The 144,179-nt window shown below is 43.4% G+C and overlaps 2 protein-coding genes across 12 annotated transcripts in view; both read right to left on the bottom strand.

Moving 5' to 3' along the window:
* Nucleotides 1-951, bottom strand: part of Itga9 (integrin subunit alpha 9) — a 301,616-nt gene extending 300,665 nt beyond the window's left edge. Inside the window, exon 1 of the mRNA XM_076577318.1 lies at nucleotides 526-951. Within this exon, the coding sequence (XP_076433433.1) occupies nucleotides 526-713 (188 nt within the window). The 5' untranslated portion in view covers nucleotides 714-951. The remainder of the gene's footprint in view (nucleotides 1-525) is intronic.
* Nucleotides 952-30,386: 29,435 nt separating this feature from the next.
* On the bottom strand, nucleotides 30,387-119,582 carry Golga4 (golgin A4). 11 transcript variants are annotated; one of them, XM_016005274.3, is made up of 26 exons: nucleotides 119,280-119,568; nucleotides 106,290-106,379; nucleotides 97,723-97,821; nucleotides 93,382-93,447; nucleotides 88,378-88,683; nucleotides 84,942-84,989; nucleotides 82,571-82,627; nucleotides 79,685-79,783; nucleotides 79,028-79,160; nucleotides 77,646-77,830; nucleotides 77,259-77,342; nucleotides 74,935-75,082; nucleotides 64,706-64,884; nucleotides 59,787-59,918; nucleotides 57,922-58,077; nucleotides 51,446-55,644; nucleotides 50,913-51,034; nucleotides 50,471-50,601; nucleotides 46,725-46,835; nucleotides 44,977-44,997; nucleotides 44,701-44,769; nucleotides 43,750-43,825; nucleotides 40,972-41,075; nucleotides 36,525-36,611; nucleotides 34,368-34,428; nucleotides 30,387-31,105 (listed from the first exon to the last, which is right to left on the bottom strand). In XM_016005274.3, exons 1-25 carry the CDS (start codon nucleotides 119,349-119,351, stop codon nucleotides 34,399-34,401), a joined length of 6,804 nt encoding a protein of 2,267 aa, XP_015860760.3. In that variant the 5' UTR covers nucleotides 119,352-119,568; the 3' UTR covers nucleotides 30,387-31,105; nucleotides 34,368-34,398. The 11 variants fall into 11 exon arrangements, with proteins under 11 accessions (XP_015860760.3, XP_015860761.3, XP_076433430.1 ...); XM_016005275.3 differs by having other exon boundaries at nucleotides 59,787-59,915; nucleotides 119,280-119,497; XM_076577315.1 differs by lacking the exon at nucleotides 97,723-97,821 and having other exon boundaries at nucleotides 119,280-119,582.
* Nucleotides 119,583-144,179: the final 24,597 nt, after the last annotated feature.

The raw sequence follows: 144,179 nt of genomic DNA, 5'->3' as shown, positions 1-144,179 counted from the left end.
GAGATGAGCTTCAGGCTGCCCACCAGCCACACAGTCTGTTCCTTGGGGGAGGGGGACTCCCTGCCTTCCTTCCATGCATCCCAGATTCTCTCAGGACTTTGTGGGGGGCCCGTGGGTACCTCTCTTGAAGATCCCCATGTCCCCAGGACCCACTCCCACCACATTCCCATGTTTCCTGCATGCAGATGCCCTAGGAGGGATATGAAGTGGTCCCCAAGAGCAGCCTGGCCTCCTGGGGGCTCTTTGGGGACCCAGGGCAGTTGGCCAGCTCGGGGGGGCCCCTCGAGGGCATACAGCACAAGGAACTTTGCTGTGTTGAGAGCGAAGCTGCACTTGATGGCCTCGGGAGGGCAGGAACCCCAGAGACTCCCCTGGCCTCCCGGAGCAGGCCAGGATGTCAGCGTGGCCGCCAGACATTTAAATCGGCCCCACGGGAGGCGGCGTGGAAGAGGCCGGAAAGGCAGCGGCCGACTTGGTGGACGGCGGGGGTGGCCGCCGGGGTCGAGGAGTCGCGGAGACACTCACCAGCGCGTGTTGTCGTGGAAGTGCTCCAGCACCGCGTAGCCGAAGAAGGAGCCCGCCGGGCCCTGGAAGCGCACCGGGCGCTGCGCGTCGAGGTTGTAGGCGCCGGCCGGGACCCCCGCGGCCACCAGCGCCAGCAGCAGCGCTCGGAGCCCCCCGGCGCCGGTCCACGCCGCAGCCCGGCCGCCCATCCCCAGCCGGCCGCCGCCCTGCGTCCTGCCCCACAGTCGGGGCTCCCGGGACACGCCGCTGCCCGGGACGCGAGCCGTGCGCTCCGAGTCGGAGCCCGGGACGAGGCGATGCGCTGCAATGTGAGCCGGAGCGAGGCCAGGGGCGGCCGCCAGCGCGCAGGGTCCTCTTGATCCCCGTGGAGAGGTCTGCGCGCTCGGAAGCAGCGGGTCCCAGCCCGGGCGGCGCTGAACTGCGAAGAGGCGCGCCCGCGGGGTGGGCGGCCCGGGAGGCCCGGGCGGGACAGGCCCGCAGCGCCCCCTGCTGGACGTGGCGCCACGAACCCCGGCTGGATCCGGTGCTGGACCCGGTGCTGGACCCCAGTGATCTCCATCCTCTCCAATGTCCCTGGCTCTGTGGGGGCCCAGCTGGCTGAGTCTCTCTCCCTTTGTGTTACCGTGTGAGCCTCACACGAAGCTCCAAAGCCACCCGAGCGAAGGATGGGTGAATATTCTGGTCCTGCCCATCTGGAAGCTCTTTTTCGGAGGCAAACACTCAAGCTCTTGAATCAGTTGGTGTTAGAGAATTAGTCACATGGAAGCAAGCAGCGCATCCTTCCAGGCTCCCTGACCTGACCAGTGTTTTTCAACTTGGCAGACACGAAATACAGCCAAATCTTGCAAATCAAATTATTTTCACGTTCAACAAGCACCCACCACACCGCAGCCCAGCCCCTGGCAAACTTTTTATCTCTGACTCTCTGAAGTTGACTAGGCCAAGTTTAATGTTACTACTGAACTGACTCTTTGCTCAAGTAAAATCTGACCACATTCCTGCCCCCCCCACTCCCATCCACCCCCCCCCATACCTCATCCCCGACCCCTGACTCCCTCTCTCCCTCCTCCTCTGCCAAAGTCTCATTCATGCTGAACACATGCTTGGTCTTTTTCTTTCTAATCAGGTTTGTCCTTATAACAACCTGTGTGTGTGTGTGTGTGTGTGTGTGTGTGTGTGTGTGTGTGTGTGTGTGTGTGTGTGTGTGTGTGTAGGGGAGGAAGCATGTTTTGGAATTATCTAGTCACCTGGTAGTCTAAACACATGGATCTGTACAGGTGAAACGCCTCTCCTAGCTGTCATCAGAAACAGGGTCACAAAGAGGCTACACTGCTGTCTTTGGAGATGGAGGGAGGGGTCTACGAGCCAAATTCAGGCAGCTTCAAAACACAGTGAAGTGTCTTCTCCCTGGAACACAGCCCCCCACTGGAACACAGCCCAGGGACGCCTTGGTGCCCCATAGACCAGTGACCTGCAGAATTGTTGACGATAGGTTTCATTGTCCTAAGCCACTGTATTCAGGTCATTTGTGTAGCTCTGATGCGTTAAGTGTTGTCTTAGTCAGGGCTACTGTTGCTGTGATAAACACCACGACCAAAAGCAACTCAGGGCAGGAAAGAGTCTATCCTGTAGAAGGAATCTTAAAAGTTCTTATTAATAAAATCAAACCTGTGAGCCAGGTATTGGGGTGAACTGGAAGATCAGAGAACAAGCCATAGCTAACCCCACCTGGTCAACTTCTCAGCTGGTCTTGTTTCCTCAGACTGGAAGCTTCTGTGTCCTCATCCCAATGGCTCTCAGCTGAACTGCTGCTCAAAAGCCTGAAGCTTAACCAGCCAAATGCTTAACCAGGCCCAAATGCTTAACCAGCCAAATGCTTAACCAGTCAAATGCTTCTCGTGTCTGGTTCTCACGCCTTATATACCTTTCTGCTTTCTACCACCACTCCCTAGGATTAAAGGCTGGCTTTCTGGGATTAAAGGCGTGAGTCACCATGCCTGGCTGTTTCCAATGTGGCCTTGAACTCACAGAGATCCCAGATGGATTTCTGCCTCTGGAAAGCTAGGATTAAAGGCGTGTGCTATCATTGCCTAACTAGTGGCTTTTCTGTTCTCTGACCCCAGATAAGTTTATTAAGGTACACAATATTTTGGGGAACACAGTGCCACCACACTATCCCAGCTTACAGGTTAGTCCATCAAAAGGCAGGGCATGAAGCCAAGCCGACAGCTGAGGGAGAAATCACTGAGAACTATGTTACTGGCTTCCTCTACCCCTGCTCAGCTAGCTTTATATATGACATACGTCACCTGTTCAGGAAATGGTACCACTCACAGTCTGAGCCCTCACACATTAATTAACAACCATCCCCACAGTCATGCCCACAGACAAATCTGATGAAGACATTACTCAACTGAGTTTTTTTTTTTTTCAGGTGATTTCAGTCTGTATCAAGTTGACAGTTAATGCTAACTAGTAAAGTGCCTTAAGTTTTATATAAAAGAGTGTGTGTGTGTGTGTGTGTGTGTGTGTGTGTGTGTGTGTGTGAGTGAGTGTGAGTGAGTGATGTGTGATGTGTGATGTGTGTACTCCTTAAGGAAAGACCCATAAATTTTTAACAAATTCTTAAGAGGTAAGGTAGCCTTTAAAAGGTTGGGAACTGGGAGCTGAAGAAATGGCTCAGAGGTTAGAAGCACTTCCTACTCTTGCAGGGGACCTGGGTTCAATTCTCCACACCTACATATTGGCTCACAAACAACTCTAGTCCCAGGAGATCCAACACCCTCTTCTGCTCTCCACAGGCACTGAATGTATGTTGTATACATACATATATGCAGGCAAACAATCACACACATAAAATAAAAGTAAATGGATCTTCAAAAGAGGTTAGAATCCATTGTCTAAAACACACAGATTACAATCTTTACAAACTAAACCTAAAAATGATACTGGTTAAAACTGTTCCCTTTCATTTCACAAAATAGGGCTCTTAAACGTGACCATACATCTGAATCCAGGGATAGCATTAAAAAAAAACACACCAGATTAGGGGCTGGAGAGATTGGCTCAGCCATTAGGAACATTTGCTGCTCTTGCAGAGGACCCAGATTCGCTTCCAAGACCCACACAGTGGCTCATAGCCATCTGTAATGCCAGTTCCAGGGAATCACTTAAAAACAAAATAAATACATAGCACAAGCAGTGAGTTGGGTTGGGGCCACTAAGGGTAAGGACCAAGAGTCAAGCTGTTAAGCAACTGGGGTTAGGAAGACATGTCTCCAGGAAAGAGATCCCCAGTTCTTCATTGTGGCCCTGACCATGTGACATTATGGCAGGAAGACCTTAGACTCTGAAGAAAAAAAGAAAAAAAAAAAAAAAAAAAACATGGGCTTAATTAACCAGGTCTGACCAGCTGTGGCAGCCTGGTAAGTCAATGCAACAAAGATACCAATAAACTGATAAGCCTTTGAAACATATTGATGAGCTGTTTGAGGTAGTTTAAAAATTATAAAAAGGGAATGGTTATTAGTTATTCATGTTGTCTGACATGTGTAGTCAGCAGTGAGCTCAATTTCCTCGCTGCCAGAATAAGCTTTCCTGTCTCTAGAATGGCTGAATAGAGGGCTGGCGTGTTCATGAATCTTCTCATTGCTGTGAAAAAGTATCCAACAAGAAGAAACTTACAGGAAGAAGGGTTCACTGCAGCTCAGTTTGTCAGAGCACAGCCCACCGTGGTGGGGAAGGCAGGGCTCAGCCAATGGCTGCAGGAGCTCACAGCTCAGACCCCTCCCATCTGGGCAGACCAGGATGCAGAGAAGAGGGGATATAATACCTCTCAGCTGGCTTTCCTCTTTCCCCCCTTTTAAGTTCAGACTGGGATCCCAGCCTATTGGTTGCTGCTGCCCACACTGGGCATGGATCTTCCACCTCGGTCAAACCTCCACAGAAGTAGACATGTCTGAAGGTTTGTCTCCTTGGTGGCTCTGTCTTCAATCAAGTTGCCAATGACAACAAATGCACACAGGGTAAGCATTCTTCTTCAAACCTGCCCACATAGGAGACAGAGTTGCTTCCTGGCACTGTGTCTTTTTAGAAACTGCACCTCTTGTCCAATTTTCTAAAGAGATGACAACCCAATGTCCCTCTTCCTTTGTACCCACAGATTAGTGTAACTCGCAGCTCTCATCACAGAAGCATCTTTTTGCAATAGATGGTGATGAGACTCCCAGGTCAAGGTGCAAAGAACAAGAAACACTGTGGTGCTCAGCCCTATATGGGGCATCCATTTCACGCTTCCTTTCTCCCCTAGGCTCAGGGATCATTTCGGAAAGAAGGGCGGGAAGACTGTAGGAGCCAGAAGGAGTGGAGAGCTGCTGCAAAATGGTGTTTGCTGGACCGAAAGAGCAGCAGCTCACAGGATCTCACCGTGGCTATGATGCCATGCACAAGACCTGGGCAAGATCAAGTCAGACAAACTCTCAGCACAGATAGGGGAGGGGCTCACAGCTCCCACCCCTCGCTGAAGAGCTACTGGCAATTGATGGCCACTGGGGAAGGGAGTCCATTTTCTTCAGAGTTGTGACCCCACATGGGATGCTCAAGCTCTAGTGAATGTCCATGCGTGGCAGCACAAAGTGAACCCAGTGGGATTAAAAAGAAGTATATAATCTGAGAGGGAAGGTCGTGCACATGCACCTGGGGGGGCGGGAGGAGCTGCTGGCTCACACTTGGCTGTATTTTTAACTAAAGAATTGTGTGTAGGCCTTCTGCTTCTGTGCTGGGATTAGCCCAGGGCCTTTGCACATGCTAAGCACATATTCATCTGTGAGTCACATCCCTGTGGTCTTAGAAACTGTCAATCTGGCTAATCTCTTTTCCTTTAATAGTACATCTCACTGGACGGGTCTTGCTCTATAGCCCGGGGTGGCCTTAAATGCTCACTTCTCCTCCTGCTGCCTCCAGGCTGCGATTTCACAGTTGTCCCCATGCCCAGCTCCTAGTCATATTCTGCTTCCTTCAGGTCTTTAGATGTCCCAACTTTAATTATCCAGGGTGTGAAGGTTGCAAGTGTGCTCCTCCAGCTGCAGCCTCTGCATACTGTCTCTCCGTGGCTCGTTGCCTTGTGTGTGTTGTACACTTGGGCTGCAATGTCATGTTCCTTGGGATTTTTGTCTTTGTTCAGAACATATTTTTTCATAGACAAATTGCGCCTCTTTCTGGCAGTCACCTGGGAACTGCTGATCTGCCTTTGCTGTGACCTAATGTCTGGCTTAGCTAGGGGACTGGTGACAGACAATAAATACACAGATAGGTAAGTACTAGGTGACCATAGCTAGGTAGACAGACAATAGATAAGAGGTGATGGATGACAGGCAGACAGATATTGGCGATAAATAAACAGATGTAACATCACACAGGCTGTTTTTGTGTTCCTGAAGGCTGCCTTCCATTGTATTCATTTACATCCTCCAAGAGTCACAACCCCACCAGGAAAGACAGTCTGGTGTTTATTACAGCACAAAAATCAAACTAGAATAATGTTGGATGTCTCTTTCAATGGAGCAGGCTATCCCAGTTCACCTGTTAAGAAGTGGAGCTTGACCTGGGGCCACCGGTCTGGCGATACCCCAGGCTTGGGTCCCTGGCTTTGCCTCTTCTCCCTGGCATGTGTGAGGCCCACTTAGATCCAGATACACCCAAGACCGAGGTTGACTTCATCACCCATTTCTCCTCTGTGTTAGAATGTTTCATTATTTTTGGCTTCTGAGTATTTACTTTCTTACCAGCCAAGCCATCTCTTGCTCAGTTTTATATTTAATTCAACAATTTGAAGTGTTTTGTGGGGGGAAAAAAACCAGCTCTAGACATCTGGGTATTTATCCAGCTAAAACGCCAAAAAGAAAAATTCACTAATTTTAAGTCATTGAATAATTTAATCGTGTGTTAACCCCATTGCTTATGAGGAAGTTCACTTTATCTCAAATCCTATTTGTGTGTGTGTGTGTGTGTGTGTGTGTGTGTGTGTGTGTGTGTGTGTGTAGGCCAGAGAACAACCTTGGGTGTCGTTCCTCAGGCTCTGTCACCTTATTTTTTGAGACAGTTTCTCACTGGCTTGGAACTGTCTGTGTGGGCTAGGCTGCCTGGCCAATGAGTCTCAGGGGCCCTCCTGCCTCCATCTCCCAGCTCCTATTTCAAATCCATAAAGAGGAGTCAGCGTACATGTGGGACTCTGGAACATGAAGCTGGATCAGACTATCTTCATAAACACTCTAGACCTCCCCCAAACAATCTCTAACAGTTCTAGTCCACCCACAAAAGCAGGCTCGCCAGGTAGGTTCATCCTGCTCGTGGGGCCCAGACAAGTATTCTATGTGGTTTGCCGAAGAACCCAACGATTAGACTGTTCAGACACACACTGTAGTACATAGCGCAGCCACTTGCTGTTGGGATCGGCACCTTCAATAAGTGTGTTATCCATGGATAGCACACAACCTTACATACCTACAAGCAGATAGCTGTAGCATACACGAGTAAAACTCAAGTTCCTCAAACGACACACTCAGATCTTACATGTGCAAACTGCATCTATAAGCACAGCTCATAAAGAGAAAGCCAGAATTTACTGTGTTGGCAATGTGTGATGGTTTGAATGGGATGTCCCCCATAGTTGCAGGCATTTGAGATTCTGTTGGTGGCACTGTTTTGGGTAGGTAGGTTTAGGAGGTGTGGCCTTGATGGAGGACATGTCACAGGGACAGCCTCTGAGCAGCATTCCAGGTTTGCTCTCTGGTTCTTGATTTGGTTCAAGATGTGAGCCCTCAGCTTCCTACTTCTGCCTCTGCTTCACCATCATGGACCATTATCCCTCTGGGACCAACTAAACCCTGTCTTTCTATAAATTGCCTTGGTTATAGTATTTTATTACAGTGATAGAAAAGAGACAATGATTATAGTTGAGACTGTCTATCATCTATCTGTCTGTCCGTCCATCCATCCATCCATCCATCCATCCATCCATCCATTAATCCTTTGTATTGTTTGAATTGTCTGCAGATAGCTTACCATGGATGTAGAAAATGGTATCTCCATAAAGCTCAAGTCACCAGTCAAAATGGAAGTCTGTCATAAAGAGAAAGCCAAACCTGATATGGTAATGTACACCTTCAAATCCCAGCTGCTGAGGCAGGAGGATCATTGTAAGTTTGAGGCCATCCTGCTCTACATAAGGAATTCCAGGCCAGTTAGGGCTACACGGTAAAATTCCATCTCGAACCCAAGATGAATGAGAAGGAGGAAGAGGGGGCAGAGTGAAGAAGGGAGAGAAGCATTGGAATCAGTTCACACAAAGCCACCTGCTCTCCAACTGAGAAGAAAACCTGGCCTTCGCTGGACAGCAGGAGCAGGTAGAGCTAAGAGCAGCCACCATTGCAAGTCTCTTGGCCAGCCCTGCCCTACGACCTGGCCTCTATGGAGGGGCTAATTTTACCCGCAGAGCCGAGGAAGAGGCCAGCCAACACCATGTGGAAGAAGGAAAATGCTCAGTATCCAGATGGCTCCTTGTGTTTCCAAAAGGAGAGAAAAAGAGAAAGGTCATCTAGATCATTCACGGGGCAACACCTCCCTAAGTGACTGGCAGGTGGCTAAACGCACTTCTGGAAGCCAAGTCTTCAAACATCTCCTGACTTTTTTTTTTTAAATACACAAGACAAATGATACTTCCACGGTTTTTGAAGCCTGGTAAGTTCAAGAGGAAGGTAAACCCTGTCGCCAAATCTTCGACTTGAATAGCAGGCAGAGACTGAAGTGAATACTTTCCCACTGAGGTATTCAAAAGCCAAAGTCCAACTGTTACCATTGGGTGTAACTTTTCCGATCTGTTTCCAGGCTCAGAGATCCACATTTAGTGAAACTGCTTTTAGTGACAAACATTGATATTAGAATAGATTCACACACCTTCTTAAGTGATAGGTTTAAAAAGCATTCCTCGCTTTCGTTTAAATAATAAAACCACCTATCACTTGTCAAAATACAGAGACATAAAAACAATGTCTTTTTTTACTTTACAATAGTGTAAAAGTGTTCCCTTACAAATGGTAGGCTTTTCCACTTGCAAGAGAGCATTCACTACCTCATGCAAGAAATCCAGCATCTTGTTGTAGAAGAGGCTCGTGCTGGACAGTTCTGCCCGACTGCAAACTGATTTATGTGTTCTGGGTGTCTACAGTGGGCGAGGAGGAGCCCTCATGTTCAGAACACCAAATGTGTCAAATGCCCTTTCCACTATCGGAGTTCTCAGCTTTCAGTGGGTTCATTGGGATGTAACCACTTTGAAACTTGGAGAATATATAACTTTCAAGACAGTTTAGGATATTGAGTAAGAATGATCCCATGACGGGTCAGGCACATTTGCCAGCTCAGGCTGCCCCGACAAAACACCACACAGCACCCAGCTGAGACTGCAGAAGGAGAAGTTTTCCCCTGTAGAAGCTCCGAGCCTGAGAGTGAGGTGTCGACAGGACTGGCAGCTGCCAGGGCTGCAGAGGGTTGCGGCTACCGCCTGGTGTGTCCTCACGTGGCCTCTTCCTTGGATTTACATTGACAAAGGAGAGGAGGAGGGAGGGGAGACTGAGGTAGCTGCTGAGTGACCATGCATAACTAGCATGTGTAAGACCCTGAGTTCAGTCCCCAGCATCATAAGGAAAAAGATGAGAAAGGAGAGGCCCATGAGTGCACTCTGGCATGTCTTCTCACAAAGGCACTAACCCTACCAGGTCAGGGCCCCACCTACATGACTTCAGCCACTTTCTTACCCCAGATCCAGCCACACAGGCAGTTAAGGCTTCAACAATGTGTGTGTGTGTGTGTGTGTGTGTGTGTGTGTGTGTGTGTGTGTGTGTGTGTTAAAGAAACACACATACTCGGTTGATAGCATCATCATGTGACCCTGAGAACACAGGCTCTAGAGGACTCCGTCTCCCCATTTGTAAACAGGGCATCACGTTCATTAGGTAGCCATCAGGACTAAATTAAATAAGCCATGTAAAGCATGTCACATGTCACAGAGTGGTGTGTGGACAGCAACTGACAAGTCTGGGTCTCTCTGCCCTGGTGACGAGCACGTGGGCTAATGGTTAGAGCCTCATGACAGGCTTTTGCAGCTGTCTCAGTCGGGCTGCATGGGAGCTGAGGGGACAGTCCTAATGCCCCTGTTGTGGGAATGGCTCCGAGGCCGAGGGACCGAGGCAGATACTGCCTGAGAGACTTGAGGCCTGAAGCAAAGTCCTGATCTATCATTGACTGCCAGGCCCGGGGCTTCTCACGACACCTTACTTAGGCCTTTGCAGAAAGATAACACTAACGGCCCCCTCAGTTATGAGGGGTGCTAAACAGAACAGACATCCAAACCAGAGTCACTCGGAAGAAGAGCTGAGGTCACACGGAGGGGGTTCTGGTCTGGTTTTTGTTGCTGTGGTAACACCATGACCAAAAACCAACATGGGGAGGAAAGGGTGTTGGGGGGTCACAGGTTACAGTCCACCGGCTGAGGAAGTCAAGGAGGCAGGGACTAAGCAGAGACCACAGAGAAGAGCTGCTTATTGGCTGGCTTGTGCCTTTGTTATACCGCCCAGGCCCATCTACCCAGAGAGGGCCTTGCCCACAGTGGTCTGGACCCTCCTACATCAAGTTGCCAATTCCTCCACTGAGGCTCTCTTCCCAGGTGAGTCAACTTGACAGGTGACGATAACGATAACAGAAGGTATATAATGAAAGACATTTATAGGACTGGAGGGATGGCTCAGTGGGCAGTGCTTGCTGGGAAAGCATGAAGACTGAGTTCAGATCTCCAGCACCTACAAAAAGCTGGGTGTGGTGGTGCGTGCCTGTAACCCCTGTGTTGGCGAGGCAGAAACGGGAGGATCCGTGGGGCCTGCGGGGCAGTCTAGGTCAACTGGTACACTCGAGGTTCAGGGAGACCCTATCTCAAAAGCTAAGGTGGAGAATGACAAAGGAAAACAACTGATGTTGTTACCTCTGGTCTCTAAGTGCACATGTGTGCAAACCCCGTAGGTGCACATGCACACACACACACACACACACACACACACACACACACACACACACGCACAGACAACTATTTCAAGCGTGAACAACTGACGCTGTGACTACTTGTCCAAGCTGCTGAGCATTTTGGCCTCACGTTGCCAAGAGCTTCCTGAAAAACGGCCCACACAGGCCTGACACACAAGGCCCATGCTGCCCTCCCTCTGACTATTATCTTATCTAAATGACTTTCCTGATTGTGACATGTTGAGATTTTTATTTTTCAAATATGCTTAACTTGGAGTTAATTTAGAATTAAAAACATTTTTTGGAAAGTACCTAGACAGCCCAATTCACTTTATTTTTCTGTCTGTGTCTGTAAGTATCAGCTCCTCCCACGCCATGACAAGTCACTGGGCTCCAGTGCATGGTTGTGATCATCTCCTTGAACCAGTTAAAAGGGGCAAGCATCAAAGCTGCAAACCAGGGCAGGGATGTAGCTCAGTGGTAGAGTGCTTGCTTAGTGTGTTCAGGGTCCTAGGTTTGGTAACACACACACACACAACACACACACACACACACACACACACACACACACACACACATACACACACACAAATAGGAGGGTATAAATTGCAAATTTCACACCAGTCCATGGAATGTATATTTTGCACACTCGGACTTTCAAAAGCTGTGTATGTGCTATCCTTGTCTCCAGCTTTTTCGTGTTGTAGGAATGAGCATCAGCTACAGCCTTCCCTCCCCCAACAAGTCTCAGGATAAATGAGACAAGATGAAGTTTGAGCCATAGTCATGTTGGAAAACTAGAAACAGTTTCCTTAGAAATATAAAACCTTAAGATGCCCTGGCATATGACAGGCAGTAGAATCTAGTTTTTAAGGGACCCCTGGACTGAAGCACACACATGAAGGACTCTTGTTTGGAAGCAGAAGATACGGGAAGTATCAGGAAAGAGAACCTATTGGTACCAGGAACTGGGCCCTGTGTGGCCCTGCGTGGCTAGTAGAAGAGCTGAGTTGCCGGAGGAGACACTCTCAGATCAACACTCTGTCCGCTGCCACTCGGACCAGGTCCTGTGCACCAAGATGGTTCCTCACCTAAGGAACACCAAGAAATACAAGTCATGGAAATGTAACTTCCACACAAGAGAGATCTTACCTGATAAAAAGCTTACTTCTGAGGAAATGGAGCTAACAGACTGAGCGGATCTGACTAGTTAGTATTCTCAGAAAGACACGAGATTCCTACACTCCAACATGAAGAATGAATGGTCCTTAGCTTAAAGATTAAACAATTGATAATTGGGGAAAAATCAACATACGGGCTAAGCAGTAGAATGGCCTGCCAAAGGAGTACATTTGTGTGACAGTATCGAGACAGGAGTGCCCAATACTCTTCTCACTGCTGTGGCGAAGCCCCCGACAGAAGCAGTTTAAGCACAGAAGGGCTTATTTAGCTCACAGTTTGAGAGTATCGAGGCAGGGAAGGCATGAAGGCAGAACTTGTAGCAACTGGTCACATTAACCCCCCACCCCCTGGTCAGGAAACAGATAAATACTGCACTCTGCTTCCTCCTTACCCCATCGGGGACCCATGGAGTAGTGCTACCCATATTTAGGATGGGTCTTTGCACCCCAATCGGGAAAGTCCCTCAAAGACAGGGCTGGGAGATTGTCCCCCAGATGACTCCAGAGCCTGCCACATTGACAATATTAACCACCACACCAAAGAAAACTCCAGAATGTAACTAAGATTTTTAAAGTGTGCAATAGAATTTATGAAATGTAGAGTACAAATAGGACTTAACCAGAATCAGAAGTTTTACTCTTTAGACAGAAATGAAAATATAAACCAGACCCAGAGAAAATCTTAGCAAAACATTTTCTAACAAAAGGCTTCTATCCAAAGTATGGGGAAACCCCTAGACTCAACAACTACTAAAGTAACTCATTGGATGCTACAGTTTGGCTCTGAAGTGTCCTTCCAATCTCACAAAAAGGTTCATGGCTCATGCGCGGAAAGACCAGAGTCATGAGTAACGTCCGGATAGATCGTTAACATGGTGGGAAAACGGGAGAAAGCAGGAGGCTGGCTAGGCCACATGCGAGGAGGTCAGAGGAGACCTCGGTGGGGTCAGCTCTCTCCTTCTGCCTTGCAGAGTCCAGGGGTCCAAGTCAGGTTGCCAGTATTGTGCAGCCAGTGCCTTTACCCCACGGGGCTACCTCCCTAGCCCCGGACTATGTGCAGTTTATTACATATAAACTAAGCTCAATCCAGCTGTTGCTGTGTGCTGTGCGACCTCTCTCCCTGCGGCTCATCTGATACCCCAGTCTGAAGAACTGTGGCTGACAGGATGTGACAGGCCAGCACCTGGCCCAGGCTCTGCCTCACACTGGCTGTGCTCGCCTCTTCAATGTGGTCTTTCAGCACCCTGGCCTTTTGTTCTTGTTTTGTCTTTAAAAGTGAGCTGCAGTCAGAATTAAATGGCAATACCTGTGGCAGAATATGGTGGGTTCTCATAAAGTTTAGTCTACTGGCCTTGTAGAAATGAAAGCATTCATATTTGCAGACTCCACAATGGCACTGCCTTTCTTTTTAGCTGAGGAAGCCAGCCACAGTCATCCCGAGTCCAGAGGGAAAGGCTGTTGAAATGCCGAGGGGCCGGCTGTCCCATGTGCTCCGCATTAGCCTGCCCGCCTCTGTTTGTTATTCTTTGTGTTCTAGGCTTCCAGAAGTTGTGTGAAAAGTTCGGACACATAATAACCTCTTGATGACACATTCCAACTCAGGCCCTTCTGCAAGGCTTGAGTCCAGCTGCCACAGTCTTCACAGGGAAGGCACCGGGGGTCTTTGCCGAAAACGCTTGTGTGTAAGCTCGATAGAGATGTCTGACCGCAACACCTGAGGACAGAGCTGGGAGGAATTACGGCAGCAGTCCACATCACAGTGGGGGATAGAATTTTTAAAAAGTCACACAAGGGGCTAGAGAGAGGGGCCAGCAGTTTGGAGTGGCTACTATTCTATAAAGGACCAGAGTTCAAATCCCAGAACACACATTGGCCAGCTCCAATGCCTGTAGCTCCGACTCCAAGAGATCCATGCTTGCTCTGGCCTCCATGAGCACCCACACTTACACCCTCCCAACATACACGTTTAATTATAACCATTTTTAAGTCACATAACTGAAAAATCATTGCACCATATTAATCATATTGGTTACTCAGAGCATCACCATTGCTGAGAGCTATCCTATTTACACCTTACAACAAGCTTATAGGTCAAGGACTTACAAGAAAATCCACATCTAAATGACTTGCAACATGAAAGAATTGTATTGCCTCTAATGGTCGAAAGTCCAGATTTAATTCTAGTGTCTAGTGAATCCTGCTCAGATGTCCCTGAATACCTAGTACATATTCTAGAACTGAGAGTGTTGCTCCTTGGCCTTTTGGGTAAGGTCCAGTGTAGAACCAAAGGTAAAGCTACAGAATTTCACATTCGGTGTGGAAAGAAGAGAGAGCGCCTGCCAGGCGGTGGTGGCGCACGCCTTTAATCCCAGCACTTGGGAGGCAGAGCCAGGTGGATCTTTGTGAGTTCGAGGCCAGCCTGGGCTACAGAGTGAGTTCCTAAAAAGGCACAAAGTTACACAGAGAAACCTTGTCGCAAAAAAGAAGAGAGACATCCTGACTGACATGGGAGCCACCATGGAGGGAGCAGGGGTGACAGGATAGTTGGGGGTTTGGGCTTGGAAGCGCCCCACTTGAGACTCTGGTTTGATCTCTATCCCGGTGGAGATGTTAGACGCACAGTTGCGTTTGTGAGTGTGGAGACTTGGGCTTGGGTAGGCTAGACACTCAGTCATAGAACTCATGTGCATACAGGTGGTGCATAGTGTCACGAGACAGGATGAGATCATGTGGTGAAGAGGAAGAGATCTTAAGATCCTGCAGTAGTCAATGATCAAGGAAAAGAGTGCGAGCCATCCTTCAGGGAAGGCAGGGGCCAGGCATCCTAGAAGCTGTCTAGTCATTATTTTCCTTACTATTGCGGCCTGTTGTGGGGTATTTGTACACTGTATGGAAATGAATTGCTGTGATTGGTGTAACAAAAAACAGAACAGCCGTTAGCTAGGCAGGAGGTGTAAGTGGGGCTTCAGGGCAGAGAGAAAACTCTGGGAAGAAGAAAGCAAAGTCAACAGCCAGATGGAGAGGGAGCAGGACAGGCAGTATAGTAAAGGTAACTGAGCCACGTAAAAGAACACGCATTAAAAGATATGGGTTAATTTAAGTTATAAGAACTAGTTAGGAACAGGCCTACGTTAAAGTCAAGCTTTCATAATTAATAATAAGTCTTCATGTTGTTTTATGCAAGCTGGTGGTCCAAAGAAAAATCCAGACACCTAGCAAAAGCAACTTAAAGGAAGGAGGGTTTCTCTTGGCTCAGGGTTTGAGGATACAATCCATCATGGTGGGGAAGGCACGTAGGTATGCATGTGGGGCAGCTGGTCACATTATCTGCCCTCAGGAAACAGAGATGAATGCTGGTGCTCGGCTACCACATTCAAAGTGGACCTTCCCTCCCAGTCATCCTCTCTGGAAATGTCCACACAGACACCCTCAGAGGGGAGTCTCTCAGGTGGTTACAAATCCAGTCTCCTTGACAGTGATGATGAAACATCACACCAGACGAGGGGAGAGTTTTTCCAGGAGAAAGGCCATTGTGGAGAATCAGTAGATGACAGAGAATGCCCACTGGCCTTGGCATTGATTTTTCCAAGAGGGGAGACAGAAAAGAGGATAGTTACTAACTAGAGGGGTCGGAAGGGGTGGAGAGCCCCTGTGTGGCAGTGGAGCAAAGACATTTGCTTAGGGATCATCTTTAAAGAGCAGTGGGGAAGCTGACCTTTTGCTTTCTGCAGGGGAACACAGAGAGAAGAGACAGCCAGCCCTGTAAGACAGAAGCAATGAATGGCATCATATTCACACGCTGATGGCAATGACCTGGGAAAGAAGGAAAATACAGGACAAGCAGGTCTTACCTTCTGTTTATAAAGATGAGGATGCTGGGGGATGACTGAGTCTGTAATGCACTTGATGCTCTGAGTTTGATCCCCAGAACCCACATAAAAAAAGCCAGGCACAGTGGTGTGCATTTTCAATCCCAGCACCGAGGAAGAGCAGACAAGTGAAACCCTGGAACTTGCTGGCCAGCCAGCCTAGCTGGATCAGCAAGATCCAGGCTAGTGAGAGACCCTGTCTGCACCCTTGTGAACACACACACACACACACACACACACACACACACACACACACACACACGAAATAAAGACAAGGCAGGCAGTCAGCAGATGTTAGGGTGGTGTTGGCAAAGCTCACAATGGAGGACATGACTCCCACTCCTGGACCCAGTAGTCTCTGAATGAGGACAGCAGGGCTCTGGCTTTGCCCATAAATGGCCACAGACTTGTGAGTGGCTTCTAGCACTGCCACCAGAGACAGGCTGCCACAGAGGGACAATAAAAGTGAAATACCTCCATTGATCAGCATGTAGGATTAGATATGAACAGCTGGAGCCTTGCCAGTGAGCTACAACCAATACAGCTGACTGGAGAGAATCAGGCGGACCCTAAGCAAAATCACGACTCTGAGAGCTTCCAGGGAGCCTATCTGAGCGACTGCACGGGTCAGACAGGCAGTCTGGCTCACAGAAGCCACAAATGCCATAAAGCAGAGCAATGGGTCACAATTTCCACACCAGAAGGCAGGAGTGGGAGCAGAAAGGTCTCACTTTGATGGCCCCTAGTTGAGTGGTGTGTACATTGCATCGCCAGTGTGACCCACACTCCTTGCGGCTGCAAGCTTCCCCAGCCTTTGATTCTGGAGCAGCCTTCAAACTTGCTGTTTAACAGAAGGTAGAAGTGATACAGTGAGGGATCCCAACCTAGGCCTAAAGATGCTGTATACCCTCAATTTGTACCCTCAGACCGCTATTGGGTTGCCATGGCAACAAATTTTGGCTGTCCTGGATTAGGATCCAATTCCTACCTTCTCTGATTATCACCATCTAGCTTCTGGCCCATTTCTGGACCTCTCTGATGACCCAGGCTTCTTACACACAGATCAGAAAAAGCTAAAGGAAATGAGACATGAGAAGCACCTGGTGTAAAGTGGCCAGGGCCACACTTAATATGCTTCAGTGGCCATTTTATCAGCTGTTTTCAAGGCAAGAACTCTTTCTCTCGGCATACTTGAGTGTTCCCCACATCCACTGTCTACAATTGAGAAATTCCTAAGCTAAGATTCCAACAGTTAGGGTGTTACATTATCACAGGACCCAAGGTCCTGGTGTTTTCTGACCCTTGAGCATTTTCTTGTTGAAGCTCCATCCTTGTCATTATCAAGTAAAATCCAGCTGAAACTTTTTGTAAAGATTAAATTAGGCTAAAGGGGAGTTTTGCGTCCTCAGGAGGTTTCCACAGGTCTGTGAGTCAAGGCTGACCGGAGGAAGCATGCCTTTCTTTCTCTTTCCGTGGAGAGCAGCGCCCTCTGTGGGTGCCCTGCTGCAATTGCATGGCTGCCCCTGGAAACAGGAACACAAATTTGTTTAGGAAAGTGGAAGGAAGAACAGGAGGAACCAGGAAAGGAAGGGAGGACAGAAGGAAAGGGGAGATTGAGGAAGAGGCAGGGGAAGGAGGAGGAGAAGGGGAGAGGAGACAAGAAGAGAGAAGTGTAGCTGGAGAGTTTTCTCTCTGGGTCCCACCAAGCCCCGGCAGTCTGACAGCCCACTTATAAAATAAACACACGGACGCTTATATAATTTACAAACTGTATGGCCGTGGCAGGCTTCTTGCTAACTGTTCTTATAGCTTAAATTAATCCATTTCCATAAATCTATACCTTGCCACATGGCCCGTGGCTTACTGACATCTTCACATGCTGCTTGTCATGGCGGCAGCTGGCAGTGTCTCCCTCCGCCTTCCTGTTCTCAATTCGGAGATCTCTGTTAGTCCTGCCTATACTTCCTGCCTGGCCACTGGCCAATCAGTGTTTTATTTATTGGCCAATCAGACCATCCCACAGCAGAAAAGGGAGGGGAGAAACTAGGATTGGAGGAGAAACAAAGAGGGGAAGAGGGGAGAGAAGGGTAGGATACAGGAGGAGGAGAAGGAAGGAGAGACACTGAGGGAGGCGGCAGGAGGACAGTCTGTACATCCAAAAGAAAATCCCCTCGTGAATTCAGAGGCTGACCTCCTCCACTCCTCAGTGTGAAGGGTGAGCACTGGGCCATCTTGGAAGCCTCTGAGCTAGCACAGAAGGGGCTGTGTGTGTGACGTTTCAGGGGCCCCACTGTGTGAGCAGGAAGTGTCCACTGCCACTCCGCTTTCAGGATCTCTGCTGTCCACTCGCTCATTTTCTTACCAGCTGCCCAGGGGGCTCGGGTTCTTTGGCCTTGGTTGGTAGTCTTGCTGCCATGCTTTGGCCTTGGCACCATCTCAAGGAACCAACTTCCAGCTGACAGTTGGTTCTTCTTGATCTTTTCCGAAATGTTCTTCAGCTCTCCTTTTCTATCTGACTTTTGAATCTGGAACATTGTCAGCCCATGTCTCTGTAAACCCCCTCCTAGGTTCTGCTGAGCTCCAGTGTCTCCTCCACCCACCCCTGACTGCGTCATGGTGCACACCTGTCAATCACAGCTACTCTGGAGGTTGAGGCTGAAGGCAAGTTCAAGTTTGGCAGCTTAGTGACTGTCTCAAAATTAAGTAGGAGAGGGAAGGACTGTGAAGGAGCTCAGTGGCTATGCTTGCCCCGCATGAAGCCTTGGGTCCAGTCTCAGCACAACAAAACAAAGCTCATACATGCATCATCCCATGGCTCTTGTGTCTGGAGTTGTAACGGCTCTCACTGCACAAAGCTGATGTCGACACTGTGCAAACCTTCTGGAAGACATTCTTCTCACCTCCTGGACAGAGTGCCGGCCTCTGCCTTGATCTTCTTGGCCCTTTCAAAGGTTGGGACTGGACTCATCTTTGATGGTGGACTGGTGATTTGAAGGAGGCAGAGGATGAAGGGTGTTGACATCCTGGAGTCCCCATACTCTGGCAACATCTCCAAGGATGTAGAGGGTGCTCAGGCTGTACAAGATAGTGTTTTGTTTTAAGATTGAAAATGATCTCTTCTTGAGTGTGATAGGAATCAAGACTGGTTCATGTGATCTGGGTGGTGGCCCACAAGCAGACTCATATGGTCCGTGAAGAATCTACCTAGCCAAACTCAAGGCTTCAGCAGTGGGGAGGACAGAGGTGCTGTCCCTATTCTCCATGGCTCCTTGGTTTGGAAAATCAATTAGCTTTATTCATTGGTTGCATTATTATGTATAGGCCACGGATTGGGTGAGTCCCCAAAGATCCAGGGATGTGTGGGAGGAATCTTGTGGAGGGAGATAAATAAACCAGCTTAACAGAAAAGATTTGGTGGTGCTCTTCCCTTTCTATGTGTGGGGTGTTTGGAGGAGCATAGATGCCCGTTCTTCCATAGCATGTGCTAGAATTCTGGTGTGACTCCATGCTGGCCTGGCTTCCCCCGGTTTCAACCACACTGGCAGTTACATGTGTTTGTTTACAGCCTCTTGCCACCATTTTGGTAATTCAAGCTTTTAGAAATATATACTTTTTTTCTAGACATTTTAGTTTTGAGGAATATAAAATTTGCATCACCCTCTGGATTCCTTGGTCTCTGGTCCTCCATTCTTCCTTAAGCATATTAATTTGCATCTTCTTTCCTTTTTGGTTTGACTAATGCTTTGTCAACCTCATTAATCTTTCCCAAAAACCAAGTATTATTTCCTTCTTTGTATCATTCCTGTCTCTATGTCATCTATTTCTTCCTTGCTTTTTCATTCTGTTCCTTCTCAGTTAATCCAGCCTTTACCTTGCTTTTGGTTTTCAAAGGTTAAGAGGCCATCCTTGGATTATTCATTTGTGCTCTCTCTCAAGTGTTTTCTGCTGTTGTTTTGAATTCCTGGTCTTGCTATGTAGCCTCAAATGGCCTGAAACTGAAACTGTGTCCCAGGCTGGTCGTTTTTTGTCTTTAATATAATTCCTGTATTGATTCTTTGGGAATTTTTCTGTTTTTTTTTTTTTTTTTTTTTTTTTTTTTTTTTTTTTTTTCCTGGAACTCGAACTCACAGAGGGTGCCTGCCTTTGCCTCCCGAGTGGTAGGATTAAAGGTGTGTGCCACCACCAGCTGGCTAATTCTTTGGGAATTTCACGTCACGCACCCTAATTCCACTCACCTCCCAGTCTCCCATATTTTCCCCTCACCCCTGCAGTGCCCCCCAAAAGAGAATTAAAAAAAAAAACAAAGCAAGCAAACAAACAAAAATGAGAACAAAATAAAACAACAACAACAACAAAACCCTCTTCACTTCTCCGTCCTTCCTGCCTCTCCAACACCTCTTCATTCGTCCTGGTGGCATTGGGAGTGGTGTGTCACACAGTAGATCCTTTGGTCCAATCATTGCAATGAGTCACTGGTCTGATTCAAGGCCTTTGGCTTCTGGTACACCATCATCACTGGATCCTCACTGGAACTCCTCTGGGATATCGTGCAGCCACCCCGAGTCATGGAGTCCTGCTGGTATCATTCCACAGGACCAGTCCCTTCATGAGCTCCAGCAGGCCCTAGATGGGACAGATGTTAGAATAGGCCAACCCAAGGCCAGGCTGTGGGCCTGGGTGGTAGCTGAGCTGGTCAGACCAGGCCACTGGGGCCACCCCCCTCAGGTGAGGGGGCAGAGCCAGCTCCCCTATGCCAATGCCATCAGGGTCAGTTCTTCCTCTCCAGTGGTGAGGGGTGGGGCCATCTATCCTGAGTGCAGGGACCAGCTCTCTTGCTGCAGTGTCCTGTGAGAGGCAGGGCCAGCTTTCCCAGGCCAGCAAAGGGTGGCTCAGCATGGCCCTCTGATTTCATCACAAATGACTCCTATGGCCTCTTGAGGTGACACAGGCCACAGACATCAACACAGACCCAGGCTGCAACTGGACCATGGACCCAGACATGGCCCTCAGCAGCAGCCTGGGCCCAGATGACATCCTGGCTCTGGGTGGAAGCACTGGCCACTCAGATCAGGATGGCTCTGGCAGCGGCATGGCCTCCAGACACCATTAAAGCCACAGGTTGCCGCCTCAACCCCTGGCTTCCATGTGACCTTTGGTGGCAACAGGGGCCTTGGAAATCAACATATACTTCAGCCACAGTAGGACCACAGACCCAGACATGGTCCTCGGCAGCAGCCAGGTCTGGATGTCACCAGTGCCACAGGCCACAGTGCAGGCCACTCAGATCAACACAGCCCCAGCAGCAGCATGGCCCTCTGACACCAACATGGCCCCAGATCTCCAGCATCCACATGGCCTTCAATGCTAAAAGGAGATTCAGACATCAACGCAGATCTTGGCTGCAGGAGGGCTGAAGCCAGCAGGAGCCTGGAGGAGCTCAGAATGTGGGAGCTGGTAAAAAACTAACTGCACCTCCAGCCAGGACATGGAGTCACTTTCAGTCTGCCGTTCTCGTGTACTTAAAAAAAATCTGAGGTTAACAGAAATCTTTTGTTCCCAGGGTGCACACCTTCTCCGTCCTCTTCCATGCTGTTGGGTGGGCCTCCCAAGATCTGCCCTGGGGCTAAAACCTGATCAAGGTCTGGCTCCAAGAATGGAATGTCACTGCCTATGATTGATAAGCTACCGTGGCTATAAGTTTAACCAACAGTTTCTTGTTTATGGTACAGTGCTGATGCAAATTTAGAGTTATTCTTGTTATGGTATATGCATGTATTTCTGTTCTTGTTTAAAATATTGCAACTTTACAATATATTCTGGATTACTAAAGAAAATCACAAAGAAAAAAGACTTTGGTAAGAGTTTCTGTTTTTGTTTTTTTTTAAAAAAGCGAAATTTGTCTAGAATAAATGTCTAAAGGATCAAAGAAACGGACTGAGGGTACATAAAAGGTTATAAAAGGTCAAAAATATAATATAAACTGTTTGTTATGATTTCTTATACCTGCAAATACTAAATTTAATTCTGGTTGGTTTTCATCTTAAAAATGGCTAATGATTCTGCAAACTGCTTATATATGTATATGTACAGGTATGTGACTTAAAAATGTAAACAAGCTTTAACTGTACTTATGTATATATATAACTTGGATCCAACTCTATGTATATGTGCAAGTAATTATCATTTTAAAAAAACATGCTTTAAACAGCAACCACGTGGCTTCCTCCATCTTGGCTGGTGACCTCATGGGCAGCCATGTGGCTGGCAGCCATCTTTTACTAAGGTTATAAAGATCTACTTGGGTTAACACATAAGTACTTACGTCTTTATCAAGTGTTTAACAACAAGTTTCTAAAAAAATTTAAATAGATAACAACATATGTTTAATAAATAAGATATTTGATAAATATTAAAGCTGCACCTAAATGCTTTTTTACACAGGAATATACCTTGCTCTGGCAGCTAAACTTTGTAATTTATGCCATGTTTTCTCCCCCTTAAAATAAATAAATAAATATATATACATATATATATATTATTGCTGATATTACAAAAGATATTTGAGAGATCTTAATCTTTTAAAAAGTTTTTATAATTAAAAACCAATGACTTAAAAATGTTTAAAAATGTTGTCTAGCCTCCTTGTATTTGCTAAGTTTGTTAAGCTCAAGTTATTTAGATAAAATGATACATATATATGTTTTATATTGATATTTTATTTTGGTTTCTTTACTGAACCCATATTTGATGATAGAAGAGCTTCAACTTAAAAGCAGTTTTATAGACTATTAAAGAACATAAATAGTCAGTCATAAATAATCAAGTTTTTTAAACTATAATCAGGGTAAGTAAATACTGATATAATATTATAGGGATATGTTTACTTATTTACTCAATCCCTTCCATGTTTTCAGGGTTGAACTTGAAACAAGTAACTAGAATGAAAGTTTGTCTATTCAGATACACTTGAACAGCCCTCATACTTCAGAGATCTGCAGAATATGGCATTTAAATGTTGATCTAAAAGCTTATTATATCAGACAGGCTTCCAGATCCTAGCAGTGACCCAAGGTCTCCAAAGAAGATTACATACAAGGCACCACAACGTCTCTGCCTAGATCATGGCTACACTGACCACAGGGCAAGATGCCTCAATGCCTGGCTTACAGAAGGAGGTGGCGCATTTTTGGGAGCTGCTGATGGCTCAGGGACTCTCAGCCTCTGCCCTAAGAGGTCTAAAGGTAAAAGAGAACAGTCCTGGAGATGCTCTGTCAGTGGTATCTCCTCCCACCCCAGCTTCACCCTAGTCTCCTCCTCTACACAATGGGGAGCTGGAGCCCTCCTTCTCCTCCAGTGCTGAGCCCCAGATTGGGCCTGAGGAGGCCACAGAGAGGCTACAGGAGATGGAAAAGATTATTGCCAAGATAAATGAGACTTGGGAAAAAAAGCCTCCTAAGACAAAAGCCCTCAGAATGGAGAAAGAAACATTGCTGGCTAAGATGGGCGTGGCTGTCCGAGAGGATGGTGGTACTGTAAAAGACTCCCCACCTGGTAAATCTAAATGAGGACCCCTTGATTTCTGAGTGTCTTCCCTACCACATCAAAGATAATGTCACCAGGGTTGGCCAGGTAGATATGGACATCAAGTTGACTGGACAGTTCATCTGGGAGCAACACTGTCTCTTCCGAAGCATCCCCCAGCCTGATGGAGAAATGATGGTCACATTAGAGTCTGGTGAAGGAGCTGATGGGAAGCTTGTGATGGAGCCGCTGGTGCTGAAGGCAGGAAACAGGATTGTAATGGGCCGGATGGTGAAAGAAGATTGATGCTGGTGCCTCCAACGCTCTGGAGACCTGGGTAGGGATGGGTCCCTGTAATTTATAGGATTGGAAGCTTCTTGGTCTGCACTCAGATATTATCCTCTGATTTCTGATAGTACTGATGGCTAGGCTAGCTCTAACTTTGTCAGTGTGGCAGCATCAGACAACCAAATCCTTCTGCAAGGATATAGCTAGCTTGTTAGCTCACTTTTAGGATAAAAAAAAAAACTTCTAAGCTTCTAAGATGTCTCCCTGGAACACAGCAGTCTCTATAGGAAACTCTTGCCTTTAAGAAAACAGGATACACGTGCTTTGCCTCTTCCTCCCACTAAGTACAACTCCACTCTCCAGTGTTATAGATTAAACAAGTTACTTCTTTAAAGGAGAAGCTGCCCCATCTGGAAGAGGGGCAGACAGATGCCTTTCCGCTGTAACAAGGCAGACAACTTCAAAACCTGTATGCACATATGCACTTGTGTGTGGTACCAACAGAGGCCAGAAGGGGGTGTTGGATGCCTGGAGCGGGAGTTACAGGTAGCTATGAGCTGCCTTATATGAATGCTGGGAACCAAACTCCAATCCTCTCCAAAAGTGGCAAGTGTGCTTAGCCGCTGAGCCATCTCTCCAGCCCCACCAACTAACTGGAAAATGATTCAGGCTGCTTATTTTGTTAACCTTCTAAACGTCCATGTACAAGGAAACCCATTATTCTGAATGCTTACATAAAAGTTAAAACTTTAAATGCCTATATTGCTTACTAAGTATTATCATTAAGTGTTCAAGATTGAACATTTCTAAAAAACAAAAACCCAACTAACGATGTTCTAAATTAAGGTGGGGACACTGCACAAAAGCAATGTGGCTCAAAGCCAGAAGGTGTGCTATTCCTCCCCTGTTGTCCTCGCCTGCCACCACCATGGTATATGCTTCAGATGTGCGTAAATCACCTCCAGCCCTTCAAAGCTGGAGGCCACTTTGGTAAGGCCACTTTGTCTGGATCAGGGTCACCCTCCCCAGACTCCTGCACCCAGGCAGCAAGCAATAGGGTGCACATAGTTCCAGCAAACAAGTCATAGGGTGAGGTCTAAAAAGGCAGTGACTCAGAATGTCCACTTAAGAATCAGCTTTGGAATGCTAGGGGCCTGTGCTAGACAAATGTGGCACAAAGAGATTTGAAGTGTACCCACTTTGGCAGCATAGGCTACTGGGGTAGACTGGTTATCCTGAACTGTTTTCTCCAATAGTCCAAGTAAGTTCATCATGGTATACTTAATGCAAGTACGAAAATAACCCACTCGACAGCTGAGACGGTTACACAGCAGCACAGCCTCTGAATGAAATGCCCCAGAGTAAAGACAGTTTGAACTAAGTTTAATGACTTTCAATAGATTTACAAATGGCTTTACACACACACACACACACACACACACACACACACACACACACACACACACACACAGTCTATTCTTCCATCTTTCTAATCACATATTAGGGAAATATTCCTATGAATCAACATACTAATGACTTCCTGGTAGGGCATTCTAGAGGACAGTGGGTCTTGCTATACTGCCATGCTTAGCCTTGTGCTGGTACAGCCTCCTGAGTAGCTGGGTCACAGCCATGCATCACTGCAGCTGGCTTTTCAAATATCCTGAATTTCCAAAGTAGAAATACAGTTTACCATGACCCTCAATTTCTTTAGACATTAGAAATGTTTGTGGAGCAGCCTACTGCCCACCTTGCTGCAGAGGATGAACGAACTGGAGCCATGCCTCTTTCTGGTCCTGTAGCAGGAAGAGACACGCTCGCTTTTACAGACAGGCTGATTTTAAAGTCCAAAGGTTTTTGAAAGGGGAATGACAAAACACAAAAATAAAGCAAAACAACACAAACAAACAAACAAAAACACCAGAGTGTTTGCCTAGCATTCATGAAGGGCTGGGTTTATTCCCAGCACCACATGAAAAGAGGCTATGGAGCCCGCAAGATGGCTCCGGGGTGAAGGTGCTGGCTGTGCAAGCCTGTCGACCGGAGTCCGTCTCCGGGACATCAAAGTGGATGGAGGGTAATGACTCCACAAAGTTGTGCTGTGATCTCTGTACATGAGCCATGGCATGCATCCTGACTCATTATCATGATGCATGAACACACATAAAGTAACATTAAAAAAACTGTCTTTAAAAGACTAACATATACACATCATAAAATAAAAACTAATGTTCTCATCCTGTAATTTTGAAAGGCTGAATTCAATTTCTAACAGTAACCAATAACAAGGTCACTCTCTACCAAGATTCACATGCACCTACATAAAAAAAAAATAACCACAAATTATTGCAAGTAAAAGTTGTGACGAAGTATCAACTGAATGGCTTCTAACACCTTTCAACATTAAACGCTAATTTCTTGGAAGCAGATGTTTTTGCATATCACAATCACAATCTCTTGGGGACAGCTGGGCTTGAGCTGGATCTGGAATGAACCCTGAGGTGACAGCTTATTCTTTGTGGTCTACAGCTGACCTGCAGCCATTATACACTTTTGTAAGACAAAGTATCCCAGCTTATACCACCTGTGGTGTCAACATGTCCTGTAACTACCACTGAGAAAAGTCTGGCATCCCCCAACTTCTAATCAGAAACAGTTGTTGAAAGTTCTCACCTGGAACCAAGGTGCTGGCATGAAGCACAACCAAATGCTCAGCTTCCCACTGGATGAAGCAAGCTGAGACCATGCTACTGGGAGTCACTGAAGAATGCAAGCAACCTCTGCAGTTTAACTGTTATTCCTTTCCATGATTAAAGCCCAGCTTGACTGCTTTCTGGGGAGCTGGGAAACTATATCCTAGAACCAATACCTGCTTAAAAGAATATTTTGCCGGGCGGTGGTGGTGCACACCTTTAATCCCAGTACTTGGGAGGCAGAGCCAGGTGGATCTCTGTGAGTTTGAGGCCAGCCTGGTCTACAGAGCGAGATCCAGGAAAGGCACCAAAACTACACAGAGAAACCCTGTCTGGGAAAAAACCAAACCAAACCAAACCAAACAAACAAACAAAGAATTTTTTAGGATTTATTTTTTGTGTATGAATGTTTTGTCTGCATGTATGTATGTGCATCATATGTATACCTGGTATCCATGGAGGTCAGAAGAGGGTGTCAGATCCCCTGGAACTAGTTACAGATGGTTGAGAGCCACTAAGTGGGAGCTGGGAACTGAACCCATGTCCTCTGCAAGAGTAGAAAATACTCTTTAACTGCTGAGCTAGCTCTCCACCTCCTGATACCTGCTTTGAAAATTTTACAAAGTATTTGCAAGACATGACAACACAGGTGCACCCATGAGCTCACAAAGCCTGGGCTACAAGCACAAGACTTGCCCAAGATTAAGCCTGTGGGGAGATATTTGACGGCACTGTGACACTCCAAGATTGTTAATAAAGTTAACCTTGAATCAGGGGTGGAGTCAACAACTAACTGACCAGAATTAGCCAGAGATTTTGAAGAACACATATGATACAATAGAGAGCCACGGGAAAGAGTAGGGAGGGGCTTAGAAAGATTTGCTGGGCCTTCTGATCTGGGAAGCATGGAGAGGGTCAGCTGGTGGTTCTCCACTGCTTTCTTGATCTATCAAGGTTTTATGCTAATATCTGTCTCCTGAGTTTTTATTGATAATAGAACAATTTAGATAAACACTTCACAAGCCAGCCAAGAGCCCAGCCCGGATTGGGGAGGGGTGCATGAAGTTCAACCTCGAACTGGGGTGCTGCTACTGGCAGTTGATGGCTGGGAAAGGAATGTGGGTCCTGAGAGGCTGGCTTCCCATGTTCCAGAAGATGGTCCCATATCCATGCACATGCAAGCAGCACTAAATGGACTCAGTGGGTACTAAATTTAGTAATTTAAAAAAGAGGAGCACATGATGCTGGGGGGAAAGGGGAAGAGAATGGGGAGGTAAAACATCCAAATGCATTTATGCAATATGAACATTAAATATTTAATAAAAAATAAAGTTTTATTGAATCACACTATGTTCACTCATTTAAGAATTATCTGTGAGGCTGGAGGGATGGCTCAGAGGTTAAGAGCACTGGCTACTCTTCCAGAGGTCCTGAGTTCAATTCTCAGCAACCACGTGGTGGCTCACAACCATCTGTAATGAGATCTGGTGCCCTCTTCTGACGTGCAGACATACATGCAAATATAAATAAATAAATCTTAAAAAAAAATTATCTGTGGTTGCTTCTGACTACAAGGAAAGAGTTATGAAGTTACAATACAAAAGTACATGTGCAGGAGGATGTGGGAGTATACACCAGGTGACAACTAGCATTTAACAGGTCGACCCACCGGATGGGGAGCCCCACCTGGCAAGGCCATGGAGTCACTGACTGTAAATGACCAGTTGTTTCTGTCTGTAACTTTCTCATGGGCTACCACTTACCTCCCTACAAAGAACAGCTGTGGGGGTCTTTCCACAGTCCATTGGTAGTGTGTTTTACATCTATGGGCAGACATACTGATGTGGATGGTCAGGAAGATGATTTCTGCTTAAGCTCTATAATCCTAATACTTCTAGAATATTTTTCTTTACTGACACAGGAAAGTAACAGTATTCTTAGTCACAAAGACAGCTAATTTTAGATTTCAGAACAAATTTAAAATAGACTAGCTGCCCCGCAGAGAATACACAAACATAAGTTCCAGATGTTTATTGCTGAATCAAGGTCAGAACTGAAGCAACTCTGGCAGACATAACCCCTGCAGTAATTCTCTTTCTGCGCATACCCCAACCACTCAAGGTTCAGCCAACTACTGTTATTGTTAGGTCCTGAATTTCAATGTCATTCTCTGTCTGGGAAAGAGCTGCGTGCATGGCCAAGCATTATCCACTGGCCGGTCAGCATGACCTTCCTAGCCTGAGAAAAACTGTATGACTTACCATGGGTCAGACCCTGAAAATGTAACAGAATTTGGCTGTGAGAGGAGAAGGAGGAGAGAGTGTGTGAGTGTGTGTGCAGAGGGAGCTAAGGAGGGAGGATGAGTAGCTAGACAGGAGAGAGAGCAAGAGAGATTTTCAGAAAGAGATTCTGAGATGTTTGTCTGTATAAATACCTGGGCAGAGGTGAAAGTGTGTGTGTGTGTGTGTGTGTGTGTGTGTGTGTGTGTGTGTGTGTGTGCGCGCTGAGAGAAAAAGATGTGTACAGAGAGCTGGGTAGAAGACAAGTAGGTTTGTAGAAGAGAGAGCTTCTGTAACTATATAGAAAAGAGATGTAGGGGAGAGATGTGTGTGTAGAGGAGAATGAGTGAGTGAGTAAAGAGTGAGTGAATGATCTGGTAGTGTGTAAAGGAATGTAGCAGGGTAGAGAGAAGAAACATGTATAGAAGAGATGTGGAGCCATATAAAAAAGATATAACTGTGTATAGAAATCTATGGCTGTGCAGGAAGAGATATGGTTGTGTGGAGAGAGAGCTATGTAATGAACCAGCTGTGGCTGGGTGGAGAACTGTAACTGTGGAGACGAGGGAAATGAAGCTGCATAGAAAAGAGATGTAACTGCAAAAGAGGTGTGTGGCTGTGTGGAGACTGTATGGAGAATGTAACAGTGTGGAATGTAACTATGTGGAGACAGAGAGATTTACAAAAGGGATTTTTTTCTAGATGAAGTAAAAGAGAAAGTTACCATCAGAAAGCCTATGTGTTTCCTTATTCTCCCCCTCAGATAGAGAAAAGTCTAGCCCTCAGATAGATAAGAACTTTTCCTAAGCCCTCGCTGCACTCATGGATTTTTTTGCATACCCTGGGTAGCTGGAGGCTGGCCCTCCAACTACTGATACACACAGCCTCTGGGACCAAATATGCTCACTATCTGGCCCTTTTATAGAAAATTTTTGGCAGCTGATGTTAGACCTGAAGTTAACCTGTAAGCCCCACCTGCCCAAAGACTAGGTAACATCCTAGAATTATGGGAGTTGGAGTTCTTAGAAAATAACGACAAAGCCTCATGGGAAATTACAATGGCCTATGGGTTTTGCTCATATAAGCCCTGCCTACACATATCTCGAGGCCACATAACTAGAAAGTTTCCAGATGGTGGTCCTGACCAAATCCCATCTTGGTCAATATTTAATATTTTAATAAAAGCTCGCTTAAATTCAGCCAAAATGATGGAACTGTTTTTTTCTGGCGAATCTCAGGATTAACACCGACCCCTGCTCTTTTATATTGGGCATCTCCATGAATGGGTCACAGAGAAATGACAAGCTGCACTGACTACACAGAAGAGGCTATCACTTCTACCCTGGAAAGAGGCATCAAAAAGATAAGTCATATTACTTATTACAGAGCCTTCAGTGGGACACAATTGTGCCAATTAAATAAGCGGCGGTGGCGGGGGGGTTGGTGGGTGGTGGGGTGGTTTCCTGTCTTCTCTCTAAAGAACACTGAGCAGACAGCTGTAGGGTGTGGGTGGCCCCATTCCCTCCTCCACAGAGCTTGCACCCTTCATCCTAGTGCAAGAACCCCCAGCAAAGCTACAAACGGGCTGCATAACCGAGGTTCAACATTAGGCAGACGCTCTACAGACCTAAGAGTCTGACTGACCACTGTGTCCCCAGAACATGAAGGGTATAGGAATCCTTCTTAGCAGTTCCCACGGCTTGGTGTCCAGAATCTTCTCTCTCGTTACACTTAAGAAGAATCAGTGACCTCCAGAGTCTGCAGAGCCTCCTGTAACACACCAGAGGGGGTGTCCACGTCTCCTTTCTCATTGCCCATGTTAATGCCAGACACACACACAAACCTTTCTCCTAACGTTCCCTGATGAGCTCTCCCGATAGTATCTCTACATTCACTTCAGCTGAAACATGGATGTTTAACTAGCTTGAAGTGATTTCAACCTCAGAAGAAGCACGAGAAATATTATATAGGAAATAAACTTTATTTATCTGATCCTCTGAGATAATATGGCCAACAGTCACAAATCTGCATTCAATAGGATTATGTATTGACTATTTACAATTTACAGTAGTATTTTTTCCTCTGAAAAATAATATAAGTATAAAAGCTAGGTAAACATGAGGTGCTGCCATTTAGGACTTATCATAGCTTAAAGAATTAGGTTTTAGCAAATATCCAAAAATCAATATGGGAAACAGTCAGTTAAATTCTCTAATTTATCAGAAAAAAATCCACTAAATTTCACCTCAAAATATATTGCACAAGTCTTCTGAAGAAAGAGAAATCACCCTAAAATAAATAAGGAAGACAGGCAGTTCTTTAAAAAGAGAGGAAAGAACAGAAGAAAGAGACACCGAGTGGCCAGGCCAGTCAGAAGAGCCTCTAAACCACCGAAAACTTCCACGAGAAAACTGATGAAAAAGAACAAAATCATCACCATTCTCCACCAAGAACATCTGCTTCAAGAGCAGTGCATCTGTGGGCCAGGGTAAGACCCGTCTCCATGACAACACATCTGCTTCAAGAGCAGTGCATTTGTGGGCCAGGTAAGACCCGTCTTCATGATAAAATGGCCACAACGACAGGCCTTTCTCCAAAAACAGGAGGCACGGACAGTTGCCAGGCAGCAGTTGCCCAACATCACTCTCCCCATTTCTTCAAGATGAAGTTCGGAGCCATGACTGAAAAACAGAAAGGAAATTGACGTGAAATAAGAAACACAAACAAACAAGCTTTTATAGCCAACTTTTTTGTGAGAATTATTTTGTTTTTTCAAAGTAAAATAAATTAATACTTTAGGGATGACATTAAAAAAGTAAAAACATTTCAAATATTGATTTCTAATGGAATTTTCTAGAAACTGCTGTTAAGAGTAATTTATACTGATTGAGCCATCCCAGCGAACAGTATTTAGGTGTAGACTTTGAAGCTGAGACCCTGACCATGAATCCAGTGCTACTGAGCCCTGAGGAAAGCCACCCAGAGCACCGCCTGCACTGGGTGGAGAGCCCCAGAGACAGAGCTCTTCAAACTGTGCTTCAGGGTAGAAGGTGGTCCCACTTTCCCTACATCCTGCAATTCTCTCAGCATGATATGCATGGCAGAAAGAAAAGACACATGGCATTGTGGTGCAAAAGCTTCACCTAAAGATCAAAACTTAAAAAATGCTGAGACACAAACCCAGAGTCTTCCTAAGAGTCTCCTGGATTAAAAATGCTACATGCTAGGACTCAGATTGAGTTTGCTGTTTAAAACATTAGAGAAATAAATTTCCAAGTAAGGTTAAGTAGAAGAGACAAAGTGTCATTCACATTCAGTGGAGGGAAATGTTAAGGTGTCCTGAGTGTCTATTTATATGCTACCTCAACTGCTGGCCCGAGAACCTAAGGAAGAGATGTAAAAGCCTGCTAAGGTTACTCCTTTTCAGTTATTACTTTGAAACCTTGGCACAAACACCTCTCAGAAACAAAATTCAATTCAACAAAGTGGCACAACAGAATGTCATGAAAGCAAAAAGACCAAGACCTCCAGTTTAAAAGAGACTCAGAAAACACAGCTACTTGATGCAATGGATGCTCTGTGGAGCCTGGGGTCTTAACCATTTATGAGAGCTCATTCAAAAAATGGAAAAATTGAATGTTATACATAATATCAATAATATTAGTATTATCTTAGAATTAAATTTATTGAGTGTGATAATCTTACTGTGTAATCTTAAAAATACCTCTGCTCATTTGTATCTGCACTGTCAAACGTTTGTAAGCATGATGTTTACAGTAAACTGCCAATGTTACAAAAGGGAGAAATAAATATATGGAGGGAAACCGAGAGTGAGAACTGGGAGAAAATTTCACAAAATGTTCGAAACTGGAAAGTAATGGCAGACTTGGGCATTCACTCAATTATTTTTGCAAAGCTTAGGTCTGAAATGTTTCAACCCAAAAGCTGACTGGACAATCAATCAGTTAGCAGAAATGCTGAGACAGGCATTTCCAGGGTGAGAGAGCAGCTATCTGCAGCACCCTGTGAGTGCCACACTACTACGTGACTTACCAGGTAGATCTCACACTCACTGTTTTTTACTAAAAGCTCCCAGCATGGATTTTAGTCTCTGAAGTAACAAGTTACTTTCAAATGTCCATGAGATTGTCTGTAATCTGGTCTCCTCGTCCCGCTTTCCTCAGTGTCTGGTGAATGCTGAAGCCATCTTTGCCCTCAACAGGAGCCACAGGTCATGCTCGCTGAGACTTCCACTTGAGAGGTTTTAGAAGACTCCCTTTGAAAACTGTCTCCCCAAGACTGTATGGCTAGATCTACTCTATTTAAATCTAATCTCTGACATCAGAATAGAGGCCACTCAGCAAAATAAAGGTCATTCCAGCCAGGCCTCATGGCATATGCCTGTAATCCCATCATTAGGGAGGCTGAGGCAGGAAGATCCCAGCCTAGGTTACACAGAGAAACCCTGTCTAAAAACCAAAACCCAAACAGAGGTCATTACTGGTCAATGCCTGACCTGCCTACTGCCAGGAGACAGGCAGGACAGTCTTGACTCGCTTCCCTGCCTATCCCACTCCCAGCAGCACTAACCCTTGCTTCCGCAGCCTCACTTAGGGTAAAGGGCTGTCAAAGGGACTTTTGGAGGACGGGTGGGGATACTGTGGGAAGGCCAAGACCTGCCATTCTGAACAGAAGTGCCTCTGCCCCATTATATTTCTGTCTGCCTCTGAAGGTGATTCCATAAGCCGTCCCCCAGGCTTATTACAGCCACCTAATAATACCGTGTTCTGCACTGCCAGCCACTGTAATGGAGACAGGAATGAGACAGCTCTGAATAACCATGCAAGCAAATTAAATGATAAGAAATGAAAATCAAAAGGAAACTCAATGCAGGCAGTTAAAAAAACAAACAACAACAACAACCCTTTAAAAAACAGTGGGGCTAGAGACATTCTCCACAGTTTAAAAGCACTAGCTGCTCTTATAGAGGACCCAGGTTTGGGTTTCAATATCCACACTGCATTCACAACCACCATGTAACTACAATTCCAGGGAATCAAATGCCCTCTTCTGGCCTCTGTGGTACACATGCATGTAGACAAACATACAGACACATACAATAAAAATAAATAAATATTTTTAAATGAAATAAACATTTTTAAAACCTTCTTTAAAAGATATGTCTCAGCCTTTATAGCCTTCATCCTTCTACATCTGTTCATGACTGAAACAAACCATCATCAAGTATACTCAGGTCTTAGTCACTGTGATTCAATTTATTTGTGAAAATTATGGCCAAGTTTGGGGTATATGTGTACCTGAAATGTTTAAGGCAATATTAAATGAAGCGAATGACATGCATACTGTGTAAGGCTGAGAATCTTTAAACGCAGAAAATAGTAAATCATGGGAAACATTTTAGATATTATGTTTCATTGTAATAAAATGTTCTTCAGAAGCAGCCATTATTTGATTAAACTAGGCTGCCTAGGAGCATCTAACAGAACACATGTGCTATCTTACATCAAGCTGTGTGATCCTAGGTGCAATAAAACTGTTTATTTTAATCAACTTTATTAGTTTTCATTTTTTTTTTTCAAACTATTATTCCAATTAGGCTTTGTAGTAATTTAGGTTCTGGATGTGTGAAATACATCTCTCCATTTGAATCTGAAACACAGTACACACTATATTTCATCATTTCACATCCAGAAATTATTTTTCACTCCTTTATCATAATCTGTAGTAATTTTAAATGCCATTCTTGGTGGCTGTTAGTCTATATGTATCAATCTATTTAACAGAATCAACAGAAAGCAATTACATTAACCCAATGTCATAATCATGTTCATTAAAAAGAAAATAATCCCAGCAAAATGGTTAATCGCATGCAATACCCGTGATTTCAGTCCCAAAGATACAGACATGTGACTCTCCACTCACCACACGCTCACTAAGCACAGACTCAGGGTTATCAGAAGATGCCACTGCGAGGTGAAGGAAACTACAAAGCCAAGAGGAAAAGCTTATTGGGTTAGTTTTCAGACCAACAGTACATAGTTATATAGGTATACGGAGTGGATGGAATTACAGACAGTACTAAACGTTTTTTCAAACTGAGGGTCATCAGGCAAAGCATAGGACTATGCAATACTTCCCCCATCCTAAGTTTTTACTTTCAATTTCATTTAAAAGTTTAAATGCTGAAGATGCACTTCATGAGAAGGGTGTATTTAACTGCCAGGTAAATGAGAGGGAATTATGAAGTGATTTACAGTATAAATTAAAATTTGATTTACATAATTTCAGTTCACCCCCACAAACTTTTGGAAGTCTCCCACTTTGTGGCCCACAATGGCCTTGAACTTGAGACTCTTCTGCTTCATCCTCCTTAATGCTGGGGTTCTCGGCAGGTTCCCCCACTTGCCACACTATTAACAGAGATGATCTTGGCATGGATCAAACAGTCTGGATGTTGAAGATTATGAAAGATTTTCTACGTAATTTTTCTGAATTGTTTGCAACATTTTAAAAAGTGATCTGATAGAGTCTTAGTCTAACAATATCAGTTAAAACTACTCTCTCAGTTAAACACACATTTACATATGCATTATTTTTCTTTATGTGTCATTCTTATTTGAATTTGTTTTCCAACTCCACCTGGCATGCATGGAAAACTTCACCTAAAATGCTATAAAGATGGTTTATTAACTTAGGAGATTTAAAAGGTTCTGACTCAAATGGAAGGGAGTGAGACCAACAATACTAGAATGATCAAGGTCAAGGACTGATCCAGAATAAACATAAGGCTGAGGATGGGGCTCAGTGGTGCAGGGCTCCAGCATGCATGGGGCTCTAGGTGTGAGTCTCTACAAAGCACAGAACAAGCAGGCAACATGGAGGATGAGTGTGGGCCAAGCACAAGCGAGTGATTAAGGAAGACAACAAACCCTCCCAAACAAGGAAAGGAAATACTCTGCTAATGCAGTCATTAGGGGAATAGACACAGAGATTTACGTCTTTGGTGTCTGGAGTACTTCAGTGAGAAAAATGTGCTTTTAGGAAAACCTAAAAAGAGGCTTCTTTATAACAAAAGAATTTCTTGGTTCCAATTTCAACCAACTACATTATACTTTATTAATAAAATTCCTTTAAAGATAGAAATAATCATCCTGAGTCACTCTATAAATATCAACAATCTCTTTAGACTTACCAAAAAAAAAAAAAAAAAAGAGGGCAAATGAATTTGATTAATTTTCAACTTATATATTAAGATCTCTCCCACTTCAGACCCATAAATTACTTCATATTCCTACTCATTTTTATCATTTGAATGATCTATGGGGCCTATTTTCATTCATATGTGATTGGATGGAAGTTACCACTTACCCCTAAAATTAAAAGATTCCAAATTCTTCAAAGCTCCCAATTTCCTATATTCTCTAACAACTAAAGTAGTAGGTAGCTGCAGACTGAATTTATTCAGCAAGTGAAGTGTGAAGAGATGTGAGGCTTTGTTTAAAGCCTGGGCAGGTCAGTCTCAGGGGCAAAGGAAAATTAACACAAGAACCAGCTTCCGCTTCATCCCTTTCTAGAATGAATACTGCTTTACTCAAGGACAAAGAATCTAATGTTTTCTCTTAGATATGCTTAACTAACTATTTTTTAGTCTGTCTTCAGAGTTTTTTGGTTTTGGTATTGCTCACTATCTACCTTTATCTCTTGAGCCATCTTGGTCCAAAAGATGATTAAACTCTTTAGAATCGATGCACATGAAAATACTTTAAAATAGAAGAAAGAACACTGTGCTGACTGTGAAGCAAAAGGACAAACTCTTCTCCATCCTTCCCATCAGCACTCAAGCTCTGGGAACTCCACATCGTACATGTGACATCAGATGTCCATGCTACTGAGAAAGACCACTCTCTCCCTTGAGTGTCCCCATTACATCTGGCTTAAACTTTCTTCATGTCCATTCACCGCCACTTTTTAAGTTGTAGTACAAAAGACATTCAAAACATTTAAATTTCTTTTATACAAATGAGGCAGAATATAAACTGCAAGAAAGCTGCCTCCCTATACCTTCCTTCTGGAACTTACCATCAGCCGGGCATCTTCTCTTTCCAAAATTTTCTGAGCCTGATCATCAGGGAATTTCAAGACAGTGGTTATAACTTTCGCCATGGTCTAGAAGTGATAGGAAAGAGGACATTAGTAGACACAAGGCAATGAAGTCTCACACCGTCTGACATGTTCTGTTGAGGGATTCTTTAGTGCTCTCAATGGAAGCCACGAACAAAGAAGTATGATGTGAAGGTTATCAGTCAAGGAAGTACTAGCATTTCAACTCAAGAGGGTCCCTTACGAGGTCTGCGTTTGAATTACTTTGATGCATTTCCAATAGCATGAAGCTGTACAAGGATCTAGCTCTTAGTCCTTTGTCTCATTAAGATGAAACTTCATTACAAATTCATCTGAAAAAGCCTCATATTTGCAGTAACCTACAGTGATGCATTGCCAAACATATGCTCTAAATAACAAAGATTAGAAGCCCCCACCCAGGGTTCAGCTCTAACTAAATCACATCATATATCTCATAAACATGGGCTACTGCATGGACATGAACATGCTTAGTAGTTACTTTTCAAGACATGCAGCACATTGGCCTAATAGGAAATACATATTAAAGGAACACAATGTTTTGTTTGGTAGAACACATGATGAATCAAAACATTACACATGGAGGTTTGCAAAACAAGTTCATAAACTGTGCAGATCAGAATAAATATACCGTAAGTCAGACTGTCACCCAAAAGCTCCTGGAAAATTCTCCTCAAAGGCTGAAACTCCCTACTGTGTATCAAGATGAGATGTCGTGAAGAAGACAGAGAGGAAAGAAGATGTCACTTATGACATAAGAAGGATAAGGAGATCAGCGTTTACATCAAGTCAGGTGGTACACTCTCCTGGGGATTCCTACAGTGCATGGTAGAGCATCCCAGAAAAGGGAACTAGTGCTCGTGGCTACGTGTGCTTTGTGAATAGGCTGTGTGTATGGAGGCTGCAAGGGGTTCTGGGGAAAGTTGTGAGAAAAAAATCAGCATACTATTATCAACCCAAACTTCTGGAACTTTATTCATATCACTAGAAAACATTCAATAATTAACAGAAAGGAAAGAAACTAACATTTTAAAACTATTACCTGTAGAGCCGGGGCAAGACATTCTGTATTCCCAATAAGTGATTCCTAATAGCTCACTTTACCTAACAGATCAACCGACAGTGTTTCTGGCTGCAAACCCCACACAATGACTTTACTTTCAGACAGCTTTCTTGTTTTTGCCTTTGCCATTCTAATAGCTTTAAAAACATCTAAAATGCTATTTAAAACAGTCACATTCTTGGAGGATTCCAAAGGCATTTGACAACACCTCTCACTTAATACTAGACAGGACACAAACTAGTGTGCTAAACTTGAGTATAGAGGTCAAGTGTATGTGTCATGAACTGGCTAAAAGAAGTAACAAGTAGTAACTATTTCAATGTTTTCTTTTTGTTAACAGAGAAGCAACTTCCTGTGTCCCATTTATAAAGATTATTTTCCTCAGGTACCAAAAATCTAAAATTCTAAAATTCACAGTTATATGGAACATTTCCTTAATTTCAGTATCACACAAGCTACCAAAGTACAATTCACTCTGAAACCACACATTGCATATGGAAACATGTTTATAAAGATATAACTGTGATCTGTGACTAGTTGTCTCTTCACACTCTAGGCAACACTAAATGGAAAATCCACCCCTAAATTCATCAATGACCCAGAATCTATAGCCAGCACTCAATAAAGCCGCCACTTGCTAAAAAAACTTTTATGGAGAAGCCCAGGTACTTGCTACACCTTTGAAAAAAACCCACATCCTCAGGCCCTGAGAAGTAAGGAAAAGTTCAAATAAGCCACCTGATTTATAAGCAAGCTCTTCAGCTGTTTCCTCAGGGAATGCCTCTTCAATGAAGCTTACAGAGCAAAGAGGAAGGCCGACAAGATTTCAGTATCACAACAGTAGAGGATCAAAACCCGTGAGGAGAAAGCAGTGCGAGTAGCTCCATCCTACAAGACTGTGTGTACTATACGAGTGTTCTTCAGGCACCTGCCTCCTAAAAAATGCTGTAGTCAAAGAAGGTGAAGAGAATGGTAGGTTGATACACCACCCAGTCCTCCATAGGCTGGCTCAGTCTAAAATATAACCTGCTCTCCAATTTGAGTTCTTGGTTAATATATAGAAACTAAGCAAATCAGCCAAAGATGTTTCTAAAACCAGCTTCATTCTTGTTGGTAATGTTCGGGGCCATCTCCTCTGTGATAATCACACATAAAATTTTGAAAATATTTCAGACCATCTAGCCTTCAAAGACTGTCTGGTCCTAGTTGGGAACAATTGCACCTCACAGATACAGTGTTCAGCGGGACCAGACAACTTGCAACTCAAGGAACTCACACATCATTTTCTTGGGCCTTCTCTCTGAGCTGCTGTCCATCCTGATTGAGTGCTGAGCTTCCTGATCAAAACCTAACCCTCCTCCTGTTTAAAGCCTGGTATACCTGGAAGCCACACAAGGGAAGCTCTTACTGTCCTTAACTGCATTCCGCTCCACAGTGTGGTTAACTGAGAACTAAGCACTGTTCAATTCCAGAGTCAGGAATGGTGTCAGCTTCCACATCCACGTATGAATAAATGAACAGGAGATTAACACTACCAGCTTCAACGTTTTCATGTGAAATGTGATGGAAGAATTATAGGCTGTTCATCGTCATTCATCAGAAAATCACAACAAATGCAGACAAGGGTGGATGAAGACTGTGAGCCTCTGAGGCTGCTGGAGAGAGCTCTCCACTGCCTTCCACACTGTAACCTCAAGTGAGCCGCACGTTCAGAAAGCACAAGATGACATCTGGCTTGGGCTCTGTCACTTTTCCAAGGTTTAAACTTAGAAACAACATTTCACAAACACTGCAATCCCCAGGAGCTACAGGCGGCGGTAGCCAGTGTGGTAGATGAAGGAAGGCTGAAGTCTGTTAGCCACAGCACTTGCCCTGCAACTGTAGTGTGCCAAGTGTCTAGAGTCCTGCGAGGAGTCTCAAAGCTCAGGCTCCTACCTACTGCTCATGCACGTAATGTTAACCATCTCCCAAGCTGCCGTGCTCAGGCTGCTGCTCTAGCTCCATAAGAGTGCAGTAAGGGGAAAGCAGTTGTTCATCAGTGTCACTTTGAGATAAGAGAAAAACTAGTGAAAGTCCTGAAGGATAAAGGACCCCGGACCACCACGAACTAATGCACCCCTCTCTGTGACACGTGCTCAAGACCACATTACTTTAACAGAACTCTTATTTGGAAGGACTTGGTAGCCAGACCTTGTGGTACATGCCTATAATCCCAGCTCCTGGAAGGCAAAGCAGGTCACACAGCAAGACCACGCTTCAAAAACCCAAAGCCAGAACCAAGCAACAAAATTAAATCTGCTTGATATAAACAAAACATAATTTCTCCAGACACTAAGGACTCAAATGACCTCTGGCTCCTGGCACTTCTCTGCATCTCCAATCTACAAACCTGCGGTGCTGTTTAAGGTCCTTGTCTATGCCCTTGCTCTGTTTTGGTTCCCTGTATGTTTTCCAGATCACTGTCTGAACTGGCCTAGCATCTCTATGACTCAGCACATAGCCACACAGCAAAATATTGACTGTTTCCAAGGACAAAAAGTTCATTATGCCATCTCAGTCATGACACAGACAATGTAAATCCCATGAAGAGTCTACAAGTGTCAAAAACAGAAACTGACTACAACAAAAACTTTTATTGATAAAAAAGCTCATGAAATTCCCTAACAACATTCAATTCCATTCAAGATATATTTACCAAATGTCGAACATAAGGTTTTAAACAAACAACAAACAAACGGTAGAGGACACAAATAAGGTAAGACTCTATACCAAGGGTCTTAGGTAGGAGCTACATTCTAGAAAACAAATTGACTTACTGTTCCTACTTGCAGAGGGTGGTAGTTTAAACATGATCAATATCCCACCCATGCAGAAATGACTTATAACAGACTAAACTGTCTCTGATGTTCCTTAGCTGTCGCTGTCATGGTGACTCACAGTGCTATCTACAGGGCAGTAAAACCCCCTTAAAATGGAATCGTTCTCCTACTTTTAAGATATGAAGTCTCTCTCTCTCTCTCTCTGTCTCTGTCTCTGTCTCTCTCTCTCTGTCTCTCTCTCTCTCTCTCTCTCTCTGTCTCTCTCTCTCTCTCTCTCTTTCACACACACACACAAAAACTAGCCACTTTTAAAAAATAACTCATTGTATATGAAATTTTCATTGTAGTAGTATTTAGTAACATCCAATAGTATTTTTTAAGTTGGTATTTAATAAACAGAACAAGACTGCCAGTCAGTTCGTTTTTATGAATGCTGTCTGCGTGTAACAATCTAATGAGTGTGTTAAAAGGAGTCTCACACCAAGTCACCAGGCAGGATCCATACCTTGGTCTCACGACCCATCATATATTCAAACAACACTTTTCTCAAATATTCAAACTCAGTAGGTTCTCCAAAGAGTGAGACATCAGTGTGGTACAAATTGCCACCTGTCAAGAAAGATAAAATCAAAATTACAAAAGCAAAGCCAGGTAACATGTCACTCAGAAAACAGACACATTAGGACACAAGAAGGGAATAGAAAGAGACATTGTTTCCTATCACTGTACTACGCTTTCCACACATTCACACTGTGGACATTCCCAGCCGCTTGATAAAGTAAAAATAAGAACCGTCACAAAATTTTTATTTCCTGTATCCTTCTCTTAAGATCACATGGCCAGTGTAAAAGCTCCTTAATACTGGCATCTCTGCTAAACAGCATGTGGACAGCGGCAGATATCCCAGCAACTAACATCACCATCTTCATTTGAGCAACCACTCAGTATCTCAAACATGTTTAGTTTCTTTTTAAGCACTCCAATACCAGTTCAAATCCAATTTTAAAAAAGTTTTGAAACATAAGATAAATAACAAACCTGAAAGTTTTGCAAAGTATCAGTGTCATCGCGATTTTCAAATATTTTTATGTGAGCTGTGTGCAGTGGCACAAGACTGAAACCCCAGCCACTTGGGGGCTTAGGAGACTATCAGTATATGAAGGGAGAAAGCGGAGACGGGGCTAAGAAAGAGTAGTAATAAATAGTAATGTATAAATAATAATTTATTATTGCTCTTTCTTAGGGATATGATAAATGTATATTATATGCATACATGGAAATGTCCTGAGAGCTCATTAATTTGCATAATTAAATATGCTAATAAAAATAAAATAAGGCAAATACAATAAACAGAAAATTTAGCATCTTATAAAAAAAGAAAATGACAACCTAACTTTAGTAAGACATTCCACAAAGGAAGAAATGCACACAGCTAGAACAAAGGAGGAACAAATAATATGATCTAATCATGCTCAACCTATTAAGGGGTAACATAGTAACCTATGTTACTAAGAACAGAAACAAAATTAAAATCCCGACAACATTATATCAAGTGTAAATCAGCTAAGCACTGAAGGACTATGATACACATTAGCAGGAGAGAGGCCACAGTGGGCCAAAAAATTTCACATCCTGTGATGTGTCAATTCTATTCTTAGTTGTGTATCCTATAGAAAATCTTTCACATGTAGACTATAGGAAACATGTACAAATATGTACCAAACTAATGGAATAAAATCTACAACCAAGATGACTCTCAAACTTACACTAAACAAAAGAAACAGATCATGTAAATTCCCCAGCTAAGCAAATCTAAACAAAATGTCACTGGAAACTTCACACATGGATGTTAAATGTGAGGGCAGAAGAATGAGTAACAGTGTCAGAAGGGTTCAGCATCATGAAGGTGCTGACTATATTATTACAGAAGTACCACAGGAGCTTACATGGAACAGGAAATGTTTTATTTCTCCCTATAGGATGGGGATCACTCAAATCTTAAAAGCAGCAGCATGGAGAAGATCAGTGAGCACAGTCCATCAGACTTTTTGGATTCTTTTAATCATTTAAATGTGCTGATATATGCAATGTGTACAAAACAATGTCTGACACTAGAATTTAGTATTATGTATGTAAGATATGCAGCTACGTGACACTACAGGAAACAAAGCAAGCCAGACGCAGAATGACAAGTAATGTAGGATCTGACTCACATATGAAATCTACATAAGCAAGATTCAAAGAACAGAGTGAGATGGTAGTTACCATTGGCCAAGAGGTCAGGTGAAGTGGAGGTTCATTGTTCAAAGGAGACAAAATTTCAGTGTCAGAGTAGAAACACGTTCAAGACAGCTGTTGTACTGGGGTGATGATATATTATACTACCGGAAACCAGCAGGACTAGATTTCGAGTGTTCTCACCGTGTACTGGTTTGAATGAAAATGCCCCGCACAGGATTATACATTTGAAGGTTTGGTTCCTAGTTGGTGGAACCATTTTGGGAAAAAGTAGGAGGCGTGGCCTTGCTGGAGGTGGTGTGTCACCGGGAAGAGAGCTTTGACGGTTCAAAAACCATGCCAAGTTCAGTGTGTCTCTCTGCCTGCTGTCTGTGGATAAGAATCTAATTTCTCCACATGAACTATGAACCAAAGGCTGAGGGGCTCCCAGCAGGATCAGGCCCTCTGAATAGGTGAGACAGTTGATTGGCTTGATCAGTTTGGGAGGCATCTAGGCAGTGGGACCAAGTCCTGTGCTCATTCCATGAGTTGGCTGTTTGAAACCAGGAGCTTATGCAGGGACACTTGGCTTAGTCTGGGAGGAAGGGACTGGACCTGCCTGGACTGAGTCTACCAAGTTGATCACAGTCCTCGGGGGAGGACTTGTCCTGGAGGAGGTGGGAATGGAGGGTGGGCAGGGGGTAAGGGGAGGGTGTGGGAGGGGGGAGAATAGGGGAACCCATGGCTGATATGTAGAACTGAATGGTATTGTAAAATAAAAAATATATATCACAAAAAAAAAAAAAAGAATCTAATTTCTCAGCTGCTGCTCCAGCACCAAGCCTGCCTGTCTGCCTGCTCCCATGCTCCCAGACATGATGGTCATGGACACTAACCCTCTAAAACTGGAAGCAAGGTCCCAATTAAACATTATATTTAATGAGCTGCTTTGCTCACAGTGCTCTGCACAGCAGAGCAGTAACTAAGACACATCACAGCCAAAGGTGAAGCAAGTGAGGTAATGGGTGGCAGAGGCACACGGGCGGCATGGCGGAAGTCAGCTCACCTTTGTACGGTGTCCCCACAGCTGTTGCACACACAGTCTTCTCATGTCTTTTCAAACGGTCTTCTAAATGATGGATCTAAAAATAATAGTCAAACCATACCATACAATTAATATGAACATCCCATGTAAGGAAAAGAACAGCTATACAAGAAGAAGTACTAGATTCTCTTTAATGCTGAAGGAACGTTACATGCAGATAAAATGGAAAAAAAACGTTTCTTTGGCAGAAACTAAAAGCATACTCAATGAAAGAAAAATACATAAATTGAATTTTATTAAAATAAAAACCTTTTTATATTGAAAAATTACATAAAAAAATGTGAAGACAAATTACAAAATGGGAAGAAATATTTGCAAATCACATACCTGATAAGGACTTTGCATCCAGAATACATAGTAAGCCCTTACACCTCAGAGAACACAACCCCAGAACAACCACAGGACATTAGAAAATACTACACCACTCCAAAGAAGAAAGAGACACAAGGGGCCAAAAAGTTGAGGAAAAGATGGTTGATACCATTAATCATTAGAAAAATGTAAACTAACACCACAGTGAAACACTTCCTACCTTCTCAGGTGGCTATAATAACAATCTTGTTGATAAGGATGTGAAAATGGAGTCCTTATAAACCACTGATGTGCACAGAGCAGAAGCTATGGCAAGCGGAGTGGCAGTTTCTCAAGAAGTTTTAACACAGAAAGCAACTCCACCCCTTCCTACCTAGAAGAACGGCAAATGTTCAAGCAAAAAGTGCTACACAAGTTCAGGCGTGGGTACTCCGTTAGTCCCAGCACTCAGGCAGGAGGATCTCTGCACCAGTTTGGTCTACAGAGTAGGTTCTAGGACAGCTAGGGTTACACACAAAGCAACTAGGAAAGCAGGAAGTCATGTGTTCCCTAGTGGCCGAGACCCAAGCACTCATCACCAGAAGCTGCGCTCGTCCGTACCTGCTCTCTCAGCTCCTGCTCCTTTAACGTGGCCTCGCTGATCAGAGTGGTCTTCTGGGCTAGCTGTGTCTGAAAGAACAGACGCCACACTGGAGTGAGTGTGCTTCATCAATCCAGGACATGTTTCTGTGCTGCTTGCAAAAAAACTTCCTTTACAGAAACAGGATCTTTATGTTTTAACTTGTTAAAAAAGGAGGGAGTCAGATGGGGTGGAGGGGGGGGGGCGTTCCTAAAATGTACTAACTTGAGTAAACTTCAATGAAGAATTGATCTTACCTGTAGCTCCATAATTGTTACCTGGAGATGGAAAAGAAACACAAAAACAAATAATATTGTAAACAATAAAACCAACAAGTAGAAGAAACAATAAAACAGCACTATGAAATGACAACATAGTACAAAGCCAGCTTTCCCATCTTAAGAGAGTGAGCAGGTTTGAAATAAAGCAATTTCAAACCTTTCTTTTTTAACCTGGTCTATTTTTGTTATAGTAATGCCCACATGCACACATCCATAAACAGAGGAGAGGGCTGAAAGGCTGTGACAGCTCTTGGATTCTTTATCCTTCAGGGTTAAGGGACACAAGACTATGTTCATGTACCACTCAGGTCAGAGCTTTCAAAGTCCTTTAGGACATTTCTAAGCACAATCCTCAAGGCTCATGCTGGGCTCTGATTACAAATTGTTGATCATGAAGCTCAGCACAGGTACACCTGACTGAGGACCATCTAGAGTCCAGAAGGAATACTGCATCAGTGTGATGCCAGTTATTTGGGATGGCCACAGCCATGATCACACGCTAAATAGACAGAACGGTATTAATGGCTGTCCTTGAAGAGAAGGACCTTTCTGCTTGCTCAGTGTTCATACAGCTGTATCTAGTAAGAAGTGATGCTCGGCAAAGCCTTTTTATAAAGGCTTCATCTCAGAATTCCGGTAAGGAGACCCTTGTAACTGCTGTTATCAGTAACTGATAATCTGTACGAAATCTTCTCAAAGGTAGAGTCACAGACGGTGTCTGTCCATCTTCCCAAGAGCCCCATGACAATGCTGTGAAAAAAAAGAACATCCTAGAGAAGGGATAACTGTCAGAAATGTTTCAGTGTCAGGCTTCTCAATCTGGGACCCACATGCTTTGTGGGTAACTGCTGGAGTATACAGCAGGACAAGCAGCCAAGGAACATCAATTTTAATTAAAGACTGGGATTATTTAAAAAAAAAAAAAAAAAAAAAAAACAAAGACACAGGCCACTTCTGTCACATCAGTCCTCTCATTGGATCTGTATCTATCTGGTCCAGTAGCCAAGGAAACATGAACCAGCAGAGACTGACTGAAAAACCATCATGTTCCCACACTACAGCTAAGGAAGGACACATTATAAAGAAGACAGATAGAATACGTGCAAAGGCAGGTGACTGCGCTGGGGGGGGGGTGGGGGGGGGAACGATCTTCAGCAGTGTAACCACTGAGCGGTCACCCACACTTCAACAGGCAGCTTCATACCCACACCCATGCCCATGTCCAAGGTTAAACTCAGGGGGTCACAAAACAAAACCAAATGACATGAAGTGGGAGGGGACTTGTGGGGGGGGGAGGGCTTGTGAGAGCAGGAAGGGCTAAGGGGACAGGGAGGGGTGAGAGTGACGGAAATATACGACATGCACGTATGCGATTGTCAGAGAGTAAATAAAAACAGAAAAAAACAAAAAAGCAGACATTTTTAAAAAGGCTCAGTGTGCTCTGCTCTAGTCTGTGGAAAGCCCAGGAAGCTCTGACAGACAGGAAATTCGGGCTTTGAGTCTGGGAGCCTGGATTTAAATTCCACTACAACAGTTAACATGAGAGCTGGACATTCTGTTAAGCTCTTTGGGTTTCAGTTGTACTGACTGAAAAAATAAAAAAGCCAGCATCCTTAAAGGGCTCCTCAGGATTAAATGAGGTGAATGCATGCCAACAGGTGAGCCAGATTGTGGAAATGGTGGTGTTTTCAAGAACTACAAGAAGAAACTCAAAGTCCTCTCACATTGTCCTCCGCGCGCTCCTGCTGGTCTAGCCTGTGCTCGTATCTCTTCTGTAGCTCCTCAAGCTGAGTCTGTAGGTCATTTACTTTTGCAGTCATTTCTTCTTCACGGGCCTTTAGAATGAAAACAGCAGTGTGGTAATGACATTACAACCATGCTGAGGAGGAGCAGTGTAGAACACTCACCAAGTCGGTGAGACACGCCACCGCAGAGCTGGCTTTCCTGTCTCTGCTCTCCTAGCCACCTTTCTGAGCCAGGTTAATCCCATCCCAGTGCTGCTCGCTCTCCCAGGATGCCATGGCTCCTGTGACCATGCCCCCTGCCCATCACCTAAGGTCATCAGCTGCTGCTGTCCTCTCACCCTGGGTTGATCAGGTCTCCAGCTGTAAGGTTCGGGTCTTTCTACAGTGGTGTCTCAGGTGTCAGGAGATAAAGCGATATTCATACACACTGACAAGTGACTGAGCACAGGCAGCGGGGAATGCTTTGGTCTCAGTTTCTTCACCAACTATGGAGGAGCTGTGTAACTCAGGAGTTGGTCTTTATCTACTAGCACCACACATTTCACTCGTCTCCACGTCAAGTCAGCAGTTAAGTGACATATAATACAAATAGTCTGTCTAACCTGCTGGCGACCAGTGCAACTTCCATTTTCCCAAAACATTGCATAAACAACATCAACAAAAAATAGACAAGGCTGAACAAGAAAAAAAACTTATAGCGGTTTTCATCCCCATGGTCCTTCTCAGAAACGATGCCACACAAATCACTTTCTGTTCTGTTCCGAGGGCACTCGGCTCTCCTCCGCCATAAATCTTGCAAGAGCTTTGTGCTAAAGAACATTTAGAGCTAGAATATCAATCTGGCTCGAGTATGAAGATGAGTGTGGGCTGAGTGAGACGTGAGAGGAAAACCACCACCAACAGGTGTCACTTACGAGACACCGACTGTCAGAAACATGAGGAACGCCGTTCTCAACAACAGCCAGATGGTTGGGCACAGAGGACCCACAAGTCTGATTTTAAATGCTTTCTTGTAAAGAAGGCTAATGGGGAACAAAACAGCACAACCCTGTTCAGGGTTGGCCAGTGCTCAGCCGTCTCCTCACCGAGGCACGTGCTGACCTAGCCCCGTCTCCAACACCATCAACCTGGAACTGGGCTCTTACTGCCTTGGTCATGGCTGTCTTGAGTCTACCATCGAACATCCCTATGGTTACCGCGTCAGAGTGGCTCAGAGTCCACAGCTACCTCCTCAGGCACACTTGGACATTCAGCTATGTCTCACACAGCCTCTGATAGCTGCAAACTCCTAACTAAGCTAAGGCAAGCCTTCTAAGAATTGGAGAAGAATCCCTAATGAATCATCGCTAACTTAAAAATTAGTTCTGGATCTGGGGGACAACTCAGTGGTAGGGTGGCTGCCAACAAGGTACCAGGTCCTGCATAAATCCCTAGTTCATCAAAAGGGGGGGGGGAGAGAAAGAAAGAAAAGAAAAGGGAGGAGAGAGGGATGAGTGGAGAGCTTTAGTTTTCTTGATTCTATTCTTTAAAAAACAACAAACAAGAATGAAAGTGAATCTCACTATACACCATTCTCAAATATACACGTGAATGCATTTGATTCAAGTTTCTCTAAAATCTCATTGAAAGCTTTGTAAAGAGGCAGCACAGAGAGGTTGGGGAGTGACTCACTGGTAATCACCTGCTACACAATCAGGAAGACTCAGGCTCAGACTCCAGCACCCACGTAAAAGGCCGGTTTGGTGGCCCAAGGCTATACCTCCAGTGCTGGTGGGAAGACAGACCCTGGTGGTCAGTTCACCACATGAACTCCAGGTTCAGTGTGCCACAGAAAGCAAAATGGAGAGCAACTGAAGAAGAGCCCTGACCCTGGCAGCCCCACTGTCTTAGGCGCTGTTCTATTGCATGAGGAGTCACCACGACCACGGCGACTCTTAGAAGCATTTAACAGGGACCTTGCCTACAGCTTCAGAAGGCTAGTCCGTTATCATCATGGCGGAAGTATGGCAACATACATGGCACTAAAACTGTAGCTGAGAGCCACGTCCTGATCTGCTAGGCTGGAGAGATTAAGTGGGACTTCAGGGCAGAGAGAGAAACTCAGGGGGAGTTGGATGTACAAAATGGAGGAGAGGTAAAGAACCATGTGGCAGAACAGAGATGAATAGAAACAGGTTAATTTAAGTTATAAGAGCTAGCTGGAAACAAGCCTAAGCTAAAGCCAAGCTTTCATAATTAATAATAAGTTTTGGGGGCTGGCAGTCCACAAAAAAGTCTGACAATAATGACCAATACATCCACATACAGAGAAGGAATCAGAAAAAAGAGCTTACCCTCTCCCTGAAGCTCTCAGGCTTGATTATTCACACTAAATAGCTGTTACCTTCTTAAAGTCCCTTCCTTGGGAAGACAGCTTTATTTATGAAATATGTGAAGGTAATGATTAATCTCTACTCCAGAACTCAAGATATATTATTACTCAAATAATTAGCTACATAAGGTTGCCTTCCCTTTTGCATAAAAACAAAACAGCAAAAGCACAGTAACAAATACCAGAAGATAAAACTAAACTAGGTACTTTAGGCATACTAGGTACACTGCATACTCAAACATTCAATAAGGAGTCAACAAGTGACTGTATTTATGTATCTTGAGACAAGGTTTCATACAGCCTAGGCTGGCCTTGGACTTGTTATATAGCCAGAGATGGCCTTGAGCTCCTGATCCTCCTAACTCAGCTTCTCAAGTGCTCCGATTATAGGCATGTAGCACCAACACCTCAATAGATATTTTTTAAATGTATTTATTATTTATCTGTATGTGCCTACATGAGATTAGATATACCATGTGCATGCAACTGCCCATGAACTTATGTGTACCATGAATGTGCAGTGCCCACAGAGGAGAGAAGAGGGCACTGGATCCTCTGGAACTGGAGTTAGAGTTAGTTGTGAGCCACTATGTAGGTACTGAGAATAGAACCTGGATCCTCTGCAAGAGTAGTAAGAGCTCTTAACTGCTGAGCAATCTCTCCAGTCCCCTGGCTGTATTCTTAAAAACTTATCATAAATATATTCTGAAAGTACAGGAAAATTTGCAATTATTTTTAAATTTTCCTAATGAGAGTTAAAGCTTACAAATTACACAAACTTGGCACTCCATATTCCATAATTTCATTCAATTCAATTGCATCTAAAATAATGATTATTACAATCTGTTCCTAGCTCACACATGTACTGCTGACACAGTTCGCTGAAGTTATGGCTCTTCTGGAACAACAAATGTTTCTTGGCATAGGATGAAGGAAGCTTGGAGTAGCCTTACAGAGAATAATTGACTTCTTTTATATCTGAAAACATTCTTGGGTCCAAAGTTATTACTAGTATTTATGATTTATTTTAGTCTGCTAATGCAATGCCATTAGAGGAAGAGGCACCCACTAAATGTAAAACACTTAGCTGATAAATTCCCCTTCTCCACACACACCTCCACCCTGGACCGTCAAAACTCTGAAAATGAGTGGAGAAGGAATGAGGTGGGCTGGCTGTCCTGGGAGACCCCAGCCAAGCTGAGCAGACTGCTCTAGCTCCCAGACTTCATCCGAGCACAAAGCCTCATTTTAGTCTAGTTTCTGTCAAAGGAAAAAAAAAACGTCTCCACAGCTGAAGAACATCAGTTCTACCATAAAACACAGACTATTTCAAAAGAAAATGAAAATAAGGTACGTCAAGGATCTCCTCGTATCTCCTGGCTGTTCTTTTCAGATCATCGTCTTTCTCTGCGATCTTTCTATGCAACTGGTGCGTCTCTTCTTGGTGGCTTTCCAGAAGCTCAGCTTCCACCTCCTGGGCCTTATCTAATGAAGGACAAGGGACACATAAGAAAACATGCTTGTGACTATCTATATGCCAGCAGCAGTAGGAATTCTCATTTCAAATGAATGTTCATGAAATTCAGCAGAACAGGCATGGTGACGTGCGAGGCAGGTTAGAGAACTTTCTAGAGGTCTAGAGGTCCTGGAAGAGTACTTTCTTGATCAAGGGCCATTTTCCATTTTCCCTTTAGTTAATGACATACAGCACCTACTACAAGGGCAAAAAGAGACTAGGCTTGGACCATGGCCTCAGCCAAGGGTGGTTTCCCTGCCGGGTTGAAAGCTGTACTCACGAATCGTCTCCTGGATGGTCCTTTCCAGTTCCTGCTCCTTCTGTGCCAGCTGGGTGTTAAACTCCCTCATCAGCTGCTTCAGTATGGAAGTATGCTTCAACTCAAGATCTTCTTGCTCCTGTCTGAGTAACAAGAGTGGACAGCGATGACGGCTGTCTCCACAGAGCAAGTTACAAAGAGGTCTCACAGTCTGCACAATATGCTCTCGCTGTTATGGAGGCCATTCTGAGTGTGCATGTGTCCAGGTGGAGAAAACTAGAGATACAGAGACTCTGATGCCTTCAGTGACTACCTCTGGGGCCTGGGGAATGGTTCTTTCCCACCTGAAACTTCTCCACTACACATGCATGGCAGTCATAGGGGCTACTACTAAAGACAACCAACGATGAGATCATTGCTCAAGACATGCACCTAGCAGCTGGGATCCCGCCTGTAAGAAAAGGTGTCTCCCCTAAATGAATATGAACCAACAACCACACACACACACACACACACACACACACACACACACACGACGTGGGAACGACACTTACTTGAGCTTCTCCTCCGCTTCCTGCACACACTCTTGTTTCAGGATGTGCAGCTCCTGCTGATGTTCCTTTCTTAGCACCCGCAGATCTTTCTGCAGCCTCGCCACCTCCCTGCTCAGCTTCTGCTTCTCCCGCTCCACCCCTGCTAACTTTGACTCCAGGGCATTGTGCTGAGTGTCCATGTTATTCCCCAATTCTGGCTGGATCACGTGTAATTTGGAATTTTCCTCAGAACTGTCTTCCAAAATTTCCACGGATTGATTCTTCCCATCCATTCCTTGCTGTGAAGCTTGCGAACTCTCGTCTTTTAAGGTCAGCTTTTCCATTTCCAGTCTATGTGAGTCCCTCTCTCTTACTAAGTCTGACTCCAGCTCCTTTATCTTCTGCTCCAGAGTCTGGCAGGTCAGCTCCTTTTCCTGGAGGGCTTTCTGGACACTGTCGAGCACACCTGCCCAGTTCTGTTTCACCCCCGTGTCGTTTTTACCAGTCTCCTCTCCCATGGGCTGGGACACAAGGAAGGAACAGTTCATCTTCTTCTCTTCCAGTTCATCTTGGAGACACCCTATCAAAACCTGGTCATCGAGCTGTTTGGCCTGGGTGTGGTCTAGCTTCACTTCAGATGGAGAGAACACCGACTCACCTTTTCCCTGCTCCAGCCGGTGCAGCAGCTTTTCTTTCTCAACTAATCTTCTCTGTAGTGCGGAAAGTCTTTCTTCACATGCCTTGCGAGTGCAGCCCTGGGAATCTGCTGCTTCTTGTTCGGAAGACACTGCCACATTTTGTATGGATCTGGACACAACTGGCATTTCTGATTGTGGAGAACTTTCTAGGTTTTTAAGTTTTTCTTCTAGAATGTGAATTTGCTTTTCTCTGTCTTGTAATTTTGCATTCAGTTCACTCAGGTGGCTTTCTGTATCTTTTTCATACTGCTGTTTTTTCTCTTCCATCTGAGACAGTAACTGCTTCCTGATGGCAGCGATCTTCTGCTCTGCCTTCCTCTTCAGCTCCACTTTCGAGGCACTTTCTAACTCAAGCTTGTCTTCTAAAGCTTTTAACTCACCGTCTCTGCTCTTCACACTTGAATTCACATGTTCTAGTTCCTTCTTCATAATTCCCAGTTCAGCTTCCAGGGAAGACACTTGCTTTCCTAGTCTCAGGACATTTTCCTCAGCCTCCCTAACCCTGTTGTCTTTCTCCTCTCCCAGCTCTTCAAAGTGCTGAAGTTTCTGAACCAGCTCATTCCGCTCAGTGTCCTTCTGTTGGTTGTAATTCTGAAGTGTTTCATTTAGGGACTCGATTTCTTTTTTCCTCTGAGTAACACAGTCCTCCAGCTCAGCAACCCTTGCAGTCTGCACCTTTAGCTCGCTCTCTAAGTCACACTCCTTCTTCTCCATCTTGTTCTTCCTGTCTTCCATCTCACCCTTTAAACATTCAAACCTTTTCTGCTGCTGATCAAGGTCTTCCTTCAGTAAATGGATCTGCTCATCCTTTTCACCGGCTTCTTTGGCTCTGACGTCAAGCTGTGTCTGCAAGTCTTTAATGGTGCTTTGGTACTGTGCAAATCTGGGCTGTGCTTTTTTCTTCAACTCGGAGAACTTGTTGGACCAATGCTCTACCTGCTCAAGAGCAGACTTCTTCTCTTGACTCAGGGCATCGACTTTCGAGGAAAGGTCTTGCAGCTGACTCTGCAGCTCCCTCTGCTGTTCCTCGTGCTGCTTGTTCAGTGACGCCACGGCGGCCGCTTTGTCACCCAGGCTGACGCTGTTCTCAAGTTGAGCATTCAGATCACTTAGCTGTTTGCTAAGGCTGTCAATCTCAGACGTTTTCTCGGAAAGCTCTCCTCTCAGCAGTGTGACGGCATTGATGTTCTCTGATAACTCTTTCTTCAACTGTGTGATGCAAGACTCCTTCTCTGAGGCCGCCTGCTGCTGCTGGCCTCCTTCCTTCTGTAAGGCTTCCTTTTCTGTGACGAGACCTTCGATATCGGCCTTCATGGCCTTAATCTGATTTTCCTTTTCTTCCAGCTGATGGGTCAGCTGTTGAACAGAGTTCTTTAGTGTGTGCTGCTCCTCTGTCAGCTGTGTAAGCTGTGCTTCTAATTCAGAAACTCGGCCCCTTTTCCTGAGCAGAGCCTCCCTAACTGTGGCCGTGTGCTGCTGACAATGAGAAAGCCTAGAGAGAACGGCGTCCACTCTGTCTCCACTGACGCGGAGGAGCTCACTTGTTTTGGCTTCTAACAAGGCTTTGGTTTCCTCGCAGCGAATGTCTAGCTGAGATGCTAGCTCCCCAAGCAGGGTTTTGAGCTTCAAGCCTTTGTCCTCTAGGCTCTTCCTACTGCTTTCCTGCAGAGCCCTACAGCTCCGGAGCTCCTCCTCTGCAGCCTGCACCTTGCCCGTAAGCTCGGAAACCCTGAGCTTCCCCTTCTCGGCCAGCATTTTCAGCTCAGCTAGCTCCTCCTGAAGAGAAACCTTCTCATTCAGAGAACGACTGAGATCAACTTCCAGCTTTTCCACTTGGGATTTCAACTGAGTCTCACTGTGTGAAAGTGAAATGATGTGAGCAGACTTCTGCTCTAACTCTTCCTGCAGACTGGCTAGCGCCGTGTCCTGCTTGCTAAGCGCTTCCTTCAGCCCCACCACTTCCTTGTTCAGCTCCTCTCTTTCAGACTCCAACGTGAGGATCTTCTGCCTCAGCTCTGCCAGCTCTTGTTCCTTCCCCTCCATCCGGCTCGCGTGCTTGGCCCCAAGTTCGTCAGCTTGCTGGCGGAGTCTCTTTTCCCAGGACTCTGTGACATCATCAAGTTTGCGCTGGTGCGCTTCAGTCAGGCTCTCTATCTGCTGCCTTTGGTTCGCCTCCAGTCTGGCGACTGTGTCACTGACCCCGGCTGAGTTGGCCTGTGCCATCTCCAGGATCTGGGCATTGAACTGGCTCTCTTTCTGACTGAGCTCTAGGACGGTATTCTCAAGCTCTTTTTTAAGTTTGGCTTCCTGATCCAACAGCTGCTTCTTTGCTTCTTGCATTTCTTTTGCTTTCTGCTTAATTTTTTCCATCCTTTTTTCCTGATTTTTAAATTTGGTTTCATATTCCTCACGCAAAATACTAATACTCTCCTCTTTAGAAGACAGTTTCTGTTGGAGGATTTCGATTTCTTTGGTCTGTTCTTCTCTCATTTGTAAAATGACGTTTTCCTTTTCCATCAGGATTTGTCTTGTCTGCTCCTTCTCCATGTCACTGTCCTTGAGCTGTGACTCGTGGAGCTGGGCTAACGACCTGCCTTTCTCCTCCAGCACACGCTTCTGTTCCTCAAGCTGATGTACCTGGGCTCTCTGAGTGTCTAATTCCACACATGCATGCTTTTTTTGTGTTTCCATTTCAGCTACCTGCTTGGTAAGAAGGTTCTTCTCTGTTTCCAGATCCAACATCTTCTGCTGCATGTGGGCCAGCTGTTCCTCATATGCACCCGTCTGCTCATGAGTGGCGCTCTGCTGTGAGTGGAGGAGATCCAGCTTAGCCAAGGCTTGCTGGAGTTCCCCGGCAGACTTTTGAAGAAGAGCTTCGAGATTTTCTATTTGATCCTGCTGCTCCTTCAGGTGCCCATCTCTCTCCTTCAGGAGAAGGCCCAACTGACTGAGTTCATCTTTTAAGGCCTTCTCAGTCCTCTGGACAGTTCTTTCTTGTTCCTTATTGATGCTGTCGACTTCACGCTGGTGGTGATGTCTCTGCTCCTCCAGCTCCGCCTCTAAGGCCTGCTTCATTTTATCCGCATCAGCCCTCAGGACAGAAAGCTCCTCCTCGAGCTGCTCACGGGCTTTCAGTGCTTCTGACAGCTCTGAGGACAGGGACTCCAGTTCTGTCTGCTTCACATCCAGCTTCTCTAGGGTCTTCTCATTCATGTCTCGTATGTGGGCCTGGAAAAGCCTCTCCTTCTCCTGCAGTAACGCTTCTTTTTCTTGCTCGTATTTCTCTCTGAGCTCCTGCACTGCAGCCTGATGCTGCTGCCCCAGGCCCTGGAGTCTCTCTGTGCACAGGCTGTCCTGCTGCTGTTGGAGGCGCTCCAGCTCTGTCCTGTGCTTCTCAGCCATGGCCGTGAGTTCTTTACTGTGCTTATTCTTCTCAGCCTCCAATGCAGCAGCTAAACACTCGGACTGATTTTTTTTTTCTTGTAAGCTCTTTTCCAAAGAGGTTTCCAACTCAAGAATTCTCTGTTAATGAAAATGGATGTATTTTTACTAATGTACATACTTGTTTATTAGCAAAGGCACACAGATTACTCGGGCCTACCTAAAGGCTGCAATTTGGACACTTCACATACCAGACCAAACATAAGAAAAGGCAGACAATACACTGTGCTCAGTCACTAATGGGACCACAAACGTAAACTCAGTTCTGTATTTGTTCTACTTACTTGGGTAACTATTTCAACTATCTCTATTTTCAAAAAATATTCTAATGGGAAAGCTAAAAAGAAAATAAATTACAAAACAAATAATAATGGCACACTCCATGCTTTTAGGTTACAGTAGTATTTTATTACTTTCATAATTTCATTTTGGAGGAAAAAGTATCTCATTTCTACCCCCAAAGGCATACACTTAAAATCTTTTTAAACTTTTGGTGTGTGTGTGTGTGTGTTTGTGTGTGTGTGTGTGTGTGTGTGTGTGTGTGTGAGAGAGAGAGAGAGAGAGAGAGAGAGAGAGAGAGAGAGAGAGAGAGAGAAGGAGATGGAGGCAAGCCCTAGCTGTGGATGCCAGAGGAGATCTTTGGGAACTGGTCCTCTCTCCACTGTGAGTTTAGGGTCGGACTCAGACTCTGGGCTGTGCAGCAAGCACTCTGCCCTGAGCCACCTCACTAGCCTGACATGGATTTTTTCAAAGATGCTTCTTAAAGATATTTTACCAAAGGTTATTGTTATCTCACAGAATATTAACCTTCACTCTGAACGTCAGAGCTAGAGAAGTCCTAAGAAACTGACAAGTCCAATCTCTCAGTGGCTGGCAAAGCAAGTGAGGGGCGATGCATTTCAAAGGGGCGGGTGTTCAGTGGTGCTTACCCAACAGCTGCACATCTGAGGTATGGGTAAAGGAAGACAAAGAAGGGCTGCCAACTGTGGAAGAGTATGGCTGACTGACTGTTTAAAGAGTGGAAGACCCAAATATCAGCAGCATGTTTTTACTACAGGCAGCACATCTCTAATACTGATAAGGAAAAGGGCCAGAGAGCCTTAAAACGATGCACACTGAAACATGGAATCAAACACATCAGCCCAGCACCACATTTAATATGCAAAAATGGGTAATTTAAAAAAGTAGGGCCTAGTGTAATAAACTATGACAAAAGCAGAGCATGGATTCTGTTTAGGACACAATATATGAGGAAGTTGGGCAGTAGGAGGGTGCAGAACATAGGCTGCCTACAAGGGGAGGCCATTTCCTAGCGATCAAGGGTGGACAGCAGCAGAATGGAGACACTGCAGCGTCTGTGTGCTGAGGGCAGAGTGAAAGGCTGCCAGAGCACCGGGAGCTGGCAAAGAGAGCCCTAAGCCAAGAGTACTCCCATGAACACTTCTCACTCAAGAGGAAGAGCATGCGCACATAAACCCAACCCCATGAGCCAGAAGCTTATCAGAGCCTATGCTGACTGGAGACAACAGTCTCCACAGACACACACCCCCTCAGCTCCGGGGACAGTCTCCACAGACACACACATGTCCAGCTCGGGGGACAGTCTCCACACACACACATCCTCAGCTCCGGGGACAGTCTCCACAGACACCCCCTCAGCTCTGGGGACAGTCTCCACACACACACATCCTCAGCTCCGGGGACAGACTCCACACACACATCCTCAGCTCTGGGGACAGTCTCCACACACACACATCCTCAGCTCTGGGGACAGTCTCCACACACACATCCTCAGCTCCGGGGACAGTCTCCACAGACACACACACCCCCTCAGCTCTGGGGACAGTCTCCACAGACACACACATGTCCAGCTCCGGGGACAGTCTCCACAGACACATCCTCAGCTCCGGGGACAGTCTCCACAGATACACACCCCCTCAGCTCCGGGGACAGTCTCCACACACACATCCTCAGCTCCGGGGACAGTCTCCACACACACATCCTCAACTCCAGGGACAGTCTCCACAGACACATCCTCAGCTCCGGGGACAGTCTCCACACACACACCCATGTCCAGCTCTGGGGACAGTCTCCACACACACATCCTCAGCTCCGGGGACAGTCTCCACACACACACCTCCTCAGCTCCGGGGACAGTCTCCACAGACACACACATGTCCAGCTCCGGGGACGGTCTCCACAGACACACACATCCTCAGCTCCGGGGACAGTCTCCACACACACACATCCTCAGCTCCGGGGACAGTCTCCACAGACACACACATGTCCAGCTCGGGGGACAGTCTCCACAGACACGCACTTCCCCAGCTCTGGAGCCCACACAGCCCGTGAACTTACAGTCCGGTAAACCTCTGCCTCTCGCCCAAGTTCCTGGAGTTTGTTCTCACTCTCTGAAAGAATTGCTTTCTTCTGAAGCTCTAACTCCTCTAGAGCCAAGGATTCTTGCTGCTCTTTTTCTTGGGTAAGCTTCAAGTATTCTGATCGACTCTTTTCCTGTGCCAAAAACAATGAATACCATCTTAGTCCCACTAAGTCTTGGGCATTCCCAAAGCACTTCAGTAGAATCCCTGCACCCAGCCCTGTGAGGGGAGCAGCAACCTCGCAAATGCGAAGCCAGACTCGAGGCTTTCCAGGGTAGTTAGCTCGGACAACCTTCTGTTTCTAGTTCAATAAAGAGCCACAGCAAAGGTTAAGAGCACTTGTAACATTAAATGAGCACACTGAACAGTAATTTCGTGATTGCACTCCACCTTTAAGTGTGCTTATCTATACTGCTACTTAGAGAGTGAGTGTCCACTCAGTATTTACACATGGCTATACCATGGTAATAGACAGGTTTCTACAAAATGAATTCATACTACGGAATGAACCAACAAGATAGAATTATCCACAACCTCCATTTCAGTATTTTTCAGGATAGTTGATAGAGGAAATGTCAGTCTGTTGATTTAAGAAGGGGTTAAACCTCTGTGTGTGATCACATTTGTATGTCTTTCCACCTCTACTTGAAATAGAGCTGAGCATGTCAGTTCCTAGACGACAGTACTGATGCCAGTGCAAGACCCAAAACAGGTCCTTTTAGCACTGTTCCAGGCTTCATTTCTGTCCCATTCTGTTCGTTCATTTCCATGCCCCTATTTTTACTTCATGCTGTCCTGATACACTTTAAATGTTCTTATAAGCTACCTTAATTTCTCTCTGGAGCAAAATCTTTTCTTTTCTTTTTTTGGGTTTTAGATATAGGGTTTCTCTGTGTAGCCTTGGCTGTCCTAGAACTCACTCTGTAGAGCAGGCTGGTCTTGAACTCTGAGATCTGCCTTCCTCTGCCTCCCTAGTGCTGGGATTAATGGTATGCACCACCACATGTGGGTGCAATTTCAACCACACTATTCTCCTAGTCTTGCATAGGTATACTCTAAATCCAAATGCCTATTTCCCCTCCGGAGATTAGAAAATTTGTTGTCTAAGCAAGAATCAATGCTGCTGGAAATGCTGAGAAACTCGGACACTCGGAGTCAAGAAGACAGTGGAAAGAAGGGAGGGAAAGAAAGAGGGAGAGAGAGAGAGGGAGGGAGGGAGGGAGGGAGGGAGGGAGGGAGGGAGGGGACTACAACTCCAGACAGCACTTCCCATCCTGTACTGAACATGTTTAAAAATCACACACTATTTTATAGATGGTGATTTCATGCATTTTCTGGATAATTTCATATCAAAACAAACTACATTTTAGCACTGGCACTTTTTATGGTGGTTCATATAAAAGGTTTTCACAACTGAGGAAAATTACTTTTTATTTTAAATTTTTAAATCACATTTTTAGCAAAACTTTGAATCTTTGCTTTTCTGACTATTATTTTATTCATCCAGTAGTTATTTTTATTTTTTTTATTTAACTCTACTTTTTAAACATCATATGAATTCAAAGTTTTGCTCTTTAAACTTCATTCAGAATAACCTTTGGGAGCCCATCGGTACAGCCAGTGTGCTGGGCTTTGAGACAACTGATCATCTTTTCCTTTCCTCCTAATCACCAGGGATGAAAGCTGGGCACGTCAGACATGTGACTTCATGCACTAAACGCTAAGCCAACAAGCCCTTTTGGCTTGCCTAATCCTCTCAGACACTGAGGTCGAGGCTGTGGAAACCCACTTCACCTGCGTGGCGGCAGCTCTGAGGTGTACCTCTGACTAAACAGCACTTACAAGAGCTATTTTCATCTGCTCATGCAGCTCTCTTTCTCGGCTCTGAAGCTTCCTGGCCAGTTCCTGCTCTTTGCTGGTCAGCTCCTCTGCATGCAACTTCTGAAGTTCAGCAAGTTGTTCTTCTGAGGTCTTCTGAAAACAAGCCAAAAGGTAAGTGCAAACACCCAGGAAAAGCCACGTAACTCCACAACTTTCCTGAAACTAATCCCGCCAGTAACTTGTTAGAAGGAAACATGAGAACCTACTCCAAAGTCAGAGTAGTGAAAAGAAGCCCACTGGAGGCTGAGGGCTGCACTCTGGGGCTGCAGCACTGCCTGTCAGGGTAGAGCAGAGGGCAGGGAGGAGGACAGGAGACAAGAACGCTGCACTCAGAAGAGATGCTTCACTGTGCTCAGGCTGCACCTAGCTTTCTAGGAAGCCATTATTTATAAAGAGTTACTGGCTTTGTTCTTTCTTGGAAAGGAAAACTCAACTTTATAAAAATATCAAGTTTCCTTATATAAATCTAAAAAGTTAATGTAATCAAACACCCAAAGAATGAGGGAGGATGCTCAGGAGACAAAAATGTACGTCAGAACAGCCAGCGATGCCCCATCAGCACTACCGGGAGCAACGGCGGCGGTGGTGAAGGGAGGCCGCCAGGCAGACAGCGGCTCCTCAGGCACAGCGACTATCTCGGTGCAGCAGTGCACAGCGCCTGGAGCCACAGGCAGCACCCAGCACTCACAACAGAAAAAGAGAAAAAGACAGGTGCTCAACATCTTACACATTACGTAATAGAGATAAGAGCAGGTCGGAGGCACATACGTGGTTAGAGTCTGATGGCAGTCCCCCGGGGCACATTATTACATACATGGTTTAGAAGCTGCTAGCAGCGCCCTGGGAAAAACTAAGTTGGATTTCAACCTTATTCCTCATACCAAATAAATTTCAGTCAGAATAAAGATGCCACCATAAATGAAATGTATCCAAATGTCAAAAGAAAACAACAGAATTGAAAAAAACAAACAAACCAAAAAACACGAAGTATGATGACCCACATCTGTAACCCCAGCATCTGGGAGGCTGAGGCAGGATAGACAGGGGCTATCCTGGGCTACATGGTGAATCCTGCCTCAAAACCCAAAACAAAAACACACAAGGGACAAAAAACAAAACAAAAAAACAAACAAACAAAACAAAACAAAAACCCCAAAAAACCAGTGGTCTCAAAATTGGGCATGTGTGTGTTCTGGTTTTTATCATGACTGGACTGAACCCAGGGCTCTGCATGTGCCAGGCATGTGCTCTGCCACTGACCTAAAACACCCGGTCCACATGGGTTTTAAAACAGAACTGAAAGCCACTGAGATGGCTCAGCAATTTACAGCACTTGCAGCCAAACTTATAATCTTAGCTGGAGTCCTGGTGTCCTTGTAGTGTGAGAGAACCAGTTCCTTCAAGATGTCCTCTAGCCTACACACACAAATGAATGAATGAATGAATGAATGAACGAATGAATGAATGAATGAACGAGCGTAATTAAAATTAAAAAGAACAAAATCGAGGAGGCAGTTTAAGAATAAAACTAGTAATCTTAAATACCAAGAAAAGAAAACTTTCTATTCAATGGAAAAAGAGTATTTGAATAAGTTCCTTATGTCCAAAGGGCTAGCTCCCACTATCAGCAAAGAGCTTCTACAAACAAATAATAAAAAGACAACAGATCTCAGAGGAGAAAGGAAGCAGACAGTTTTTGTGAATGAGGGAACTTCCAATACCTAGCTGGAAACATCTAAACTGTTTGTCATAAGGCTTGTAGAAGGCAGACCAATAATTAAAAATACACATAATGTTCTTCTGGACAAAGGGTAGATTCACTTTAAAGGAGCCACCATAAAGAGATATACAAGAGGGGCTGGAGAGATGGCTCAGAGGCTAAGAGCACTGGCTGCTCTTCCAGGGGTCCTGAGTTCAATTTCCAGCAACCACATGGTGGCTCACAACCATCTGTAATGAGATCTGGTGCCCTCTTCTGGTCATACATGCTGTATACAAAATAAATAAATCAATCTTGAGAGAAAGAGAAAGAGAAAGAGAAAGAGAGAGAGAGACAGAGAGAGAGAGAGAGAGAGAGAGAGAGAGAGAGACAGAGAGAGAGACAGAGAGAGAGAGACAGAGAGAGAGACAGAGAGACAGAGAGAGACAGAGACAGAGACAGAGACAGAGACAAGAGAGCCAGTCCATATAATCAATCAGCAACAGCAAACCCTGGGAATCTAACACCCATCAGGGGGAGACTGACTCAAGTATGAGAACTTTATATGACGGGATCTTGAGCAGCCTTTAAAATAAATGGCACCATGATCAGCTATCAATATAGACAGTTCTGACCCTAAAGGGCACGAGGCAACAGCGAGAAACCAAATGTAGGGACCTTCTCTGTAAGCATATTTAAAAAGAAAACTTGTTCTTTCTGGAAAAACTGAAAGGCAGATACCCAGTGTTATGTGCTGGAGAGCAAGCCCAGGGCTTTGTGTATGCTGGGCAAGTACTCACCATCAGGGCTGCATCTCCAGCCCTCATTGTATACTTCTTATCTTTTAATTGCAGCTATGTGTTATTAATGTGCATGCAAATGTGTTTATATACATGTGGAGGTCCATGTCCAGTGTCTTCCTCAACTGCTCTACACCTTATTGACACAACTGAACTATCTGGCCGCTCTGCCACAGGGACCCCGTATCTCTGCTGTCCAGCCTCAGGATTGCAGGCATGCACAGCTGCACTTGGCTTTCTCCTTGGGTGCTGGGATCCAAACAAAGGGCTCATATCTGCCCAACAAAAACTTTACTGAGCCATCTCCCCAGCCTCATCTTTTGACTTCTGTCATATAGTCATGTCATTATCTTCAAAGTAATTCATAAAATATTACTGTTGTTAGATTCCATACTAATATTAACACTTATCACATCACATGACCACTTAAAAATGAAAATATATTGGAATTCCTCTAAGAATCTCACACTGGGCCAGACAGAGGGTTTACTGTCTCTGGGAAAGAGTTTTGCATTAAGACAGACTGTCCAGCAGGAGAAACTGGGACCGAGACGAAGACAGTCAATGCTGGACAGGACTGCATGAGCAGCTCTGGCTCTCCCTAAGCCTACATCCCCAGATGGAAGAGGGGTCACCGAACCTCTTGGTCTCTCATCCCAATGAGGCAACATTAAATAAAATAACTCCCCTTTTTGCTTTTCCCTACTAAAGAAAAAAAATTAAAATACAGTCAGACAGTTTGGGCCAAGGCCTTGTATATCCAGTAATAGATCATAATTAATTGATACTTTTTGAGATGTTTTTATAGTCCCACAGAAGAGAGTAAATGTGTAAAAATTATTTAATTTTTCCATGCTCTATATCCAGGTCATTGTAAAATACCTGTTGTAGCTCTTCAGTTTTAAATCCAAGCCTCGTGATTCAGAAATGCAATTTTTTGATTTATCATTTTAGTGGCCATAATCAAACACCAAGAATGGAAATAAGGAATCAATAAATGAATGGTATAAAATGGAGAAATAATGAAGGCAAGTCTGAAATGAAGAAAAGGGAGATGGGACAGGGAACAGGCACTGTATTTACATGTTTAGTTGGCTGGAAAAACTGGAAACCTATGGGATTTTCAAAATTACTCTTTCTTTTGCTTGTTGTGTGATGCTTACATGTAAGTGTGGAGTGTGGCTGCCCACATGCACACATGTGGAGGCCAGAGGAGGACATTGGGAGAATTCCTCTCTCATTCTATAACTTACTGCCTTGGAGACAAGGCCTCTCATTGAGTCAGAAACTTGAAGTCTGCAGTTCACAACTATGCTGGCCCGCCACCTCTCAGAATCTACCAATCTACAGCCATGCCCAGTTTCCACCTGCGAGCTGGTGATTCAGACTCAGGCCCTCATGCCTGGAGAGCAAGCACTCTCACCTAGTGATCAGTTCAGCCTGACTCCTTCTTCTTAAAGGCAACTTTATAAACTGGGTGGTAGTAGCGCACACCTTTAATCCCAACACTCACTTGGGAGGCAGAGGCAGGTGGATCTCTGTGAATTCAAGGCCAGCCTGGTCTCCAAAGCGAGTTCCAGGACAGCCAGAGCTACTTAGAGAAATCCTAAAAAGAAAAAAAAAAAAAAAAGAAAACAACAAACCCCCACAACTGTTGGGCCTGAAAGATGGCTCAGGGGTAAAAGGCACCTGCCCCTAAGTTTCCTGACCGGAACTCAATCTGTAGAGCCCACATGGTAGAAGGAGAGAACCAACTCTCTCAATTTGTACTGACCTCCACACACATGCTGTGGGACTTATTCACACACACACACAAATGCAATGACTTTTTAAGTTCTAAAAAGACAACTTTTTATAAAGATTACTCATTTTGAAAATATCTGTATTTTTAAGAGTAATGAGAACATTGATGACTATCTTTTCAGGGGCTGGGATTATAACTCAGTGATAAACAATATGTGAAGCCAAAGGTTCAATCCCCACCAGTGCATAAAAACCCAATAAACCAGTAATTACCCGTTAATACATTTAAATACCCAACCTTAGTCTTATACTCCCAAGTTCCGTTCAATTCACACATATTAGCTGAGCATCTTTCTGACTGAGTTCTGAGGATATGCACTGAAGCAGTTAAGCAATCCACCTTCACGGAGCCTCAGATCAGGGAGCCAATAAGGAACACTGCAGATGGAGAGAGGCAGTGCTCTGAGGACCCAGAGACCTGTCTAAATAGGAACCTCTCTCTACCAAAGTGCTCTCTCACTGCATCCTGACCATCACTGAATAAACGCTCAGGGTCTAAACTACAAACTGACTCTTTCTTACAGTCAAAGACTTGGGGATAAGCATCGGACAGAGCCATTCTGACCAGGCATCCTTACTTTCATCATGCTGACAGCCTCCTGCCTCACCCGACTCAGTTCGTGCTGAAGACGGAGGCGCTCCTCCTCGCTTGCTCTCTCAACAGCCTTTATCTGTTCGTCCATCTCTGCCTTCATTCTTCTCTGTGCTTCTTCCGATTTTTGGGCTGTACTCAAGGCTTTTTCGAGTTCCTCGAAAGCTATAATAAAAACAGCAGGAAACAAGTATCTCAAGAAATATTACCACTGACCTCAGGTGTTTCACAATCAACTTACAGGATCTAAGAGCAGCTGTAGCAGGACAGGCTAGAAGATGCAGCACTGGTCTAAGTCAAGAGATACTTCTGAGCTGTTCAACAAAGCTTTAACCAAGTGTCCCGTCACTAAAATCGATGTTTGTTGTTGAGTTCTGGATTAGAATGGTACGGCTGCTTATGTGAGCCTAAGCTCAGACTCTGAAAATATATTAAATCACTAACATTTCCCTGCTCTCCCCACCAAGCATGCTATGGCTAACAAATTCAAGAAACAGGTCAGATCACTATTCTGTACTATGAATTTTAATTGCTTCCATTTGCTCTACAGTTCTTAGTTTCTCTATCATCAACAGTTGGGTAATGTCAATGTGTACTCACTAGGACTCTTTCTCTTTTTTGTTTTTTGAGTCAGGGTCTCACTATGTAGCCCGGCTGGATTCGAACTGCAATCCTCCTGCTTCCTCTTCCTGAGTGCTGGGGTTACAGGCAAGTGCCACTATGCCTGGCTCACTAGGACATTTTTAAGAATGGAAAAATAGTTCTTTGGCAAATCTTATTCTCAGACTTTTTAACCATAATAAAAAAAGAGCAGGGGTTTGGTTTCTTTTTAAAAACATTTACTGGGTAAATCGTATACTTAAACAATGTACTTTTGAAATGAAACTTACTACATGCCTGAGTTCCAAATTAGGGCTGTTTTCAGCTGATTAGAAAGAAAACTACCTAATTCAATGGTATATAGAAAGGCTCTACTAACAGCTCATAGGGAAGATAAGTTCAGGCCATGTAGACTTATAAGGCTCTAAGGGTGCAAAATCACTCATCCAGCATCCAACCAAGTCATACAATGGGTACAACAGCTGGGTGATAGGTACCAAAGTGTATGCATGTGTGCATACCTGTGGATATATATGTGTGTGAATGTATATGCACGTGTGTGTATATATGTGCAGATCCATGTACACATTATAAACAAACACCCTGTGAAAATCCCATTGCTATGGTCCTAGATTGTTTCTTTTAGCCCTTACAGAAGTCCTGAGACTTCCCACTACACACTCAGTGGTCAAGATTCAATCCCATCAAAAAACAGTCCACAGGAGACAGTTCACCAACATATGTAATGTATCTTGTACAACTAAGTTGTTTAAGAAATATGGGGGCTTCAATTTAAAGTATCATAGTAAAAAGAAGGCCTTTTACTGACCCCAGGTTGGTTTCAGACAACAGTTTAGGCAAAGGAATACCTGAGCACAAACACCTATTCTAAAGCAATTTAATAGTAAATAGCATTATGTACAGAAGGCGTATGGCTGAATTCAACAGCACTGAAAAGTTAATCTTTCTGACAACTAACAAGTCTTTGATATAAAATGCAAGTCTACTCAATTTATTCATCTTGCATACTTAAAGTATAAAACTGAGGCTCAATAAGTTCTGTATTTCAAAGGAATAAGACATTGGCTGAAATCATTTTTCAAGAGTCTTAGTCTAATTATAAATTTGTCTGGAAACACCAGGATAATTCTTAAGACACGAGAATGCTGAGAAGTAAACTATTTAAGAAAAACAGTATCTTTGCTTTATTAGCTGTGTTTTCACTGTTAATTCTAGCATCAGGCACATAGCAAGTTAGCTATTGCTACTCCCAAATCATTAGTTCCCTCTCTTAAAACTCAGCCTGCGCATGGGAGATTCTTTCAGAGCTCACCTGGTAGTTTGTACTGAAGATGACGGCTGGGGGAAGAGGGTGGAACAGGAATGGCTGCAGAAGTCACCAGCACATTTCCGCTACTGCTCCTCATGAAACCATCCACATCAATCTTCTAGTCTACATCACAGACTCTCTTAAGCTAACTCTGAGAACCTAAAGATGCTCTGACACTCACTCAGAATTTAGATGAAATGATGACAGGAGAATAGACTGATTCCATGATTCTTCACTTAAATTTACTCTCCTGTTACATCAGAGAACAAAATGATTTCACAACTAGAAATAATGTTTTGTAATCTTCTAATCTAATATCCTCAGTCCAGTGCAGTAATGGCGGAAGCCCAATCTTCCCATGAGATGGTAAATCAACTTTAACACATGGACTCCATGGGAGAACTTTAAAAAGGGAGAAATAACCCTTGCTTTGCAGGATTTTGAAATCTTAAGGTGCCGATACTGACCAAGCTCAGTTGAGTAGAAATCTCTCTCCTAACCAGGATTTCTGAACCAGTTACCCATAGGAGGCTTCCAGGTCTTGGCACAACCGACTGTGCCATGTGCTGACAGACACAAAACTCCCTGCCTGCTATCTCCTCCCTGCTTTAAAGAAATACTAAGCATTCTTTCCAAAACATTAAAATAAATTTCAAATCTCCACATATAATAAACAGATAAGACATATTCAAACCTACCATGGATTCTACACTATACCACAATGAAAACCACTTTTTCACAGGAACTCTGCTTCCAACAGTGGAGCCCATTTCAATGTTTAAACAGGAGGTAATGGGAGTTTACTGAGGAACCAGACCTGTGGGAGCCTGCACACACCAAACATAGTAAAGCGGTAGCCATATCCTACAATAATGTAGAAGTAAGTTCCCAATGCTTTCCTAAGTGAAAGTAGGCTAGAATTTCAATGAAAGTCTACACAAGTATGTTCTGATGCCTATGTCATTTATTTTTAGCTACAACAAAGGATAAGCGAGTGAGACAAAAAGCGTGCATGAGCCACGGCTGACGAGTCATCTTCACTAACATGCAGGAGTGTAGAAAACCACAGTCAAGGCACACAGGGCGGGAAGGCGAAGCACACACAGCTGCGGTATTGGAAACACACACTGTGTTCTTCCAAAACAAAATCCAATGTACCTCAGGCAATTTTTATTTTAAAAAAGAAAGCAAAAAAATAACACTGAATATACTTTCAAAACTTACTAGGCAAAAATGTAACCAACTAAATATGGCTGCACAATCCTCTCTGAGCTGAATGAGAGGCAGGGCTGTGATGTTATTGCAAACTCTTCACTTTCCACTTCAGATAAGATTTATCCTGTCTATGAGATTATAAAAATGGATACCTATGTACTACAGGAGTTATGTGAGCAGGACTGGCTACCTACAGTTCAATAATCTCATCACTTACTCATCAAATTCTGACTAAATGTTTACCACATGCCAACTGTATGTTAGGGAGCAACACAGAAAATACCTTCACAAAGACAGCTGACCAAGTAGACGAAGGAAATAAAAACAAACACCCAAAGAAACCACTGTTTTCAACAGCCCACAGCCTTTCCTTCTCCTCCCTGGAGCATCCTAATCCATCACTAAAGCAAATGGCAGAGTTCTGGAGCTCCAGAGTGTCACTGTTTTGCTCCCATCCTAGAGAGCACTCCGTAGACAGCTCAAAGGACCAGTTCTCTCACACTTCAGGAAGTAAACAAAGATGACGACCTCTAGATTAACTGTTGACCCTAAGACACTGGCTAACGATATCAAAATGAGTAAGCTGGCCTCTCTGTCTTTATTCCTGGGGAGGAAAAAACTACAGAGTGAACAGGATGCAAATCAGTACTGAAAGCACCAAGACTTCTATCACCCCCACCCAATCAACAGCCCTATGTACAGACAGCACAGCACACCCAGAGCAGCAGTGGCCAGTGGCAAGACCTTTGGAGGACCTAGGAGGCGCTCTCCTTTTCAGATAGCTGTCTGTCTGTATGAAGCGGGCTTCTTAATGCATTACCTCTCAACAGACTGACTGCAGACTAGAAGAGGCACAGAAATCCAGCTGTGTTCCATTATGCCAGTAACACAATACATAAACACACACTAGATTGTATTTTATAAAGTAGTTATATTTCATAAAAAATCTGAGAACAAGAGATAGGCATATATTTTTATTTTAAAAATAAGTGAAAACCTTAAATTTTTTTTCAGTTTAAGTTACTAGCATTACCAACAGGAGTACAGCATCCCTGGAACTGCCCTGATTTTGAAGTGTATAAAGAGGTCCCTTTCTGGAATTAAAAAGCTTGAAGACTGCTATGGTTTATGTAAAAGAAACTATGAAAATATAGACTACCACCACCCAGTGGCAGAAGCAAGTAGTGCTTCTTGTTCTAATCACTGTGCCTGACTTTCAACCACCTGCAGATCTATCCAATGTGTCATGTTTTTAACACTACCTCAAAACGTCTCTAATCCTGAGAAATATCACGCCAAAGCAAAGCTAAGTAAATTAACTGATTAGCCACAAATTTGTTCTTCCAGATGTTGAGGCTTTCCAGCAATAATGATTGTGTCTGGGACATAAATAAAAACCTATGAATAAATAAACCCATTAAAACAATAAGTCCTGTTAACAGATACTCATTTAATTATAAATATAAATAACTTTAAACATAGCATAAAGTTTACTTTAATTCATATTTTTATATTTATTTATTTATTTATTTTTGCCTGAGAAACATCGGATTTTCTTTTAAAGGCTCATTCTAAGTACCCATGATAAGAAAAAACAGAAAGAAAGCCAGCCTTACCCCAGTCCTGTTCATACAAGGCTTGGGAAAGGCACCGGATTCACTTATTGGCATGTGTGGATGCACAAAAATAAGATGTTCAGTGAGATTTGAGACTCGAGACTCAAGGAAACTTTTACCTAAGCATCAACAGCTAACACAGCACTTATAAACAGTGGTTAGGGTTGGTTGCATATGCATAAAACTGACACATTAAAGACACAGGTATTTCGAAGGCTCCCCAGACTTCAAATGTACATTTTCTACTTCTGTCTGGCTTATCAGGCTGCACTATACAAAAGGAAACACATGACAGTAACAAAGCAAAGAATGTTATGACTTAACCCAAGTTTTTACATGCAGCCAATCATTTAAAACACATAAATTCAGCAAAGATGGGGCGTGACAAAAAGGCTTATGAAAGTTAGTGCACTCTGAGAAACTTCCTAGTCCATTCGAAATATTTTACACATTTGCATGATTGTAGGAGGGAGGGAGAAAGAGGGAGGGAGGGAGGGAGGGAGGGAGGGAGGGAGGGAGGGAGGGAGGGAGGGAGAGTTTCTGCATATACATGTAGAAGCCAGAGATCAATCTCAGGTTTTGTTCCTCAGAAGCCGTTCACCTTGCTTCTTGGAAACAGGGTCTCTAACAGGAGCCAGGGGCCCATCAAGCAGGTCGAAGTGGTTGGCAAACAAGCCCCAGAGAGTGGCCTGTCTCCACCTCCCAGCACTGGGATTAACAAGTGCATACCACCAGGTCAGCCTGTCTCCACCTCCCAGCACTGGGATTAACAAGTGCATACCACCTGGTCAGCTGCTTCTCCGGGTGCTCGAGATCTGAACTCCTCACCACTCTGGTGTGGCAAGCACACCACCATCTGAGATCTGAACTCCTCACCACTCTAGTGCGGCAAGCACACCACCATCTGAGATCTGAACTCCTCACCACTCTAGTGCGGCAAGCACACCACCATCTGAGCCATCTTATTTCCTTTCACTTGGGAAGAGAGTTAATGCTAGGATTTATGGTTTTTTTTTTTTTTTTTGCAATAGCTACATTTGAATCACCTAACAGTAACTAACAAAAAAAGACAAGCTTCATTGGTAAAAAATTCATGAGAGAAGAAAAATCATCAAAGATACAAATTAATCCTGTATTATAGTTGAGTGACAGTATTTTCAAGAGCAAAAGTTTAACAAGCTACTAGTTATCAACAGAGGAATAGTAACCAAGGAAATGATGTACATGCACTATGATGCAAACCATTCAAACATGTTAACTATATATACAAGGATTCCCAATATTGTGCTAAATGATGGCATAAAACTTACAAAGTTAAATGTGCAATACTATTATAATATAAAACTATGGATTATATAAAGAGTTAAATAAAGTATACTCAATGATATACTTTTATTTTCAATACTTTTACTCTTCCTATATATAGTTCATTAATAACTAGCCATTCACTCCATCTCTTACCTTATTACACACACACACACACACACACACACACACACACACACACACACACACACACACACCTCTCAGGATTCAGTGTTAAGCTGGTCACATTAACTTTCTACATTGATAAGGATATACTTTCCAAGACAATTCTCAATATTTCCTAGCATCTAAATACGGTGGCATGTCTAAAGCTAAATAATTACATTTCTCCACACTTTCAATCAGGTTACTGGATGCTAACTCATCTTGGCGTCCTCTTAGGTGACATCTAGAAAGGTATGCAATCACAGTTGTTGCACAGTGCTCACAGCACCACAGGTGTATTGATTTTGAATAAAGCAAGAGTGCTGTAGTGTGAGACCTCAGCACTGCACCCAGCCTTCCCAGGAGACATTGAAGTGCTAGACGTAAACTGTAGTGTCCTGGTGGAAGCACATCGTTACACTCATGGCTTAGTAATTTTACACATGTATATGTGCTGTGTGTGCACTCATGTATTTGGGCACACACATGTATGTGGGTGTATGTAAACGTTTGTATTGAATCCTGAAGATGGCATCAAATGTTCCTCAATTCCCATCCACTTTCTTTACTGAGGCAGGGTCTTACACTGAGTCTGGGGTTTGCTAACTGCAGTTAGTCCAGCTAGCCAGCTTACCCCTGGGATCTCATCTCTGTCTCTTGTACACTGGGATATGAGTGCCTAGCTTCTGCTTTGATTCTGGGGGATCTGAACTGCATTTCTCAGGTTTCTGTGGCAAGTGCTTTTATTCACTCAGTGTGTCCCTGGCTCATGCTTTAGTATTTGAAACAGAATTATTCTTTCTAAATCAGAGACCAACCTGGACTCTGCTCTCGAACATGTGGCAGCACTCGTTTGTATAAAAGCATGTAAGAAGCAGTGTGATGAACTGGGCCCAAGAAAAGCAACTGAGACCATTCTTTAGTCAGTGCTGATACCCAGAAAGAAAGAGTCAACAGAGCCAGTTGCCTATCCACAGTCACACATCCACAAGTACTATCACAGTTAAACTCCTTACACTGGAAAATGCATCAGGATAGTTTCTTTTCTTTGGTAACAATTTTAGGTGGACACATCTGATTCTAAAATACCAACAGCCAGCTGCAATGATGTTACTGTTTCCTTTATGTGTCCAGGGACTTCTTACTCAAAAGACAGAAGACAGAGATGTTTAACAGAGCAAATGAAGTCTACAAAGGCTGGATGGTGTTCATTTGTTTCTCATGGAAGCTCTTCTTACTGGACACTGGCTGTTTCCTGTGGCTAGCACTCATCTAGAGCTTTCTTCTGACTGGTATCTATGCTTTACGCTGGGAACTAAGGACCAGTTTTGTTCAGACAGCGCTTCTCAACTAAGGCCATGGGCTGAGGTGCAGGTCGTGGACAGAACTAGTTCTCATGATAGATTTGTGGAATCAGACTACTTACAGATGTCTACCACAGCACTCAATAGTTAGGATTACAAACAAACATGTAAACTATGTTGTCTAGATGCTTTCCAAAATTAATGGACCCATAAATAATTTAAACCTCTATTCTCTTCTTCAGTATTTGTTAATTTGCACTCTTCTGATATTGACATGAACAGAAAGGTTTTCAGCCTACCGATGGTAACATATTTACAAAAGCATAGTTCTGGGAGTGAGGCTGCTGCTCAGTGGCAGGATACACATCTGGCTTGCATGAAATTCTAAGATCAATCTCTAGCACCCCCAAAAGTAGGAACCCCTGAAACTGGATTAGACAGTTGTAAGATGCCCAACATGGGTTCTGGAAACAAAACTCAGGTCTCTGCAGGAGCAGTACACACTCTTCACCATTGAGTCACCTCTCCTACCTACATCTAAAGAGAAAATACATCTGTCAGTCGTGCTTTAGAGAAACAAGGAAGGAAAACTGTACCATTAAGATCTGACTGAAAGTTTTCAGGGGAATTTTGATATTCATTAATTGGCTGCTTATTTATTTACCCATTTACACTTCTTAACTTAATATTCACCACAAAGTGCAACTCATTAAGAAAACTTCAATTCCTGACCATCATTTCTTCTGGACTAGCTCTGTGGTTAATACCAAGATCTAGGGCAGGAAGGCCTGACGGCAGGAGCTGGGATATATACACTATGTGCTGTGCATGGGCTCCTACACACTGGGGCTGCAGAGAGGCCTCTCCCTGTTCACTGAAGGCAAACCTGTCTGCGGTATCTTACAACACTTGTGTTTTAGGAGCTTATACTCTTCAAGGAGCTATTACCCCCGACAGAGAATTTTCTTAGGTTTAATGAGAACAAGTTCATCAACTAAAATCTCCAAATCATGCCATAAAACAACACAAAGAAGACAGAGATGCATTTACAAGTACAGATGGTATTAACCAACTATTTCTCCCATGTGGCTCCATTTCCCTTGTTGGTACCTTACAATGTGTTTTCTAAGACCATTTCTCAAAAGTGTGTCCTAGAAATCAAATCCTCATCAAATTCAAAGACCTTTATAAAACTTCATCCACCACCCTCACTTCATGAAACATCTATTGTACTCTCCTAAAACCTAACTACTCACAGTTCTTGTGACATCCTGGAGTAACTTCTTTCTTCTCATTTATTTCTATCAGTCAAACTCAAGACCTCTCAACATATACTCTGAAGCCACAGTGCTTGAGTTAAAACCCTGACTACACATTTACTTTCTGTGCATAAATGGAGACAAATTAGTCTTAGGTTTTCCTATTTGTAAAGTGAGAACAATAGTCTTGTTTGACAGACTATAAGGATTAAATGTAGGTATAAGTAAAACAGCGGAGCCTTGCTATCAAACATAACTCCTGCCGTAGTAGCGCTAACACGCACCTTGTACTACACGTAACCACTACTGTAGAAATGTAAACAAACACCAGCAGCAATGAAGACTGAAGTGGCTTTGAGCCTCACCACAAAAGCTATTGTAACCTGTACAGTCCCTCCACAGATTTAACCACAGGCTGCGACCTGAGGCGAATGACCCTTAAAAGATGCTCCAACTTCTTACCTCCACATGCTTACTCCACAAGTCAATTCCACTGGGAAATCTCTTAAACAAACATTCTAATAACCAAGCCCCAATTTCCTAATTGAGAACCCCTTACTGTTCCGCATTCTCTTTAGACTGAAATGTTTGACCATCTGAGATCCTAACTTCTCTTCTGCTCCTCTCCCCTTCCCTCCTCCCCCGAGCCACCACCCTAGGCAGCCAAAGTGTTCTCTTCCTCAGACCTGAACTTCCTACTCTGCTCTAACTTCACTTCCTTCCCGCATACAACGTGAGCTCCCATCAAACTGTGTTCACCTGTACTGCTTCCTCTTGTCCTATACAGAGGTTCAAATGCAGCTACTCACCTTGAAGATCCCAACAGCCAGCTCCTTCAAATTTCGACTTTGTTTCCCACTTCAGCAGACATGGTTTCCAGCCGATGCCCACGCACTCCTCTGCCTACTCACAATCGTGGAGTGACTGACACGTATGCGGCCCGCCTCTCTGTAGTTCCACTCGGCTCACTAACTGAGGCCTGTCTTGACCTGCTCACTCTCTTCTCCTTTCTTAGCACGACTCAGTACTACATGTGATGAATTCTACTCTGGCCTGTATTCTATTCAGCTAATATGTTTAATACTGAACTGCTTGTTGGAACCAGTGGAAGCAGATACATACTGTATGCTTTCTGTTTTTACCTTGTACCACCTATAAAGAAGCAGTTATTTTAAATAAGCCCCATGCTGTGATGACTGGTAAGTTCCTTAAGCCTGAATTTTAATACTCTAAGGTAACAAGTCAACAAACACTTTCTGTAATGGATAGACACTAATATTTCATTAGGCCTTCTCTAACAAGCACTTTACTGTCTTATAAGGAGTCACTACACTTAAGCATCTATGTCAACAATTAACTCATCTGTTAAAATACTTTGCGACTTTGTGAGATGATATAAAATATAAGCCCTGTGTTCTTACCAGCTCTTTCAGACTTTTCTTTCTGTTCCTGCAATTCCTCTCCTTGGGTAGTCATTTGTTTGATACGACTACGAAGCTGAGCAATTTCTTCTTCTTTCAGTTCCAGGGTCTCATGCATCTGCCGCTTTGTCTCTGTTATTACCATTCCCTGAACAGAAGTGCAGATTCTAAAGCATTTGTATAACACAACATAACCTAACATTTGCATCACCACCACACAGCAGAGCTCAAATGATGTGAGAGGCAGAACAAGCATTTCTTACTAAGGACAGTGGAAGAATCTTCCCAGCAGCTCACAAACTCAAGTCTGTGTTTTCACTCTGTGCCTTAGCAGACCAGGTGTTTCAATATGGAAATATTTAACAGTAAGCTTAGTCCCTTAAGCACCACATTTCAGTTCAAGATTTATTTTACAATCTTGCTACAGATGTGGTAATTCCCATCTTAATAAATAGTAATAAACAAAAATGTGACTTGGGGACAGAATAAACCACAGTTAACATCTGTGGTTTCACACACAAATAACCGCAGACACTATGTTTTTGCGGAATATTACTTTAACTAGGCAAAGATGTGTAACATTTGTTTATGCTGCATTTGTTTAATGATGTAAGGATGTGTTGCATCTGTTTCACCTTGCCTGCCTAAGGCACCTGACGGTCTAATAAAGAGTTGAACAGCCAATAGCTAGGCAAGAGAGGGACAGGCCAGTCTGGCAGGCAGAAAATAAATAGGAGAGAAGACGAGAACAAGGAAGAAAGAGAGGGACACGCCTGAGGTCAGAAACCAGGCAGCCGCCAGGCAGACACTGGAGGAAGCAGGAAAGTAAGACATACAGAAAGAAAGGTAAAAAGCCCTGAGGCAAAAGGTAGATAAAGAGAAACAGGTTCATTTAAGTTAAAAAAGCTAGCCAGAAATAAACCTAAGCTAGGCCGAGCATTCATAACTGATACAAAGTCTCTGTGTCATTATATGGAAGCTGGTTGGTGGCCTAAAAGAAAAAGCCTGGTACACTATTAGGGTTGCTGCTGCCACAGCTGGGTAGAGCAAGGCTAGAGCCCCGCTGTGCCCAGCTATGCCTAGTTCTCTTTTCTCCCGTGACTCCCTCCCATCACTACCCCTGACTACTGCAAGGAAGGCCCCACCTTCCTTCCACATTGCTCGAGATTTGTCTTCCCTCTGTGGAGAATCTCTACAGAAATAAAGATCAATGTGTGGGAAGAATCAAATCATCATGTATAAAAGCAGTCATCTGGGACAAACAAAAAATCTGGGTAGTTCAGCTAGTCTCCTGAAAAGGTACTCAGACCTTACCTGCAGGGCCTACTGACCCTACTGTGGAGTATGACTCTTCCAGATGGCCAATGTTAACGTTAATAACCGAGGAAGTAAAGCATAGTCAAGAAAACTGAAAATGAAGTAGTGGGCCTTCATTGTCTCCAAAACTCACATCACAAAGAAAAGAAAACAACAGAGAGAAAGGACAACTAAACCTATAGATTAAAAGAAATCTTAAGAATCTTATCAATTACAATAAAAGTTTACTTGATTTGTAAAAAGAAAAATGTATGAGATAATAAGAAAATAACTAGATAGCAGATGGTATCATGAACTACTGTTAAATTGATAGATATGATCATTAAGTGGTTGTACTTTTGTTTCAAAGCTAGGTTAAAATACTCTAGTTATGAACCAGCATATTAAACAAAATGATGGACGGAGTGAAATGAACAGGGAGATGTTTTACAAAAGAGCCGGAGAAGCTGGGATGAAGCAGGGCAGAGCTGTTCATTCGCCTGTGGGTCTCCCAGCTGTCTGTGCAAGGTGCCAGCTGCTGCTCTAACTACAAGGTACCTACCGTGAGCTCAGCCCTTCCTCACTCCTCCAGCAACCTACGCACCCTGGAGCCCACATGTACAAAGTTTTATGCTAATATACATATTATCACGTCTTTACTTTTCAGGCAACTCATCCAAATGATCAATCTACTTCTGTAATGTGAATGAAAATATTGAAACCATTTGTATTCAGCATATCTTAACTTTAAATAATTTTTCTCTGAAAAATAGGTATGTATTGCAAACAGATTTCCTTTGTAACCATTACTGTTGTCTCTAAGACAGAATGCTAATTGGTATTAAGAAATCAGAGAATCAGCCTTAATGCTAAAACTACATAAATCTAGAAATTAAAAATAGTTTTCATGGAAGCCGCTACAAAAATTTTGAAAAGCAGGTGTATATATAAATGCTTCTAACAACTGCTCTCTAAGCGAATTTGGGGGCCCCTGACAAGCCTCAGTATCATAAATTTGGGAGTTTTACCTTATCTTGTTCAAGCTGTTCAATTAAGTTCTTTGCATCACGCAATTGAGTGATAAGTTTAGTCTTCTCAGCCATATGAAGCTCCTAAAAAAGTTTTAGAAATTCATTTCCACCTCTAATAAAGTTTTGCCTCATTTGAGAACTCTATGCAGCTTATCTAGTCTAGATAAACCTTACAGTGTAATGGGAGAAGTACACAGGAAATCTCCAATGTATGGTAAGTGCTTTAAGACCCAGGGCACTTGGGTGCTCAGACAAGGACACCCTCTCCACCCTGTCTATGGGTGGGAGGGTGAAGGCGGCTCCCCAGAGGAGGCACAGGCCACGCTGGAGCCTGTGGATCTGGTTTTATGCACTGAAACAAGACAGAACTCAGTGGTCTCTCACCTTGACCTTTTCTAGCTCCTGCAGCCTTTCATCCAATTGCTCCTGCAGTGCCTCCTTTTCACTGATCAGTAGTGTGCACTGCTCCTTATGGGACCGAATTGTTTCCTTACAACGCTGAAGCAGATTTTCCTGACGTTTCACTCTTTGCTGAAGCATTTCCAGTGTTTTAGCGGAAGCTCCACCTCCTACAAATGGTAAAGCAGCATGAACAGGGGCAGTTGGTAAATACACAAGTGAGCAGGCCAGTGAGATGCTCAATGGGTGAAGGTGCTTGCTACCAAGCTTGAGTTCAATCCCCCGGAAGACCCACATGGTGGAGAGAACCCTCTGACTGCCACATGCACGTCATGGCACATGAAAACTTAGACACTAAATAAATAAAAGAATGAAATAAAAACAAAAATTTAGGGAATACAAGAGAACTCTGGCAACAGTTCAGCTTTTTAGAGGAGAGGTGGGCAGGGATTCTGGGAGCTGTGTTTAGCCTTCTGCAAGCTAAACACACTCTACCACTGAGCTACAGGCCCAGTCCCTGCAATGTTCTCTTCTACCCAAACCTAACTACATTCTGAGACAAATCAAGAAGGGACAGACACCCCAGTAAGCCAAGTAGACCTCTTCAGACTCAACTCTCAGGTTACTGTGTGCTATTTACATGGAGATGCCACGTATAAACTCCATCAGTGGTCCAACCTCACTCTGGAGTGGCACAGATGCTGGCATTCACTGGAGCTCGCCTACTTACGAGGCTCATTCCTAAGCTCCCACTAGTTCCCATCCCGAAAGCACTCCTAAGTCTTCTTTCCAGCCACACTCTAGTCTCTTCCTGGAAGGAGTTCTGGTTACTACAGGCTTTACCTCCTACATTTAGGAGTGTGTCTTCACACCCAGAGGAGCTACAGTCTCTTTATAGTTCACAGCTCAGGGGACTGGCTGCTTGGCAACTTACTTTCTCTGAGTGGACCAAAGTCTGCTGTGAGTCTCTTTGTAAGAGAAAAAAGCCCTAAGGCAGGTGTGGAGATGCAAATGTGTACGCCAGGACTCTGGTGGCTACAGCAGAAAAAAAAAATCACAACCTGATTGATCTGGGTTCCATGAGACCCTGTCTCAAGAAACTAAAATAGTGTAACATAATTTATGTACTTCAATTATTTAAAAATGTGGTCTTCTTAAAGTTTATGCAATTTTCAAGTCTTAAATCAATTTTTTTCCTAAAAAAAAAAAAAAAGGTAAATTTTTTTAAAAACTAACTTAAATTTTTGAAGAAACATTAGGGTCAATGACACCTTACTTCTGCTCAATCTATTCCATCAGCTCAAATCCTGACCTTTCAACATTCTCCTCTGATTGTTAAGTTATGCTCTGACCAAGACAAAGCTTACCCACTGGCTCCCCAACATCCTCTATCTTCTCTTTGTCAGCATCCACTTCTGCCTGGAGCTCCACTGAGGTGGGTGGCTGAGGTAGGCCAACACTCATTGGGCCATTTTGTAAACGTTGCTTTAGGAGAGAAACCTAAAAAAAAAAAAAAAAAAAAAAAAAAAATCAGTAGCAGAAAAAAAGTATGGCAGAAATATTTTATTTAAAAATTTAAGAACTAGAGTGAACCTGGGCAGTGATGACCCACACCTTTAATCCCAGTGCTTGGGGCAGAGGCAGGCTGATCCCTGAGTTCAAAGTCAGCCTAGTCTACAGAGGGAGTTCCAAGACAGCTAGGGCTACATGAAGAAACCATCTCAAAAACAAACAAACAAACAAAAAAAAAACAAAAAGAAGAAGAAAGAGAAAGAGAGAGAGAGAGAGAGGAGCGAGAGGGAGGAGTGGGGAGCAGTACGTTCACTACAGCAGCAAGCACAGTGCAGCTGTTCGTCACATGCACCGTTGGCAGGGACACCACACCTAAACAGTTTAGTACAGTGCGGAGACGGAAGAAGGGTAGGTTAAACAAGCTTTCCCTGCACATTTGGAACTCTTCGGCTCCCCGACTACAGTCCCTGCTTTTCCAGCACTGGCTTCCACGCTTTGGCTCGCTCTCTTACCTGAGTCTGGAGAACGCTGATATACTGGTCTTTCTCCTCCAGACAAGCATCAAACTCTTCCTGGAGATGTCTCTTTGCTTGCTGGTCCATCTGCAGCTCCTAAAACACAGAAGGTATTACAGGTAGCTTTCAATATAAAACAAAAGATGCAAACTTCAAGTTTACAACATCATCGTTACAGATTTGCCTCGCTCTTAAGATAACATATACAGAATAAGTAGAGAATCCTCAGAATGGAAGACATTAGTAAATAATTTTGTTCCTTAAACAATATGAAGGTCTCCAGAGAAAAAGTATTTTTGTAAAGCCCTGCAATGATTGAGAGTGATGGACAAGGGAAAAAGTAGACTTGAGATTCAATGTGGGACTAAACTGGAGCACTGCAAACAGAACGCCAGCAGTGTCCTCCCCATCCGCCTGAATCACAGCACTCCCATCTGCAGAGCCAAGAGGATGAACTAACTGGCCGACCACCAAGGAAGAAAACTTCCAGCTCCTGAAATTACTGCAAATGCTACTTCTTAAGGTTGTTAACCAGAAATCAATGTTTATCTCTGCTGTAGTCGGCACAAGAACGGCCTCCTGGATCTAGGAACCTGCTCACCACAATGCCCTCCCAGCTCCAGGCTTCTCTGTCTTTTACTGAGTCTATCTATCCCGTCAGTACATTCTACCCTCTCCATTTTCCCTCAATCACACTTTCTTAGAGATTAACATCTGGAATATATTAGATATGACACCAATCCCCCTTTTGTTCTGGGGTTGCTACCTCACTAACTCCCTAAATTTAAAATATTCAAAGTTCTCTTTTAGGTGTTTTGTTGACACTTGCATATGACCCAGTTCTTTAACTAACTGCTCTCTAGTGTCTGGGTTCTCTCTTCTACAACTATGAACACGGCCCAGATCGCCAAGGCTTGATTTTTAATTCCATCAGCAGGGTTCTGGAGACTTATGTCAGCCCGCTTTGATTTAGCCCTCCCTCACAGATGTGCTCTGGGCACTCTCTTTGGACACTATCCCAGGCCTTATTATCCCCGTCCCTGCAGTGCCTCACGCACTATCGTGTTCTGAGGTGCCCTGTAGTCTCCCTTGCACTTAAGATGTGAACAGGCAGCAATAAGGAACGGCACATGTGCTTACCCATCTATTAATAAAGCAGAGGTCCACGCCCCATTTTCTTGAGGATAGCTCCCTCAGTGAGGGACTCCTTAGCAGACTGATATGCGGCAGGACAAAAAAAAAAAAAAAAGTATTCTGTGTCTCTAGATAAATACCGTTATAAACCCCTCTAAACTTGTGCCCACCTCTAACAGACATTCTCTGGATTTTAAACAGGTCTGCGCTCCATTGCTACATCTATCTAATCATTACATGCATAAAACCTGGACACTGAATTTCTTGCCCCAAACAGAATCAATTAATGACCTTCATTTATTCTCAAAATGCAAGAAAACGAACAAATAATACATTAAGCAAAAAGCCATTAATGTCTCTCCAAGAAAAGCAAAGGTGCTTGTAACTTGTAACTTGAAAAATCGTCAGGGGACTCCTCCCCCACCCTGCTCACTACACTCCCAGTCCGCCCTTCCAGCACCAGCCATCTTCTAGGTCAAAGTGGCAACGTGGACTCGGAGAGACTAGGGCGAGCTCCACCCCTTCACCATCACTTCAAAGGGAGAAGTCATTCTTCTCGGGTATTAGTTCAAGACACGTCTCACAAAGGAAGAATGACTACCGTTATCTGTATGGTAAGGGTCAATGCTCATTCTTGGTAAAGTAACAAAAATAAACTAGTTCAAAGTCATGTTTAGAATGTTTTAAAGAATAAAGCAATAAGAACTGGATTATACAAAATGTAAAGAGACTAGAAATTAAACACGAATTCAATACAAATGAAACAATAATGTGATACAAGAAATTCATATATGAGCAATACAGACAATGTATCATTTAAAGGTAACAAATTCTCTAAGGAACAACAGGCTGTTCTTGGTGACATCAATCACTCAAAGGAGAGATTCTTCTCTTCTTCTGCCTCCTCTCACAGACACAAAGTTCTCTCCCTCCCTCTCTCTCCTTCTCTCCCTCCGTGTCTTCCTCTACATTCACAATCCTGTTCTACCACTAAACTATATTCCCAGTCTTATACTAGCAATTGCCATTTGTAAATTTACCAATCTGCTACTTTTTAAACATATTTGTACTTTTAACACACTATATACCTTAGACTGATAAATTCCATAAATAAAATTCTATTCAGAATACATAAAATTCTAAACTACTATTATTTGTCCTGAAATCACCTGCTTCATAACTCTTAATAACAAAGGTAGCAAACTGATACCTATGAACATTCACAACAAAAACATGTTAACAAGACATTCCCAGCAATACTAAAGTAGGTGTGGAGAAAGCTCTGGTAAATGTCTGCTATTGCTGGGCTTCAGGCAGGACAAGATAGAGGAGCAGGGGACCAGAATGAGGCATCTGAAAAGCCCCCTCAGTACAGGCTCACTGAAAAGGTAAAATGCTGCCCAGAGGGACATTAAGGAACTCAGTCTAACCCTATGAAGAATTACCACTCCAAATTACAAGCTCTTTTCTTTCAACAAAACCATGTTGACTAGGAAAGGCAAAAAGAAGCCTAGGATGTTTAGCAGTGGCAACAATTAGTCTTGGGAGTGGACACTGACTACTCACACTGCAGACTTACACACTTTTTCATTAATTTCAACAACAACAACATCTTCCATAGAAAACCAGACGAATAAAACTAGAGACAGTGTGTGAGCTCAGAGGCTGGCCACCAGCCTAGCATGCAGAGCATTGCTACTGAACTAAGAGGTTAAATCACTGTTCTCAAGTACTAGTCACCAAACTTACCTCTCTCAATTCTGAGATCCTCCGAAGTGATTTATCTTGACTCTGACTCAATATACCCTTTAATTAAAAAAAAAAAGGTGGTTAACATCTATATGGCATAGTCATGCAAAAAAAACAAGGCTATGTCAATGTGGGAAATCTGCTAACAGTTAAAATATGATAGCACAGGATTACTCTGAATTCTGGTTATGTGAGTAGTTACATTTGCTAATAAAATGCACAGACATGGAAATCAAACTACAAACTTAACTATATGCTAACTTTAACAATAGGAAATCTGTAAAGTAAACTCAAACTTCAAAAGCAAATGATTTCATTATAACTTAGAGTTCACAGAGCATGTTAATTATCATTATCATGTTGTAAAGGTTTATGTAAAATAACTTTTTTTTGGTTTGTTTTTTTGTTTTTCAACACAGGGTTTCTCTATGCAGCATTGCGCCTTTCCTGGAACTCGCTTTGTAGACCAGGCTGGCCTCAAACTCACAGATATCTGCCTACCTCTGCCTCCCGAGTGCTGGGATTAAAGGCATGCGCCACCACCGCCCGGCCTGTAAAATAAAACTTTTCTTTTAAAAATCTAATTTTTGCCAGGCAGTGATGGTGCACACCTTTAATCCCAGCACTCAGGAGGCAGAGGCAGATGGATCTCTCTGAGTTTGAGGCCAGCCTGGTATACAAAGCAAGTCCCAGGATAGCCAGAGCTACACACAGAGAAACCCTGTCTCAAAACAAAACAAAACAAATCTAATTTTCACGAACAACATTACAGATGGTCAAATTAGTAACTGTCCATTAAAAAGAAATCAAGTGGGAGCTACAGCTCAGTGGTTAAGAGCACTGGACATTCTTCCAAAGGTTCCAGGTTCAATTCTCAGCACCCACTTTGCAGCTCACAACCATGTGTAACCTCAGGGCATCTGACACCTGCTACCGGCCCTCGCTGGTACCAGGCACACACATGGTCACAGACAGGCATGCAGGCAAAGCACCATACTCATAAAAAAAAAAAAAAAAATCTTTTTAAAATGTTACCATCTGCCGGGCGGTGGTGGCGCACGCCTTTAATCCCAGCACTCGGGAGGCAGAGCCAGGCAGATCTCTGTGAGTTCGAGGCCAGCCTGGGCTACCAAGTGAGTTCCAGGAAAGGCGCAAAGCTACACAGAGAAACCCTGTCTTGAAAAAAAAAAAAGTTACCATCGAGTTAAAAGAGTAATATACTAGAAGAGGTCTGCCTCACACTTTGGCAGGGGCAGGGTGATGTCACCAGTACAGAAATGAACAGTGAGTTGCAACCCTGGAAATAGTAACTGTGTGCTCTTGTCCATCCCCAGTGCACAGAGGTGCAGAACAAGGTGAGTGATAGCACATGCCTGGAACCAGAGCACGGAGGAAGCTGAGTCAGGAGGATGGCTACACAGAGACCCTGTCTCAGGAAAACAAAAGAAATGGGGTAATTGGTAGTTCCTCAGATTTGTGTGGCTAATGGCAACTAAAGAGAGAGAGAGAGAATATAGGCAGGTGAAATGTCTGTTTATTGATATCGAGGCACTGGGGCAAAAGTTGTTGTCGACTACTGTTAAGCTTAATGATAAACCTTTACTATAAGCACCCTTAGTATTTACTCTTTTAAACAAGCTAAAAATGCTGGGAGGTGGAGCAATGGGACTCCCTAATTGGCAGTTTTAGACCATGCTCTGGTACCCAAGTCAGTGACAGGCTATCAGCCACACAGTTGGCCAGCCAGCTGTCGGCCAGCACCAGCTCCTCTGAACCCTCCCAGACACTCAGGAGCCTGGGGCCAAAGCATAGTGTAGGTGCTGAAGGTCCATGTCCTAGCCACGATGGTTTCAGTTTGTGCTGAGCTTTGGTGAAAGCCCTACGAGCCTTGGTGAACTGTAAATGACCTGCAGCCATTTACATAAAGGAAAATGATTCCCCTAATAGGCCAGGAGAAAGTACACGATTGTCGCATACACAGTCCTCCGTTCTCCTGAGAGGTATAAATGTGGCCCCTTGTTTGCCAGGACTAGTACAAATACAATTCTGCAGGAAGGTCTGCTGTGACTGGGGCAGACACTCTGACCACACGTTCTGCTTCCTACAGGCAGACTGGGTGGCTCCTCCTGTGCTGCCCAGGCTCAGTATCAGGATCCTGGCTGCTGCGATTGCCGTGCCTACTTGAGGTCTTTAGCATGGGAAACATCTTTGGGGTCTCCATCACTCATTCTTTTATCAAACCTCTAGTAATGGTTAAACAGGTTAAGTCTGGAACTATACAGAATATTTAAAAGGAGAATAAATATTTCTATGAGAACTTTTCTAACTTTAAAATCAAATATGAGTCAACAATGGTCAATAAATCACTCACTTGTAACTTCTTCTTCTCTCTCTGAAGAGTCTGAAATGCTGTGACGAGCTAAAACAAACCAAAGTAACATCAGTTGTTTCTCAATAAATTAGTTGTTCTCAACAATTCATTATTCTAAAAGCTGCTAACGTTTTTTCTCTTTATATAAGTCAAAAACCAATCACAGCAGTCCTGTATAAACAACTGAGCCTAATTCAACCACAACTAAACTAAGTGACGGAAGTCACAGTTTTGCTGTAAGCCCGTCAATCTCCAGGCACGTCCTTAGATTTCAACACCTAATTTGGAGGTGAGAACTGCAGCCAATCCACCCGCAGGTGGAAGGCTACCCAACTCTAGTCACAGACTGACTACATCTGCGACACACAGCACTGAGCAAGTGTCTGCTGGGAACCAATTCTGGGGCCTAACCAAACCTGACTCACTGAGAACTGAGGGACACAACGGAGAGACAGGAAGCTGTTTTAAAAGTTCTGCAGGTGACTTTTTTGTTTTGGACTACAACATTAAACAAAGTAATAAAAATGTCTGAGGAAAGAAATGCATAACTAACAGACAGAAATGAGAAATCCAAGCCCTAACCCTAGACAGGATCAACATTCCAATGCATCTTGATGAAGCAATGGACGAACATCTTTCTCACCCTGTAGGTTTTACACAGCTGACAGCAGAGCCAGGGGCTCTGTCGAGCTCCAGGCACCTGTAGGGAAGCATGGTCTAGTTAAAGTCTAGGAAAAGATGTGTGCCTCTAAATGCCACTGCTAATGTCTGAGTCAAAAGGCAGTCAGTGATGTAAGGGAGAATGAGTCTAGGAACAGACCTAAGAATTTGGAAATACACTCTGCTTAGGAGCAGGACTTCCTTATTAACTCTAGGCTGGAAAGGCTACTGGTACTCAAAAAAGCGGTGGGCTGGGAGGAAGACCAGCCAAGAGTTAGAGGTCACTTCATCCTGAGGACCTGTGGCAGCAAGGAAAAGCAGAGGCAAAGGCTATGAAGTCTCTCTGCGCCTGAGAAGCTGCTTGCCTCTGAGATAGCCTAGAATGGGAGAGCAGCCACAGCGACTGAGAACCAGACAGAATCCATCAACTGCTACCCATGGGGCCTTAAGCCATACATGGATTCCTAATCCCTTTTCTACAAAAATGAGCAAACTCACATTCGCTTCATAAGGATGGTACAAAATTAAATGCCATTATAAATGTAAATGGTATCTGGCATACTTAAATGCTAACTATACTATTGTACTAGCTTCAGACATAAAACTATGGATAAATCTATAAAAGTAGCATAAAGATAAACAAAAATATTTAAGATTATTTGTAGCATGAATCTTAAATGGTCTTATTAATAAGAACAAACCCAAGGCCAGTTATTTGGGTAAATGCTGGAAGATCAGAGAAGCGGAACAAGCCACAGCTACCTCACCTCGCCAGTTCCTCAGCTGATCCTGTTTCCTCAGACTGGAAGCCTCTGAGTCCTCATCCGAAGGGGTCTCAGCTGAACTGCTGCTCAAAAGCCTAAAAGCTTAACCAGCCTAGTTCCTGGTTTTCACGCCTTATATACCGGTCTGCTTTCTGCCATCGCTTCCTGGGATTAAAGGCTCACTTCTTGGGATTAAAGGCGTGTGTCACCATGCCTGGCTGTCCCAGTGTGGCTTTGAACTCACAGAGATCCAGATGGATCTCTGCCTCCAGAATGCTAGGATTAAAGGCGTGTGTGTCACCATTTTCTGGCCTCTATGCCTCTCTAGCAGCTGTTCTGTTCTCTGACCCCAGATAAGTTTATTAGGGTACACAATATTTTGGGGAACACAATACCACCACAACTATTACTAATATTAGTAGAAATATAAAATAATAGTTTAAAATTTTTGAAGGAAAAATTACCTAGTTCCACAGCTATGAAAGAGATCCTGGCTTCAATGTCCCATTTACATTTCCAGGGTCCATGAGAGTCCTTTCTATTTTGCCAGCATTTTAGTTTTAATAAAAAGGGAATTTCTGTATTTCATCAAGGTTTTCACTTCACTTTGGTTTTGGCAGTATGGGTAGTGAATCAGCTACATAAACAGTGAAACTTGGACTAACTTTACACTCTAACCCTCAAGTTTCCTAGTCATTAACATGAATGTGACATTGATTCACTAGCACACTGAGTATGATAAACAAGAGCCACAGACAACAAAGGCTTTCCTGAAGTGGAATTTCTTAACTGCACTTGATAGAAAGGGACTTAAGGGGGCAAATGTACATTTCAGCTCCTGAGGTAAGAAAAAAACAAAACAAACAAACAAAAAAGAAAAAAAGGAAAGCACTATTTACTTCCTCCCTTACCCCAAACAGAGTGAGTCACCAAGGATTTAGCAGTTCAAAGACTCATTTAGAGGGCTAGAGAGATGGCTCAGAGGTTAAGAGCACTGAGTGCTCTTTGAGATTACCCTGGTTCAATTCCCTGCATCCACATGGCTGCTCCTAACTTGCCATATCATAACTCTAGTTCCAGGGGCTCTGAGAGCCTCCTCTGGCCTCCAAGTGCGCCAAACATACAAGTGGTACACAGACATACATACAAGCAAAACACCTATATATGTAAAAATTATTTTTTTAAGGATTCATGTTAACAAAATTTTAAATGTCGAAAAAATAGACAGCCTGACAAGATGGCTCAGGGAGTGAGAGCATTTGTGGCCAAGGGCACTGACTGCCTGAGTTCAACCCCTGGGATCTATATGGTAGAATGAGAGAACCAACTCCCACAAGATGGTCTCTAACCCCTCCTCCCACATGCTATGGCATGCATTCATGCATGCACATACAAATACACAATACACAATACAAATTTTAAATTATATATTGGTACAATGAGAATGAGCCAAATCTTAGAGGTCATCAGACTACCTAACCAGTGGTTCTCAACCTTTCTAATACTGTGACCCTTTAAATAGTTCCTCATGCTGTGGTGACCCCCAACAATAAAATTATTTCGTTGCTACTTTATAACTGTAAATTTGCTATTGTTACGAATTGTAACGTAAGTATCTGATACGCAATCCCTGTGAAAGGGTCGTCAGACCCACAGGTTGAGAACCACTGAGCTGAACCACGGCAGTCAGAAGAGGTCACTGTGAAGTTACTCTAGTTAGATGAGCAACATGGGGGATAGAGAGAGAAAGAGAATGACCTCTGCCCTAGGTGTCCACAGACACTGCAGGAATGTGAAAACCAGGCTACACACACTGATCTATCTCCCCAATGTCAGTCTGCTACAAGGCCCCTGTACCACAGAAGGCCTAACTTGGTCCTGCCACAAACTACCCTCCCCGAGTAACCAGGACCAGGGTCAGCCAGCCTCAGGCTAAGAGCAATGCAGTAATAAGAACGAGAGAATAGCCCAAGGGGAATGTATGAGCAGTGTGGGCCAGAGCCTGCTCCTACCTCTGAGTATTTCCCTCGGTAACTACTTAAGCTTCGCTCCATTCTTCGCAACCTCTGAAGCAACTGCTCTCTGCTGAGGCTGTCGGAACTCCCCGGTGCGTCTTCAGCCTCGCTCTCCATGTCGGAGGGTGGATCAAAGGCAGCAGCGGGGCAGTCCAGGTCAAGCTGGTTCAGGGACTCTCTGGAAGATGTCCGCACCAGAGACTCTTTAGAAGACCAGAATTCCTTTATGGGACTTCGGAACAGAGACTCCACTGAGGGCACTCGGAGCTGGAGCTTCTGCGCCAGAGTCTGCGAGTCGCCTGACTGTAACCAAAGCCCAGTGGAGCAAGAGTTAAAATGCACACTTTAGACATCTACTACCTGTCACCAGCAGTAGTCTAGTAAAAGCTCTAACAAATTCAATTTGCATCCCAGATAAGTAACACAAAACACTGTTTTCTGAAAAATGAAAGACACTGGCCAATTTCCGTGAAAAATCTGGACCTGGAGTCAGAGAACTGGGCTCTGTCACCTAGCAGTACAAGCCCTCCCTAAGTCACTTCCCTCCCATTTCTTCATCTGCACAGAAGGAAGCATGGTCAGCAGGCTGACCCCAGGGGACTGTGAAGTCTCATGTGCCCACCTGCTGTCTGACCCTTTAACAGCACAACAGCCTAAAGTGTGGGCATCCAGGGTGAAGTGTGAGGTGAGGAGCTCAATTCAAGACGGTTTTATCTGGTGAGTCTTCATGGAGTTAACGATTCCACCAAAAAAGGAAAATGGGCTGAGGAAGACAGTAATGCATTAATGTGCCAATTCTGTTTAGCAGGGGAATGGGGTGGACCTGTGGCACACAGCTCTACTGGAGCCTCTTCCTATGGACTCAGGCTGTTTGTAATAGTACAACCTGGAAACCACCCAAATACCTCAGAGAACACACTGCAGAGTGTATACAGAAGTTCACAGTGCACTACTAAAAGATCAAGCTAGAGGGCTAGAGACATGGTGAAGAGCATGTGCTCTCAGTGGTGAGGAACATGTACTACTCTTCCAGAGGACCAGCACCCATGTCAGGTGACTCACAACTACCTGTAGCTCCAGATACCTCTGGCCTCCTCAAACACCTGCAGCCATGTGTATATCCTCCTGACACACGTATACATACACATAATTAAAAAGTAAATAAATAAATAAAAAAGATCAAGCTAGAAAGCAGTGTGCAATTGGGTGGTGGTGGCACATGCCTTTAACTCCAGCACTCAGGAGACAGAGGCTGGTGTATCCTCTGAGTTTGAGGCCAGCCTGGTCTACAGAGTGAGTTCCAGGATGGCCAGGGCTACACAGAGAAACCCTATCTTTAAAAAAAACAAAAAAACAAACAAACAAACAAAAAAAAAAGCAGAATGCATACAATGAGCTCATTTTGACTTATTTTATAGATACTCTTTAATTTCCATGTATATTTTCACAGGTGCCATCAGAACACGTCACAAAGGAAAGGCACATGCAGAGGTAAACAGTGTCTTTGTGTGGTAAGATTTTGGGTGGATTTAGCTTTTGTGTTACATTATTCTGCACTTTCTGGTTTGTTTTCATAATGTGCAAGTTTCACCCTCATGATGGAGGGAGGGCCAGAAGGAAGAGAAGAGCCTTCCTGTACAAATCTTCAAGAACTGCTTTCCCTGGTAAGTCCATTCTCAGTCCTATGACCCATGGGAAAATGCTGGTCAGTTCCTAGCACACAGCATCCTTACAAGAGACCCTAGAAGAGACAGATGAGCACATGTGAAGAACCCTAAAACGAGCTGCTGTTTCAGGATCTCCAGAAGCAAATGAACAGTGTCAAAGTCTGCATTTGCAGAGTCTAATCATTCTAGCTGCCACGTCTACTCTGGCTGGCAGTAACTTTGATTGTCTATTTTTGGACTGAGGAGTGCTTGGCAAGTGTGCATCATTCTGCCTACTCAGCCTTAGTCCCAGAGTAACACTTCTGAACAGAGTGTGACTCATCCCTTCAGTGGTAGAGTCAGGATCACCACCGCTCAAGCCCCAACTCGTCTGTTGTTCTACAGGACCTGGTGCGAGTTACTAAGCTCAATAGTCCTGTTTCCTCTGTACAATGGGGCTGGAAAGCACCTGAGGAGGAGGAGAGGACGTCATCTACTCTGCAGGACTACAGGAAAGACTGAATGAGTTAATATGACATGCTGCAACAACTAGCATGAAGGGACTGGAGAGTAAAAGAGACAGCTTCAAACAAAAGCAAAGGTAGAAATAAAAGAATCATCAGGGCGGTGGATGTAGCTTCCCGGTAGAGCATGTATTCTTCTGGTTGGAAGAACTAAGGGCATTTGCTATGGGGCCTGACTTACTTAGCTTTGCCACAGTGTGTATGTGGCTTTGATGAAGTGACACAACCTCTTTCTGCCTGTCCCTTTTCATGAGGTGTGTGTGTGTGTGTGTGTGTGTGTGTGTGTGTGTGTGTTAAGAACTTAGGCTCCCATAAGGCAGGTACTACTTTCACAAGACATCTGACCTGTCCTTCTTCCTTCCTACCACAGCCAGATCTTGTTGAGTGTAACACCACAACCAGGCTAAAATGTTCAGCTTCTCAAACACAAATTAAAACCCACTTGTTGTAGAATATTATTTTAAGATGTGCTACATTTGTTTGTGCTGTGGAATATTTGTTTAATGATGCAAAGATGTGTTGCATTCTTTTATGTTGTATTTGTTTAACTCTGTGAAGCTGTGTTCCTTTGCCTCTCTAAAACACCTGATGGTCTAATAAAAAACTGAATGGCAAATAGCGAGGTAGGAGAAAGGATAGACGGGGCTGGCAGGCAAAGAAAATAAATAGGAGAAATCTGGGAGGAAAAGAAGGAGGAGCAAGAGAGAACAAGAAGAGGACATCAGGGGCCAGCCACCCAGCTACAAAACCAACAATGAAGTAAGAAAGAAAAAAAGAGGCTGGACACCTTTAATCCCAGCACTCGGGAGGCAGAGCCAGGCAGATCTCTGTGAGTTCAAGGCCAGCCTGGGCTACAGAGTGAGTTCCAGGAAAGGCACAGAGCTACACAGAGAAACCCTGCCTCGAAAAAAAAAAAAAAAAAAAGATATAAAAAAATAGAAAAAGGTAAAAGCCCAGAGGCAAAAAGGCAGACAGATAATTTAAGAAAAGCTGACTAGAAACAAGTCAAGCTAACGCCAGCCATTTATAATTAAGAATAAGCTTCCATGTGTGACTTATTTGGGAGCTGGATGGCAGGCCCCCCAAAAGAGTAAAACAACCAACAAACCTCCCCCAAGAAATGCAAACCACCTCCTCACCCCAACCCCAACCGGTCCAGATGAAGGTTGATTTAAACTATGGTAATACACAGCATGAGATGTGGAGCAATTCCCGGGGAAGAACTGCCAGCTGCAGGTGACACTACACGGAACTGCCCTCTGAACCAACAGAATGAGTTAATAATGATCCTTACCATGCACCAACAGAACACATGTAAATGTGGTCAACAAAAGACACTCTTCAAAATGACCCCAAATCAAATCAGCCTGTTCATAGAATTTCTTTTTAACTGTCTTGTTCACCAATGAAATATCAGCCAACAATCCTGTTCACCACTGGCATACCAGGAATCAATGAAAATTAAAATGGTTTGAAATCATAGCAACAATACAGATAAATCTCATGGAGTATGAAACAAAAGCAGCCAGACATGCTGAGCATGGTGGCTCACACTGTAACTTCAGTTCTCAGGAGGCAGAAGTAGGGCCAGAGCTAGTCTGAAGCCAGCCTAGCTTACACAGTAAGTTCTAGACAGTCAAAGCAAGATGTGAAACTGTCTAAAGCAGTGGTTCTCAACCTTCCTAATGCTGTGACCCTTTAATACAGTTCCTCATGTTGTGGTGACCCCCAATCATAAAACTATCTTCATTGTTACTTCATAACTATAATTTTGCTACTGTTATGAATTATAATGTTTTTAATGATTTATTTTATGTACACTGGTATTTTGCCCACATGTATGCCTGTGTGAGAGTGTTGGATCCTCTGGAGTTACAGTTTATGAATCATAATTTAAATATCTCGTATGCAGGATATCTGATATGTGACCCCTGTAAAAGGGTTGTTTGACCCAAGGGGCTGTGGCCCACAGGTTGAGAATCACTGGTCTAAAGAAATGGCAGAAAGGAGAAGGGAGGAGGTGGGCAGGCAGGAAACCTGACACTTTACATAAAGGTCAAGATAACAAAATTAACTTGCAGTGCTAGCAGCAAGAATGGTGAATACCTCTGAGGAAGAGAGAAGGGACCAGAAGGGAGCCAAAGGCTTTTACTAATTATGTCTGGTTCTAGGGAACTTTTGTTTTTAGTTTTTTAATGTATCTATTAATTTATTTGTGCATACCAGGAGATAGAGCACATAAGTCAGAGGACCACTTGCAGGAGTCAGTTCCCTCCCTGCACCAGCGGGTCCCAGGGATCAAACTCAGGTCATCAGGTCTAGTGGCGAGCACCAGGCGAGCACCTTTACCTCTGAGCCACTATGCCCTCACACCAGGTTGAGTGCTGAGTGCAAAGGTGTATTTGTAGGATGAATATGTCACACTTTTATACAGATATTAAAGTTTGATAGTGTTAATTTTCAATTAATAGTGCTCTAATTTAGCTTTTCTAAGACTCAATAAAGTTGATAACAGACACTGTAAGAAAGCCCACAGGCTGGGACTTTTTGGTATGGCTATCATTCTATTGATAGAACACGTTAGAACAGAGATGCTATTTCCTGAAGGCCAGCCTGTATTCATCAAGTATCAAGAATTCGATAGTCAAACAGAGTGGGAGACAAGAAGTTGAAGGGAGAAGGGTGCCTCTGCAACACACCTCCATCTGTAAATGGGAATAGTGATCGCCCTGCCCTAGCAAAGTTGTTAGGTGGCATTCTTTCCAGGCAGTCACAACAGACGGGCCAACGCTCTGAAAGGACTTACATTTTTAAATAAACTAGTAACAAACCTGAGGAGGGGATGCTTCGCTTCTGATAACACCATCTGGAGACTTTGTAGCTTGAGTTGATGCATTCTAGGAATAAGAAAGAACATCATAAAAAAGAGAATAGAAAACTAAAGCTTAAAAGCTGTTAAAACACAATAGTAAGACCTAGTAGACACTTCTATCTATTAAGCAAAATTAGTAATTGTTTATTAGAATATTCTCATGCAGGCAAAAGTAGTGTGGTTAAGTATTTTAGAAAAATCACTTTGCTGTAAAACATGAAACTACATAGCAAAGATTAGTGTGTAGCAAATTTATTTCAAGCTAATCACAAACTCCTCCCCTTACATCCCTAATTTTGTCCCCATGACAAAAATCAACTACAGGGAGTCTGTCGGCACAGCTCACTCCAATAGAAAACTATCAAAAAAGAAGTTATGTCACCTGCTCCCTATAGTAAAACCACATCCAAATTAAAATTATTTGGGCAAAGCTATTAAAAACCAAACTTGGGGGGCTGGAGAGATGGCTCAGAGGTTAAGAGCACTGACTGCTCTTCCAGAGGTCCTGAGTTCAATTCCCAGCAACCACACAGTGGCTCACAACCATCTGTAATGATATCTGGTGCCCTCTTCTGGCCTGCAGTCATACATGCTGTATACATAATAAATAAATAAATCTTAAAAACCAAACTTGTAATAAGAAATTGAAATGCCTCATTCATTCTAATCCAGCAATTTAAATTAAACCAATGTAAACATTTGCAGAAAAAAATGTTCTACTGAAAACTTCTTCCACATTTACTGGCTGTTTGTTTTCTTCTGTTGATGAGCTCAGTGCTCCCAGGACCAGTCATTGGTTACCTCATTACACGGACTGCAGAGATAGATTCAGAACTCTGTGCAGCCCGCACAGCACACTGCCTCTATGACCACCACCACTACAGAAGAGCTCAGGAGAAAGCACTTCCCTGCTCTACACAACAGCGTTGCACCCCACAGAGCAGTGGTCACTGTCCCAGGGGTCTGGCAACTACGTGCTACACTTCCTGCCTTTACAGCTAACCCAAGGAAAGATCCAAGGAGAAATAGGTGACTTGGCAATAGTATTCTCAAGTTTCTCAAGGTAACTAGGTATTTAACAACAACAAAGTAATCTTTGGGTATTATAAATTTATTGTGTCATATAATTTAACCTTATTTTCCAGGAAGGAAAGCAAAGTATTTACAAATGGAGGGGTTTTTTTGGCATTCTTGTTTTATGAAATGGGGTGTCACTAAGTTGCCCAGGCTAGTCTTCAAGTCCTAGGTTCAGAGGATCCTCTCCTACCTCAGTTTTTCAAGTCCTGGGTTACAAATGTGTACCACCACCCTAGCTTTAGGATTTAATTTGCTAAAAATATTTAAAGTGGGGGAATGAGTGTATGTGGGGGTTGGAAACAATGTGGCCATGGAAGTATGAAAATGGTGATAACAGATGGCAAAGGATGGATATGAGCTATTCATTGTTGATTACAGCTATGTGGTGAGAGGGAATAGTCACATTATTACTATTTATAATTTATAATAGGCTTCAATTTTTCCTTAGTTAAACTTTCAAGTACCTTCTCTTCCCTCTGAATTAAGTTCTTAATTTTTACCAGTCTAAAAAATTTCTTTATAGTTACATTGGAAAAAATGTTGGGAGAACATAGGGTTAGCCTACCTTCCTGATCACCGCCATTTCAATGACAAAGTAATACTACCTGGGACATGTTATTTACATAATATCATAGTAATATACTGTAAGATCAAAAATACCTTTAAATTATGAAGGAAGGCCTCACAGGGCTCCATACACTAGGTCAGGACACAGAGTGGCGGCAAGGTCCCATGACCTAACACACAAGTGTGGTCCCCATGAGAAAGCCGCTCCATAGCTATTTAAACATCACCAATCACGCTCACAGCACACAATACTTCAAACAATTCTTAAAACTTTCTTTTCTTTGGACTCTTCATTCGTTTGTTTTGAGACAGGGTATCACGTAGTCTAAAGTCTTAAATTCACTAAGTTGCTAAGGCTGGCTTTGAACTCCTGGTCTTCCCTCCTTCACTTCCTGAATGCTGAGATTACAGGCATGCATAAGCACGACCAGCCTTGAAAATAGTTTTAAATGTGAATACTGGGTTATACAGCCAACTAAGTACAGTACAGATAGGGGCACCCTGGTCTGACAGACCGTGTGACTAAACCAGCGCTCTCGAGAAGCAAAGCTTGAGGTTTCGCCACTGTCTGTAGAGTCCTCCTCCTTTCCGCCTTGTTCTGTTTTCAACTTTTGCAGTCCCTGCATTGGGACACCCCATCTGGCTTCCCTGCAGACCCAACACATCTATCTGATGCTTGTTTTCTTCTCCAACACTTGGACTCTTTTGTGCATACATGCACATCGACATCCTTGTCTCCACATTAACCTATCAGCCCTCGGGGGCAGGGACACCAATATTCCCATCCTAACAGTAAGCACTCGATGAAGGCTTGTTGAATCCTTGTCTAGACACCTCCTTCACATAGAAGTGGAGGGGTTCACTCAACACACACTGATGATCAGAGTCACCAATACTTCCTTCCACTGGGGCAATTTTTAGACAAAAGGAAAACCCATTCAGCTGATTTTCCTACATACACCTTCTCTTCTCTGCCAAATTTGTTTTCAAATATATTCTTTTCATTTTTTTCTACAATCTTCTCTAATTATATCTGTTTCAATCTTTCAATAACTATTTTTTGACTGCTGAGCACTAAGGATACAGTTGTTTTTAAGAGTAAAGAGAGAAGTATGTTTTCAAAAACTAAATTAAGCCCTGGCAGGGTAGCACATGCTTTTAACCCCAGCAACTGGAAAGCAGGCAGGTCTCTGTGAGTTTGAGGCCAGCATGGTCTACATAGTAAGTTCCAGGACAGCCAGAGCTAATAATAGAGAAACGCTGCCTCCCCCCAGTAAATAAATAAAAACCTTTAAGAAAAAAAAAAAAAAAGAACTAAAATAGGGAAAACTCAGCACTTAGTGAACTTGTATTCATCCCCACTAAATTTGTGTTATGATACCAAATAACGATTCTAATTTCCCTTTGTCTTATGGAGAAATGTAATCATGAGCATATAAAATGTATATATGATTAGGTTTTTTTTAGTCTACTTAAGTTTATTTCTAAATAATTTAAAGCACTCACTTTTACCTTATAGCATGTTTGACAACAGAATAGGAATTGATAAGAAATTATTTTATATACTGTATTCATGAAAGTTATGCCTTTTAAGTTTCTATTACTCCTATATGCAAAATACAGCATGTCTTTTTTTTTTTTTTTAAAGTAAACTGGTAAATCTGGGTAGCTGGGACTCCCGACTCAGCCCCAAATATCTTTATAAACAGTAAATGTTCCTTGTAGCCACAGACAGAAAGCAGCTTTCCAAAAGTCCCTTGACATCCTGTCTCCACCCTGAGCTGTTTTCTTCCCTAGACTCAAGTTTGGAGTAGAACTGAAGACCACTGATGACCATGTGCACACCAAGCCTTCACTGGTACCTGGTTTAAGAACAAATGTTCTGTTTTACCATTACCAAGTTAAACCAATTCTCAACATTTAGAAAAACTGCAAACCCAGTTCAGCCATCCTCCAAGGGAACAGCAAAAGCTATCCTTAGTAAGTAAACACTGACATATTTTAATTTATTAAATTATCAGTTTACCAGATACTCCAAATAGAAAAAATGTCTACTTTCCCAAAAATAAATCATATATAGTGAAAATTAAGTGAATTCATTCTTTTTTTTAAAGTAAGACAACTGTTTCCTTTCATACTTAAAAACTAATAATTACAAAACACAATGTACTGACTTCTTAACTGCAGTTTCAAAATAAAGACATGAACATGCTATAATAGAATCCACCTACCTATCCAGTGTTGTTATTGATTTACACAACGCATTATTTTCCTTAAAAAGCCAGTTGCATCTCCAACACTGTTGGCTTCCTCCTAATAGTAAAACAGATTTCTAACCACGCATACTGGCTTTTTCGGTATAAGCAAACATTTTCAAGGGTTAACACTTAAGCGCTAGTTCCAGCAAGTGAAGGTTGCCTTTGCTACATTAGTGGGAAGGGGGAATGTTACTGGGATGCTAGCAGAGTTACCAGGAAGCAGCTAGCTACCACCCTCAGCGACTTGTTCTCTAAGGTTTTAGGGCAGGGTTAGCAACACGGACACTGAAGATGCTCTGGGGGAAGGTAAGTGATAAACCGCAAGAGATTTGCTGCTACAACTACCCAGAGGTTTTGCTTCCCCACAAGGGAAGGCAAAAAGCGGTGGAAGGACTCACCACACTGTCAATCTGTGTTTTAGGCTGTTTGGAGGAATCCAAAGCAAAGATAGTATACTCAGAGAGAAAGGCAGGTTCTGCTACCATCCCGGCTAGTACCTGTCTCAGTCGGTGTAATAAGCAGAGGCACAAAAACAAACAAATGATGAACACAAATCATGGCATGTTCCAAAGTGACCACACGGCACAACACTACAGCATCACAGTACTACAGCCACCGTAATAATGATCGCCCCCTCTTCCAAAAAGGAAACAACAAGTTGCTGGGAAAGATCAGGAATGGGATGAACTAGTGAGTTTAGGATTTTTAAGGGCAACTTGGACACCACTTGCTAACTGGCATGCAGATGTCTGCAGCAGGCATCTTGGCACCCAGTAAATCTGGCAACTGGATATAAAGGTCCATTCCAATATAAAAAATGCACAAAAGTGCCATGTATCAGTGACAAGCAAAGAAGACTCTGAAGATCTACAAAAAATAATACCCAGAGCTAACAAGACTGCATACTTAAATTTTCCTAGGAGGCTACATCTTAAACATGACATGAACACTTCTTACCAGACACCATCCTCCTCCTCAGCAGCAGCAACAGCAAAATCCTGACAGGAGAAACTTCAGGAGGTGATGGTCTAGGGTACAGCTATAGCCCCAACATGCCAGCTTCACAGATATAGAATCATCCTCAACTCACTGACTTATATATACCAACTATAGAGAACACTCATGTCAATCATCTCTCAGTCAAGGGGCTTGAAGATAAATGTAAACAACACAACTTTGGCATAACTTTTATAAATACTAAGGTGATTTCTTTAGATACTTAAAAAGACAGTACCAAAGTATACATGAATAATAAAACACAAAAAATACCTTTGTTAATACTTATATGCAAAATTACTTTTATCAAAAGTATATATACATAAGAGCCAGGTGATGGTGGCACACACCTTTAATCCCAGAACTCAGGTGACAGAGGCAAGAGGATCTGAGTTTGAGGCCAGCCTGGTCTACAGAAGCAAGTACCAGGACAGCCTGGGATATGCATAGATACCCTGTCTTAACCAGCTCCATAACTACATACATAAGAAACATCTGAAATAAACAAAATCTGTAACACTGGTTCTTCTCCCCCCCCCCGCCCCCCAGAGACAGGGTTTCTCTGTGTAGTTTTGGTACCTGTCCTGGATCTCGCTCTGTAGACCAGGCTGGTCTCGAACTCACAGGAATCCACCTGGCTCTGCCTCCCAAGTGCTAGGATTAAAGGTGTGCGCCACCACTGCCTAGCTGACACTAGTTCTTCTGATATATATTCTTTTCTGCTTTATTTTTCTTCCAGAAGCTATTACACCAATACACAAACAATCCTGAATTAGGTGTATATTTGTTTATTGAAAATGATTCATTCTGCATGTATAAGTTAACATCAGTTGACTTTCTTGATTGCTTTCCACTTTACCTATCGAAGCAGGGTCTCTCCCTGAGCTTGGAGCTTGCCAGTTCCAGCTAGTCTACAGCTAGCCAGTTGGCCACAGGGGTCCCACCCCTGTCTGCCAAGGGCTACTATTACAGGCTGCCACCACACTTGCCTGGCTTTTGTGTAGGTTCTGGGGATCTACACTACAGTCCTCACACTTGTACAGCAAGTGCTGTCCCACTGAGCTACCTCCCCAGACCCCTCATGAGACTGCATGCCTATTCATGAGTGAAACTGCAGATTACTAAGACATATGCAAGTACACAAGATCAGTACTTGTAAGACAGGAGAAATGTGAATAGGAGCTCTGTGGGTGTCACAGATTTCTCAATGGTAAAAAACTGCTTTTGGGGATACAATGGTACAATTATACAGAATGTTGCTATTTGGAGAGAGGGTATACAAGCTGCCCCCTATTTTCTATAATCTGCATATATAATTATTACAAAATGAAAATGCTAAAAAAAAATCAAGTTAAATATTGATGGCAGTTGTTTTAAGAAAAAATTATATAATAAAGTATAATACTCCATGGTATATAATACACTAAATAATGTAGCACATAATATACAATAAATCATATATCCTATAAAGGACATGTCTGAAAATAAGTATGTACAAAAGTTTAAAAACATACGCTTTCCCCTCAAGACTTTAGGGCTACAGACACAGACAAAAGTGCTCACTAATTCTTTACCCAGCACTATACTAGAGACATCTTAATGACAGACAGACACAATGTTGCTTTATTTGGTCTGGTTGGCGTTTGAAAACAGGGCCTCATATACTTCAGGCTGGCCTCCAGATTATTATGTAGCAAGGATGACTTTGAACACTGACTCTGCTGACTCTTGTTCCCCCTAACTGGATTAGTTAGGTGTCACTACACCAGACTAAGACAAAATAAAACTGGATTAAATTAAACAAGTTTTTAGAACAATGCATGTGCACATTGGTGTATGTATGCACATAAGTGTGTGGGTAAATGTGAAGGCCAGAAATTCATGTTGAGTGTCTTCCTTTATTGCTCTCAACCTTCTTTTCTTTTTTTAAAGACTTATTTATTTTTATGTGCATTGGTGTTTTGTCTGCATGTATGTCTGTGTAAGGGTGCCAGATCCTCTGCAACTGGAATTACAGACAGTTGTGAACTGCCATGTGAGTGCTGGAAATTGAACCCAGGTCCTCTGGAAGAACAGCCAGTGCTCTTAACTGCTGAGATATCTGTCCAGCCTCGTCAATCTTACTTTCTTGAGTCTGGGTCTCTCACTGAAACTGAAACTTACCAATCTTGCCAAGACTGGCTAACCAGCCAGCTCCAGGGATCCTCCAGCTTCTGCTTCCTCAGCTCTAGGATTATATGTGTGTGCCATCACACCTGGCTTTTTACATGGGTTCTAGGGATCCAAATTGAGTAGTCATGCTTGTACAGCAAGCCATCTTTCAAACCCAAGATTTTTTTTAAGCTCTTTTTGTCATATTGCTGACTAGCACTTCTAGGACAGAATCCAAGAACTTTCTATACTAAATTCTAAATGTTATTATCAGAGATATATATATATATATATATATATATATATATATATACTTTGAATAAATGTTAACTTGAAGTTGAAAGCTACACAGATTCACTTCTCTTAGGCTTCCAAAGTCAATTTTTTAAAAACAAAAACACTGTTACCCAAGCAAGTTAAAAAAAAAAAAATGCAAGTTTAAAAGGGCGTATATGTGGAGTTTCAAGAGAGCACCACCCAAGTTTGACGCCCATCACAGAGAAACGGTGACCAGCATTCCAAAAGGTGGTCACACAGAAATGAACAGTATGGAGCCAAGCCTTCCCCTCACCAAAGCAAAACAACTAAGATCAGTTTCACACACACACACACCCCACCCTTCACCCCACTCCCCAGAACCTCAGAAGCCCTTCTCCTGTCCTTATCTGCTTCTTTATGTCTGGGTCTCAGCACCCCAGCTCCTGGCTACCCAGGCAGCCCAACGGTAGAAACTGCACAGCAGGTACAAGGCCATTGGTTCCACCACCAAACAGAAAGCAGACAGCTCTTCTCCAGCACTCAAGATTCCAGCAGACAATGTCTCAAACTTTGTTCAAATTTTAATCTACAACAGCTAAAAACAGTGTGGTCTGTGTGGTCCCCAGTGGTGTCATCATGGTACAACACTGAGTGGAACTATGTGCCCTGGCATTCATGTCAACCTGAAGCCTCTGGAGGATCTCAGAGGATCCCGACCTACCCTGCAAATCTCATGCATGCCATCCCTCCACAACTGTGTCTGTCTATGGTGGGGTAGTCAGTATTTTTTCTGAATTCACTTATTTCCCTTAGTCTTATTATAATTGACACATTTCTATCTTTTTTTCCTTCTCCAGAATTTCTAATTAGTTCTTTTTCATATCTACCTAAACTAGTCTTGTTTGGACTATGTTTTTCTCACAATACTCTGTTGATTTTAAGAAATTATTTCTTCACTTGTCTTACTGTAGACCTCTCTACTGTTTGAAGCTCATCTTTTAGAAACTCATACCTTCGTGTCTAGTTTTGCTGGCTGACTTCTTGTTTTAGAATTTCTTTACAGCAGTGGTTCTCAACCTGTGGGTCAAGACCCCTTTGAGGGTTTGAACAACCCTTTCACAGGGGTCACCTAAGACCATCAGAAAACACAGACATTTACATTATGATTCATAACAGTAGCAAAATTACAGTTATGAAGTTGCAAAAAAATAATGTTCTGGTTGGGGGTCAGCGCAGCATGAGGAACTGTACTGAAGGGTCGAAGCACTAGGAAGGTTGAGAGCCGCTGCTCTACAGGCTCATTTTGAAAAAGGTATTGTCTTTCATTCCTCCTGTGACCGTCCCTTCTCATCCAGTTCATCTGATTCCCAAGGCTCCACCAGCTTAGGTCAGAATCCATGGCAAGAACCATGGCAAGCTGAGCCACTAAGCCCAACAGAGGTGTGACTTAGTTCTTGATCATGAGGCTGCTCCCCAGGGACAGAAGCTTCCCCTAGCAAACCACAGAACCCTGGCAGCGGCAGCCAAGTCCTGCAGCCAGGAGAGCCATCTCAGCTCCGCCGCTGTTCACAACCCACTCTAACTCACCGACACAGAGCACCTCAGCCACGCTGCCGTTCACAACCCACTCTAACTCACCGACACAGAGCACCTCAGCCACGCTGCCGTTCACAACCCACTCTAACTCACCGACACAGAGCACCTCAGCCACGCTGCCGTTCACAACCCACTCTAACTCACCAACACAGAACACCTCAGCTCCGCTCAATCTATCCACACAGAGACTTAAGTAAATGCCTACACTAAAGCATGTACCTCGCTCACCTCACTGCTGTGTGCATGTGGTGCCAGCTTAATACCATCCCTGGAGGACTGACAGAACAGTACCAAGGGGGTTTTCATTCTTACAGAGCTGCAGCTGAAAACAGCTGCCTTTGGCCTCAACTCCAAGCCTCTCAGAAATGGTTTCAGTCCACCTTGGCCTAGAGATGTTTACCATGTTTGTGAACTCAGGTACATTCTATGTCTGTGACTCCAGCACAGAAAGGGTGCATAGGGCAATCAGACCACAAGTCCTCCAGGTGAAGGCTCAGCATAGCTGGCTGTGTGCACAGCCCGCTTCAACAGTCTGCAGCTTTTTTAAAAAATGTATTTATTTATTATGCATACAGTGTTCTGCCTGTATGTATCTCTGCAGGCCAGAAGAGGGCACCAGATCTCATTACAGATGGTTGTGAGCCACCATGTGGGTGCTGGGAATTGAACTCAGAACCTTTGGAAGAGCAGGCAGTGCTCTTAACCACTGAAACATCTCTCCAGCCCCCAGCCTGCAGCTTTTTAAAGGGCATCTCTGAAATTCCTTGTGATACCATTGCTAATTCCAAGTAACTGTTTAATTTCTTTTGATTCAGTCTTTTTTCCTGATTGTCATCCCTCATACAGAGTAGTGGAGGATCCGTGCTAAGGAGCTGAGAGCATCAACGGCTGGCATGCTCTTACCTCACTTAGATCACGATGTCCACACGGCCAGCTAGAGGCACTGTACTCTTCCTCACAGCACTGTGCACCTCAGCGAGCACCATGACGACACAACTGCCTGCCGCAGAGACTGGCGCAGTGTGAGCGAGGGAGTCAAGTGCTGAAGTTCACGGCCAAGGCTAAGTAGGTCCACCACGTCTATGTGGCTGGCCACCTCATTTCATACAGACCTAAAGGCAAGCTTCTGTAACTCTCCTAGCCCAACACAAACACTGCAGACGTAAAAGGATGGAGAATGGAGGTACAATATAGACCTTAAGAGGTTTCACTCCAAGTACCTAAGACCTGAGAAAACAAGACTGCAAACATCAACTTGCCACTCCAGTTCTGGCTTTGCTTCTCCCCACCCCCGCCCTCCCTTGAGTCAGGGTTTCTTCTCCATGTAACAGTCCTGGCCGTCCTGGATCTCAACTCTGTAGCCCAGGCTGGCCTTGAACCCACAGAGATCTGCCTGCCTCTGCCTCCTGAGTGCTGGGATTAAAGGTGCCACTCCAATTCTGAAAATGCCCACCACTAAACTAGAAAGTGTAATCAAAAAGTAATTTTTCAAAAGATCAACAAACCTTTAGCTGAGGTAGAAGAAAAAACAGACAATGAAACCTTACTGTTAACATCAGATGAAATGGAATTTTCATTTAGATGAAATTTCAATTTAGATGAAATGGAAACAACTTTTTAAAATTAATAAGGAGAAACAAAAAAACTGAATGAATTTGAATAGAGTTATAGATATTAAATTAGTAATCAAAACACTTTAACACATTTTTTTAAAATGGGGAGATAAAGGGAGTTATAACAGCCCAAGACCAGATCAAATTCTTCACAAACTCTTCCAAAAAATACATAAAAGGAGAATACGAATTTGTTCTATGAGTTCAATAAGTCCTGGTAACAAAATCAGAACTCACAAAACAATAAGGGAAACTGCTGATGGACATCCCTTATGAACACGTGAGAATCTTCAAGACAATGAAACTAATGAAAGCAAAACCAGCCACACCACAGAAAACAGCATGCCATGATCAAATGAGATTCCTGCAGGAAGCGAAGTAAATTTAATTATCAATAGCACTTAGTACAAGTGTCACGGTCTGCAGAAATACATCAAAACCATGGGTCGACTTCAATACACACCGAAGGACTTCGTGGGCCCACAGAGGAGTGACACTAGGCTGCTTTAGTCTTTGGGGACAAGACAGCTCACTGAACAAGATACTTGCCACCAGGCCTGATGACCTGAGTTCAATCCCCTGGACCCATGTGGTAAAAGGAGAGATGGACTCCCCCGAGTTGTCCTCTGACTTCCACATGCACACTGTGATGCACATACCTACACACATACATCCGCAAAATAGGTAAAGTAATCAACTTTTTACTGCTAAATCTTAACAATCTGGATGCTAGCTGTGGGTAATTTAATCCACCTCCTTTATCATGTGAGCAAGTTCCCTTCCACTCCTACTTTGTTCTTATCATGAACCAGAGTTGGATTTTCTAAATAGCTCCTCTGTGTGTTAATTCACTTTGAGGCTTCTTAAAATTACTATTCACAGAAATGCAATGTATGCTTGTAAATCAATCTTATCTGCATTTATTTGCTAGACTCATTTGTTCTAATATTTTTTTTACTGAACTCCTTGCAACTTTCTATATATAAGTCCTCTGCAGACTGACATGATTTTACACCCCCTTTAGCTTGTGCCTTTTGTTGCAGGTCCTGCCCAGTACCCACAGATACAATGTCACACACTTGCCTCTCCTGTTCTTTGAGGGAACGTGTTCAAATTCATTCATTTTAGTTTGTTTTCGAGGAGGGGTCTTTCTTTGATGTCCTGGATGGTCTCAGAAATCCTGGTCTCAAATGGTATAACAGCTGTCTTTAGTTGATTTTGTATTCCCTTATCTGGTTTGTTCCCAAGTTGTTGCTAAAAAACAATTTCTTCTCTCATTTCAGAGTGATACTGGGCATTGTGCCCTTAAGAGAAAGCTGCTCACAAGACAATTTCTATGTTAAACTAGAAGAGACAACCATCCCAACAAATAAGCAAAGTGCAATTTCTACACATGATGCACTTACATACATGCAAGCAAACACTCGTATACATAAAGTAAAAATAAATAAGTATTTTAGGGGTGGGAGGGTAGAGACATGGCTCAGAGGCTAAGAGCATTGGCTGCTCTTCCAGGGGATCCAAGTTCAATCCCTGGCACCCACATGATGGCTCACAATCATCTGTAACTTCAGTTCTGGAGATCTGATGCCTTCTTCTGGCTTCCGTGGGTACCAGGCATACATGTAGCACACAGACACAAACCATAAATGTAAAATAAAATAATTGTTAAAAAGAACAGGACACCTCTTAGGCTGGATAAGTGGCTCAGTGGTTAAGAGTACCTGTCACTCTTCCAAAGGATCTGGATTTAGTTCCCAACACCCACAACTGGCTGTAACTATAGACGCAGCAGATGCATCACCCTCTGGTAGTGCCCCTAGGGAGTCAGAACCCCTAGAGTGTTATAGGAAATATGCATGCCCATGTGGTTGCTTGGAAATGAACCTGGGTCCCGTGTAAGAACAGCAAATGCTCAACTGAGCAATTTCTTCAGTCCCCTTAACAACTTCCTATATTTATGTTATACTTCACAGAAAAAAAGGAACAAAAACAATTTTCATGCCAGTTGCTAGTTATATGGCATTGGTAGTTACTTTTCAGTTTCTAACCACCAGCTTGAAAATATAGGGCTTTTCCCCATATTTAAACAAAACATTACTGAATTATTATAATAGCTCCAAATATTAAATAAACATACTTATCTTCTTAAATTATTTTGCTCTAAGAAACAGTTTACAAGAATTAGCTGCTACTTGTATTTTAAAAAGAAAAAGATCAGTTGAGTTATTAATAAATTCAGTACCCTGAAATTAAATAACTGACTTGTCAAAATCGTTTCCCATATTGTCATCAGCAGCAGCATTACAGCTGAACTCCCTAAAGGAAGTACATCAGAAGGCCACACTAACCTCTCTGTTGGGTGTCCCGTCATCAAGCTGGTCTGTAAATGAAGATGTCCTGCTTCTAATCCTTGTTGGTGTTGAAGAGCTGGAGGAAGCCTACATTTAGAAATTATTGTACAAATTAGAAGACAGCACTGACTAGTACATTATTCTCTGAGCGGTTCTTTTCTGTGGTGATAGTGTCCCGTCCCCCCCAACACACACACACAATACATTGTGCACCTTAATAAACTTATCTGGGGTCAGAGAACAGAACAGCCGCTAGAGAGGTATAGAGGCCAGAAAATGGTGGCACACACACCTTTAATCCTAGCATTCTGGAGGCAGAGATCCATCTGGATCTCTGTGAGTTCAAAGCCACACTGGAAACAACCAGGCATGGTGACACATGCCTTTAATCTTAGGAAGTGATGGCAGGAAGCAGAAAGGTATATAAGGTGTGAAAACCAGAAACTAGAGTCTGGTTAAACTTTTAGTCTTTTAGCAGCAATTCAGCTGAGACCCATTCTGGATGAGGACTCAGAGGCATCCAGTCTGAGGAAACAGGATCAGCTGAGAAGTTGGCGAGATGAGGTTAGCTGTGACCTGTTCTGTCTCTCTGATCTTCCAGCTTTAACCCAATACCTGGCCCTGGGTTTATTTTTATTAATAAGAACTTCTAACAATTCATGCTACACTTCTCTCTCTCTCTCTCTCTCTCTCTCTCTCTCTCTCTCTCTCTTTTTCCAAGACAGGGTTTCTCTGCGTAGTTTTGGTGCCTGTTCTGGATCTCACTCTGTAGACCAGGCTGGCCTCAAACTCTCAGAGATCCACCTGGCTCTGCCTCTCCAGAGCTGGGATTAAATGTGCGCCACTGCTGCTGCAGTTTTTTTCTTACTTCATGTCCAGGAACTCAAAGAAAGGAAAGGGACATAAAAAACAAACAAACAAACAGGAAAAAATAATTACAGTAGATCAACTACAAGACTTAGCCACCCACTAGATCCTGACCTTACAGTCAATTTTAGCAAAATATAAGTAAGATAAGGCTGTGATTATATTTAGGATGATAATACTGGGGGTAACTGAGGTCAAGTGAAGTACATGAAAATTCTGCTCTCTTTGCCACTTTTCTGTAAAACGAAACAAAATGGATTCAAAAATTTTAAGTTCGTTAAAAACCAAAGCAAAAAGGTTGAGCCAGGTGGTGGTGGTACATGCCTTTAATCCCAGCACTCGGAAGGCAGAGGCAGGTGAATCTCTGTGAGTTCGAGGCCAGCCTGGTCTACAGATCAAAGTGCTAGAGCAGCCAAGGATACAGAGAAACTGTCTTGAAAAACCAAAACTAAACAAACAAAAAGGTTGTCAATTTCAACTCTGAAGTCCTTAAAACATTCAATACTATGAAATTTACAGGCCAATAGCATGTTCCCCTCTTTAGTCAAAAGACTTCTTTGAATCTCCATGTACAGCCCAGCTGGACACTGAAATGCTAAGAACAGCTGGATTACTTGACTCCTCACTAGAGAACCAAGAGCACCAATACTAAACCTGGTGTCTGAAGTCTACTCTAATGTGAGCTAAAAACAGCCCGGAGAGCATAAAACCAAAATATTAAGCCTCCTCTGAGCTGTGACAAAATCCTCTGAACTCCCCTGCACGTTTGCTTCCTTGCTCACATATCTATGCAGCTTTACAGAGAAAACACTGAATAAATACCGTCACCCACATGAGAGAACAAGTGGACAGATGGAACTCTAATCTAGGTGTGAGCACACTGCTATGGCCAGGGTAGAGAGGTCATGAGCGGAGTCCTATACATACACGTTCACATAAACACTACACACACAGGGCAGATGTTCAGTAAACAGTGTGGAAACAATTGGCCATCCACTCCAGGAAAGATACAAACGTTAGCCTCTGAAGAGAAATGATGTCTAGGTCAAGAGCAGAGCGCAGAATGAGTTTAAGTGGCAGGGACACATCTGTATAGCTAAGCTCAATATCTTTCTTCAATAAACAGATCTTATAAGGCCCTAAGTTAAATCTTAAAAACTTACTAGCCCAGTCCTCTATCTTCAACGGCAAACTTGAGATCTGCCAATGAGACACACCCACGTGAGACTGAGTCACAGGTAAGAAAATAGAAATTCGAAGTTAAAGGTCACCCTTTGGTAAGCATAGGCACAGATCTGGAAACAGCCAAGGGAGCGCAGTGCAGTGGGAGGTGCCCTGCTGGTGCCATTAAGTGCCCAGGATGCAGTAATCAGCCTACAGACCCTCTAGAAACTGTCAGCTACCAAACATTCTTTAACAAACTCTTTTCTTCTTGCCCAGACTGAATTCTGTTACAATTCCAACACACACTCCTTTTAAAAATGATCTTAAAATCAGCACACGATCCACTAAAACCAGCTATGTGCAAGTCACCTTAAGGGATAAGATATCCTCTACCATCCAAGACAAAACAAGATGAACAAACTAGGCCTTAAAAGTTTAACCAGACAAATAGGTGAATGTGACATAAACCTTTATCAATGGCTCTAACACCTAGAATACACATAACTAAAAGTCCATGTCATGTTTTGGAAGTGTGTGTGGAGGGGGCACTAAACCCTGTTTCCTCCACAGACAGCTTCCATCAAAGCTGAGGGAACTGAACCCTGGGCAAAGCACTTGCTGTACAAAGATGAAGTCCGAGTTTCTGGATGTCTGCACCCATGTAAAATGTGGGCACAGCAGTACACATCTTAGCCCTTCTTACACCCAGAGCCAGTTCTGACACTAAGCCTCAAAGGCTGAGATACTAGAAGCTGCCACTAGAAGGGAAGAGCTCCCTTTGGGATAGAGGTAATAAAATGTTAGAAAACCAACTAGAAACTACTGACTAGAGGAAATTCCCTGCTGTGATTCCATAATGTCTAAGAAATCTCTGGGTTATTAATTCAGCTCTCCAAATACCCAGATGCCAGGAAAGGACATCCTACATAGAGACTTTTACTCACTTGAAAAACTACCTCAATGTGAATTTTAAAACCACCCTTACATCTCAGCCTCCTGTGGGCCTGATCAGAAGGACTCAACTGTGGATAAATGTAAAACAAAGTGACTTCAAGTTTTGAAAGTATATAAAGATGAAGAGTGAGCTCTAAAACACCCTGTGACCAGAATAGTACAATAGCACCTGGCAACATCCAACCTAAGGGCTGACTGATCTTCTATGGAGCTACAAGAGAAGAATCGTGAGGGAAACATTGGTCTCCTGGGGCATGATCTTTAATGGGCTCTCACAATAAAAGACAGGTATGAATTTAAAGGGCTCAGTGGTAGAGCACTTGCCTAACATGGGAAAGGCCCTAAATCCGTGTGTGTGTGTGTGTGTGTGTGTGTGTGTGTGTGTGTGTGTGTGTGCGTGCGCGCGCGCGCGCGCGCGCGCGCACGCTATTTGCTAAGAAAAACAGGTGGTACTATCTAGGCTCACATTCATAATTCATTGCCTGCCAAGTTCTTACTAGCTGACTAGAGGCTTCAACTTCAGCATAAAGAAAAACCAGTCTAGCCAGGTGGTGGTGGCGCACACCTTTATCCCCCAGCACTTGGGAAGCAGAGGCAGGTGGAGCTCTGTGAGTTTGAGGCCAGCCTGGTCTACAGAGGAGAAAGGAGAAGGAAGGAAGAGAAGGGAGGGGAAGGGAGGGGGAAGGGAGGGGGAAGGAGGGGGAAGGAGGGGGAAGGAGAGGGAAGGAGGGAGGAGGTGAAGGAGGAGAAGAAGAACCAGTCTAGCACTGTGGTAGGTCCCACATGACCCTTGCCCTGTGAATGACATATTACGCTCACAACTGTATTACCATAGATGGAAAGGGGGATTCTGAAAGCATGATTTTAGCTGAAAATGAGTTTACTCTAAATTAAAATCAACAACAACAAAAAACAACTACCCAGATAAATTTAACCTAGCTACATAAATCCTTCAAATCTAGATCTAGAGGACAGAGACTGAGGCTAGAAATGAGTACTTTTGCTATGCTGAATAAAAGCAAAATGCCTACAGGGACACATGGCAAGTGTTGGCAGTCTCCAGGAAAGAGACCTCTTCAACAGCCCACAGAGACCAAGACCTCCAAGCACTGAGTGAACTCTAGGTAAGAAGCCAACCTGGACAACACCTTGACAGCATAAAACAGAGACCCAGTTCTGCCATCCCAGACTGCTGACCTACAGAACCGTGGCGTCTCCAGGCTGAGAAGCACCACCACTGGGTGAAGACCAACAGTAACTTGGGGAATGATCTGCTTTAGGCCCTGTCTCTACTCCTTGGCTTTTCATCACCCACCAGAGGCTCCTTGGGTGCTGCCCTAACCCTCCTCGAAATATTTTTCTACATGCACGCCGCCATGATACTGGAAATGCCTGTCTATCGGCTGCACAGGGACTACGTGTGCTCGTCATGGCAAATGTCACACCCAGCACAGCACCTTGTAGGCCTTGTTCAGCAAAAACATCCTTGACAACAACAAATGTCTTACATTTTGTCTCTTTGGGTCCTCACATCAATCTGAAAGGTACAAAGGGCACATGATATTGTATCCAATCTCCTGGTAAGATTAGATAGATACTCAGCATGCTTACATGGCTTACCCAAGTTAGACCTCCAAGAACTAGGTTAGCACACAGGCCGTCTAACTCTCTTGTCTACCTCACCAGTTCTCTTCAGATGACTAGTTCTCGAATTTCTTTGGGACTCACAGCAAAAATAATGCCACCATACTTCTACCCACTTCAGAGACACCCCCAAAACAAAAGTTCCACAGAACTTTTAATTAGCGCAGGGTATAGCAGCGAAGCCTCAAACCCACGTCTTCACCATCTAGCCAGTCACCCCACTGCTGAGCTGCACACCCAGTCTTTACAAGCATGTAAACTTTATATCATGAGATAGAGTTTCTTTTTGTTATTCTTGAATCATATACATACACAATGAAACATGATTATATTCACCATCCATTCCCTCCTCCAACTCCCCCCCACACACAAACATGCCCTCCAAGCTGAACTAATGCTGCCCATCCGTGCATGGATATGAGGCATCCAACAGAGCATGAGAACCCAGCAGTAAGAACCCCACTGACCTACAAGTAAGACTGTGCACTGACTCCCTCCCCAGCAGCTGTCAGCTGCCAGCTCTGCTCACTAAGGTCCGGGAGGGAACCTCCCTAATGAGCTCTGCCTTCTAACTGTGTTTTCATTAAACACAAGAGGAGACTTCCAGCTACAGCTCACAAGCCACCTGGAGCACCTTCATGACACCATGTCATCTCGGTAGGCTCAAAGCTCCTGTATCTGGTCACCAACTCTCAAACCTATACACTTCAATGGATTTCGTGTTTTTCACTATGACTTTTAAAAAGGAATTAGCATTAATCCCAGGTTGATCCACATGATTTAAGGATAGCAAAAGCAAAAATTTTGGATATTCATATTAGTAGGATGTGCTATATTTAAATTTACTCTACTAGAGGCTGTATTACCTGGGAGTTTCAAGGCCACTCAAGACAGTAGAACTGACAGAAACACAGGTACAATGCTATACATACGAATCTCTTTAGGTATCAGTGAGGTTCAATTTAATGAATCTGTAATCTTCTGAAATCAAAATCAACTAATTCCAGCTTTCTAAGAAAAAAATGAAACATTCTTTTTTTTTTTTTTTTTTGGCCAGCTAGTCACTTACAGAAGTCCTCTCATTCTCTCACCCCTCCAGTCTGCTACCAGGAACTGGACTGCTCTAATTATTGGCTGAAGACAAAACAAGTGCTCGAAAGCTCGAAATGGGGGTGGGGGGAGTGTTCAGTGTCTTCTCATGAGTGATTATATCAGCTATGCAACCATTAGCGTGTTTTGCTGCTCACAGGCCTTTTGACTCCTGCTTCTCAAGTTTTGCCCCAAGCAGATGCAATGTCAGAAACAGATGTGATGTTAGGCTGCCCCAGCATACAAAGCACCTGCTCATTAACTCCTCCCACACAATGAGGGTGGGGACAGGGCCACTAGACCTTTCTGTATTACTACACTGCTCTAGTAACTGCAAATCAACTTGACATTCCAGTTAAGAAGGGTTACCTATCATGAGCTTATTTTTCACATAACATTTATGTTTCAGTCACTAGTTGGAGCTTTTCAGCACGCCCTTAATCAACAATCTTTGTCATTCTGCAATCTAAAGTAGTAGTTCCAGAACATTATCTTTTAATACACGAAATTCACTCATCAAAAATAATTTAAGGCAACTTCCAGTTAAACATGGCAATATGAGACACATACACTGCCCTTCCCAGAGAGTTCTGAAATCTCAAGCCATTTTCAGAAGACTGGAGGTAAGTAAGAAAGAGCTGAAGACCCGGGACAGCTGAGGCACCAAAACCCCAGGATCCACAGAAGGGAATGCTGACATGAAGAGGTAAAGCAATATGCATCCCCAGAATCTCAGAGAGCTTTAGGGCTGAAAGTGAAAGTTATATGCAAGCTGTGGAGATACAGAGGCATGGTCAAAAGCAGGCTGATTTGCTCACAAGCCTTCCCTCAGCTCTCCTGTCGCTCTCCACAGCCAGTGGAACACCAGGTCTCTTTTCTGGGACAGTGAGATGGGGAGAAGGGCAGAGTATGCAGATAAGGCCAAAGCCTGCATGTATAGTGGAACTGTCTGCTCACACTCCCTGAGGATAACATCTGGAGGAGGAGGGAAGAGTTATAGGTCTAGAATGGAAGATTGTTGCTCCCATCACTGCTTTCAGAAGACTGAGGATTTATACAACAAGTAGGTGCTCAGGACAGCAGCCCCCAATGCAAGCACATCCCCAGAGATAACAGTACAATGAGTGACCTTCTAAGAGCGTCACTAGTTGGAGTGGTGACACAGGAAAACAATGTGGCCCAGTCTCCCATGGCAATCTCTGTCCTAGCACACTCCAGTTCAGATTCCAAGGTAAGTACCATAGTCGTTCAGTTTCCTTTCCATCTGGAGGGTGCAGCTCAGTGTGGAGCACGGTGCCTAGCACACCGAGTCCCTGGATTTGACGGCCAGCAGCACACACACACTCACATCCACACTCATATACACACACAGAGAGAATATTTAGATGACACAGTAATTGTAGAGTCACCTTTCCAAGTAGAGACAGCCTGTTTTGGCTGCCAGTGAGGAATTCTAGCTTGGCTAGTTCCTATCCCTATCCCTATACAGACACACAATTTCTAGCTCTCTACACACTACTAACAGGTAACAGTAGGAAAAAAAAAAAAAAAATGTCAGCTAAGGAAATCAATCTTCAGGATTTCATGAACAGAAATGAACCACCAAAAACATGAGACTTCCTTAAAAACAAACAAACAAACAACCTCCCCTCCCCCGAACAAAATGATCAGCATGAATGAAGACCCAGAAAAAAATCTAGTAAATCAAAAAATACAATGTTTACATGCTTATATCTAACCTAAATACAGCTGCTCATACATGTCAGTGTGTGAGTAATGTACTGCTTATGATCTTGAATGCTGAGTTGAATCCACAAAGCAATCATAAGCTAAAAACAAAAACAGCACGATAGTTAAAACAATGGTTATTGCCCAGATTCATATTTCAGCTATAGTTTTTTAAGTTATTATTATTTTATTTTATGTGTTGCAGGTGTTTTGCCTGCATATATATCTGTGCATCACATACATGCCTGTTAACCTTGGAGGCCAAAGCGGGGCATTGGATCCCCTAAAATTGGAGTTATAGTTGTAAGCTGCCATGTGGGTGCTGGGCTCCATACAGAGGTGCCATAAACCCATGTTAAGTTAGTGTACTAGTTTAGATGACACATACACTGAATTAATATATAAGACTAAACTTAGTCACCTAATCACTGCTGCCTGATATCACTATTAGTTTGTAAAATACAATTTTAGAATAAGATCAGCGGAAGCAGCTAGGTTAAAATTCTGAAGCTATCTCTCTAAGCAACAGAATAAACATTAAAGAAGGGAAATATATAAACAAAACTAAAATGTAAAAAAAGGTTTACCCAAAAATACTAATAAGAGTCCCCTCACCAAAATAGAGAATTCAAAAAACAGTAATAATGGGGCTCGAGAGATGATTCAGAGGTTAAGAGCACTGGCTGTTCTTAGAGGTTCTGAGTTCAATTCCCAGCAACCACATGGTAGCTCACAACCACCTATAGTGGGATCTGATGTCCTCTTCTGGCATGCAGGTAAACATGCAGACAGAGCCTGCAAACCTAAAAGAAAAGTACATAAAAATAAAATTTATATATATATATATGTGTGTGTGTGTGTGTGTGTGTGTGTGTGTGTGTGTGTGTGTATGTATATATAACACTATATTTCTATATAAAGCATTATCAGTGGGCACTGAATCCTCTTTGGTAGGAACACAGATTATAAACAATCAGGACAGCTAGGCAGTGGTGGCACATGCCTTTAATCCCAGCACTTGGGAGGCAGAGGCAGGTGGATCTCTGAGTTCGTGGTCTACAGAGCAAGTTCTAGGACAGCCAAGGCTACACAGAGAGACCTGTCTCAAAAATCAAATCAAATACAATAAAATAAAATAAACAACCAGGATACACTTGGATTCTTCCCATCTCTGTGCTCTCTTTGGGAATTTAAGACAGGGACACTCTATAAACTCAAATTTACAATAAGGCTATGCCCCTTCAGGAAGGGACTCCTCTGCCATCTGTGAGAAACCTTGATGGAATTTTGTATTTGTTTTCAAAATTTCTACTGCACTAACTATTATTTTAGGGCCCTACTTAAGAAAAATAAACAAGTCTGCAGGTTCCAGTAGGGCTTATATGTTGCTTTTTAAAAATGTTTTAATTGTGATAAAACATACGTACCATATAATTTACCATTCTGAACATGTGTAGGCATACAGTATTCCGAGCACATTCATACTCCATGAGAACAGCACAGCATTCATCTCAAAGCTGCTTCATTTTCCCACTGAAATCTGCAATCCATTAACCAGTGACACCTACCCCAGTGCCTGGGCCAGGTTCTGTTCTCTAGCCTGATGAATCTGGCTATCCTTACATAGTTCATATAAGTAGACTCAAAATATTTGTCCTTTCACATCTTAATTTTCATAATGTTTAAGTAAGTTTTCATAATACTTAGTATGAGAATAAAAATGCTGAAATGTTTTTACTTATGTCACACACACACACAGAGACAGACACACACACACACACACACACACACACACACACACACACACACACACACACACACACAGAGCTGGGGATTGAACACGGGGCCTTGTGAATGCCAGGCAAGCATTCTATCACTGAGCTACATCCATAGCCCCACCTGTTTTTCTTTTAGTAAGTTAATCATACAGAGTTAAAGAAAAATCTAAAATAAGTGTTGCTTTTAAAAAAAAAAAATCAAGCAAACCCTGACTTGAAACACTTTAACTTTATTTTAATTCATGCTTATAATAATAATGACCATATAGAGAATCGGATTTAATGAGCAAATGATTACTTAAAATAATAGCCACAAAAGGATTTAAGTAACCCAACATCAACCAAAGAGAAATTACTAGGAATTAGATGGCTATCATGTTCATTTATTTTGAAGCCTTAGAAGAAAGGAATGCAGGCAGGCAGGCAGGCTGGTTCACTCTATACAATATCACTATTGCTGCTGTATGGAAGTTCTGCAAATATTTCCCCAGAACTACCAGCACCTGACAGGCACTCTACTGAAAACAAACATACCAGACAGTATCTCTTATGGAAAGCAAGCTAACAACCAGAAAGCATGCACACAAAGGTCTCGAGAGAAACTAACAAACTGAATGTCCAAATTTAGGTTATTGCACTAAAATGCACTTAGAGAACCCTTCATATAATTACCTTTAAATTCTACTAAGTTTATGTGTATTATTTCAAAGTTCACAATAGTTTAGAAAGCAGGGAGAAAACTGACAGCACATCATGAGAAACATTACAAAATACAAAATGTAACCAAGATAAGCAGGCACTGGAGGTGTAGAGGGCAGGCATGGACAAGAACAAACTGAAGTGTGCAAAATAGAGCCTTTCAAAGCTCAAGAAATCCTTCAAGGCAGCTGGCAGGTGGTAGGCACTTCTTTAATCCCAGCGCTCAGGAGGAGAGGCAGGCAGACCTCTGTGAGTTTGAGGCCAGCCTGATCTACAGAGTGATAGTGAGACCCTATCTGGGGTAAACCTGCCCCCACAAAATCCTACGAGGCTCGGCAATTTCCTCAAGAAAAAGCAATCTATATCCCAAAATGGTAATCTTGAACCAAGATTAAACACAATTGAAGACACCTTGCTTTAAAAACAAGGATGTGTAACATACTGCATAAGGGAGGCCATCAAAAGGGCCTGCTGACCTCTGACTGAAATACATTAAACTCTTTGAAAACAATAACCCAGAATATTTCTCCTTTCTGAGTAGCAGATCTGAAAGCAGAAGCAGCTCAAGCTTCTAATGGCAGTAGACACTGGCCATTTACTTTTCCATTCTGGATGGAGATACTTCTACCCAAAGGCTCTCTTAGGTCTTACACATAGGATTCTGTCTGACCCAGACACTTCTCTAACAGGATTAAGCTACAGGAACTGCAAGCTCTAATAGCTGAGCTTGCAACAAGCTTTTGTTGTTATTACTCACCCCCCACCCCTCACCCTCCCCCCCACCCCCCACCCTCCCCCCCCACCCCCCCACGCCAGCTACTGAACAAGTGCAGTTCACTTTTAGAGAAAAGGTCAACGTTAAATATGAGAAAGTATATTAAATACCTTATCAATACTTTATCCTATTAATATCTCATAGCATATCCTTTTAAACTTGTATTTTCACTACATACACATACACACACATGTATACACTCATTTATTGGTTTGGTTTTGGGGAATACGGGCTTGACATGTAGCCCAGGCTAGATTTAAATATGAAATCCTTCATACCTCCCAAATGCTGGGATTACAGGTGTGAGCCACCATGCCACTTAAAAACACATACATTTCTTTTTGTCACAAAAAGTGGGTCATAATTTACGTGCTGCATTTGTCTCTTGCAACATCTATCATTCTATGTAAACAATACCTGTCTTTGTGTAGCAATTAGGTTATCTTTGGGCCTCACATCTTCATCTACAGGAGGAATACTATCTCCCTCACAGGTGTATGTGATACTAAAATAATCTATGTTAACAGCTAACTAAGAAGCCCATCAGGGACTCAAACCAATGATGTTTGTTTTTAATGCTGCCTGATAAGAGTTTATTCAGCCAATTCTTCACCCGCCCCAGTGTTAGCACTAAAACAGCATCAAGGCTGGCAAAGACAGCTCAGATGGTAAAATGTTCCAGCTCAGAATCCAGGGTAAAACAGACAGGTTTGTGGGCTGGAGAGACAGTCAAGAGCACTGGCTGCTCTTTTTTTCAGAGGACCCGGGTTCAATTCCCAAGACCCACGGGAAGCTCACGTCTGTCTGTAACTCCAGTTCCAGGGAATCTTTACACAAGCATACATGCAGGCAAAACACCAAAGCACATAAAATAAAAATAAATTATTAAAAATAATAAAAGATAGGTGTGGTGGCACATGCTTGTACTCCCACTGCTCAAGTGGCAGAGACTCACTGGACTTGATGTGTCCCAGGCGGGTGGTGGTGGTGCTGGAGTGATGGCTCAGAGGCCAGAAGAACTTGCTGCTCTTCCAGAGGGCCAACCAAGGTTCAGTTCCCAGAACTCACACGATGGCTCACAACCACGCATTACCCAGGTTCCCTGAGATCCACACCCTCTTCTGGCCTCTGTGAGCACTAGGCATGCACATGGTATACAGACATACAGGTAAAACACTCACACATAAAATAAATAAATCCAAAAAAATGTTTTTAAAATAGTAAAATTAAAAGGACAATGCCTGAGGAATGACACCAAGGTTGTCCTCTGGCCTCCACATGTACACATGCACCCACACAGACAAATACACACAAAAAATATTAAAATGAAAACTATATAACTAAATCTTTTTTGCATCCTAAATCTTCTCAGAGTAAGTTTCTAGAAACAGAATGCTGGATCGTTAAACACCCAATTGCTCCCCGATTAGCCAAAACGCTGCCTTTCTTGAAGCACGGACTCTAGTTTTCTAGGAATCCTAAAAGGAGGGAAGAAATCAGTGCTCAAGCCGCTGAGACTCAGAAAAGTTGGGGAGAGAGTTTCTCGTCATCAGCACCGAAACCCTGAGTGCGCCAGAGGTTTAGTGTGTGTCTAGCACGAACACGCCCCCTTCTCCCTGGAAACGTACTCTCCTAAAAGCAACGACCTTCCTGAAAAGCCAGAGCAGGGTTGCGGGCAAGCTCCGTACCTGTCCGGCTCAGTGTCCGCCCCTCCGCCCTGCCCGCCACCACCCAAGTTACGCGAAGAGACTAACTCGTGACCGCCTTGGACGCTGGAACGCGGCCCGGGGCTCCTGCAGGCAGCCTGGCCCGGGACGGCTCGACCCTCTCTCTGGCCTCGTTTCTCCATCAGGGTTCGGAAGCGGGACACTTACAGGAGCCCGGCCATTCCAAGCTCAATGTCCACGGGACACCGAGGGGACCTCGGCCAGAGGTCAGAGGTCAGAGATCACAAGGGACCTGGGTTGCCCCACCCCCGTCATCACCCCAGTGTCGGGGCCTGGCACGGGCGGGGGAAGGTCCCCACACAGGACCCGGACCCCATCGCACCCATCCTCAGGCCCGGTGGGTCCTTAGGGGGAACACCCCGAGGTCAGATGTCACGATGGGTCCCGCCACCTTGCACGGGGACGGAGTTTGGGAGTAACCGGGCCAGGGTCCTTAGAGCACCAGGACCGTCCAAAGCCCACCCTCGGCTCCGGTTTGGGGAGAAGTCCTGGGCCGGAGGTCAAAGGTCACGGCAGAACTTTCCCCCGCGCCCCCGGGCCTCGGCGCACAGGGACGGCGTACCTGGGCAGGGGCTGGCGCCTGCTGCAGCTGCTGCTGCTCCTCGCTGATCTTCTGCTTCAGCTTCTTGAACATGGCGCGGCGAGGGGCCGGCGGCGTCTCTACCCGCGGGACGGCCGGGCCCGGGCCTCGCCGCCTTCCCGTGGAGCTCGCGGGCACGTCGGGGCGCTCGTCCTGCGCGTGTCGGCGTCGCCGCCGCCGCGTCTCTCCTTTCTGGGTGCCACTGGCTGGCCTCGGCCCCCCATCCAGCCCCGTCAGCGGCGGCGGCGGCGGCGGCGACAACGGCAGCAGGTGAACGCGCCCAGGGCGCCTGCGCGGCCGACGTGGAGCTTGCCAAGAGCTTGCTACGGAGCGCGGCGGTGGACAAGACGGATGCGGTGTGGGTGAACGCGCGCGCACAGCGACTCTGGCAGGCACTCACGCCTGCTGGGATCTTTTGCATCCCACCCTTGAGCACCAAAGTGAAGAAGGCTAGGGTGAGAAAGGATGGCGCTAGGGAGCCAGGAGTGTGTTCAGTGTAGGTTGGCACAATTCTTGTTAGAATTCTCTTTAAGGGTTTTTGGTTGGTTGGTTGGTTGGTTGGTTGGTTGGTTGGTTGGTTGGTTGGTTGGTTTTAAGAGAAGATAGGGGGCTGAGGATGTAGAGTGCTTGCCTAACATATTAAGGAGAGTTTGGGTTCTATCCTCAGCACCGCATAAACTGGGTGTGGTGGTGTATACCTATAAACCCCACATCCAGAGGTAGAGGCAATAGGACCGTAAATTCAAGGTCATTCCTTGGCTACTTAACGACTTTAAATGCCAGTTTGAGCTACAATGAGACCCTGCTTCAAAAATAAACAATTTGACCGTGTTGCGTAGACTGAATTTCTAAGCTAAAGTGATTTGCCTGTCTCCAGAGTAGCTGAGGTCCACAGGTGCACCATTTTCTACCTGGTCAGAAAATACCAGCCTTTAGTGCTTAATATTTGTGACTGCACTCCAGAGAAGCCATCATCCCCCACATGGGCTTTTCCATCTGCTAGATAGATTCCAACACTTGCACACACAAAATATCTCTGTGACCTCTGCTTGTCATGACCCATGTGAAATTTCTCAATACTCTGGGTTCTGTACCAGTTACTACCTGAATGACACCCATTCAGTTCTGATACTTTAGATAGTACATTAAGATCTGGGCATGGTGACACACACCTTTAATCCCAGCACTTGGAAAGCTGAGGCTGTTTGATCTCTGTGAGTTTCAGGCCAGCCAGGGCTGCACTACATAGTGAGATCCTGACTCAAGCAGAGGAGAGAGAGAGAGAGAGAGAGAGAGAGAGAGAGAGAGAGAGAGAGAGAGAGAGAGAGAGAGAGAGAGAGAGAGAATATGCTAGATCCCACAGGTTGAGGCCTCAGTACTACAAGTGTACTCCCAATTCTCAATGCCAAGCCCAGGTTGTGTGACTCGAGTTTCTGGCTATTATGGAGGCTCCTGGGGTTCCCTACTGATATTTGGTAGATTTGCTTACATTTACCAATTCCGTAAAAGGGTATGACAAAGAATATAGATGAGGAGATCCATAGCCAAACACCAGAGGGAAGGAAACCTGTCTGAGCATATACTACCTTGTCATAGTTTATTTGCAGGCATTCAAGGCAGGAACCTGGAGGCATGAACTGAAGCAGAGACCAAGGAGGAATGCTGCTCACTTGCTTGCTCCCCATGGCTCACTCAGTTTATTTTCCTGTACAACACAGGACCACCTGTCTAGGGATGGAAACATCCACAGTGGGCAGGGCCCTCCCACCATCAATCATTAATCAAGACAGTGCGTCTACAGACTTGCATACAGGAAAGGTTATGAGTGCTTACATTTAAAAGTCATAGAGGACTCAGAAACACACCAATAAAATACCTCAAGGTCTTAGGAAAACAGCAACAGATCAAACCCAAAATCAGCAGACGGAAATAATAAGGATGAGGACAGACATTGATGAAACGGAGAATTGAAAGAATACAAAGAAATCAATGAAGCTAAGAGTTGGTTCTTTGAAAAGATAAAAATAACAAACCATTAACCAATGGTTTATTATTAAACAAAATAACCAATGGGGTGAATCCAATGAATAAAATCAGAGATGAAAAGGAGAGCATTACAGTAGACACAATGAAATACAGAGGATCATTGGGGAAAACTTTGAAGACTTCTGTTCTAAAAAGAAGCAAAATATATAAGAAATGGATGATTTCTAAACATATATATATAACCTACAAAACTTAAGGGGATATTAGCAACTTAATTATGTCTAAAATGAGCATGAGATTAGGACAGTGTTTACTCAGGGCTCTCTAAAGGAACAGACTTATGGAATGAACACACACACACACACACACACACACACACACACACACTAAAAGGGACTATATTAGGTTGACTGACAGAATGTGGCCCGGGTAGCCCAAGAATGGCTGTCCAGATGGAGTTGATAATCACGATTTGCCATCACAGGCAGTAGTAAAGAGTCTCCAACAAAGAAAAGCTCAGGACTGAACAGATTACCTGCCAAATTCTACCGTACTTTTAAAGAAGAATTAGCAACCTTGACAATCTGGAAGGAAAACAACTCATTCTACGAAGATAATATTATACTAATATCCAACCAGATAAAGACACACACACAAAGAAAACTATATGCCAATTTCCATGATGAACTAGGCACAAAAATTCTCAAATACTTGTAGACCAGGGGGCTGGAGATGGTCCAACAGTGAAGAGCACTTGTTGCTTTTAAAAAAGGGCCCTGGTTTTGTTCCCAGCACCCACATGGTGATTCACAACTCTCTGTAAGCCCAGTTCCAAGGGCTCTAACACCGCTTTGTGACCTCTAAAGACAGCAGTTATGCACATAATGCACAGTCAGAAATGCAGGCAAAAGCTATATCCTACAAACATCTAAACAACATTATTCTAAGTGGAGAAAAACAAGACACATTTCCTGCAGTCAGGAGTAGAGCATGGGGGCACACTCCACTTCCATGCAGCAGTGGGGGTGGGGTGGGAGGGGTGGGGGTGGGGGAGCACTCCATTTCTATGTGGCAAGGGGGCACACACTCCACTTCTAAGCCGCATGGGGCCACATGCCATCCACTTCTATGAAGTGGCACGTGGTGGGGTGGGGGTGGGGAGTACACTCCACCCACTTCTGTGCAGCAGGGCCCTAAGAGAAGAGAAATAAAAGGGATTCAGACAGGAAAGGAAGAAGTCAATTTCCCCCTATGTGCAGATGATATGATCCCATACTTGAGACCCTAAAGACTCCATCTGAACTCTTAGATTGAAGAAATACTTTCAGTCAAGTCATAGGATACAAAATGTACATCAACAATCAGTAGTTTTCTATATACCAATAATGAACTTTAAGAGGAAGAAATCTGAAAAAGATTCCCTTTAAAGTAACCATGCAAAACAAAACAAACAGACCACCTTGGAGGATAGCTAATCAAAGAGGCAAGAGATGCCTGCAAAAACTAAAAACCCTACAAAGAGAAATGAAAAGGATGCTAGGAGTCAGCAAGCCCTTCCTCCCCCTGGATCAGCACAGTTAAAATTGGGAAAATGGTCAGTGCACACACGTTATGCAGGCAAACATACATAATGTAAATTTTAAAATGACAATAGGAATCTCTTAAAATACATATACATGCAGATGTGATAAAAATCAAAATGTAAAGCCCAAGACTCAGAGAGAAATTAAACGTCTTACCCAAGGTAACACAGCTTACACATGATTGAGGCAGCAACCGAATACTCGAGTTTTCATTCCTGTGAAGCCCGTGCCCACACCACCACTCACATTACCTCTGTATCCTTTGCCGTTGTCCCACAGTCTCCCACTGACACTGTTTCTCTAAACTCTCCAGCTCTGCTCCAAAATGATGGAGTGATTAATGTTCCAATTCCCCCATCAGTGTAGGAGGTCTTTGTGTTTCAGTGTTAAACTTGTACGTTCAGACAAGTATCCTCAGGTGTAACGTGTATTCACTGCATTTTCTTTCCATACCAGATTCCCTGACACTGGTATCAGGGAAGAAATTCACATGCATATATATGTTAGAACAGGACAGATGGAAACCACTTGGAGTGTGTGTGCGTGTGTGTGTGTGTGTGTGTGTGTGTGTGTGTGTGTGTGTGTGTGTGTATACTAGGGATGACTCCAGGGCCTTGCACATACTAGGTGAGCACCATAGACACTGAGCTATAGCACTCACTGTCCTGTGTTTATTAGAGTCGGTGACAGAGATTGGGAGATCAAAATACTGGTATTTCTACACTGTTTGAATATTTCTAATTTGAACATTCCTGTGAACATTTACTTTGCATGTCTTAGTAAGGCTATCAAAATCATTGCTATAAAACCTTGGAAAACCTCCCTCAGGAGCCAGGCCTCTGCATCAGAGTCTAAACTTAGATGGTGACTCAACGTGGCATTTGACCAACTTTTTGGCCTGGAGTAATTTCTCTTTAGAAGATTATTTTTTTCCTCTTCATTTTTTAATTTAATTATCATTGTAGACCAAAAGTGGACTAACTAGGAGAAATGAGGGCTGATGTTATTACCATTATTGTCTCCATTTTATGAATAGGCACAGAGTTAAGGGAGGGGGTGGAGCAACAGCCCAATCACCCAGAGGCTTCTGATTACACACAGCTGGAGAGCCAGTGCCATTCCTTACTATTTATTTGGTCCTCGACTGTAACAGGCATAGGCTTAGGACTTTCTCATCTTCTTTGAGATATGCTTGGATTTTTAAAAGCTATTCGGTTATTAATGGTTTTGTATTTAGCTATATCCAAAAATAGTTGTAAAGCTAATGATGCAAAAATTCAGTTATAATAGCCATTCAAAGGGGGAAATCCGACCCTCAGGGCTGAGATACAAGACTCATTTTAAGAATGAGGTATGAGGTCTAAGCCAGGCTATGGTGACTTATGCCTTTAAAACTATCACTTAGGAGGCAGAGGCAGGCGGCTCTCTGAGTTCAAAGCCAGCCTGGTCTACAGGAGTTCCAGGACAGCCAGGACTACACAGAGAAACCCTGTCTCAAAAAAAACCCAACCCCCCCCCCCCAAATTAAAAAGAGTGAGGTATTTTGCTAACTAGGGTTGATGGGATGAAGTGAGGTAAGAAAGAGCCAGGTCCTCTGTCTCTTTGTAAACACTTGTTAACCAACCCTAAAGCACACAGATTAACTCCTGTGTGTTATTTAAAAAGAAGCAAAAACTGGCTTTATACTGATGTTAGATTCTATACAGAGACCAAGTATGGGGTCAGAGAGATGATGGCTCAGTGGTTAGGAGCACTCACTGTTCTTACAGAGGACCTGGGTTCAGTTCCCAGTTCCCACATGGCTGCTGCTGGCAGTCTGGAAGTAACTCCAGTTCCAGCACATCTGACACTCTCTTCTGGTCTTTGGGGCACCAGGCACACATATGGTGCACATGCATACATAATCATTTAGAAAGAGAGAGAGTATAATGCACGACCATATTGACAGGAATGTCCACTGAATGGGTCTGAAGACACAAGCTTGCTACCTGTAGTGGAAGAAAGCGCTCAACCTCCACCCTCTCTTTTTTTCTTCCTGTCTTTCTTCTTAAAAAAAAAATGATATTGCACCCCATTGCCCAGCTTGACGCCAAAAGTTTGGGCTCAGCCTTCAGAATAGCTGGGACTCCAGACAGACATACACTACTTTACCTGACTTTCTGTTTTTTGTTTTTTGTTTTTTAACTCTAAGATGGTGAACCACCACAAAGTTCCTATGAAAATAAAATGATTATTGTGATTATAAATTGTCTTAAAAGATTCATTCCCTACTTCTAAAAATGAAATTATTAAAGTACTGAAGGCTGGAGATGTAGCTTGGGGGTAGAATGCTTGCCTCACCTGTTCTATGCCTTGTGTTCAATCTCTAGTACTATAGACAAATCCAAAGTAGTCTTAAAGGACTTTCTAGAATCCAGATCTGATGACTAAGACCTGTAATCCCAAACACTCAGGGAACAGAAACAGTATTACAATTTAAGGGCATCTTGAACAATTTAGCAAAACCCTGACTTAAAAAACACTTAGTCATGCCAGCACACACACACACACACACACACACACACACACACACACACACACACACACACAAAGTTTACTACTTAGTCATGCCACTATACACACACATACACACACACACACATATACACACACTGCAATATATGGTGTGATACCATTAATTTTTTTTAAAGATTTATTTATTTATTATGTATACAGTGTTCTGCATGCATGTGTCCTTGCAGGCCAGAAGAGGGCACCAGATCTCATTACGGGTGGTTGTGAGCCACCATGTGGTTGCTGGGAATTGAACTCAGGACCTCTGGAAGAGCAGTCAGTGCTCTTAACCACTGAGCCATTTCTCCAGCCCGGTGTGATACCATTATTAAAGTAAAAATGTATATATACTCATAAATATATGATTCTCAAAGAGTTTTATTTTTTACTTCAGAATGTTAATTTGATATGGCTTAACATACATATTACAGAATATATCTGGAAAGATGAGGAAGAAACTAGTAATGGTGTTTGTCCCCAGCAAAGGGACTAGATGGGCTGGATCAGTAATGGTAACTACTTTTATATCCCTTACACATTTTAAATTTACACTCTAAGCATGTATTACCTCCTCCAAAATTTATTTTAACATGTTGAAGAAGAAAATATGGAAATTATTTTGACCCCTTGAATTCATTTTCCACCAACTAATAAGTATGTGTGTGTCCATAAATGCTTAGAGAAAAATCATAAAGTGATGCCGGACGTGCTAACCTTAAATGGTGTAATTAAACAGGGAGCTGAAGCCTTCTTAATATCCATTTTGTGTGTTTCTGCACACTTTGAGTGTTTATAAAGAGAATGCTTTTGCCAACATGGAGCTGAACAGGGGAAAACAGGGCCTCTTTCCTGCCTCGCCCTTGGAATTGGAATAGGGAATTTTAGAACTTTTGCAGAATCTGCAAAAAGAAATAAACTCAAAATATTTTACAGTAGAATGTAGAATTTCTAAACTCTAGATTGTCCTTTGGAAAAAGGGCTTGGCTGAAAATATATAGTGCATTCTCTAATTTCCAACATGCTGGGATTTGGAGTCACCTGAGAAGTAAACCTCTGGATGTGTCTGTGAGGGCATTTCTAGGTCAGTTTAACAGAGGAGGGAGACCCACCCTGAATGTGGGCAGCCTTCCCATGGGCTGGGCTCCGAGGTTAAATGAAAAGTTGAAAGTGGGCTGAGCACCAACGTTTGTCTCTGCTTTCTGTGGATGCCATGTCTACACCCATGATGGACTGTGTCCTCAAACTGTGATCCAAAATACTCTTTTAGCTGCTTTTACTTAACCAACACAGCACTTCACTCAATACTCTTATCAAAGGTGTCTTCATGGGGGGAATAAAATGGACATTACCAGTGTGGGGTGGTGAAATGGGGGCATGGGAACAGAGGGATCAGATGGGGGAGGATGAAGGGAGAGAGTACTAGGAGCAACAACTGGAATCAGGGGCATCTCTAGGGTGTGCTAGAAACCTAGAGAAATGGAAATTCCCAGGAATCTATGAGGGTGACCCTAGCTAAGACTCTTAGCAATGGGAGAGATGGAACCTGAACGAGTCATCTCCCATAACCAAGCAAAACTTCCAGTGGAGGGGCTGGGACACCAATCCAGCTAGAAACCCTTTGACCTACAAGTTGTCCTACCAATAAGATGTGCCGGGGTAAAGATGGCACAGAAATTGTGGGGGTGACCAGCTGATGACTGGCCCAGCTGGAGACCCAAACCCTGAGAGGGAGCTCACCACTGAGGGTCAGGACCCAGAGGTGGGATACCTCAGAGACCTAGGATAGAACTAAACACGACTAGCAAAAAAAAAAAAAAAAAAAAAAAAAAAAAAAGTCAATGAAATGATTCCTAACGATATTCTGCTGTACTCATAGATTGGTGCCTAGCCCAACTCATCAGAGAGGCTTCCCGCAGCAACAAATGGAAACAGATGCAGAGACTCAGAGCCCAACATTAGGCGGAGCACGGGAAATCCTGCCCAACAAGGGGAGGAAGGATTATAGGAGCCAGTAGGGTCAAGGACACAAGAAAACCCACAGAACCAACTAACCTGGGCTCATAGGGGCTCACAGAGACTGAACTGACAACCAGGGAGCCTGCATGGGACTAACCTAGGCCCTCTGCATGTATGTTACAGTTGTTTAACTTGGTCTTCTTGTGGGACTGCCAACAGTGGGAGCAGGGGCTGTCTCTGTCTCTGTTGCCTGCTTTTGGGACCCATTCCTCTAGCTGGATTGCCTCATCCAGCCTTAATAGGAGAGGAGGTGCCTAGTCTCCCTGCAACTTGATATACCATGGGAGGTTGATAGCCATGGGAGGCCTGTCCTTTTCTGAAGAAACAGAGGAGGAGGAGTGGATGGGGCTGGGGGTGGGAAGGTGAGAGGAGAGGAGGGAGGGGAAACTTAGGTTGGGATGTAAAAACAAACAAAAAACAAACAAACAAACAAACAAACAAACAAGAATGTCTTGGGGCTGGAGGGATGGTTCAGTGGTTAAGAACACTTGCTGCTGTTCTTGCAGAGGACCTGGGTTTGATTACCAGCACCCACATAGTGCCTCACAACTGGTTAAAAATTCCAGTTTCAGGGGTTCCATCGCCCTCTTTGGACCTCTGCAGGCACTGTAGTACATATATATACATGCAGACAAAATGCTTATACATATAAAAATAAATTAAAAAATTAAAAGTCTTTAAAAAACTACATTTTTTACCCATGCAACCCCACCACACCCTCCGAGTTGCTATCTGATCCTCTCTGGGCAGGCTTCCCTGGTTCGTTTCAGCCTTCAGCCCTCAGCCAGACCCCTCTCAAGTCTCCCGACATCTGTCACTCACTGTCCAGACCCCCTCTCAAGTCTCCCGACATCTGTCACTCACTGTCCTTGTGCGGGAAAGGCGGTTGTTGCACTTGGCAAACAAAAGAACCTCTAAATTCTTTGCTTTTTTTTTTTAAACCGTCTCTACTGAAAGAGTGACTTCTAAATTATTTTCAAAGGATAAAAGGAAGACATGTTTTTTGTAGTAATTTTTAAAGGGCCACCCTTATAACCTAGGAACACTAAACAGAAAAAAAAAGAGGGAGACATCTAAACTGACATTTCTTCATCATAGGACAAAAATTCTTCAACACCTAAGGACCTTTATATTAAAGAGAGTTTTTAGGCACTACACTTTTATAAAAATAGAGGGGCTGGAGAGTTGGCTCAGTAGTTAAAAGTACTGGCTGCTCTTCCAGAGGACCTGCGTTTGGTCCCCAGCACCCACCCATGTGGTGGCTCACAACTAGCTATAACTTCAGTTTTAGGGGATCCGATACCTGTTCTGACCTCCAAAAGCACCAGGCACACATGTGGGTGCACATACCCATTTGCAAGGACACACACACACAATTAAATAAGTAGTTTTTTTTTTTGTTTGTTTGTTTGTTTTGTTTTCGAGACAGGGTTTCTCTGTGTAGCTCTGGAGCCTTTCCTGGATCTCACTCTGTAGACCAGGCTGACCTCGAACTCACAAAGATCCACCTGCCTCTGCCTCCCGAGTGCTGGGATTAAAGGTGTGTGCCACCACCGCCCGGCTTAAATAAGTAGTTTTTAAAGGGTGGAGAAAATCCAAGTCTAGGCAGCTTTAGTAAGAGTCAGGCCTGACGTGGACCCGAGGGAGATGGCGAGGCATCCAGGAAAGTCAGAGAAGGAGCATGTGTACCCTCTATCAGGGTAACAGTTGCCCTTGGTGGTTCCCATGCAGCCAAGTGGGGGTGGTGGTGGAGTGTAGGGTCACTCTGCTCACCTGTAAGGCAACTGGGGCCTAGGTGTCTAAGGCAAAAACTCTGCCCTCCCCACACCTGTGATAAGCTGTCTTCAGCATTCCTTCCTCTAAACAGAGCTCTCAACTCTGGACCACTCCCCATGCACCGGTTGGTCAGCATCCTAATGGGCACACCCAGAGAACTCAGTTCCACATTCAGCTTCCAGAGAGAGGAGCAGGTGCCTGGATCAGTGGCCATCGTGACTTCTAGAGTGGCTGTCTCGCATTTCTAAGAGTGAGTGAATTCTATTCTTCTTCATTTGAAAGTCCATTATCCGGAGTGCCCTGACCTGCTCCAGGCTTGAACAGTCTTTGAGAGGAAAAGAGTCTTCTTGTATCTTTTCCTATTATGTGTGAGATTTGTTCTCCTCCCAAGGGACCAGGAACAGAGGCCAGCACTGAGGGATGACTGTGAAAATGTTGACCTTTAGCAACAGTCCCTAACCACTGCTGATTGTGACAACCCAGAGCGGTTATGGGTGCGGCCAAAGAAATTGTCCCCAATCTGCTCCCAGATAAAGATGTTTCTTGTATAGGACAACTCCTTTGATTCTGACATCCACCCAGACAACTGGACAGTAGCACTGACTGGCATGCAGTGAGTGTCACTTCTGGGCAGAGAGACCATCCTCCGCTGCCCCTCACCTTTGCTCTATTTGCAAGTACCTTCACCCTGTGCCCCAGGGTAGAGGACATTATTGTGAAGGGCAGTGCTGTCAGAATTATGCCTAGAGAAGTGCCCACAGACACTAACCCACTGCCATTGCTCCCCCTCGCCCTTTCCCTGAGGTGCCTGTCTATCTGTCCAGCGGTCACCCTCTCTTTCCCCACCCCCTTTACTAACATCTATGTGCGGCAGGCAGGATCAACCAGGACATTATGCCCACACTAGGAAGAGGGAGTTCATTTATCTACATGTTTGGAAAACCAAACATCCAAACTGGGTGATGAGACAATCTAATCCTATAAGGATGTAACAAAGGACCAATTGCTTTCTAGCGCATTTAAAAAGAAATTATTTATTTATTTTGTTTGGAGGAGGTGCACATATGTCACGTCATAGAACTTTGTGTGGTGGTCAGAGACTCTCACCTTCTGCCTAATTGAGGCAGGTCTCTTGCTGTTTCTGCTGCTACTCACCCCAGGCTAGCTGCCCTTCAAGCTTCTGCCAGATTCTCTCGGCTTCCCCTGCCATTTACTCTGGGCATGCAGATGGGTGCATCCAGTTTTTCCATGGGCTCCAGGGATTTAGTTCAAGTAGTCAGGCCTGTGTGCGCATGCGCACACGCGCGCGCGCGCGCCTCTTTCCCTCCTGAGTCGGCTCTCAGACCCCGCTGCACTTTACTACCTAGATTGATGCAGGTCATTGCTTTTGTTACTGTTGCCGTTTCTTCTCCAAATAGTACTGAGGATTGTAAGCCAAAAGAGAAAACCACCCACTAATACCCATGAAAGGGGCCTGGAGAGATGGCTTAGCAGTTAAGAGTACTGGCTGCTCTTCCAGAGGACCTGGGTTCAATTCCCAGCACCCACAGGACAGCTCCCGACCATCTGTAAGTCCAGCTCAGAGGATCTGTCTCCCTCTTCTGTCCTCCATAGCACCAGGCATACATGTGGTATACAGATATCCTTGCAGGCAAAATACCAACACACATAAAACAAAACTGCAAAAAGGAAAACCTACGTAAAACAAAACTGCAAACAAAAATAATGGGCAAAGGCCAGCAAGATGGATCAGTGGGTAAAGGTGCCTGCCACCAAGCTTGATGACCTGGGCTGGATCCCCAGAACCCACATGGTGGAAGGAGAAAACCAACTCCCACAAGCTGCACTCTGACCTCCATCCATACAACATGGTGCAGGCCCACACACATACAACAAACAAACATCTTTTAAATGTTAAAAAGAGTGGGGGGTGGGGGGAGGCGGGAGACATATCAAACCCAACAGATGCTCAAGTCACTACCTAGAGAAACAAAAAACAAGAAAACTCAAGTTAACATGAAATGGATTACTCACAATTCCTCAACACTCAAAACAAATATAACAAACTAATTGAAACAAAGGAAAAACAGTTCAAATCTATACTGTACACTGTGAACCAGTTGCTGGCCATGGCAGCACACACCTTTAATCCCAGCAGAGTCAGGTGGATCTCTGTGAGCTGGCGGCCAGCCTAGTCTACACAGTGAGTTCCAGGACAGCCAGGGCTACACAGAGAAACCCTGTCTCAAAAACAAATGACAACAAAAAAGTGACCAGTTTTCAAAGATGGTTCAAACAAGTGAACTATGGGTGCATTAAGGAAATCACAGGACAAAGTAAGCAAAATGAATGATAAATAAAAATGCAGAGGAAACAGCTAGAGACTAGAAAATAAAAACAGAAATTGGAAGTAAGTCAATCAACCAAAGAAAAGGTGAAGTTTGGAGTGTTGCTGACAGATTAGAGCAAGGAGAAGAAAGAATGTCAGGAGGGATGGGGAGATGGCTCAGCAGTTAAGAGCACTGGCTACTCTTCCAGAGGACCTGGGTTCAGTTCTCAGCATCCACATGATGGCTCACAATTGCCTGTAACTTCAGTTCTAGGGGGAAATCTGACATCCTCTTCTGGCCTCTGTAGGTACTGCATGCAAATGGTGCACATACATGCAGGTAAAACACTTAATACACATCAAACAAAAATAATTTTTTTTTTGAGTCAAGTTTTCTCTGTATAGCCCTGGCTGTCTTGGAACTTGCTCTACAGACCAGGCTTGTCTCAAACTCACAGAGATCCACCTGCCTCTGCCTCTTGAGTGCTGAGATTAAGGCATGGGCTACCACTGCCCAGCTTAAAAATAAATCTTAAAACAAAAATAAAGAATGTTTGAAAGACAAGAATAACCCAGTAGGGTAACAACAAAGAAAAAAATTAAGCAAGAGCACAACTTTAAAGACTTCTAATACATATCAAGAGATCTAATCTAAGAATGATCGGGGTAGAAGGATAAAGGCTAGAGTCAGAAACTGTTCAGTGAGTGAGATTACAACAAACATTTCCCACACAGATGTACAAGTAGAAGAAGCACTTGGAACTTCAGATAAACACAACCAGAAAAGAACTTCTCTTTAGATATGTTGTAAACTGCACCTGTTTGACTGGGCTGTGGTGGTGCACACCTCAGTCCCAGCACTCAGACAGGGGTGTGGTGGTGCACACCTTCAGTCTTCACACTCAGAAAGGGGCAGCAGATCTCTGTGATTTCCAGGCCAGCCTTGTTGACTTAGTTAGGGTTTCTATTGCTATGAAGACACACCATGACCATGACAACCCTTATAAAGGAAAACATTTAATTAGTGCTGCTTTACAAATTCAGAGGTTTAGTCCATTATCATCATGGTGGGAAGCATGGCAGCATGCAGACAGACATGGTGCTAAAGAAGTAGCTGAGAGTTCTACATCTGGATGGGCAGACAGCAGGAAGAGAGACACTGAGCCTGGCTTGAGCATCTGAAATCTCAAAGCCCACCCTGAGACACACTTCCTCCAACAACTACTCTAACAAGGCCACACCTCCTAATAGTGCCACTCCCTATGGGCCTATGAAGGCCATTTTCATTCAAACCACCACATTCCACTCCCTGGACCCCATAGGTTTGTAGCCATATTATAGTCCCACTTCAAAAGTTCCCATACTCCATGACAGTATAGCACTGTTTAAAAGTCCAAAGTCTAAAGTCTCTTCTGAGATTCAAGCAATCTCTTAACTGTAATCCCCTGTAAACGCAAAATGAAAAAGCAGATCACATTCTTCCAACATATAATGGCACAGGATATACATTACCATTCCAAAAGGGAGGAAAGGGAACATATTGAGGAAATCCTGGACTAAAGCAAGTCTGAAAACCAGCTGGGCAAATCCCAAACTCTGCATCTCCATGTCTGATGTCAAAACACTGTTCAGATCTCCAACACTGTTTAGCTTTGTTGACTACAACACACTTCTTTCTCTTGGGCTGTTAACAGTTCTCCTTGGCAGGTATCCCCTGACTCTGGCATCTCCAATACCTTGGGGTCTCAAAGGCAATCCAGGCTTCACCTTCACAGCTTCAGGCAATGGCCTTTTCTAGGCCTCCATGCAGGGACAGCCATGACATACGCCTGGCCTCAGAGTTTTTCCTTACTTGCAGAGGGAGATTCCATAATCCCTTTCTTGTATCCTTGACTCTAAATGCAGAACCAAATGGTTGAAGCTGCCAAGTTCTGCTGCTTGCTGAGGCTGGAACATGGCCCCTTGTTCAAATCAATACATATTTTGTATTTTTTCCTTGCTCAGCTTGCTCCTTTTCATTATAGATCTGCGTAAGTGTGGACACTTACAACCAAGCAACAAAGTCAACACTAGGCTGTCTAGAAATCTCTGCCAAAGCTGTTAATCTATACATCTTCACTTTAGCCTCAGACAGATTTTTTTTTGTACAAGAGCAGACAGTAGCCACATTCCTCACCAAAATACCACAAGAATAATCTCTAGGCCACACACTAATATTCTTCTCCTCTGAAACCATTTGAGCCAGGCTCTCACAGTTCAACTCATCCTCAGCACCACTGTCTTCCACACTCCTACTAGTATGGCCCATCAAGCAGCACTTAAAGCATTCATCTGCTTTTCTGATCCAGAGTCCCAAAGTCCATATTACTCCAGACAAAAACACGGTCCAGCCTATCACAGCAATACCCCAGTCTCTGGTAGCATCTTCTATCTTAGTCAAGGTTTCTATTGCTGTGAAGAGACACCATGACCACGGTAACTCTTATAAAGGAAAACATTTTTTTGGGGCTGGCTTACAGTTTCAGAGGTTTAGTCCATTATCATCAGGGCAGGAAGCATGGCAGCATGCAGGCAGACATGGTGCTGTTGAGGTAGCTGAGAGTTCTTCATCTGGATCGGCAGACAGCAGGAAGAGAGACACTGGGCCGCCCTTGAGCATCTGAAACTCAAAGCCCACCCACAGTGACACACTTTCTTCAACAAGGCCACACCTCCTAATAGTGCCACTCCAACCACCACACTTGTCTACATAATGAGACTCTGTCTTTAAAAAAAGAAGAAGAGACGTGTATTGTAGTTAAAATGCCAGAACTACCAAGCAAAGAAACAGTACCAGAGCTGCAAGAGAATAAAGCCAGCATACCTAAAGCCAAGCCTGTAGGAAGAACGTCAGCCCTCTCAGCGTAAGTCATGAAAGGTAGCAATCTGGAATACTAGACTTTATACCCTGAAAATAAATAGCTGTAAACTAAGAACCCAGGCTGCCAGGCTTGCATGGCAGGGGCCTTTACCGGGTGGACCATCTGATCAGACCTTGAGTTCATCTTTCTCTCTCTCCCCTTCCCACCTCCACTCTGAGATAGGGTCTATTAGCTAGCCTGGAACTGATGCATAGACCGGGCTAGCCTCCAACTCACAGAGATCCACCTGCTTCTGTCTCTTGAGTGTTGGGATTAAAGGTGCATTCTACCACTCCTGACTCAAGTTGACTTTTTGTTTTTCCATGTGCTTTGCCTGCATATAACATGTGCTTGCTTAGTGCCTTGGGAGGCCAAAAGAGGGTGTCAGATGCCCTGGTACTAGAGTTACAGATTGTAGATGAAATTCTAAACATTCTTATTAAATAAGAAACACAGAGCCAAATACAGAGTTAAAAGCCCAAGAGATCAGAGAACTAGCAAAGAGCCAAGACTACCTTTAGCTCACCATTCACTGCCATTGCTTCCCCTGAGGAAGCATTTCTTCTTGTCTGAATTGTCTTTTTATTGCCTTTCTGTTCTGCCTTCTCATTGGCTCTAACCCAACCATATGACTTCCTCGTCACTGCCTGTCTATACAGACCTCCAGGTCTCTATGGTTGGTACTGGGATTAAAGGTTTGTGTCACCATTCCTGGCTGTGTGTAGCTGGAGAGCTTCTCTCCAGGTCCGGCCAAGCCCCGGCAGTCTGACAGCCCACTTATAAAATAAACACACAGATGCTCATATTATTTAAACTGTTTGGCCTAATGGCTCAGACTTCTTGCTAACTGTTCTTATATCTTAAATTAACCCGTTTCTACTAATCCATAAGTTACCACATGGCTTGTGGCTTACTGGTATCTTTACATGTTGCTTGTCATGGCCGTGGATGGCAGCGTCTCTCTGGCTCAGACTTCCACTTCCCAGAATTCTCTTTTCTGCTTGTCCTGCCTATACTTCCTGCCTGGCTACTGGCCAATCAGCATTTTATTTATACAAAACAATATCCACAGCAGCTATGTCCTTGACCACACAGAGAATCTGCCTGCCATGTAATCAGATTAAGGGCATGGGCTACCACCACCTGACTTCTGTTCCTGGCTCGCTAATGACCTCTGATCTCCAGTCAAACTTTATTTATTAACATACAAATAAAATCACACTTCAGCACAATTAAAATATCACCATATTTCCCCCTATTATTCTAATAAAAAGAAAGAAGGAAAAAAGTTATAACTAATATAAGAAAAACGATATACAATAAGTACAATAACTATATACAATATATATAAGCAATAAATACCTAAACAATGTCTAGTCCATTTGCATTTGACAAACTCAGAGAAAATATTCTATTATCTTTCCTATTTTGGTAAGTCCAAAATATGCCTGATAAGTTTCTATCCTAACTTATATTACTAACAGAGTTATCTTATAATGTCTTTCAAATTTATACACTTACACCTCTTTAGTGAGTTTCTTTTCTGAAATTCTTAACAAGAAAAACTGTAACTATAACTGTCTAATCTTCAACTCACTATAACTATAACTATCTAATCTTCAACTCCCTCAGAGACCCAAGAAGGAAATAATATTACCTAAAAAAACAGGAAGTGCATGAAAGTGGCTTCCAAAAAAAAATGTGAGTTGACAGAAACAGCCAGTTGCCTGGACAGTCACCTGAGGTTTCTCCACAGTGTTGGGGCATCATCTTCAGCCTATACGCTTAGTGTTTCTGAAAGACTCATTTGTGAAGTAGGATGTACACAAGGCCTACAGTTTGACCTCACATTTGGTGAGGAAGTCCATATACCAGAAACACCTGAATTCCACTAGTGTCTTGTCATGATTCAGGACTTTAAATTCTGGAAATTTTGATGTTTTTGGAATTCAGCTGTTCATTCTTCTTGGCTTGTGTGTGTGGCTTCATCTCGACATCCCGTTCTTTTCCGCATCCCATTCTTCTAGGCTTGTGGGTGGCTTCATCTCTTTTATTAAATGCCAGTCTACCATTGAGAGATTAGACTCCATCAGCTTAGTTACTCTTTCAAGAATAACTGTTTCAGGTGCTGTTCCACTATACATCAGAAGCTATTGGTCCACTTCTTATTCAGTTGCCTTCAAAGAAAGGAGCACTGTACCTTTTCCAGACTGCAAAGGTCACTTCAGGGATGGTGCCATATTGTCCTGGCCTCAGAGAATGCCTGTTGTTAAAGCCACTACCATACTTGTCTTGGCAAGAATCGATAGTCCTTTGTTTCATGTCCTGTCTGTTCACTTTGTCCTGTTTGTCAGCAGTTGATTCAAGGACACTTTGTTATCCAGTGGTGTTGGGTCCTGATCCCCATTCCTTGGATAGCTGTTGCCTTGCTTGCTGACCTTGATCAGATGTCCTCCCTATGCTAATTCCCTGCTGGTTTCCTTCCTCCTAAACAGCTTACCAGAGGTTCCTTGTTTGTGTATCCTGCATATTGGTGTAAACAGCTCAGATGCAAGAATGTAAAACATCTGTAGAGAACTTCTGCCCTCCAGGGTTCTCCCACTGTTCTGTAAGCCTATATTTAAGGCCTCTTCCCTCCTTCAATAAAGGGCATTCTACTGAGATGAATGACCCACTGTCTTGTCTCTGTTTTAATCCTCAGCCCCTCACTAGGACATAGTGAATGGGTAGTAGCATGGACGCTACACAGTGGCTAACATTTGCCACAATGAATGTTGACTCCATATGCCCATATCTTCTCTGAAGTAGATTGGTGCTGCCAGGAGCTAACATGTCTCATAGTCATAAAAAAAGAAAAAAATTCTCAGTTATTAAAACATTTTAAATGCTCTGTTCTGCAGATCTCTGAAGGGTTTGAAGATCACCTGTCCATATATTTGCTCGACCTTAAAAACATATGTAGGAGGCAGGCAGGCACAACAGGTGATAGCCGAAATACAGTCGCAATAAAGACTAGGAACAGAGCTATTACCCTCTGAAGAGCTAGTGAAAACAAACTCTTAATCAAAAGCTTGGAACAGGGATGCCTCTAACCCCAACACCCGGGGAAGAAGCTATCTCCATGGGACGGAACCAGAACGAATCTGAACACTCCATCTGAGGACAACCCAGGGCCCAGCTGCTGATCCTGCAAAACCCAACAACTTGGAGGTGTTGGTGAGACTACCCCGCTCAGCTGAAATCCATCCAGGAGAGGATTCAGATCCCTACAGTTTGAATTCTGAGGAAACAAGATCAGCTGAGGAGTTGATGAATGAACAAAACGTGACCTGGGAACACAGAAGAAGGCGCTGCCCAGCCACCAAACCAGATCACCAGAATCATAAGTATATACTTCACTGACTGAGATCAGTGACTGCCCCTGAAGAAACAGTCCAATAGCACCAATTTAACCAAGAACTCCTACTGAACCAAGACTAAAAATTAGAACAAGGGGGGTACTCTCAGACACAGACACCACCTGCACGGAGCAGAGGAAGAGATGAGTAGATGCCAGTGCAAAAATACAGGCAACAACATAAAGACCTATATGGCAACATCAGAACCTAGTGATTCTACACCTGCAAGACCTGAACATACCAAGACAGAAGAAACAGGAGAAATCAACCCTAAAAATGACTTTAAGAAGATGATAGAGGCCCTTAAAGAGGAAATAAAAAATTCCCTTAAAGAGGAAATAAAAAACTCCATTAAAGAGGAAATAAAAAACTCCCTTAAAGAAATGGAAGAAAAAACGAACAAAAAATGGGAAGAAATCAAAGAAAGCCAAGAAAAAGCAATTAAACAGATGAAAGAAACATTCCAAGATCTGAAAAATGAATTTGAGACAATAAAGAAAACACATGCTAAGGGAATGCTGGAAATAGAAATCCTGACTAAACGAACAGGAACTACAGAAACAAGCATAACCAACCGATTGCAAGAGATGGAACAGAGAATCTCTGACACTGAAGACACAATAGAGAAAATAGATTCGTCAGTCAAAGAAAACACTAAAGACAAAAAAGTCGTAAAACAAAATGTCCAGGAAATTTGGGACACCATGAAAAGACCAAACCTAAGAATAATAGGGATAGAAGAAGGAGAAGAATACCAACTCAAAGGCACAGAAAATATATTCAACAAAATCATAGAAGAAAACTTTCCCAACCTAAAGAAAGAAATACCTATGAAGATACAAGAAGTTACAGAACACCGAATAGGCTGGATCCAAAAAAAAAGTCCCCTCGCCACATAATAATCAAAACACTAAACACACAGAACAAAGAAAAAATATTAAGAGCCGCAAAGGAAAAAGACCAAGTAACATAAAAAGGCAAACCCATTAGAATAACACCAGACTTCTCAATAGAGACTATGAAAGCTAGAAGATCATGGACAAATCTTATGCAGACACTAAGAGACCACAGATGCCAACCCAGACTATTATACCCAGCAAAACTCTCAATCACCATAGGCGGAGTAAACAAAATATTCCAGGATAAAACCAGATTTAATCAATACCTGTCCACAAACCCAGCCCTACAGAAAGCACTAGAAGGGAAATTCCAACCCAAAGAAGCTAAACACATCCATGAAAAATCAAGCAATAGATAGTCCCACACCAACATACACCAAAGAAGGACAACACAACACAACCACAAAAAATAACAGGAATTAACAATCACTGGTCATTAATATCCATCAATATCAATGGTCTCAACTCACCTATAAAAAGACACAGGCTAACAGAATGGATAAGAAAACAGGACCCATCTGCTGCATACAAGAAACACAAACTTCAAAGACAGACACTACCTCCGAGTAAAGGGCTGGGAAAAGGCTTTCCAAGCAAATGGACCTAAGAAACAAGCTGGTGTAGCTATCCTAATATCTAATAAAATAGACTTCAAACTAAAATCAATCAAAAGAGATCAGGATGGATATTACCTATTTATCACGGGAAAAATCCACCAAGATGAAGTCTCGATTCTAAACATTTATGCTCCAAATACAAAAGCACCCACATTCATAAAAGAAACACTACTAAAGTTTAAAATGCACATCAAACCCCACACATTAGTAGTGGGAGATTTCAACACACCACTCTCACCAAAAGACAGATCTACCAGACTGAAACTTAAAAAAGAAATAAAGGACCTAACAGATGTTATGACTCAAATGGACTTAATAGATATCTACAGAACATTCCATCCTAACACAAAAGAATATACCTTCTTCTCAGCACCCCATGGAACCTTCTCAAAAATTGACCACATGCTTGACCACAAAACAAATCTCAATAGATACAAAAAGATTGGAATAACCTCCTGTATCTTATCAGACCACCATGCCTTAAAGTTAGACCTCAACAACAACAAAAATTATAGAAAACCCACAAACTCATGGAAACTGAATAATGCCCACATGAAACATCAATGGATCAAGGAAGAAATAAAGAAAGAAATTAAAGAGTTCCTAGAATTCAATGAAAATGAAAGTACAACATACCCAAACTTATGGGACACTATGAAAGCAATGCTAAGAGGAAAATTCATAGCTCTAAATGCACACATAAAGAAGATGGAGCAATCCCATACCAATGAATTAACAGCACAACTGAAAGCTCTAAAACAAAAAGAAACAAACTCACCCAGGAGAAATAGATGTCAGGAAATAATCAAATTGAGGGCTGAAATCAATGAAATAGAAAATGAGAGAACAATACAAAAAAAATCAATGAAACAAAGAGTTGGTTCTTGAAAAAATCAACAAGATAGACAAACCCCTAGCCAAATTAACCAAAAGGCAAAGAGAGAGCACCCAAATTCACAAAATCAGAAATGAAAAGGGAGACATAACAACAGACAACGAGGAAATCCAGAGAATCATCAGATCATACTTCAAAAACTTGTACTCCACAAAAATGGAAGAAATGGACAATTTTCTGGATAAATACCACATACCAAAATTAAATCAAAACCAGATAAACCATTTAAATAGACCAATAACCCCTAAAGAAATAGAAACAGTCATCAAAAGTCTCCCAACCAAAAAAAGCCCAGGACCAGATGGTTTCAGTGCAGAATTCTACCAGACTTTCAAAGAAGAACTAATACCAATACTCTTCAAAGTGTCCCACACAATAGAAACAGAAGGAACACTACCAAACTCTTTATATGAGGCTACAATTACCCTGCTATCCAAACCACACAAAGATGCAACAAAGAGAACTACAGACCAATCTCCCTCATGAATATTGATGCAAAAATACTCAACAAAATATTGGCAAACCGAATCCAAGAATACATCAAAACAATTATCCATCACGACCAAGTAGGATTCATCCCAGGGATGCAAGGATGGTTCAACATATGAAAATCAGTCAATGTAATACACCATATAAACAAACTGAAAGAAAAAAAACACATGATCATCTCCTTAGATGCTGAAAAAGCCTTTGACAAAATCCAACACCCCTTCATGATAAAGGTCTTAGAAAGATCAGGAATACAAGGAACATTTCTAAACATAATAAAAAGCAATTTATAGCAAGCCAACAGCAAACATCAAATTAAATGGAGAGAAACTCAAAGCGATACCACAAAATTCAGGAACAAGACAAGGCTGTCCACTCTCCCCATATTTATTCAATATAGTACTAGAAGTTCTAGCTAGAGCAATAAGACAACAAAAGGAGATCAAAGGGATATAAATTGGCAAGGAAGAAGTCAAACTTTCACTATTTGCAGATGATATGATAGTATACATAAGTGACCCCAAAAACTCTACCAGGGAACTCCTACAGCTGATAAACTCCTTCAGTAAAGTGGCAGGATACAAGATCAACTCAAAAAAATCAGTAGCCCTCCTATACACAAATGATAAAAGGGCTGAGAAAGAAGTCGGAGAAACATTACCCTTTACAATAGCCACAAATAATATAAAATACCTTGGGATAACACTAACTAAACAAGTGAAGGACCTTTTTGATAAGAACTTTAAATCTCTAAAGAAAGAAATTGAAGAAGATATCAGAAAATGGAAGGATCTCCCATGCTCATGGATAGGTAGGATTAACATAGTAAAAATGGCAATCTTACCAAAAGCAATCTACAGATTCAATGCAATCCCCATCAAAATCCCAACACAATTATTCACAGACTTGGAAAGAAAAATACTCACTTCATATGGAAAAACAAAAGACCCAGGATAGCTAAAAGAATCCTATACGATAAAGCAACCTTTGGAGGCATCACCATCCCTGACCTCAAACTCTACTATAGAGCTATAGTAATAAAAACAGCTTGGTACTGGTATAAAAACCAACATACGGACCAATGGAATCGAATTGAAGACCCTGACACTAATCCATGCACATATGAACACCTGGTTTTTGATAAAGGAGCCAAAACTATACATTGGAAAAAAGAAAGTATCTTCAACAAATGGTGCTGGCATAACTGGATTTCAATATGTAAAAGATTACAAATAGATCCATATCTGTCACCATGCACAAAACTCAAGTCCAAGTGGATCAAAGACCTCAACATAAATCCAGTTACACTAAACTTAATAGAAAAGAAAGTAGGAAGCACTCTTGAACGCATTGGCTCTGGAGACCATTTCCTAAATAAAACACCAACAGCACAGACCCTGAGCACAACAATTAATAAATGGGACCTCCCGAAACTGAGAAGCTTTTGCAGGGCAAAAGACACAGCCAATAAGACAAAAAGACAGCCAACAGAATGGGGAAAAATCTTCACCAACCCCACATCTGACAGAGGATTGATCTCCACAGTATAGAAAGAACTCAAGAAACTAGACATCAAAATATTGAACAGTCCAATTAAAAAATGGGCTAAAGAGCTAAACAGAGAATTCACAAAACAAGAAACACAAATGGCTGAAAGACATTTAAAGAAATGATCAACATCCTTAATCATCAGAGAAATGCAAATCAAAGACTCTGAGATACCACCTTACACCTGTCAGAATGGCTACGATAAAAAACACCAATGACAGTCAATGTTGGAGAGGATGTGGAGCAAAGGGAACACTCCTCCACTGTTGGTGGGAATGTAAACTTGTACAACCACTGTGGAAATCAGTATGGCGGTTTCTCAGAAAATTAGGAATCGAACTACCTCAAGACCCAGCCATCCCACTCTTGGGCATATACCCAAGGAATGCTGATTCATACCATAAAGATACATGCTCAGCTATGTTCATAGCAGCACTTATTTGTAATAGCCAGAACCTGGAAACAACCTAGATGCCCGTCAACGGAAGAATGGATGAAAAAAAATGTGGTACATAAACACAATGGAGTACTACTCAGCAGAGAAAAACAATGAAAGCATGAAATTTGCAGGCAAATGGATGGAACTAGAAAAAAATCATCCTGAGTGAGGTAACCCAAACCCAGAAAGACAGTCATGGTATGTACTCACTCATAAGTGGATTCTAGATATAAAATAAAGAACAATCAGACCACAACCCATCGAACCATGGAGGATATATATATAGCATGGAGGTCCCTAGGACGACTGTGGCTTAGAATAAATTTTGGTTTTACTGAAGTATTGAAAAAAAAATAGCCAAATGAATGGAAACACATGAACCATGAATCAAAGGCTGAGGGGCCCCCAGCTGGATCAGGCCCTCTTAATAGGTGAGGCAGCTGATTGGCTTGATCAGTTTGGGAGGCAACTAGGCAGTGGGACCAAGTCCTGTGCTCATTGCATGAGTTGACTGTCTGAAACCTGGAGCTTATGCAGGGACCCTTGGCTCAGTCTGGGAGAAAGGGACTGGACCTGCCTGGACTGAGTCTACCAGGTTGATCGCAGTCCTCGGGGGAGGATTTGCCCTGGAGGAGGTGGGAATGGGGGGTGGGCTGGGGGTAAGGAGAGGGGGTGAGAGGGGGGAGAATAGGGGAACCCGTGGCTGATATGTAGAACTGAATGTTATTGTAAAATAAAAAAAAATATCTAATATGACTACAAGTTTGATCGTAATGTCTAACTACTAACTTTCATTCCATTATATCCTAATAGTTGGTAATAATAACATTCAAGGATTAGGAAATTGCATTACATTGTTAAATGAACTGTTTAAGTACAATATCTTGAATAAGATTAGAAATATGTGTATAGCATTTCTGACAATATCAATCTCAATATATATAATTTGTATACAATATACAAAAATCCAATCCAATGTAAAGTATTTAAAACTAGTAATTGTCTTTTAAAACTAGATTCAATAATATATCCTTTTATCTATATCATATCTACATCTTCTCTTTACTTTTCAGAGTAGATTCAATAATCTACCCTCTATTCTATCATTTCTATATATCTTCTTTTTTTTTTCAAACAAGAACCTTAAATCTAATCTCCTTTGCTTAGCCCTTTTCCTAACCATTAACAACAACTTATAACCAAACCTCCTAAACAATGAAAATTATCCCAAACCCTATTATCAAAACCTATTGAAAGACCAAAAACCACCCATTCCACACCACCTCTTTGGGAATGTGGGTGTCGTACTCTTAAAATTGCTTCCTGCTGATTGTGGGCGAAGGCATCTGTATTCTGAAAAGAAAAATTTTGGGTTAATTGTCAAATTCTAGGAAAGGTAGCTATATCCTTTGTTGTCCAGTCTCTGCATAATGCCAAAGTTCAGGGCTTATCTC

This window comes from Peromyscus maniculatus, chromosome 7, assembly GCF_049852395.1.
Source record: "Peromyscus maniculatus bairdii isolate BWxNUB_F1_BW_parent chromosome 7, HU_Pman_BW_mat_3.1, whole genome shotgun sequence".
Taxonomy (NCBI): domain Eukaryota; kingdom Metazoa; phylum Chordata; class Mammalia; order Rodentia; family Cricetidae; genus Peromyscus; species Peromyscus maniculatus.
This window is presented reverse-complemented; position numbering and strand designations above follow the sequence as displayed.

Excerpts from the sequence above, each read along its gene's own strand:
- Golga4 (XM_016005274.3), bottom strand. The coding sequence starts at position 119,351 with ATGTTCAAGAAGCTGAAGCAGAAGATCAGCGAGGAGCAGCAGCAGCTG. Across the intron at positions 88,684-93,381 it reads GCGAAGCATCCCCTCCTCAG|TCAGGCGACTCGCAGACTCT; the intron begins GTTTGTTACTAG and ends CTTTGGTTACAG. Across the intron at positions 79,161-79,684 it reads TCAGCGTTCTCCAGACTCAG|GTTTCTCTCCTAAAGCAACG; the intron begins GTAAGAGAGCGA and ends TTTTTTTTTTAG.